We start from the raw sequence: 130,568 nt of genomic DNA on the forward strand, positions 1-130,568 counted from the left end.
AGCTGCATGCAATTAACCCAATTAATTCTCAAAACATGGCTGCCCCTTTGCCATTGATTTGCCCAAGTAGTTTTCTTTCCTTCTCCAAATTGTATATATATCTTTTGACTTGCATTCATCACTTCTCTATCTCCTACAAAATTTTCAATACCTAAACCTGTGATTAGACTGTTATCTAACTTGATATTATGAATCACTCAAACACCAAATCAGTTGGTGAAAACATTAAAATAAAATGTATATTAATAAACGTTAATAATGATGGTAAAACGATCACAAAATAATAATAAAATAAAAATAAATATATTTTATGTGAAAATCGTTTCGGGAAAAAAATCACGGGTAGAGGAAGAGAAATTCACTAATGTTGAAAAACAAATGATACAAGAGAAATTTCGACTACATCTATTTAAGGGTTGAGAAACCTTGTTCTAATCAAAGTCAAATAAAAGAAGTATAGTTCTATATGGACTCAACTTGTGCAATACGGCTCTCAGTCTTTCGCCCCACAGATCCCTTTATTTTATCATTGTATTTATTTCTTCAACAAATGTCGGGATTCGAGTCACACAATTTCTAACAAAAACATTTATGGTTTTTTGTAATTACCTATATGTTTATTTAACTTTATTTCCTTTCACCTATAATTAATTTTATTTGGTTAAATTGTGCTACTAGTCTCTCTATTTTTTGAAAATTATGAATTTAATTCTTGTACTTTAATTTGATCGTTTTTAGTCTCTATACTTTTCAAATTTTAAAATTTCAGTCCTCAACAAACCATAATTGTTAAATTCATTAAGTTAAGTTCTATTAGTTCTAAAATCAATGCGATAAACATATTATCATATATGTAATACCATGTCAACTTGTTATTTTCATATATTACTCACTAAAACCCAATTAATGGATTAACGACTATCATTTGTGTCAAGATTGAAATTTCAAACTTGAATAGTATAAGGACTTAAAATAATTCAATTGGAAAATATAGACTAAATTTGCAACTGTATGCGTAATATATGACTACTAATTGAATTTAACCTAATAGATTTAACTTCTACTATTTGAGTTAGGATTAAATTTTCAAATTTTAAAAATACAGAGACTAAAATTGATTAATTGAAAAGTACATGTACTAAATAGTTTTACATTGGTGTTAATGATTCCTCTCCTATATGCTATATTTGATTCTCTTAAAGAAATTGGGACGTTTAACTAATATGTTAATGGTTAAAATATGTTAAAGGCCTCTATACTCTTCACAAATTTAGAATTTAGTCCCTATACTTTCATTTCTAATAATTTAGTCACTCTACTTTTGATATTTCAAAATTAAAATTCAATTGTTAACATTGTTAAATTTTTATTAAATTTGTTGGAATGACATTTTGAAATAAAAATACTCACATTGTAGTAATAAAAAATAGCATTATAATGAACTGAATTTAATAAAATAATTTTAATAATATTAATAGTTGGACCTAAATTTTAACACTTAAAAAATAGTGAAATTAAATTCCTAAAATAAAAATATAGAAATTAAATTTCAAATTTACAAATAATACAAATAATTTTCACATATTTTAATCTATATTTATCAATCAAATAATAAGCATTATGTGAGGCTGCAAGTTAGAAAAATATGGATCTTTAAATTATTTATTTTGAAAAAAAAGTAAATTTAACAAATCAACCCATTGCCAACAACAATATTTTGAATCAAGCTACCCATAACTTTTTCAAAGTCAAAAGTATGGCAAATCTCAAATCTATTCATCAAGTTGACTTTAATAACTATAAAAGTAAGTTTAAAGAAAAGAAAAAGAACCTATAAAAAATATGGTTGAAAGAGGATTGAGAAATTTAATTTTTTTCAAAAAAATTAGAGTAAATTAATTTTTGTTAATTTTAAAAGTAAGTAATTAAAGACAATTAATTACAGCGTTAATTTCTTCTCATCAAGTGTATATAATTTTGATTGAAAGAATAACAAATTCAACTTTCGATATTGACATTTTTTATTTTGACCTTAATTCTAAAAGTTAAATAAATTCAGCCTCAACTTTTACATATTTACACAAACATTGCAAGGTAAATTTGTTAAATTAAGACTAAATTGATGAAATGTGTAAAGTTTAAGCTAAATTTATTATTATACCAATCAAAATCATGTCCAATTGATAAAAACTTTAACATCATAATCACTTTCTTAATTAATAAAAACCCTAATTTTCTTAAAAACCAATTTATTTATTTTCAAAATTGCTATAAAATATATACGAGAAGAACCACATCTTTATTAGAGAACATGACATGGAAGGGTAATAAAAGTAAAAGGATAAATGTGTTATATAACAAAATATAATGAATGCTTTGTCTGTAAATTAACCATCACTGTGTCAACATCAGCGTGGGATGTCTTTTGGTAATTCAACATCTTAATTATTTCAGTATTTCTTTTCATGATGAAGTCAATGGATAACATTTTTAGTTAATGAAAACATGCATACCAAATTAGAATTTGTTTAAAATATTAAGGTTCGTTTGACAACTTTTTAATTTTCTTAATTTCTCTTTTAGATTTCTACTTTGAAGGTGGAATTTGTGAAATTTCTTGATTGTTTTTTTAGATATTAGCATGTATTATATTGGTTAAAATATGGTGTACTTTTCACAAATTTGGAAGTTAATCCATTTACTTTTATTTTTTAAATTTAGTCCCATTATTTTCATATTACAAAATTCAAGCTCAATTGTTAACACTGTTAACTTTTTTGTTATATTTTATGGTGTGATATTTTGAAATTAAAAATAATCACTTGGTAGCCATGTAACTAAAAAATGATATTGTAATGAACCTAAATATAACAATATTTTAACAATATTAATAGTTGGACCTAAGTTTTGAAATCTAAAAATAGAGGGACTAAATTCCTAGAAATAAAGTACATGAACCAAATTCTAAATTTGTGAAGAGTATAAAGACTTATGGCATATTTTAACCTATTATATTTTATTCTTTATGCAGAGTTTTTCCCTTAATTTTAATTATATTAGAGGCATTCATCAGTCAACCCGAGTTAGGTTTCGAACGGGTTTATATATGGTTTTAGTATACTTCATGCTTGCTCAAGCTTGAACCAAGTTAGCTCAAACTCATCATAAGACCAACAATATTATTTTTAAATTTGTATTTTACAAAAGTTTATGGTATTTCAAATTTTTATTAAAATTTTAAATATACATATTATTAATATTTTTAATGTTAAAATTTTAGTATATTATTATAAATTAATTTTTATGTAATACAAATTACATGATATATATAAATAAAATAATATATTATATGACTAAAATATGCGCTGATATGATTCAAGCTCTGTCTTGAAATATTGAAGCCCATACACGTTTCATATTTTAAATGAGCATTCTTTTTTTTGCCTAAATTTATTTTTTAGACCTAATATTTTTGTTAGGCTCATCCAAAATTTAGCATGGGATTTTGAGTTTGAACAAGCAATTACCTTTTAACAAATAAGCTTATATGTCAAAAAAGTTCTTAAGGAAATACAAAATAATCAATTAAGCTCATGTATTAAATTCGTATTCCGTTGTTAACTAAAAATCAATTAAGCCCCTTGGTTAATAGTACCTATCATTGAGTATGTTGACCATTAAAATAAATTGATAGACCAATTAGATGGTAACACGTGACAACTTTTAGTTTAATATTCTAATATTTTTCTCATAACAGTGATTAAAAATTATAGAACAACAAAAACATTAAATATTGAAATCGATATAAACTTATTAAAATTATAAAATATTATAAAATTATAAAATTAATAAACTTATTTAAAATAGTTAAAATTTTAAAATGCATTAAAATTCTTTAAAAAAATAAAAGTTGTAAAATTTATAAAAATATTAAAATTGATATAAACTTAAAATTTATAAAAAAATCATAAAAATTTGAAATTGGCAAAGTTATCAATATGAGAAAAATCATTAGACCGCTTGACCTAGGAATCGGGTGGTTGAATCGATTTTTTTTTAATATTTTTATCAAACCAAAAATTCATTATCCAACTATTAGTATGTATCGTAATGAAATATTTTAACCAATATTTTCAGAACCAGACTGGTGGTCAAACTGATTAGGCCATTTGTTTGTCAATTTTTGATCCGTCCAATTCAATTAACTAAAACCTTAAAAATATAAAAATATATATAAAAAAAAACTCATTTCAACTATCTAGTTTCCAAGTCAAGTGGTTTAATGGCTTTCTCTGAACCAATACATTTGCCGATTTCAATCAAATCAGTCCAACCGACTAATCCCGTCCAATACTGAATACTGATGTGAAATTTAAATAGTTTTACACCATCTCATATATTTTTATATGACTAGTATTTTAATAATCTAACTATTAAATTTATCAATATAATTATATTTATTATACATTTAATTTTTTTGAACTAATCTAAAAATATTATATCCATCCGTATTCATAAACTGACAATTGACTGTCATTAATGATGTTACAATTAGTGATGAAACAATGAAAGTGACATTGTCATTGTCATTGTCATTGTTCTAATACAAATTTTATTTGTAAATGCAGTGGGGAATCTAGAGGATTGGTGTGGGTCCCGCCCCTAAAATGTAAAATTATTATTTAAGTTTTTAATTTTTTTTAATTTTAAATTAATAAATGTAAAATTATAATTTATTCTCTTTAAAATTATAAAATTTAATTTAATCTTTTAAAATTATAAAATATAAACTATAAAAATTAAAATTTTATTCAACCCCTTAAAAGATTGTTCGACTTACACTGCTTTGTAATACTATTATTTCTTTACTATAACTAGTCTATCAAATTTCTAAATTTTGGATTAAAAGAGTCATATAATTGGCATATATCTCCAAGTTTGATATCTACACAATAAATAATATGCTCTTCTAACTTTACAATAAAATTATTTTGGAAAAAAACAATAATATTATATAAATTATTAGAATTAGAATCTTGTTTTGAAGTAATACAAAATTATCGATCCTAGTTTCTATCGCCAATTATCAATTCACTAAAAAGTATGTGTTTAGATAGGCAAAAGTAGTATATCGACTATGGAGGTATTTGGTGTTAGTTCAAAACCCCGGTAAGGTAAATCTCGGACACACGATCGAAACTTGAACAGAAAAAGAATAAATAGGACAGGCTCCAAGGCGTGTATCAAGCCACTATCTTTAAGGTTATATTCGCCCCCACCTACCTTCGGTGTGCAAATGAGTTTCAAGCAAATTAACCTCGAGGATACAATGAAGCCAATGACTATTTGCGTTTTGCACTAACGAGAATAGTCCACTATGCACTAAGCAAAGTATAACTCAATTTCTACAAAGGATTTCTGCAGTAATACTTTATAGAATAATCTAATAATATTAGAGAATGAAGGAAGGAAAGAAAGAGTATTAGAATTTGTTGATATATTTCCAAATGAAATCTCATTCCTATTTATAGGAATTTTCATGTCTCTTCATAGAGACATCTTTCAATAGGTGTCTTTATGAATAAATAAATAATAATAATTATTCATTTAATTTTGTAACTATTCAAATAATATTTTTGAATAGTTATAATTCTTTTTAAAATCAAATGATATAACTTTTGACCAATGACCAAAAGTTTTATCTTTTGATTAATTATACCCATTCATTTATAGTTATTGGGATACTATAAATATTTGAAAATATTCAACATTTGGTATCTATATTAAAAGTTAAATTGTATATTTGTTGTTTTATTTTTAAAAAATAGGTAAATTAGTTCTTATACATTAGATCAAAGAGCAAACAAATCATTTCTGTTAAAAATTTCCTTCATTTTTATTGTTAAAAACTGGCGTAGGTGACAAATAATCAGACAATTACACATGACATGTCATGTATACCTCATGTTGGCATTTTGGGATCAGCTTTTAACAATAGAGACAGAAGAACTAGTTTGCTCTTTGATTTAATGTAAATGGACCAATTTGTCTATTTTTTTAGTAGAAGGGGCAAAATGCAACCCTACTCCTTGTACAGGGGCCTTCATGGTACTTTTACCGTTTAGACGAGAAAATTCAAAAATTTAGAAAATTTTAAAATATAACTATTTTAAAAATACATCATTTCAAAAAAATTTAATCTCATTTTGTGTATGAATTTTTTTTATATTTATCAAAATATAAATATCCTCAAAATAATAATTGTTGCTTTGTAAAAGATATGAGCTTCTGGTAAATTTACAATTAAATTGGGACGATAAATGATACTAACTCAATCAAACGATTAATAATAAAGGTATACTACACCCAATGTCACTAAACCATTAGTAAGTTTATGTTTTGGTTACTCAATTTTAAAAAGTTACAAAATGGTCATCAAACCATTCGAAAGTTTTCATTTAAGTCACTAAGTTGTTAAGTTTTTCTTTTTTTTTAAAAAAAGTCCAACTAACTAGCTCCAAGTGACAATTCAATGATCGGTACGATGAGTTAGTAACCATTAACGAGTAGAATAACATACCTTAGATCCAAGTTGATCTAACAACGTTGGAAATTGGAGAAGAAAGTTGTTTAGATTTTGATTCGTAGTTTCGTGACGTTAAAGTTGTTTCATGAAAAAAACTGAACAGTAGAAGAGAAGGGGAATGAGAGCTTTCGATTGGTGCAAGAGTGTGAACAAAGAAGGCCATACAACTGCAGTTTTAACAACCAATGACTTACGTGGGAACTTTCGAATAGTTCAATGACTATTTTGTAACTTTTCGAAATTGAGTGGCCAAAACATAAACTTATTAACAGTTTAGTAACCTTAGTTATAAATTATCACGTGATTAGTGGTTGGGATGAAAATCTCTTTTATCTTAACCAATCAAACTAATTGCCGAACTTTGGTGCAATAATTATAAACATGAGGGGACAAAATTGATAAGTGGTCATAAATGCTTGTACTAATCAATAAAGTGAACAAACATTAAATGTCAAAATAATATGTTTTTACTATTATTGTCGGTTTCTTTTCATAGAAAAGTTTAAATTTGGAATAAAACTTTTATTTTCCTATGCCACTTTCATTCCTTCTTTATTACATTTCATAAAAGTTGAACAAATAAATAAAAGCAAAAGTTGGGTTTATCCTCAATAAGTTAACTAACCATTTTTATTGGGTTATTAGCTTTAACAATTTTATAGGGTTAATTCACAAACACTCTCAAACCATTGTCTAAATTTTAAATTGGTCCTTAAACTTCAAAATATTATAGTTCAATTAAAATATTAGTATTGTATCAATTAGAAGTACTAAATGTCGATTTGAATTTGGCATTAACATATTTAAAACATATTAATTAAATGGAGATTTTGTATCTAACGTATTGAAAAAAAAGAAGAGTAAACTACAAAAATAGTTACTTTTGTTTACCTTAAATTACATTTTAGCCACTTATGTTTGAAATATTATTTTGTTACGAAGTAGTCACTATGCCGTTAAGTTCAGTTACCCCCTAACGACAATCCTATGTGGCAGTCCAAATGGGTTTTAAATGCCAACTTGGATGTCCAACTGGGATAAGAACAATTCTTTCAGTCAAAATGGAAAAGAAAACTAAAAGAAAAAGGAGACGAACGACTTTTTTTCTCCAGTTCAAGGTGTAATTAATTTAAAATTTTTAATTAATTAAATTTTTTGTCCCAGTTAGACATCCAAGTCAAAATTTAAAACCCATTTTGATTGCCACGTAGGATTGCCGTTAGGGAGGTAACAAAGCTTAAAGGCAGAGTGACCACTTCGTAACAAAACGATAACGTAAATGGCTAAAACATAATATGAGGCAATCAAAATTGATTATTTTTTAGCATGTTAAATTAAAATTATCCATGTAATAGGTACACAATTATTCATGATTTGATCCGCATCATATTGGGGTTGACATTTAATACCTAAGCTAATTGCTAGGCTGACAGAAATATCTGATTAATATGACTATAATACTTTAAGGACTTGATTAATTTTTTTTAAAAATTCCGAGACCAACATAAGATCCAAGTCATAGTTTGAGTATGTTTGGTATAATTAACTTTATTTTAATTAGCGTTAATACAATGTTTTTATCCGAATTAAATACTTATGTTTGGTTTCAATGTTTAATTTGGTACTTGAGTTTTTTGTTCCAACTAAGTACCTATTTTGTGTACTTGAGCACGTGTTAAATATTCATTAGACCACAAGATGACATTTGATTTAAGTATCAATTTAAATATTGAAGCCAAACTGAAGTACTAAATTAAATATTAAGGCTAAATTTAAGTACCAACTAGTAAATTAACCTTTTTAATTATAATTATTAATTTTTTGAAGAAATTGACACATACTTGGAAAAAAATTAAAACTGAATTAACAGAAATGTGTAATAAACTGAAAATTAAGTAATTGATTACTTTCTTAGATTTAGTCGAAGGGGATAAGGAATATTCCAAAGAATGAATTCAACCACGCGAGTTCAAATGCACGTGCAGTTAAACGCGTCTCAATCCGATTTGTTGGCTTCACCAACTACACAAAGTCCCAAACACACCTAAAGCTATTCTACGATCCTTTCGTTAGTTTCCCACTTCACTGGTTTGCATTTTTACTTTGGGTTAATTTCACCTAACGTCCCTAAATTATCATTCAGATTTTGAATTAGACTATAAAGTTTAAAATATTTTAATTTAGTTCTCAAATTATCAATATTGTAAGGTTGTTTCATTAGCTCATGCTAATTTTATTTAGGCTTAATTCATGGTTTAGTCCCTAAATTATATCCATTTTCTCACTTTGGTACTTGAACTTTTTTTGTCTCAATTTATTTTCATGATTTAGGCATACTTTAGGTACCAAATTAGGAAGCGATTGATACTTTAAGTACCAAATTGGGACAAAAAAATTTTAGATACCAAAATGAATAAATTTAGGGGCCAAATCGTGAACTAATCCTTTTATTTAAAACACGTGAATCAAATTATAAACATGTATACGCCTATTTGCAGATGGGAGGTCAACTCCTTTTGGAGAAGACTTCCATCCGAAGCCGACAGACCCTTAAATAGGTCAATTTTGAGCTGGAGGCAGGGCTTACAGAACATGATTGCCTTGCTAGATTGGACTATGCGGACACACGATCACTTACTGAGGGATGTGTGTGTTGTGCCCTTGGGAGATCCCTAGGCAAAGGTTCAAAGCTAGTCAAGTTCACGATGTGCAAATCCCCATGGTAAGTGGTCATGCATCACGCATGGCTTGATCCAACAACGTGCTCCCACTCTATAAACCCCAACTTCAACTCACGCTCTCAACACGGTTAGGAGACAAACTTTCATCTCAAATTCGAGGACAATGTTAACCATTTAAGGGTTTTTCGATTTCAAGCAAATGATACTTCGAAGATTTATCCAAAAGGAGTCAACCTCTTCTCAACGTTATCAAATAAACAACATAAATCTAACATATTAAAAAAAGGCCATTACAATGTAGCAAGTATACATTTATTTATAATTTGATATTTGATTTGGCATTTATCCACCGTCTAGGTTAACAAAAGAACCTGATTGATTTTTTTTGGACTAAATTAAAACAATTTTAAGTATTTAAACTAATATAAAATTTGAGTAATAAATTAAGGATGTCTAGCAAATTAATCCTTTTATTTTCGACCAACCAAAAAGAAAAACTGAAATTCATTGATTATATAAAAGAACAAAGAACAAAAAAGAAACAAAGAAGCATAAAAATAGGCTTTTTTGCACTTGTGATCAAATCTCAACCGTCGGATTAAGCCGTCAATAATTTGTTTCTTTTCCTATATAATCCCCCCTCCCACATTCCTTTTCACATTAGTTCATTTCTCTTGTTAAGTGTTAGAGATTGTAAAGCTCCGCCTCTTTTTTTTCCCCCTTTTTTTTCTGTCGTTCATTTTAAGCGACGGATTTTAATTTTCCGGCCAAATTTCCGGTCGGTAAGTTTCTCAATTCTTGCTTTAAAAAAAATAATTTTTTTTATTTGTTTTCGTTAATTTTTTAAAGAAGATTTACAAAGATTGAAATGATGTATGTGTGTGGTGGACACTTTGCAGAGATTTAATAATAATAAAAGGTGAATTGTTTTAAATGATGTATGTGTGTGGTGGACACTTTGCAGAAATTTATTTAAATTTTTTAAAAAAGTGGGTAAGGTTTTCTTTTGATCGATTGGATTGGTTCTTAGGTTAAAAGAAAATTAATTTATTAGTTATCGAATTGGATTTCAATGTAAGAATAAGATTTATGATTCAATTGTATATTTCTTTTTTTTTCTTTTTTAATTCTTTGCGATGAATTTTTTGACTGAGATCTGTATTTTTTTTTTTTTGAAAGCTAATTATTTTGATTTCTAATAAATGTTGTGAATGAAATTTGCAGGTTTAAAATGGTTTTTTCAGGCGGAAGAACATAGTGAAGCCTAGGCGCTTTAAGTCTAGGAACTTCTTCCTTTTTTTTTTTGTTTAAGTTTTCTTTCTTTCCTTAAAAAAGAAAAAAAAAGAAAAAGGTTTCCCAGTAAATGGGTTGCTTTCATTCTAAAGTAACAAGGCAACATCCTGGGTATGAAGATCCTGTTACTCTTGCTTCACAAACTGCTTGTAAGTTTGTTGACTTTTTGAACTTTTTTTTTATTCATTGTATGCACCCAATTGTTTGATTGTTCTTATGGGGGTTGAAACAATGATGTTTCATTGCTTTTGCTTCCAATTATGAAGGGAAATTTGCTTACCTTGTGTTGTTTTTATGCTGCAAAATTGATTACTTGGTTGGTTTGTTCTTGTGTATATGCAGTTAGTGTTAGTGAGGTTGAAGCACTTTTTGAGCTATTCAAGAGCATCAGCAGTTCTGTGGTTGATGATGGTTTGATTAGCAAGGTACAGTTCTATGATTCCTTTGTAATACCATGGATCTTTTACTTTTTCTTTAATGTGGTTATAAGGATCATTACATCTTATGCCATGTGCCTATCAACTTTCATATGAGCTGTGTACTTGAATTGGTCTTGGATAAAACCATTAGGTCCAATGAGCCGAAGCAAACAAACTTTGTAGCCTATTGTCGAACGTGGCATTTGGTATTAAAGTTGGCTCTTAGAAATGTGCCATTGAGGATGTTGGGTCCTTGTTAGAGTGGGGGAGGATTCATAGTCCTAGAGAGGGACCGTGAATCTCATATTTATCGTGTACTAGAGTTGGTTTTGAGATATAAGTGCTCACAACACCTATAACTTTAACTTATGAAATGCCTTTTGTGGATTAAACTATGAGGCCTAATCGGTAATGCCTTGCAAGGTGGTGTGGATCATGGCAGCCTGTGTGATTTTGAGTTGTTTTGCATTTTCTCATTGACTTTGCTATTTAAAGATCTCTTCATTTTGAAAGGAATTGGAGTTGCATCTCGTTTATATTTTCGTTATTTGTCCTCGTCCCTCCCTCTTTCTAACTACGGGGGGATATGTTTGTTTTTTTCTCATTGTTCCTTCTCTGTCAAAACTGTACATTTGTGTGTCCAATTTAACGCTCATCTATTGTTGTATATACAGGAAGAATTTCAATTAGCGCTGTTTAAGAATAGGAAGAAGGAAAACATTTTTGCAAATCGGGTAAAGTAGTTTCTTCTTTTTATTGTTATGTAAGAAATTCAATATCACTTAAAGGTTGAAGTTTCACTTGTTTTGTCTAAAATTTCTTTGATGGGAATGTTCCTTTTATATTCATCCAACCTTCTAATATAATGTAGATTTTCGATTTATTTGACGCCAAGAAGAAGGGAATCATTGATTTTGGTGACTTTGTTCGAGCACTCAATGTCTTCCACCCAAATGCCTCACAAGAGGATAAAATAGATTGTATGTAAACATTTGATATAATTATCTCGAATTACACAAGTTGTTTAATCTTCCTTCTCTTTTTAAACTTAATGGTTTTAAATTGCAGTTACATTTAAACTTTATGACATGGATGGAACCGGTTTTATCGAGCGTCATGAGGTATGTTGGGATCTATATGTTTATTATTTAAATATCATGCTATTACATGGATTTACTTTTTCATTCAGTTATATTTTTCGTACAAACATCGTTTATGTGATTTTGGCACAGGTCAAGCAAATGCTGATTGCTCTTTTATGTGAATCTGAAATGAAGTTAGCAGATGAAACCATCGAGGCAATACTTGATAAGGTGAGAGCTTGTTGTGTAAAATAAGTGTTTATGAAACTATTGAGCAGAAAATTGATCGTGCCGGCAAATCTTATTGAATTAGTAGTTGGCTAACCTATTGATTGCCCGGAATTATTACACTATCGACAATATCTGTATATGAACACCATCAGTTAGATGGTTTCATGGGATTATTTACATTTTGTGTTACTGAACTTAACACCACTTTCATGTAAACCATAAATATTCCATTTCATCAAATTATATTGTTGAACTTTTACTATTAGCTAATTAGGTTACTTGTGCTCACTACGTAAGGCATGCATGCGTGACTTATTTTCTAAATAGAATCGATTTTGGGATATCATAGTGTCATGTGTAATGGGGAGTAAACTTTTCCATTATTACTTAACGAAGTGCTCGTAAGTGACTTCAGTTCAGTAATGTAGTTTGATGAAATTAAGAGTTTATGACAGTTAATGCCACCAGGATTGTAAATTACCTGGTTTCATGTGACTGTTGATTTGAGGCATTGTTTCTTAACTCTTTTGTGGAATTGTGAACAGACATTCTTGGAAGCCGACATTAATCAGGATGGGAAGATAGACATATCAGAATGGCAAAACTTCGTCTCTCGTAATCCATCCTTGTTGAAAATCATGACCCTCCCATACCTCAGGTATGCGTTACCAATCTCGTAATCACCTTTACTTGAAAAAAAAAAAAACCTTACTCACCCATGGTGTAACATCAACTATGCAGGGACATAACAACAACATTCCCAAGCTTTGTTTTCAATTCTGAAGTAGATGAAGTTGCCACTTGATTTGTATGTGGTGGTACATGCATTTGGTTGAATTTGAAACACACTTTTTTTTTTTTTGGTGGCATGATTTGTTGAAATTGAGCTGTCATCATATGAAGATATTGCCTAGTTTTTGGTACAAGGCTTAAAGCTTATAATGTTTGTAAAGGGTAGTAGCTTAAAAAATAGTTGATTGTATAGGCCATTCTCATTTAACCTTTTTTTTTTATTTAAGGTTTTCTCCATTTTTAGTCATATTGATCTGTGGTAATGCAGTATCAGTTTCAGAATTAGATGTTGTGTTTATTTGGGGTGGATTGCTAGAATACTAGCTAATACTGCTTGTAATTCTAAGAAAGGACTAAATAGCAAATATATTAAAGAAAAAAACCCTTAAACTAGTATATGCTTGTTCAATTACATACTTATATTTGTCTTTATTGTATGGTTTTAATAATGTTTGAACTCCATCGGAGAAGAATAGTAACAACGAACATGTACGGATGGATTGAATTAGGTTTTTTTATTCAATCACAAATCCGATTTTGGAAACACTAGATTGATGAATTGTTTTCATTTAGTGTAGTATCATGAATATATCATTTGTGTATTAAATATAAATCTAAAAAAAAAAAAAATTTAAGTTATAAAATAATTGTGTAATTAAAACTCTTCTAAATTTAAGAAAGAAAATGAAACTGAACTTCTGTTGACAATTTAATCTCTAAAAACATTTTATTTTTAGTTATAACATAAAACTTTAACAAATAAAAATATTAAAATTAATACAAAGTTAGACATGTCCCACGATTCTCGCTCATTGGCTCCCAAACTCAGCTACACGTATTGAAATTGTTATGGTCGTGTTTGACTTTGTATGTTCTGTTGTTAAATTAACCTTTTAGCCAATCACTCAAAACCATTCATTTCCAAGTCCAAAGGTTTCTGCCAATGCCTAGCAATGAACTTTTTGAAGTGTGCATTAACCTTGGTGGGCAAAGAAGCGTTATATGCAAATGGACAATCGAATAGAGTAGATATGTTAAACGGAAGGTACATCTCAAGTACTATTCTAGTGTTACAGTGTGACTTATCACATTTGTTTGTTGTAGGTTACACACAACTAAGTAATAGGTAAGGTGGTCTGCAAACTAGAGTTGTAAACAATACTTAAAGTCCAAGTTTGCTCAAATCTTTTTGTGAGAATCAAGGGATTTCAATCGGGACAAGTGGTATTGAGATGTATAGCGTGGCGAGACAAATCAAATTATTCAAAGAAAAATTATAAGCTGAGAGAACTACCCAATAGAAAGATTAGCTGGGAATTAGTCGAGGCATTGTGGCAATTCCGAGATGAGATGGATCGATATTATTTCAAGAAAGCAATGTTTCTAGAACAGTTGGGGAAAAATGTCGTAGGCCGAGCACTAAAACTTGGGACCAAGGCGTGCACTAATGGACTAAGTCACTCTTATGATTTGGGGTCAATTTGACCCATCTTGCTTAGTATTTAGAATTTTCAAAGCTCCTCCATCTGAAGTTTGGTGAAAATATAAATACTCTAGTAAGTTATTTTTTTTCAGGATAACTTTATAAGGATAAGATTATCGAAAGTTTAAACTTCTTAATACTCTATCGTGTAAATAACTTCGAATGCAAGTCACTAATATAATGAATTATTATAGAAAACTATTTAAGAATGATAAGAAATTATATTATAAAGGTTACTATTATATATAGGGTAAACTATTAAAATAGTTACTTTTGTTTCTCTCAGGTTACATTTTAGTCATTTATGTTTGAAATGCTACGTTTTAGTCACTTACATTACATATTTTAACATTTTAGTCATTGAGTCGTTAATTTTCGTTAACGATGTAATGGTAAGATGACGTGGCACGTTAAATCACCATTTCAAATAAAAAATTTAGGTTAAATTATATAATTAGTCCCCAATTTTTTTTCATTTAGGTATGGAGAATAATTTATACCTCTTGAATTTATATTTTGTTACATAAATTCCTAATTTAATTAATACAAACTTTTCAATATATAAAACAAGAATCGGATACATGCACGATTGGAACAATGCAGCGTTGTTCGGTTTATGAATATTATTTTCTATTTCTTTAACTTTAGCTAGACTCAGCGTAATCGCAGTTTCTGCTGCCCAAGGTCCTAACCAGTTCTTCCTCCTTTTGACTTTCACTGTTTGTATATATAAGTGCCCCTAGCCCCCTGCTCAATTCCCAGAATAACTTAAAAGCCACAAAGAAAAAGAAAAAAACAAATGCAGATCCTGATTGATTTGAGGTATGCAGTCCCTCCATTGGTGAATGTAATCCGGTTTCCATCGGTAGCATCCCAAAACGACTCTGCATTTGATTTACTTTCTGATTCCCCGCCAGTTTCCACCTCTATACTTGTCTTCTTTGCCTTGTTTGTTGCCACTTGCCATTATGTTAATGAGAATCTTCCCGATCTACTTCTCTGTTGAAATCCCTCTCACTCCCCATCCTATCAGCTTGAGAGCTCGAGGGTTTTCCATTGCCTTTTTCATTTCTCTCCTTGCCTCCATCTTTCTTTCCTCTTCACTCTTCTTGGTTACCTATTTATTCATCGTAGTCACAGTTCCTTGGCACGGTAAACTGTTCCATCAATTTATATGCTTTCTTCGATTGTTTGCTATAACAATTCAAGCCATTGCGCAGCATAACCATGAAATCCCAGCACAAGCTCCTCCTCCTCCTCCTCAGGTCCTTGAGCTTCAAGTTTGAACAGTGGCAAATATTGAAGGAGAATGATAGCCCTTGCGGAGTTTTGAACTTGACTGCATGTAGTTAATAAAAGAATGCATCCATACTAAAAAAAAGAATCAGTTCGATTATCCTCTTTAATAATATTATTTCTAAAATTTGAGATTAAATTCTTCGTCTAAATATACAATCTACCTCGGCGGTCACCCGGAATTATTTTATATATATTCATGTATATCGTTAAAACAACTCTATCCTTAGACCAATGTTAGACCATTAAAGAAAGCATCAAATATAAATATATGTAAAGGAATCAATGTCATGCATAGGTTACTATCTAATAGTAATTGTTGCCCCTTGAAAGAAATTATAACTCTAGTATGACAATACAAGCACAGAGACCCAGGCCTATGGTTTACAAAACTTGATACAAAAGTCCACGTAAAGTAAACAGACCTCATGAATCAAGCTAAATAAAGTATTTAGATTAACTTTTTAAGTCTAAGTTCCACTCATTATTTTTTTATCCAAGCCCAAACTAATTTAAGAAAGGTAAACCCGGCTGTCTATATTTAAATTTTTTAGATTAATTTTTATTTAAAATAAAAATTTTAAAAATATAATACACTAAAAAGCACTAGAATAAAAGTTGTCTAACGCATTAAAATAGATTAAAAAGTATTTATATAAAAAACCACTGTAATACCCAAATTTTACCCGGCCTAAACCAAAAAAAAAAAAAACCAAATTAAAAACAATATAAAAATATATGACAACAGTCCATTCTTTTTAAATGTTCATTACAAACAACGGGCCCAATGGCCCAAACACAAAATAACCAAAAATATCCCCAACCTAATCAGCCCAATCACCTAACCCTAAGCCCACTAGCCTTAACCACAAGCAGAAACCCTAGGCATTCAGCCCTAGCACCAGCGCCGCAGCCAGCACGCTCCCCTCTCGTGCGTGCGCCACCACACCTTCGAGCCACTCCTCACACGCGCGCAATGCCTTCACATGCCTCCACGTCCACTGCTCCGTACCTGCAAGAAGGACAAACAACCTGCAACGAACACACAGCAGCAAAAAGAAATGACAGAAAAGGGGCAAGAGAGGGGATTTGGGAGGATTTCTTTTATTTTTTCTTTTCATTTTATTTTCTGTAATTCTGGCTATAAAGAAGCCAATACAAACACTGTAAAGGACTTACGCATTCAGAATACAAAAAAATCGAAATACTAAGAGGTGATTTCTGAGTTTCTTTTGTTTTTTCATTTGCTGGTTACTTTTTTTTCTTTCATTTTGTGTTCGTCAATCGATTGTTAAGGAAGGAAACAATAAAAAGAAAAGGGGAGGAACGTACCCCGTGGCCGGATCTTTGCTCTCTCCGTCGCAATCGGAGTTGGAACGAAGGTTTGAAGATCCTTTTTGAACGATCGTTAGCACAGAGCGACGCAGAAAAAAATACTTACCTTCGTGGGTGCGCCGATGAAGCCTTATTCTCCTCTGCGCGACTTGGAGTCGAATGGGCAAAGGCCCGGGGTTTGAAATGGCAGAGAAAGGGGGGAAGACAGAGGCGACGTTCACCTCTCTTCTGCAGTCTTAAATGAAACATTTAGGTTTAGGTTTTTTTTAGGCTTAATCTAGCCTTTATTTGCTGAAAGAAACGACGTCGTTTGATGCCGAGACAATGGTTTCAAAACGGCGCCGTTTAGAGGCCTACGACCCGCGCGGTGACCCGACTCGAGAGAAGGATCCGCGCGTTTTAGGTCTGATGGGATTTTTGCGCACTTGGTCCCCCATTTTTTATGGTGCATTCAAATCAATCTTTATACTTTTTTTAAATTTGGCCACGCCTTTTATATTTTATTCCTATTGGGTCCATACGGAGATGTTGCGTTTTGAAGGAAAGGGAAATTTCCCATTTAATCCTCATATTATCTGCATGTCATGTGTCGGCCTTTTTAGTTTATTTTATATTTCTTTTTTCCTATCAATTTTGTTCTAAATTCATTCTAACCCCTTTTTTGAATTCAGCAATACTTGATTACTTAATTTATTTAACCATTTATTATTTTGGATCTATTTGTTTTTAAAATCTAATATTAGTTAATGATTAAGCTTAATATTTTATTATCATTTTATGTTTTTGTATGTATTATTGTTTCAAGTTTTTCTCAAACGTTATATATTATTACTTTTTAAAAATTATAATGTATTTTTTATTATAAGTTTATTATGTATTATTATTTTAAATTTATTATGTATCACTACTTAAATTTATCATATTTTTATATTCTTTAGTAAATTCGACATGGTTTGTATATATTTCTTGATGTCTTTATTTTATAATATTGATTTTAAAATTCATTCACATATTGCTTTTATTGATATTTTTATATTGCAAATCTTTGTGTATTTTACTTAAATTCTTTTATTCATACAATTTTCAATTCTCTTTTTGGTAATGTTGTTGTATTAGTTTGCATGATGTTTCATTCGAGATAAATTTCTCAATTCAATTAGCCTTTAGTTGTTAATGTTGGCATGGATATATTACATGGGACTATCACTTGTGCATGTATGTATTGCGTTGCTTGTCTATGCTTACGGGTTATTTGAGTTCACTAGTGTATACTTTGGTCTATGAGTTACAACATTCATTATCAATCCATCACACTTTATTCGTTTAAAAGGTTACATCAAATATCGTTTAAATATCAAAATCATTTCATTCGAAAGCTTTCAAAATAACGCGACACTCGGAATTTGGGATCCTCGAAAAGATTGTGTCCTAACTTACTGGATTCCAATCTTTCTCGGGATCTAAAAAACTGAATATCCTTTTTAATCAAAACATAAATAAAAAGCTCATTCTCGAGAATTCGATTCGTTGTATCCTAACGCATTGGATATGACATGTTGTTTTCTCGAGACGAGGATTTTTCTAAAAGATAATAAAGGCAATATTCGGTATTTAGGAATTTTGGAGAATTGAACCCTAACTTACTGGGTTTGATTTTTTCATTTGACCCAAATAACTGAATACCCTTTTCAAATTTAAATGCATGAGTTTTAAAAATCTAAAGACAAACTTAATTTTGAAGATTAAAAATATTGCGCCCTAACTCACTAGGTATGACATTTTATTTCTTTGAAATAAGAATGTCCGATTATTCAATTCATTTTATTCGAGGAAAAAAAATCGTATTTTAAAATCTTTTCAAAATTTCGACATTAAGACATTAAACGATCAACTCGGTACCAATTTTGGGCGTCACGAGGGTGCTAACCCTTCCTCGTGCGTAACCGACTCCCGAACCTGTTTTCTCAAAATTCGCAGACCTAAAATTATTTTCAAGGTGATCTGATCACACCTCAATAAAAGATCGACGGCGACTCCAATTTTCATTTTTAAAGTCGACTACCAACTAATTTTTGTTTTTCAAAAAAGGTGGCTCCAACAACCACTACCATAAATCTAATACATGTTTTATTGTAATGACCCAAAATTCACAAGCACCGAAAAAGTACATTATCGGGCCTCCGTCTTAGTAAATTGAGTTCGAAAATAATTATTAGAAATATTTATTAGACTAGTTGTGTGTTTAATTAGGTATTAATTGGGTGAATTTAGTTTAATTAAGAGAAATTAAGAAAAAAGGACTAAATTGATCTAGGGGTAAAAGTTGAATTATAGATTAATAAAAGAATAAAAAGGATTAAAATGGCAATTAAGCCATTAATAAGAAATGGGACAGTAAAAGTGATAAAATCTTAGATTTTTATATTTTATATATATTATTATATTATATTATATTATATTATATTGTATTATATTATATAAGTAAAAAAAAAGATGACAAATGTATGGTAAATATTGAAGACATGTGTAATAGTAATAATTACATGGGTACACTTGTAATAAAAATAAATATGTGCTTAATTAATAAGTAAAAGATTTTTTTTGATATATTATTATTAATATTATTAGTTAAAATAAAAGATATAAAGTAAAAGAAAGAAAGAAACAAAGAAGAAAAGAAACAGAATAGCTAGAAAAGAAGCAGGGAAAGAGACGAAAACAGGGGAAGATAAGGGGAAAGAAAAATAAAAGGGAAAACTAAGGATTTAAAGCTTCAAGTTAATTGGTAAGCTAAATTTAGCCCTTTCCTCTTCATTTTGATATTTTAAAAGCTTTAAAACAAAATTTTGTTGAAGTTAAGTGGAGGTTATGGAAGTTCATAGGTTTTTGAACATGATTCATTTTGAATAAGTTGTTAAATTGAGAGTTTATTTGATAGAGTTTCTAGTTAGAGTTGATAAAAGGATTAAATTGTGAACTAGACTATAAGTTTTGAATTTTAGGGATTAAATTGAGGAAAATTCGAAATTAGTGAAAAATGCTGAAAAATTAGTAGATAAATTTGAGTTTAGAAGAAATTTGAATAGAAATAGAGTGTGAATTAAGTTAGAAAATAAGTAAGCTTAGTTAGAATTAAATTGGGAATAAGTAGGAATTGAATAAGAATTTTATTATTATTATTATTGTTAATATAATTATTATTATTATTATTGTTAATATAATTATTATTATTTTAATGATTGTAATTAATAGTGAAAATAATTATTACTTTCGTAGCTAACAAGGAAAATGAGGCATCGGCATCTAAAGGAAAAGAAAAGATCGTTGAGGAGTAAACGCGTATTCCGGGTTTGTATTACTATAACTTAATCTATTTAATAAATGCTATATTGAAATTGTATTCGTGAGACATTTAAAGGAAGGTAAGTATTAACATTTGAAATTAAGTAAGAATATGTGTGAATATTGAATGATATGTGAATTGAATATTTGAAATTGTTGTGGAAATGAATTCGAAATTGGAAAAGTAAAATAATACCCTATTAACTTATCGGACTAGATTGGATACAAATGGCATGCCATAGGATTTGTGATGTGATGAGGAGATTTGTAGTTCGGCCGAGAAGATGATTATGTTATTATATGCTTCGGTTTATCCGAAGAGGCATTAAATGCCTTATTGGTGTGTTTGGGAGGATATGATATCTTGGTGTGTTATGGAGGATTTAAATTATTCCGGTGTGTTTAGGTTGGATATTTTGGTGTGTTTGGGTGGAATCCATGATCTGTCTGTGAGTCCGAGCCTTGTTAATAGGGTAAATAATTGAGATGGAAATTTGAAAATGAGATTAGTTGATTTGACATTATTGAAAAATATGAGAAAGAATGTATGATATAAATTATGAATTGATTTAGTATGTAAATATTTAAATATATAAATTTAAGATTTATGGAATGATATATGAATATTTATATTTAGTTTAAAGTGATTTTTAAAGACTATGGTCAATATTTGAAATTTTATTATTATTAAATAGTTTAATTTATAGTAATACCACTGAGTATAAAATACTCAGCGTACGGTTGTTTCCGTGCGCAGGTTGAAAAGGGGTTAGAGTCTCGGTTCAGCATCCAGGACAATCCCGACTCCGACATAAAGATTTTGGTGATGTTTTCTTCCTTTAAGAGAAAGTGGCATGTACATAGGATTTATAATAGTTATTTTGGCATGTTATATAGTTTTGTTGTAAAGTAAGATATTATGTGTTTTGATGAGTATATTAGAAAAATGGTATAAGTTATTTTTATAGCATTGGTATCAAGTTGAAATTAGTTAGTTTTATGTGTTAATTAGAAATGATAATTGGATTTTATTTACTTAAGTTGTTATGTCTATATGTCAAGTAGGATTAAGTATATAAATGCATTGGTTGAAATCTTGAAATTGGGTTGGTTATGTTTGAAATTTTGCGGGGTTTAATGTAAAAATAAGTCGAAATCTTTGAAATTTTTATAAATAAAAATAAAAAAATGAATGAAATCAATTAGTACAAATTTATAACAATTTATGAATTATTTTAATATGTTGGTTATTTATTTGATTTATTTATAAATTGTTTGATATGTCCGGTAATGCCTCGTAACCCTGTTCCGGCGACGGTTTGGGGTTAGGGGTGTTACATTTATTGTATTAAATATAATTTTTAAAATTTTATATTTTGGGTTGGGTTATTTAGTAGGATTTTTATTTTAAGTTTTGAGTAATAGATTTAATTGTTATTGGGTTAGTGATTTAATATAAATATAAATATATATAATTATTTTACCCAAACTCAGTTTCCAGGTATCGTATTTTTGTTCAAACCCTCCTATTTTTCGGGCGATGACCTGACCCATAAATAAGTATAAATCAAACCAAAAAAAAGTACCTCAACATGAAATGTTATGATTTTGAAGCATTAGAAGCATCAATTGAAGTAGCTAGCCAAAATAGAATGCTGAAATTGCAAGGTGAACAAAGGGCTTTTGCATCATGTGGTGTTTTTTCTATGAATACACAAGACAAAGTTTATCTTTAAGACTAAGAACTTGAAACTCTTTAGTGGACATTATTGCTTGTGGGTCAATGGATTCAAGCATTGGCTTCTAAAAAGGTGGGAACACAAAGTGATAAATCTTAGCTTTGGATTTGACACTTCAAATTGAATGAACATGTTCTCTATGAGACAATTTAACTAAGTAATGCCAACGCCAAGCCTTCTTGCATTTTTTGAAAGATACTAAACCAACACACAAAGTGAGACTTGGGAGAATCATTGATTTCAAGAAACAAGAATCAAAATATAAAAGTTAATCATTGTAGGTCGAGAGAAGTTTTTGGTCAAACTCTAATAATAGTTAATATTATCCTCAGATCATGTTGAGATTTTGTCTCCCGTATTCGTCGAGACTTCACCAAGAGCGAAAACACTCACTTCCCTTTGGTGGGTGGTTGTGTGCCCACGAACAACCCATTATTTCGAGACACTCCCCCTTTATGAACTATACACAGCTTGACTCAAGGACAATATCAATTATTATTGGATTTTAGGCTAAATGTTTGAAGAAAGGCACTTCAAATACTTCTCCCAAAAGAATCACCTCCATAAACAAAGATCAACCTTCGTAAATCTTACTTTTATTTAAAGGTAAAATTATGTCTTTAATCTCTATATTTTAATAAAATTTAAAATTTAATTCATATTCTTAAAAACAAAAAATAAATTTCTATTACTTTTATAAATTCTACTTAAATAGTTGAGATATTAATATTTTCTGGTTAAAATGTGCTTCCTATAAGGTATATTTACTAAATTCATAATTAGAGATGAATTTTAAAATAAAACAAAAAATTAAATCTCTTCCATATGTGAATTTTAAACCTAATTAAACCACCTAAAGTTGGCAAAAAGGATGCAATAAAACTGAAAAATCGAACAATGAACACACCCGACATTGATTATTATGTTCTGAGATTTTTTAATTTCTAATTTAATTAAATTCAAAATTATATCTACTTTTATTATTTTTTAGGTATAATATAACTTTTGGTCTTTGAATTTGGCAAGTACTTATACTTTTTTTTTATCTAATTTGGTCATTGAACTTAACAGCTAAATTCATTTTTGTCCCTGAACTAATATTTTATCAAGATTTGATGATGTGACCAGCGTTACTGAAGCAAGACCGAATCGGAAAGACCGAGAACTAATAAATATAATGATCAGAACAAAGGGGTTGAATTGATTGACTCATAAGCTGCTTAAAATTGGTAAAAAAATAGAAAATCGAGACAAAAATAAAATTTTGAATAGGTTGAATCAGTTTAATTTTAATTTTAATTTTTTGTGATTTTTTAATTATTTATTTAATTATTGCTAGTTCGACGATCGAACTGATCGAACTAGTTGAATTAAGAACTGATGGTCTGACATGTTCAACTATTGCTTAATTATTAAAATATTAAATGTCATACTCACCTAGAAATTTATCTAAATTTTTTAAATTTTAAGTGATGTTGTGGTGCAATCTCAGAATGACACACCATTATATTTTTATTTTTTCTAAGTTGAGTGATTAAAATAAATCTAATTCTTAAGTTAAAATAATTGGCCGAAAAAAAAATCAATAACATGCGAGTTGCTGATCAAGCGCCACGTGTAGATCAGTAATATAAAGAATGTAGGATGAATCATACACAATAAATGCCCCCCGCCCCTTAAATACAAAACCAAAGCTATAACCCGCCGATCTATCGGCCAAATCGCCGGAACCTAAGAATTCTCTACCGATTTTACCCTCTTTTCTCTCTCTAAGAATTCCCCTCCTTTCTCTCTCTATCTCCTCTGTTTCTTCCTCCATAAAAATCCAGCAAAAAAATCAACTGTTCCAATAAAATCCAACTATAAAATAAATAAATAAATAAATAATGGGTTAACTTAAAGCAAATAGCTCCATTAAAATTAAAGCAGAAACAAAAAGAAAGGAAAAAAAAAGGAGAGAAAACCCTAGATTTAGGGGAGATAGGGTCATTATCGTCATTTCACGCTATGAATCGGCGATAACGGGAGCGGTTCATATCAACGGCAAAATAAGAGAAGAAAAGAGATGTACAGAGGAGAGAGAGCCGCCGGTGGTTCCAAAGGGGAGGTAGGTTCGGTGGATCGGAAACGGATCAACGAAGCGCTTGATAAGCAACTGGAACGATCGTCGCCGTCAACATCGAGAGCAATCAACGGCAAGGATAAGTCATTGCAGTCCCTTCAAATGGGGAAGCATCCACCTGATCATTACCGTGACTCTTGTTCTGCTTCTCTACCTAAACCGAACGCCTCCGGTGGTATAAACTATAAACATAACCACATCTCCATATTTCGATGATTTTAGGATTTTTAGTTTATAAAAGATTTGGATTTTTTTGAAGAACTTACGAGAAATTTAGGGGTTTTTTTTTTTGTTATCATTGTTTGATTTTATGTCTAGGTTTAGTAAATTTTGAATTTACGTAATTGAAACTGGATATTGGTGAAATTATGAAATTTTATTGTTATTAATATGAATTTTGTTAACAAATTATAATGCTTATATTTTGATGCTTGCATTTGAGAAAAGAGTGAGAAAAATAGATAAGAAAGCTTAAAGATTTATGTTTACATTGCTCACAATAGCACTTAACTTTCAACTAGGTGTTCTTTCCCTATTTGTAATTGAGGGAAAAATAACAGATTGACGCATAAGTAGAGTGGCAAATGACTTGTATTCGAGTCTTCAGTTAACACCGGTCTGGCTTTTGGGGAAATGTGTTTGTGTGTGAAGGGGGTTGGGGGTAGGTTATAAGGGTATTGGCCAACTACGTTACTCGGACTCGGGTGTGAGTGTCGGATACATAACTGTATCTGACACGGGTATGGTTAATTTTTTTAAGTTTTTTTATGTATTTGAAGGATCTTGGAGGTCATATCCTTATATCTGTGTGTTGGACTCATGAAAAATGAAGAGTTTGAGCAACATGATTGGTCAAACCTTGTATTTGTATGAATAAGTTTTGCTCAATGTCTAGGTTTATGGCCTCGAACAATCTGTCAGCTTCGAAACTATGTTTGTCTTAGCCTTTTGTATTTTCCCACATTTTTCAGTATCAAATGAAGTCAAATGCATTTATGTTTTGTAAACCTCTATATATTCATCTTTGTAAGATCTAAATTCACTATTGTTCATCCAATGATTACTCGTCTATGAACCATGTTTTCAAAGTGACGGTTCTTACCTTTTGGTGTGTGGTGGTGATGCTTAAGTGACATATGCTGATACGAATTTGGATTTCATTTACTGCAGATGAATCTGAAACTGACAGTGAAGAGTCGGATGTTAGTGGTTCCGACGGGGATGACACATCTTGGATCTCATGGTTTTGCAATCTACGTGGAAATGAATTCTTTTGCGAAGTTGATGATGACTACATACAAGACGATTTTAACCTTTGTGGGCTAAGTAGCCAAGTTCCTTACTATGATTATGCTCTTGATTTGATTTTGGATGTTGAATCTTCTCACGGTAAGCTTACGGTTTGTTTCTTCTCATATCAAGTTCTCCGGATGTGTGAAAATCTGTCCCTTCTTTCTAATGCTTGCTTTTGAATCTTGATGATGGCGAACTCATTATTTATGTCATTTAGCAACATGGCTAGTTTCTATCTTTTAGTTTCTTGCAATGAGAAAATTCACGGTAAACTGAAATTGATAGGAGATATGTTTACGGAGGAGCAAAACGAATTAGTTGAATCTGCGGCAGAGATGCTTTATGGTCTGATTCATTCTCGATACATATTGACAGGCAAAGGGATTGCCGCTATGGTGAGATACTCGCCGTGAACTATGATTTCATACACATATATGTGTGTGTGTGTAATTTGAGCAACTGATTACAACAATGTATATATATATGTTTTTTAACTTTTTCAGCTAGACAAGTACAAGAACTACGATTTTGGAAGATGCCCTAGAGTTTACTGCTGCGGACAACCATGTCTTCCAGTCGGTCAATCGGATATTCCTCGATCAAGCACCGTAAAAATATACTGCCCTCGATGCGAAGATATCTTCTACCCACGCTCCAAGTACCAAGGCAGTATCCTTTTAGCCATTGAACTTATCTGCTATTACTTGTTGCATGCATTTTGTGGGGGAAAACAAATAATATGCATGCCATGTTATCCATCTATTGTTTTTGAATAATCACATATGTTCTCATCCGTTTTTACTATCTGAGAATATTTCTATTTGGGCTGGTTGTTATTCAGTCAGGCAAAGCCATTTTAATAGTAATGACTCTAGGATTTGAACTCAGTCCAAATGCTTGAGGAAGAAGTCAAGGGGGGACAAATAACAGGCATGCCATGTTATCCAACTATTGTTTACGGCAACTTTTCTTATCTGTTTTACAGCTCGAGAACAATTTTGTTCGGGTTGAGTGGTATTTAGGTAAAGCCCTTCTAATTGTAATGACTTTAGGATTTGAACTTAGTCCAAATGCTTAGGGAAAATTCAACTACCACTTACTTCCAACCACGTATCGTTTATCCATCTATAGTTTTCGACATTCCTTATAGTTCCTGCATTTTGGTTACCTTAATTCTAACTAGACACCGACGGTGCCTATTTCGGGACAACATTTCCAAACCTGTTCTTGATGACATACCAACACCTGAAGCCACAAAAGGCATCTCAAAGCTACGTACCAAGAGTATTCGGGTTCAAGATCCACAAACCGTGATATAATGTCAGGAATTAAAGCTCTATTTTGGGGCAAAAATTGTTCTTCATCAGTTGTATTGCCAATTGCCCTAATCATCTATTTTGGAAGCAGTGCTTTTGAATGAGATGAGGTATAGTTCTGCGGTCTTTCAGGTAATCATATCATGTTTTTAGGTCCTTTTTTTTCATGTTTTTTTTTAAACGAATTACTATATATTTCAATTGTTAAATTTTCAATTTCTTCATCAGAATTCTTTCTTGGTAGAGTAACTATCAATTTTCCTTTTGGTTCAGCTCACCATTGCATTTTTTTATCATGTTCAAATATATTTTAGTCCCTGTACATTAGTTTTCGGAATTTTAAATATATTTAGTTCTGCTTTTATTTCCATTAGTTTTCGGATTTTTAAAATATATTTCCTCTACTTTTATTTTACAGTAATTTAGTTCATCTACTTGTTTCATTTGAAAATTGAAGTTAAATGGATAACTATGAGGGATTTCCTGACATTTCCTCTACTTGTTTCACATTTTAGATTAAAATATGTTATGAGAATTTAGAATTTAGTCCCGATTTGAGTCTCTTTATTTTTAGATTTCAAAATTTAATTTCAACGGTTAACACTGTTAAATTTAGGTATATTATAACATTAATTTTAAGTTGGTGGGTATATTTTTTATTTCAAAATGTTACATAAAAAATTAACAAAAAGAATTAACAAGGTTAACAATTGTGATCTGAGTTTTGAAAATTTAGAAGTGAAGAGATTAAATTTTAGAAATAAAATATAAGGATTAAATTTTAAACTTGTAAAAGTTTAAAGATTCAATTAGAACATGTACCATTAATCTTTTAAAAAAACAAAATCATAATTCATATTTCTATCCAACGGACAATATTATCCGATCGTATTATTCAAAATACACCTAATGGATTCAAATGTATCATTTGTTTTAATGCGTTGTTATTTTGATTATAATTTTTTATTTTAAGAGTAATTTTTTTATATATTAGGAGTTAAGTTTATTGAAATAATTTAGAATCATGATTAAATTGACAAGGTGTGTAGAATGTTAAATGTTAAATTTACCAATAAAAAGACAACCACGTTAGTATTTCGTTTAATGATCAAATGTAAATGTATTTTTATGGTAGAGTGATTACAAGTTGTAATTTGCAAGTGATCTAACAGGAGTGATTAAATTAAAAGAATTAGTAATAAAAAAGGAACACGTTAAAATTTGGGTGACTATATTTGCAATTTATTATTCTTTTAAAGAAAGCTAAATTCTCTCTCTCTATTTAACAGTCAAGGACGAAGTCGAAAAATTTTAGAGTCGAAATTAAGTTGCATATTTTTACAATAGTAAAGATGTAATTTTATCGTTTTAATAGCTTATATATTTTTAATTTTAATTTTACTGTTATTAGTTTTAATTTTAAAAATTATAAAAGAACTAAAAGAACAAAAATTTATTTTAAGAGGATTGGGACTGTACCAACTGGTCAGATCAAAGCTAACTATAGTATTAATATAATAAGAGCCATAAAACCAATTGATCCGTAAATCGATAAAACCAATAAAATGGACAAATCTACCGAATTGAAAATCAATAATCCGATCCATCCACCGGTTCCAAAAACATGACTATCCAACGGACAATATTATCGGATCGTACGCTATGACTGTTTAAATAAACAACACTACAATAGCGCGCATTCACGGTGGGCCCCCATTTCAGTGTTCCTTATTTCCGTTTTAAACGTCCCAAATTACCGGGAGGTTTTATACCTTCCCACCCTAAAACCCCTCTCCCCTCCAAAACGACCAACTAAATCCTAAATGTGAAAGAAAAAAAAAACATTACGTAATTTCAAAAAAAAAAATCCAAAATGATCTTTAAATCATGAGAAGACTCTGTATGATCGACTCTTTTAGATCTAGATCCATGACTTGGATTTAAAATGTTGTAAATTTTCTTTTGAAATCTTTAGACGTTCAAGATCAATGTTGTTTGCTTTTCGATCGGTGAATTGAAGCTTCGCCACTAAATGAAGTTTTGTTAGTAGAATTTACGATTCCATTGGCTCTGAATTGAACAGATCTGCTTTAGAAATTTGAATTTATTTCCTGTTTCTGGTTTGGCGCGATCGTGTGTTTTTGAAATCGTCAGCTAAAAAATTATTTAAATTTGTACTCATTTATTTAGACTGAATTGAAGTTGAGAGAGAAAAGGTTGAGAGATGGATTCGTTATCCGCGGTTAGCGAAGAGCTAGCGGAGATCGACGGACAAATCGCCGATATTTTTCGAGCATTATCGTAAGAATTTAATTTCTGATCTTCTTTTAGTTATGCAATGACAATGTAGATTCTAATCAGATTGTTCAATGTAAATTTTATCATCATTTACGATTGAATGTTTATTAACTTGCATTTCTGGTTTCTACATTGTTTAACAGGAATGGGTTCCAGAAACTGGATAAGATTAAGGATGTTAATCGACAGAGCAGGCAATTGGAAGAGCTTACCGGCAAGATGAGAGAGTGTAAGAGGTAATTTCAGATCAATACTTCTTTGAGTAGTATCTATTACTTTTGATTCTTTGAAAGTATAATGTACTTTAGTTTAAATAAGCTGGAATTATAATGCTTTGGTTATTCACTTTATAAAGAACAAAAATCTAACTTAAAACCAGCGTTGTATGTCATTAAATTGTTTTCGCAAAAGTATTCGCATTACCTTTAAATATATTCTGCTGTGGTGATCTACTTATCCTTTCAGGCTAATCAAAGAGTTTGATAGAGAAGTAAAGGCAATGGAGAGAAGAACTAATGCAAACACCCATAGAATGCTGAGCGAAAAGAAGCAATCAATGGTGCTTTTTAACTTTTTAAATTCTATTTATTTTTGTTGTTCTTATATTTAAATCCTACGGTTTATTGGCCGAGTATCTTGTGTTCTAAGTTTTCTCAAACTTACGGGATTTTTATGCAGGTCAAGGAGTTGAATTCATATGTTGCCCTTAAGAAACGGTAAGTCTGTAATCTGTATCGACATGAGATTAATTCATGCATGTTCATGTTCTAACTAGGTATATAATTTATAATATTATGGACAGAGCTATCTATTTTTCAGAGTTAAGGACCCCTCATCCCATCTCCTCCCATTCTCTGTTCTTTTTCATTTAACCATTTCCTTTTATCAGTCTTGGTAAAAATACCATGGAGGTCCCTGTACTAGGAATCAGATTGCATATTACCCCTTTACATAAAAATGGACAAATTAGTCGTTGTATGTTAGATTTAAGCCCAAATTGGTGCTTTTTGTTAAAAAATTCATCAATTTCTACAGGTTAAAAAGTGGCATGGCTGATAGAATAACTAAATAGTTACACATGGCATGCCACATGTACCTCATTTTAGCATATAAAGACCATTTTTTAACAATAAAAATTGATAGAATTTTTAACAAAAAGATCAGTTTACATGTATATAGACTAATTAGCCTTTTTTTTTCTAAGAGAGAGAACAAAATGCAATCTAACTACCAGTAAAAGTGCATCCATGATACTTTTACTGATCAACCTTATGATCTGGTGCCAGTGAACTAAATTTATTGATTGAAAATCTGTAATTTGTAAAGAAAACTACGACAGATATTATGAAATAATAATTTTGTTGGTATTTGATATGTTACTTGACTTTATTTGATGTTATTGTTCTTGTGTTACAGATATCAAAGCAACCTTGAGAGTAATAAACGAGTTGATCTCTTTGATGGGCCTAATGAAGGCTTCAGTGAAGATAATGACATGCTAGCTTCCAGTAAGTCTATCAGCTTCTTTTAATATTATTATTTCAGCTGATTTTTTTATTTTTTATTTCGAAGGTCAAGTTGAAATTTTGTGTTTAAATAGTAATATAGGTAGATGTAGTTCTTTCCTAATCAGTGTTTGCTTGTGGTGTCGACAATATATGAAGATGCAGAACTCACTTGCACAAAATAGTCTCTTTTGCTTTTTCTTTTGAAGCGTAGACATAACAATTCCCATTAATTGTTAATTTGTAGTAATTTTGAGGGTAAAAAACATCTCCAGTCCCTCTCAATTTTAAAATTGAGCAAATTGATTTCTCTAAAAAAATCAGAGCAATTTAATCCCTATCAATTTTGAAAGTAAACAACTAAGGACAATTAATCACGGTGTTAATGTCTTCTGTCAATTATATATAATTTTAATTGGTATAACAATAAATTTAGTGCTTACATGTTTTTTCAATATGGTATTGCTTCTAAAAAATTCAAAAAATTTAGCCTCAACATTTACACATTTACACAAATATTGCAAGCTAAATTTGTTATCATACCAATCAAAATTACTTGCAATTGACGGGGAACATTAACCTTGAGACTAATTATCCTTAATTCCTAACTTTTGAAATTAACAGGGATTAAATTGCTTTGATTTTTTTGAGAGGGACCAATTTGCTCAATATCAAAATTGAGAGGGACTGGAGAAGTTTTTTTTACCTAACTTTGTGCTATAGCTAGAATATGAGTTGTCTAACACACTCAATATCACAAGGGATGAAAAGGTTGATACAAAAACTCTGATCATTTGGTTCAACATTTTTTTGCACCTTAAAGAAAACAGTCAACCTGTTTATAATTGTACTTTTTATGTTACCTAATGGAAGTGTACACTTTGCTATATATATAACTATTAGAGTGTTGATCAGAGCTTATCTAACTGCTAAAACATGTTTTATAATCTTTGTTTTACTGTTGATGCACTCTCCATATTCGTTCTCACCCCTTTGACATTGATTTTTGGGATGATGATGAAATGTTGACTGGAAATACTAAGTACTTCAATTTTAAACTGTTAATGAGACAGGGCCTGTATGTTTTGCAGATATGACAAACCAGCAACTAATGGATAAAGGATACCAGATGATGGGTGAGACTGATCAAGCCATTAACAGGGCTAAGAAGGTTAGTATCCGTACTTTCAGTGCATAAGATTTTGTTAACATATACTTTCCGTGCATAAGATTTTGTTAACATATACTTCTACTTCAAAATAATTGGTTGTATTTTGATAGAGTTGTAAATGAATAGAAAATTTGATTAATTCTTCATTAACATTTAGATGTTTGCTCATTTATCAAGCTGAATAAACGGATTTGAATAATATTTTAAGACTTATTTATTAAACGAATCGAACATGAAATGAATAGAAAATTTGATTTATAGTTCATCAACATTTAAGTGTTTGTTTATCAAGTTGCATAAATAAATTTGAACAAAATTTTACAGTTTATTTATTAAACGAATCTAACATGAACAAAGCTTGTTCAGTACATTTATGTTAAAAAAATTGTTTAAAACTCATTTAATAAATCATTTGAAGTTTATTTAAAGTTCATTCATTGTTAAGTTATTATATAATTAATAATATTATTATTGTTTGTGTATTTTTTTATTTATAATATAATTATCAATATCTATATTTTATTATTTCATATCTAAAAAGTAAGTTATATGTTCATTTATTAATGATTATAAACATATTCATTTAATTTAAATGAAAGAATATGAACACATTATTCTAAATAAACGAACACATATAATATTAAAAATAAACAAACAAATCAATTTGTTCAAGTTTGATTCATTTTCATCCTTATATTTTTGTTTGACCCGGTTTATAAGATAGGTTGTTCAAGAAACTGTTGATGTTGGAACAGAGACTGCTGCAACTCTCAAGGCTCAGGTAAATTAACTTCAATTCAAAGCATTAAGAATCATCAAAAAAAGTTCATGGGCATTTTTGGTCTCAGGTTGAATTTACTGTTTTACTCTTTGGTATTACCGCAGTGATTATTAAGATATATTACCTCTTTCATATTTTTTAGACTGAACAAATGAGCAGGATAGTTAATGATCTCGATTCTATCCATTTTTCGATCCAAAAAGCATCTAAATTAGTCAAAGAAATTGGTAGACAGGTCAATCTCTGAAACATTCACTTCCTTTTTTCATTCATTTAAGCTTTCTCTACCATTAAAATGCATGTTCTAATGTATTTACTTTTTGTATGCAGGTTGCTACCGATAAGTGCATTATGGCACTATTATTTCTCATTGTGACCGGTATCATAGCCATCATAATTGTCAAGGTACTCTATTTCTCCACCTCAAATTAAAATAATCGATTTAGTTAATCGAAAATTTAAAATATCTAATCAAAATTTTTTAAAAACTTATTAACCAATCGAAATAATTTTAATTTGTTGGAATGGTTAATCAAGTTAACCAAAATATTTACTAATTTTGTTCTTTTTTTTTTTACTTTTGTTTATTTTTAGCTTTATTTTTTCAAATAATTTTAGTTTTTATAATCTATATTGTTATTTAAGTCCATGAGTATTTTCGTAATTTTGAAGTTGTTAGATTTAAACCTGTTGATTACATCAATAAAATATTAACTTTACTACTAAATCAAAAATTTATTTCAATATAATATTTACATTTTAATTATATTATGCATAATTTATAAACCTCATCAATCGTGTATATCTAATAGTGACTAAGTTGGTGTCACAATTTATATCTATGTTCTATATGCATAGTTTTCAAACGCATATATATAAGAATATTAATTGTATTATGCATAATCTATGTTCTAGTACTTTTAAGCTCATTATAAATATATATATATATATATATATAAATTTATTAATTTTTATATTTTGGGCTTATATATGTATCGGGCTATGTAATATATTATTAATAATTTCGGTTAATTATCCTGTTTTCGATCGAATTAATCAATAACCATAATTAAAAAAAAAACCTTTAATCGACAGACTGAATTAGATGAAGTTATCGTCCGATTAGCCAAACTAATTCGACTCAATTATCAAAACTAAAAGTACACGCCCCTTCCCCATTGAACCACTGAACTTCGACATGGTTTATATACTTTATGATCGATTATTGGTGTTTTGTTTCTCAGATTGTGAATCCAAACAACAAGGAAATCCGGGATATTCCAGGATTAGCACCGCCGGCAATGAACCGTCGATTACTTTGGATTCCTTATTGAAAGAGTTATGAACAAAACTACCTGATGATATGCTATCAGGATTATTCGCAGCCGAACTGAAACAACGAATTGACCTGCCATTATCCATGGCTGATGCCCCTGTTGAAGAATTGATACATATGGTTGCGTTTTGGTGTGAACCGGCAGTATTTATTATACGTTGAATAGCATTAGCAAATAGCATGGTGAGTTTCGTTGAACCATATTGCTTCTTAGAGCTAAGAAATTTGACCTGATGGACGAGAGGAATGGCTGCTGCTTGTTAGTTCATTTGCCTTGTGTAATTTAAAACCTCCTATATTTTCTTTTGCTCTATGCATTGTTATGTTTTTTAGAAGTTCTATTTTGATGCTATTCTCAAGTATAGAAGCATTAGTATCAAGTCACCTAGTAGAGGTCTAATTATGATTTCAGTCCCTATGCTGAAATTTGTTATTATTTTAATTTGAATGATTTGGTGTTATTATTAGTACATTTAAATTGATAGCACAATTAGTTGATGTTGTTAAAGTGATAATGTGAATTTTATTTTATTGGTATCTGATTATACGATTAAAGTCGCATGAAAATCATCAACCATATTCTGCATGGTAGAGATACTAAAACCATAATTAAATATTTTTAACATGAAATGACTTAGATAAAAAGATCATCAAAATGCTAAATGAAATTTGTTCATACAAAGAAGTGGTTTAGAGGTTGGAGATGATTCACATTACGGATGTGCAAAGTCATAAGATTAATCGTGAAAAAAGGGATTGAGAAGATAATTGAGCAAGTCTCTACGCTTATGAAGGGAATTTATAAGTTTTTCATGTGGATCCCATGAAGTCACCTATCTTATCGAGTGACTTGTTGAGTTGTTGGTGAGCATTTAACATATGCATTTAAAAATTAAGGTGAGTTTTGTCTTTATAAATTATCTTAGGTGGATATTGATATGATAGGATAAGATTCACATATAGAGCATGCATGCAAAGCATTGGTATCGATAACTATGCAATGCAATATACACTTTTTTGGTAAAATATTTTTAATGGATAAATTTCTCTGATTAAAGTGGTTGACTTAGCGAGATTCTTTAAATAAAATGAAGATATGTAATAATTGTTTCCCAAGGATGGTAATAGACTGACTTTCCTTGAAACTAAAGTCGGCATGGTTGGGTCTTATAATCATGTATAATAGTTTGGAAGAATTCCACTTAAAAAATTACAATTTATCAATAGTGTATATTCGAAATTACATAACTTTTAATAAATAAAGACCCACGTGTCACTACTTTATTGGAAGTTGAAATAACGTATTAGTAATGTGCTGGCCTCCTAAAAATTGATCGAAAAAATATTTTCATATATTTGAGTTCTCTATAAAAAGTCTAAAGTTTGATGAGAAAATGCAAAAGGAAAGGAAAGTTTCTACCAAGAAAGTTCTTCAGAGAAAAGTAGTCTTTAAAGTTTCAACATGGGAAAACGATCCGTTTTATGATAGTCACTTTCAATGCCCCAAATCCTCGGCAAAAAATCAAGGAAGATGGGTGATAATCATCTATTATGAAATGGGATTCACCTTAGAAAATGGAAGACAAAATCGAAACCCCTTAAAATTTTAAATGTTAATATATCATTTCATACTTGAATTTAGTTTTAATGTTTAATTTAGTAGTAGTATTTTTTATCTCAATTTGGAACCTGAATTTAGCTTTAATGTTCAATTTGGTACCCAGATAAAATGGTATCAGTGTCTTAATGAATATTTGACATACTATAGTAAAAAAACATAAGTACTTAATTGAGACAAAACAAAAGCTTAAGTATCAAATTGGATATTAAGCCAAAGTTAAATACTTGATTGCGACAAAAAAAAACTCAAGTATCAAATTGAAAAGCTCAAGTAACAAATTGAACATTTTAATTAAATTTAGGTACCAAATTGAAAAAAAACTCAGGTTCGAAATTAAATATTAAAACCAAACTTATGTACCTAATAATATACTAACTAAAATGTAATTAGTACAAAAATATTACAATAGTAATTTTAATATAATAAATTTATTATATACTAGATTATAACAAGGTAAAAAGTTATGGAAACAAATATACTTATGAAAAAGTACATAAAAATCAAAAGAGGTTTTAATTGAAATAGTTAAATTGAAACTTTGAACAATACCTTTATATTAATATTTGTTACTTAGTAAAAATAATAATTTTTAGTTATTTCAATTGAGTTAATGTTAATTTGACTCATGGCGCCAGTTTAATTAAAAGTTTAAATAATAATATAGTTATTATAATGTACTTATTTATATTATACTTAAACCCTTAATTGAATTAGTGTCACTAGTCAACTTAACATCAATTCAATTAGAAAATAATTAAAATTATTATTTCTACCAAATAAGTTATCTTAGTATGAGAGGTCTTTAGTCATTTTATATTTATATAAAGTCATTAAAATCTACGTAATGAGATATTTGAATCTAAGACACTATGATTTTTGAACTTTCAACTTTATCATTTTTTTACATAATTATAATTTTAAATAAATATTTTATAATTTCAAAAATAAATAATGAATTTTCAGATATTTTTAAAGATTTTTTATAATTTTTAATAATTTTTTCGGGATTATTGTTAAAATGTTGTAAAAGTACCAAATTGAATGTTTTAGCTATAGTTCAAGGATCAAATTGGATATTAATCCTTAAAGTAAAATGCCACCTCACTTTTTCGTTAAGATTGTAACGGCCATCAACGGATGAATGACCAAAACGTTATAAGCTGATAACTTTAATGACTAAAATGTAATTTTTTATAGTTTAGTGACAAAAGAAAGAAATTTCACCAAAATTTAGTGACCATTTTTATAGTTTGCCAATTTACGAAAAAAACAAAGCCTTTCGAGATTATGTAACGTACATGTAATTATTCCAAAAATATTTTTTTTCCATAACAATAAATTAATTTATTGCTTAATTATTAAGATAATACAAAAATAAAATTTCAAAGAAGAGAAATTTCCTATTAGATAAAGGGTAAAAATGGAAAAAAGCATCATATTCTTGGGGACCAAGGTAAGGCGCACGTTATAAATAAACCATATTCAAGCCCGTCGTTCCACATTCGAAACAAAATCCCTTCTTCTTCTTTATCCCTCATCAACAATGTCGCCACCGTCTCTTCTCGGCCCACCGGAGCTCCGCCACCCCACTCCTCCAAAGCCTGAAACCACTGTCGTCACCACCACCACTAAAGTTCCAAGCGATCCATTCATGGATCTAATGTTGGCTAATTTCAATGAAGCCAATAACACACCTTCGATGGGATTCACCGAAAATAATTCAGCCACTTATTTAGCCACCGGCAACCCTTGCCTTGACTTTTTTTTCCATGTGGTACCTAATTCCCCACCCGATTCCATTAAAGAAATGTTGGGTCGAGCTTGGAATTTTGATCCATTGATGACTCTGAAGCTAATTTGTAACTTACGTGGTGTTCGTGGTACAGGGAAATCCGACAAGGAAGGGTTTTATACGGCGGCGTTTTGGTTACACGATCATCATCCTAAAACCCTTGCTTGTAATTTGGATTCCTTTGTTAATTTTGGGTATTTCAAGGATTTACCCGAAATTCTGTATCGTATGCTTGAAGGATCTACTGTTAGACAGGTTCAGAAACATGATTGGTTGATAAGAAAACAGGGGAAATTCAGAGGGGGAAGCCGTTGTTATTCAAAGAAGCAAAAAGTGGAAAAATCAAAACCCACAGGAGCTACAAACCCGAATTTGGAGAAAGCAAAAGCAAGGGACTTAAGAAAGGAAAAGAAGATTTCAATGGCGAAAAAGGTGATCGAGCGATATTCAAGAGACCCAGATTTCAGGTTCCTTTATGAATGTGTCTCTGATCTTTTTGCTGCTTGTCTTAAATCAGATATGGAGTTTTTGAAATCTAATGAAACTAGAAAGATTGGTCTTGCTGCAAAATGGTGTCCTTCAATTGATTCTTCATTTGATAAATCAACATTGTTATGTGAAAGCATTTCCAGGAAAATATTTTCTCGAGAAAATTATCCTGAATATGAAGGAATCGATGAAGAACATTATGCTTACCGTGTTCGTGATCGGCTTAGGAAAGATGTGTTAGTGCCACTGCGTAAAGTTTTAGAATTACCAGAAGTATACATTGGTGCAAATAAATGGGATTCAATCCCTTACAACAGAGTAGCTTCTATAGCAATGAAGTTTTACAAGGAGAAGTTTTTAAAACACGATAAAGATCGGTTTTCGAAGTATTTAGAAGATGTAAAAGCCGGAAAGTCGACAATCGCAGCCGGTGCATTACTCCCACACGAAATAATCGCTGAATTAAACAAAGCCGACGACGAACAAGTTGAGCAAGTAGCAGAGCTTCAATGGCAGAGGATGGTGAATGACTTATTACAAAAAGGTAAACTTCGTAATTGTATGGCGGTTTCTGATGTTTCCGGTAGTATGCACGGGATTCCGATGGAAGTTTCAGTCGCATTAGGCGTATTGGTATCGGATTTAAGTGAAAAACCATGGAAAGGAAAGCTTATAACTTTTAGTGCAAGCCCTAAACTTATATTAGTAGAAGGTGAAAACTTGAAGGAAAAAACAGAGTTTGTGAGAGATATGGAATGGGGTTACAACACTGATTTTCAAAAAGTATTTGATCTTATATTGAAAGTTGCTGTTGAAGGGAATTTAAAACGAGAACAAATGATTAAAAGGTTGTTTGTGTTTAGTGATATGGAATTTGATCAAGCTTCAATGTCACCATGGGAGACTGATTATGATGTTATTGTAAAGAAATTTACACAGAGAGGGTATGGAGATGTGATCCCACAAATTGTGTTTTGGAATTTGAGACATTCAAGGGCTACACCAGTGCCTGCAACTCAAAAAGGGGTTGCTTTGGTTAGTGGATTTTCGAAGAATTTATTAAAGATGTTTTTGGATGAAGATGGTGATATAAACCCTGTTGCTGTTATGGAAGCTGCTATTTCTGGTGAGGAGTATCAGAAATTGGTTGTACTTGATTGATAGAAGGATGAAGTTTCTTTGTCTATATCAAATTTTTATAAAAAGGAATAAAGTTTTGCTATTTCATTTCCCATTTTTTTTTCAGATCTGTATATATTTTTCATTTTGTTGTTAGATGTATACAATATCTACACTAGACTACTCGCTCAGATTTATTTGGCTCCCAATTTAATAAAAAATCATTTTAACACCTTATTTAATTTTTATCTTTACTGATGTCATATAGATGTAATTAGTATTTAATTAATTTTTAAATTTAAAAATATGATGTGTAATTTATGTAGCAATTCACATGTATTACTTTTTGGTAAAACTAAAAATCAAAAATGTTATTATGCCCTGAATTTTGCAAGTTTAAGATTAAAATATTAAACTTGAAAATGGGTTGTCAAAAGATTAAATTCATTTAAAATATAGATAACAGTTCAAATTGTTTTAAATTTGTGATATATTATATTATATTATATTATTATACTATATTATGTAATTCATGATATATAAAAATAATATATAGTGATATATAACACTATAACCTGAACTTAGTCATATATAAATGGACAAAATTTTATATGTTAATATTATTCTTAAACTCGACTTAAATCTGACCTGCCAGTGTATCAACTATTCAAATTTATCCTAACTGCTAATTGGTAAATTAAAAAAAAGTCAAAAACTTCTGTTGAAATGTACTTTGCTTTATCAAAAAAATGCTTCTTGGGAATTCATTTACATCTTTGATTTTTGGTATTAACAATACTTAAAGGTCAAATCAATTTGTACACACATACATACATCTCACATTCAATCTAAAAAAATAGCAAAAAAAAAAAAAAGATTCAGTGAGCTTCTAATGATTGCTGAGGCTGGAAATGATCAGGAATTTTCCTGGGTTTCCAATCCTTGTTTTCTTTACTTTCCCTTAAAGCAACAAAATGAAGAGCTTCACTTTTGACTTGGTAAACATGACAACCCCATGGATATGATTCTGGTGCAGACCATATTTTTTGCTCTTCAAATGTAGTTTCCTCCAATATTACTTCGGCCACACATTGTACTAAATTGGGTTCTGGCTCCTCAAAACCCGGTACAGCAACACAACCGAGACTGGTGAATCCTTCAGGAGCTCTTGGATACCAAATAGACAATGGAGTTGTGTAGTCATCCATACAATTCCTCCACACCTGCAAAAAACTCTCAAATATGAAGATTCGAATTCATGCAACTAAAACAGGATGTCATTAAGTAGCTCCTAAAAGTCCTCAAGATGGCTATTTGAAAGATTGAATCCGATATTCTTACCAAGTCATAACCCACAGGAAGTGCAAATAGCTTGTCGATGCTTCGATAAACAGCTGCAACATTAGGAGGATGGTTCCCAACACGAGCTATGTCACCAACAGAGACATACCTGAAGGAAAGAAAATTATTCTGCTTGATATTTAAAAACAAATAAGAGGGGGAAAAGAAGCAACAAGGACTAACATGGTTCACTAGCTAGCAATGTTTATCAAGAAATGACTAAAGTCAGTAAAAGTATTGTGGAGGCCTGTACTAGGAGTCTGATTGCATTTTTCCCCCTTTACTCAAAAAATGGAAAAATTAGTTTTTGTACTTTAGATCAAAGAGCAAACTGATCCTATTAAAAATTATATCCATTTCTGCTGTTAAAAACTAGTCCATGTCAGTCAACTTGAGTTACACATGGCACACCACGTGTCAATGTTTGGTTATTCCATCAACCACAGCAGTTTTTAACAGTACAAATGGATGAAATTTTTAACAGAAAAGGCCAATTTGCTCTTTGATCTAATGTATAAAGAATAATTTTCCCTTTTTCAGTAGAGGGGCAAAACGTAATCTGACTCCTATACAGGGACCTCCATGGTACTTTTACCACTAAATGTAATAGGTGCTACCATTTATCATAAAATAAGTATTTTTCAAGGTTTGCAACACTTCCGTAATTTCGGGTCACAAGTGATTAGCACCAGCAGAACATTCTGAACGTAAAGGCTACATATTTCATGTAAACACATAGGAAGCTACAGCAATCAGATTCAGAAATAAGACTTTTGAGTAAATACAAACTCTAATCTATGTAAGACAAAAAAGTGCTACGAAGAATTTAATAGTTACCCGTCTGGACAAATGGGCCTCCAAATGCTACACAATCCACCATCATCTGATGCCTGATAGACAAAATAAACTTTTTATGTTGAGAATGTGCCATTAAATTATCTTGACTGCATCAAGTATAGTATGGTAAATCATAAAGCACCTTTTTTCTGCATAACGAACATCGACCTTTCAATTCTCTCTCGCTGCTCCAGATCTTCATGAAGTTTACACTGTGTCTAACAAATTTAGTTTCTTCAAGTGCAGAACTTGATGAAGAGAGCTCTCTTGACTTGATGATGGATTTCTTGAGGGCATGTACTGATTTCCTATCATTCTCACTCCCGGAAAAATATACGTATCTCTGGCTTGAAGGAACCTGCACGTGGAGAATCTTATAAGTATTGTTTATGTAAAAGGATAAAGATGTATGCAAAGTACGAACCTTTAACATAATGCTGTTTACGTCAGCTTGATACATTCTCCACATCTTACGCGCTACTGAACATATCTTAACAGCTTGTGGTTCTATTCCCTCAACCTCTTCAACATTGCACTTTATGACTCTAACAAAAGATTCTGATCTCTTAAAATTCTTAAGATGTAGGAGCAAGTGAGAAGGCAACTGATTGCCTTGGTTTGCCAACTCCAGTGCCATGAGCTCTTTCCATGGGACATCCCACATGATCTTGCAAGGTTTTTTGTCCATTTTGTCGAGCGATGAACACTGTGGACAATGGAGAAAGAAGGCATCAGAAAATCAGCCGAAATTTATTTATATATGCAGTGTCATAGCTCAATTCCCCTCAAGTCCTTGAGCAAAAAAAAGATTCCCTTGAGTCACCTGCAAGAGCATAACTCGCTTATTGGTCACCAAAACTATTTTGTGGTTTGTTAGTAGAAAATGCTCCTCGTAATGATCAGACCAAGCAAATTTTGAGGGCACTTTGAATATTTCTGTACAGCCAAAATGTTGACTTGCTTGTGCCAGATAGAGTACCATCTGGAAACAAAGGACAAACAATCAAATTCACAAATATTTTCCAAACAGATGGATAAAGAATACATATTTCTATTTCTTTCATTTGAAGCTCTGCAAGCGTTCAATGTGTGAACAGATTGATGGGGCTTAATAAGCACACTTTTCCATTGTCAATCACATGCATATCAGAACGACTATCAACCTATATTCCATGCCAATCTCAGTGACAGTCTCATGTCTAAGGTGTCCGCATTTGCTAATCCTATTCTAGACCCACAAATAATGCTAATTCTAGGCAACAATGATCCCAATTAACAATTCCTCTACTATAAGGTGCTTCAAACTACTTCAAATACTTAGCAACGTTCTATGAGATTATATTAGGACAACATGAAACCTGACTAGAAAATTTGTCTAATATCATGAAATAATGTCGTCTTTGCAAATTTTGCAAATAATCTTTTATCTTTTATAGAATATGCTAATTTTTCATTACTTGTTGGCAAGAAAACAAAATAAATAGTTTTTTTCTGAAAACATGAAATTTCACTAGAGAAGCATATGAGAGAAAATTTTCTGTTATATAGAGTTATTCTACATCATTTAAGTTAGAAATTTTGATGCATTACATTCAGGAATTGGCTCTCTACCTATTGCCAATTGTTTAGGTTGGACTTTTAAAATGGTATAAAATCTAGGTTGTTTGCACAAGGCCTATTTGCTTTTGTTGCTACTATTTGGCCTACACATAAGAGGGAGTCTGCGGTGACTCGCTTAGGTCTATCTACCTATTACCAATTAATTTTAGGTTGGATACTTATTAGATTCTATGATCGTTGGTTTGGGTGGTCAATGCTCAACCATTTCATTCTTTCCAATAAAAGCAACAAAAAGTAAAATGATAGCTTTCTCTAAGCACAAATTCAGACACATCTCATGACAAACAATTTCCATATATCAAAAAGGCCAATTTGGTACCTGACCAGTAGCTTCTTTCTCAGAGTACTCTCTAAGTATACCATCAGCACGAATAGCTCGGGGATTTCTAATTCTCTGAAAGGTGCTTTTGTTATTCAAAACCTCCAAACACTTGGAACAACTAGCACCAATTCCATCAACTGTCAATGAGAAGAAATCTAATACCCCACTGACAGGTTGAACAAAGATTCCTAGGAAAGCACGTCCTATTCCCTGTGCAAGTCCCAGGAGACCATACTGTCTTGCATTTTCCACCGGTTTTCTCACAACCCCAACCACACCAAAAGCAACACCCTGGGCAAGAGCTTCTGCTCCTTGAATAATTCCGTCACCTACCCCAGTGATTCTCCTTGACGATATCTGATCTTAGGTTAATCTACTTCTCAAATTTTTAAACCGAAGTTATTAACAGAAACAAAAAGAAAAGCTTACCTGCTTTGAGCGCATTTGCAGAAACTGCCCATCAGTTGAAAGCTCTGCAAATCCCTTACTCAGAGAAGCCAAGGTCGAACTAGTCATACCAAGTACATCTACTGAAAATAACAAGTGAAGAGGGTTATGAATCAAATCTTGCCAAATACGGTTTACAACTGCACGAGCTATGGAACTTCTCCGCATGAATCTGTCTTTGCGCATCACCCTCCTTAGATGCACCTATAATTAAAGGCTCAAAAGTCAGTAGCCTTATTCATGTAAAAGAAATCTTCCTATAGAATGTCTGCTGACTCAATATCCTAAATGCTACTTTAATAGGCAGGAGTGCTGTCATGTTAAGTAAAAAATGTTCCCAGACCTGAATTCTAAATGCGTTTCCAACAGCAGAAAGTATAGGACTCCACACACCCAGAACTCCATGAGGTCTTTGGGCTGGTGCTGTCTCCAATGACACTTTCAACCTTACCTCTGAAATATCTATCAGGCTGAAAAGATCAGAAGAGGGAAACATAATTATTTCCTTTCAGCTTCAAAACTAATTATTTCCTTTCGGCTTCAAAACCCTAAATGATACTTTCTATTAAGTACAGTACTGATAATGAAGATGAAACCTCCAGACTTACAACAAAGAAGAAATCAAAGTCCTCTTAAAACTTCTCGTTCAAGGAAACAATCCAGTAATAATAAAACTAGCATTGAATAATATAGTCCTTCTAGCACAACCATATTTGTGAATACAATTCTAGTGGATCAAGTTAAACTAAGATGCTCTGACTCTTCAATTTTCTCGAAGCACTGTGTCAAGAATTCATAATCTAATATGAGTATGGGGATATGACCCTCCATGGATCCTCCAAATATATGAGAAAGCTAAGAAAAACTAAACATACCTCCATTGGACATATATCTATATCAGACACTCACATCGTAGTAATATAAAAGTTTAGTGGCATTCTGAAACAAAATGCTGCTTGGCTTGGATGTCTTATTAGTCAAAATGAATTTGTTTTACACCTTAGTAATGATGAGCGCATTATTATATCTCCAGCTATTTTATTGATAAAGATGTCAAGGGAATCTTCTCAAAATTCATTTAGAAAATTAAAATGGAAAGGAGGAACAAAACAACATTCACATAGTGTAGTCAAAGCCACATACTGATCCATAATAGTTTCTTTGATTCAATGCTAGAGGCTTACACGTGAGAAAAGATCACCAATATATTAAAAAAAATTCATTGGATTCTCTTCCAAAACAAAGCATGGACCAAACTAAAAACAAGAAAATATAAACTCTTAAAAATAAACTTAATAGCAAACAAAGTCAACTCATGTTGGATATACATAACTACTTTTATGCCTTAAAGTGGATAGATGCGTAGTAGCATTTATGTGATGTGCAGATGCTTTTGCACTTGGATGCACAATCCAGGAACACAAAAACAGATTGAAACTGAATCATGAAAATATTAAAAAACTAGCAATAAAATTTTACTATTTTCCTGGTAATGAACAGGGAATAGCTATATAAGTAAATTCTACCAAGACATCACCTAGCCAACATCAATATTACAAGTTTCTAGCTGTAAAGAGGTGGAAAACTAGTCTTACTCAACACGTATCTCTGGGTCAACTTGAGTGACATTGGAACTTTGAGGAATTTGCTCTAGATGAAGATTGTTATAGAGATCAACCAATGCCCAAATGATAGGTTCATGAATATTAAGCCTCCAACACTTGTCGGTCACCTATCATGTGAACAGAGATCTTAGAGATCAATTATACTATTGTCTAAAAAAGCATAGTAAAGCCAACTGCTATGCATAAAGTAGACAGAACATTACCCGTATATACACATACGGATACACCTGGATGCCATCAGTGGTAGCATTTTGCATTGTAATAGTCATCTTAAATACAGGATGACGAATATCGCTCATCTTCTCAGGTGCCAATAGCACTGGCATTAATGTTAGAGGAAGCTGGTTGTCCATCTGCAAATAGCCCAGTATGAGCTTGAACCTGGCAGAATCGGTAGAATCAGCTTATTCATCAGAAGAACCAACAAAGATAACTGATAGAAAATGGATGTTCAATACCCAAGACCTAGCAGCCATTTGAAAAATATTATTTTGAATGAAGTCGGAAATGGAAAAAGCCAAGTCTAAGGAAGGGGTTTTAGTTCAAGTCATGTCATCTTGTTTGCAGGCCACTACTATTCATAAAACGAAGTACATGTACATAAAAAGACACTTGAAGGAAGAAAACAATGGGTCCAACTAAAATGTCAGACAAAAATTAACTCATGTCATTAGTGTAGAAAAGCACAATAAATGTGTTTTACTCAAACTTTTATCTTCCAATAGGTAGCAGGACATACTGTAAAACATGTGTGTCATCAAGCATTATACAATGGCCAAGAGCAAGAAACTGCTAATCAGCTGAAAACGAGGACATCATGCCAATTCTTTAAAAAGTTATATCTATGAAATAGAAGCTCTTACCTGCTGGTGGTTCCACCATCATAGCCAGTAGAATATGATACAAAGACTCTGTCCAGGTATAGATAAAAGAGTTCTTTTGGCATGTGGTCCACAACAGACACCCCAACAACTCCCAATTCAATGATGATTTCTACAGGCGTGATGTCCATCTGTGGCTTTCCAGCAGCCAACAGAGACATATCTTCATGCGAGCTTTTCCAAGTCCAATCATCGGTGAACCTAACAATTTTGATATTTCCTATTTTGGAAACATGCAAGTGCATTCCAAGTTCTCCTTCGTCTGCAGAAAATTGCCCAGCCCTTTCCAAATTGACTTTCCAAACTCGGTTGTTGCCATCTCCATCAATTTTAGCATCAATGGACTTTTGTCCATAGGGATTTTCCCAAGAAAATATTGTAGTTGAAAGAGCTTCTAAAGTAGTCCATGCATACTCACCAAATCCAGATTGGCGAATGCATATTGTTTTGTCGAAGGTTCTATTCTCAATTCTGTTCATTTATGCTTTGATAGGTCAATCAAAACCATCATGTCATGCATCACACACTATTATTTAATATCTAGAAAGCAATGACTAACTTACCTAACTGGACCTTTGGTTGATCCAACGCGGAATACTACTATAAATCGCGATCCTTCTTCATAGCCCCGAATTTCTACTTGCAAAAAGGTCCTTAAAGAATCATGCCGCCTCAAAACCAATGAGATGGTATCCTCTTTCACTATTTGAACAGGAAATGACCATTCTGTATCTTCTAGTCGTACCTAGAAATTTCAAATAGATCAACTTAATAAGAGAAGAAATGAATTGGATGCTCATGGCATTTTTTGTATTAAAAATACATAGTTTGCTGCAAGAATTGAAGTGCAAAACAGTAGACCTTTTTTGAAAATCAGAAGGCAAAACAAAAGTACAATTCAATCTAGAAATCCAGTACAAGCAAAGATGAAATGAGAAGGGTATAAGTTATGCCATAATCTCACTGCAAGATTTATGGATTAGTGTAAAAACAAGGATAAAAGGTTCTATTAAATTGACTGACCTGAAGTTTATCTATCCCATCATTCTCACAATGTAAGAAGGACATTCTTGAATCAGAAGTACGAAGAACTTTAGGCTCATCTTCACTGCTTAACTTAATGTATATGTCCCGACCGAGTCTGTTTGTAAAGGTCATGTATGGCCGGACAGTAACCACCTACAAAGTATTGAAATGATTATGTTGTTTGTAATGCAAAGACTTGATTTATTAAAATCTACCTTTGTAGGAACAGATTGATAGGGGCAGGGCTTTGCAGAAACAAAAAGGCGGATACATTTGCCATCAGCATTATAAGCATAAATATCCAAAGATCCATCCTGTTGGCCGGGAAAAAAGAAAGTACTTCACAAACAAAATTATTGTGCGAGATGGCTTCTAATTACAATTGACATTTGATTTACCATGTCACCAAGGGGATAAAGATCTTTAATAGGTCCGAAGTGCTCCTTGCTAGACTCAGTAATTGCTACAGAAAGGCCAAGCAAATTAAAGTTCACAGCTGAGGCAATTGTATGACCAGCGTACATTTCCTCATCAGTTATTTCCTCAATGATTTCTTCAGTTTTCTTTTTAGAATAACGAGGAAATCTGATCTTGCTTGTGCGTTTTTTCTCTCCCACATTAACAAGCCTGTACGTAAGTGGTGGACATCTGGAAACTGAAAACCAATAAGGAGCATAGACTTTGATTTTTTTTGACATCATTTTTTGTTCTTTGTCATAATCTTGTTCAATAATGAGTTGAACAATCCTGCAATACCAAAAATATCAAAGGTATCAGAACAGAGAGGACTTTTTTAACATATTCAAGAGACTTGAATATTTTAAGGCAATGCAATCTGCAATAAACCTTCCAGAGATTGAACTTCTTAGGCTTATTGTTTTGGATGGAATGCCATGAGGATGTGAGATCAGAACAGCTTCCTGTAAATCAGTGAAAGTAAAAACAAATAGACTATTAAATATGACAGAAAAGACAGATTTGACATTAAAAAGAAATATAATTTGCCTTAAAAATCTCACATGTAATGGCAACCATCCCCTCTGAGGAAGTAGTGAGAAGAATAAAGGATTACATATATTGGCATTGTATATATTCACAGTTCTTCCAGGGCGAGATATTCCTCGGGAGCAGGGAATGAAATGACCACTTGCTGGCATCTCAAGGATAGAATATTCAGCTGTAAGAGGAAGATAGTTGGTGATAGATAATGGGGATTTGACCAGAATACTCCAATCAAGGATAGGATCAGAGTGAATGTCTTTTGAAATCTCAGTTGCTTGTATGTCTAAACAAAACCAAATTTTACGTGAAGAATTATTTGAAGATGTCTCACTTAGCAGGGTGCAACAAAGCAATTCCTCAGACTCAGTGAGAGCTGATACATATATCTCAGAAGTTTCAGTAGATTTTCCAGAAACTTCTAGTTGACCAGGCTTTCTAACTACAGAACTCCAGGAATACTTATCAGGACCATCAAAATGTGAAGGTCGCAACTGAAACACAAATGGTGCAGACTGAGTTAAGGCTGATAAGGGAAGGGGCACTGTATCATCAGGTTTCAACTGGCCGACAAATATATCATTCTTTGCATTAGGTGATGTTTGTTTCATATTCCTAATCCATTTTCTTCGTCTCACAGAATTCGAAGATATTAGGGAATCATCTGACTCAGGCCATTTTAGGCTTTCTACATTTGGAGCATAAACCCATCCACCATTGGTATTAGCAGAAGAAGTATCCAAATGCCAATCATCTACCCACTCCCAACCTGAAGGTAACTCAAGTCCAGAAGTAGCCTGCATTTTTTGGGAGGAATTAAAAACCAATTTAGAGTTTAGACATCCCAACTGAGATTTTAAATCTCTAACAAATATTAGTCTTTTTTATCTTCTCCAACAATACCAAAACCAATTGGTTCCTGATCTTAGAGGATTTCAACCAGTTTTTGAAGTTCCAAAACACATTTTCAAGGTCATAAACGGGATCAGGCTTAAAAACATGTAAATTTGGCATGTTCAAGGAATTAAAAAGACAAAACAAAAATAACTAAAACATAGATGGAGAATGCCTGGAGTGACACAAAGAGACAATGTGTTCCAAGGTATTAGCAGTGTAACTGTAGAAGAAGTTGAGGCAACAGATGAAGAAGACATAATGCCTATTATTCAAAATACTACCATATGATTGGATGTTTCATAAACAAAATCTTCATGTTGGAACAATAAGCACTTTAATGTGCGAAATAGAGAAGGCAGAAAAGAGAACTAGTTATGCTGCAAAATGTCTTACAGCTACTTAGAGCTAATAACTGGTTTAATATTAATGCTTACCTGCTGGGAGCCTCCAGCATAAGTTTGATCTTGATTCAATTGAGCATTGGAACCAATCCATCCAGTATTTGGATCATATATTTCAGTTTCAAAGAACTCATCTGTCTGAATTCTGTTACCATCATGTTGCATACCTTCAGGCATGCTTAAATCAGTAGGCCGTTCCATCATTTCACTCGAAGCCTTGGATACAAGATATAAATCAAGTACAAAATCTGTGTTGTTATGTACAGAGACCAGAGACCTAATATTTACATATCTGTTGCCATCCTTTACAGTAACTTGACTAGCCACAACATAATTGCCTAAACGCCAACAAGCACTCGGTGCCGCATAGTTCAGCCGCACTGTAGTCCAAGGGCCCTCCATGCTAGGACTTATCTGAATGAATCTCGATTTTCTGCCACCAACAAAGTATTCATTTGTTTCATCAGTATTAGATTTTGGAGACAAAATTACAGCACATTTTAGTTTCCCACTTGACTTCTTCCCCCTCCTATCTGCTTGAGCGGTATTCTGCAAGAAACAATCCGCTTAAGTTCCAGAGCTCTGAAGAATGCTTTAAAATAATTCCACTTGAAGCCTTGTATTAGTGTTTTCATGTCCAAACCCTATGAAAAATATCATTTCCATGAGTTATAAGTAAAATTATCACATTTACCATAGATGCTGACAAGGATAAGTCCATCCACATTGAGCTATTGGTCTGATTGTACTGAGGGGAATCATCTGGGATGTACATGGCTATATGATTCAAGGGTGCAGAAAAGAATCCGATAGCCTCACCTGTTAAAGATACAGTGGATTCAGTAAAGCAGGCATAAACTAGGAGATCATCTTCTCTCTAGAGTTAATGCCATTGTGAATAGATGTGGTAATTAAGGTATAACAACATCACAGAAATCCTAAATGGCAATGTCAAGGTTCTTGATTAATGAATTGGAATATTATATTTAATATGCGTAAGGTACGTTTTTTATTAGCACAATACCTATACTGGCACGTATATCTATTACCTTTTCCTACATCAGAAACAATTAGCTCCACAATGTATGTGTCCTGGGAGAATTAAGCATTATAAGAATATTAGGAATATGCCAGAAAAAAAAAGAAGAGAAAAAAATTATAGAGTAACACAGGGTTCATTGAAGAAATACTAATATCATTCTTACGTACTGGAGAGTCAACTTTGAAGAAAAATATTTCACTCCAGTCAACAAATTCAGTATCAGAAGACAAGTAACTTGAGATGCGCCCGCATGTACGTGCACTTTGTTGACGAATCAGTGATTCACTTGGAAGGCTTTGATCAGGAGAAAGGCGAACAGCCACAGTATAATGATGAGAAGTCAACCCTTCAACTCTGGGTAACTAAATTACAAAAGCATGCCAGACCATGCAAATGAACAAATTATTTGTCACAATATAACTAATAAGAGTAGAAAATTGTAAGATAAATGAGTGAACTTAAAACCATTTCACACACTATCTCCATTTCCTTTCCCGCTGTCCTTCCAAAAAAACTAGGACAGCCATCAAGTTCAATAACTGATTTCAAAGAGAATTTACACAGCATACATTTTAGCTGTCTGTGTATGTGTGTGCATGTGTGTTTCCAGCATTTCTAAATCAGACAAAATCCTAAAAGTAACAAAATAATATTGGACCACAAAAAGATGTCAAGAGTTAGAATTAAATGCAAAAAATACACTGATGACCATAACAAAACATTTTCTCACCAAATTTACAGACAGCAATGACACCCCAAAACCTAGAACTTAAGTAAAACAAATTTAAAAGGGAAAAGTCTTTATCCCGTATAGCTTTAAAATCAGTTCCAAAACAACTATGTCTGTCTATTTTCTTGAGGTATTATTTTAATATTGTTTATCTATGTCAAAAGAAGCCGTGAGATTGTAAAAGCTCTCAACAAGGGTAACTACAACAATAGGAAAAGGAAAATTTTGCTTAAAAGACACAAATTTATCTATGTCTAAACATTTTTCCTTTTTGACAACTAAACTCAAAAAGCAATCACAGAGCTTGTAATAAAGGATGAAGAAAGTGATTTTCTCCATCAATAGAGTGAGAGAGAAGATCAAGACTGTACCGTTGCATCAGCTATAATGATTGTCACCATTGTTCTAATTTTCCTGCACAGCTTTCCATTCAAATGAGAGTCCAACATATTTTTTGAAACAGGAACTTTTATAGGCTTCATATCCCCAGATGGCATTCTAATAACATCCGCAAGCCGTCTCATCTCAGTGGCTCGAATAAAAATGTCCTGCCCAAGTTTATTTTGCGGGATGATGTAGTAACTTCTCTTGTGGTGGACATCAATGACAGATCTTGTAGCAGAGGTTGGAAAAAATGCTTCCTAAGTAATGTAAAGAAGAAGTTCAGATATTTTCAACACTAAAATCAATATGTTAAGCATTGAATCTAAAACCATTTAGCAACAAGTGGAGAGATTCAATTTTGATAATACACCACAAAAACCCTATAATTAACATATGTGTGGTAAGACCATTTAACATTCCCCACCCCCCAACCCCTCACGTGTAGTTCACAACATTTGGACAACCTTTCATGGGGTTAGACAGGACAAACAACATAACAAAACCTGGGTTCTGATGCCATGTTAAGCATCTAGCAGAAAATTGTTTGGCACTAAGTGGAGAGCCCCAACTTTAATATAAGATCAAAAACCCAATACTCAACAAATGTGGCATAAGACCACGAATATAATTTAAAAGGAACTTTTTCAAAAAAGAAAAGTGAGGTGAAGTGAAGTGAAGTGAAGAAGATAAAAACATAAGAAAAAAGACCGTTCATATCAAGACCATAAACATATCATTCACTGATAAATAGAGTATTACCAAAATTTATCAAGCAATTGCAAACAATTACCGGTCTTTTATGATATTGATGAATATCACTAAGATTATTCCAGCTTGCATAAGCTTGAATAATCATATTAGCATTAGACACTGAGATATTCAAGTTGAGATCCTTTGTGGAGGTGAAACGTAACTGAGATGCTGCACCAGGGGCATTGGGATCATACTGATACCTGAAAGTTACCGTAGATTAGGCCAGAGGAGTTAATGCAAAACACTAAGAAGAGGTTCACAAGAAATAGTAAACAACAGATGCAAGTTAAGATAGAGCCAAAAGAAACTAAGAATCATTTATCAGATAACTACACAGCTTGATAAAGATATAATTTCCCCAAAAACAAAAAACTTCAACAAGTTCATTTCTATTTTCTAGCAGCTATTAGTTGAATTTCACACTTTCGACCTTCAAACTTAGTTTACTCCAAAATGAGATATCAATTTCCAAGTATTAGTTCTTTTCGATCTACAACATAGAAGTTCTATGCAGTGGAATATATTATCACTAATCAATTAGCATCAAGAAACCAGCATTCAAAACCAAGCTTAAGCAAACATTAAAATGAAAAAAAATTAATCAAAATAAATTATTTAAGCATCAGTTTTTCTTAACTTGAATCAAAGTAATATTAGTTGTGTGTTATTCACGACTACTCTTTTTTTGTCAAATGAATAAACATACAGAACAGACGGAGTCCATCCAAATATTTACATCTAATAGATGGATCACAAGATAATTACCTTAAAACCGCATCCACCGGCTCAACAATCGGCTCCCAGGATTCATATTTATCATTATATGATCTGGCAGCCAAAGAGAAGCTAACAATAGAATTTGAATAGTCCCGTCTTCCATGTAAACTGAATGCTATTCCACTCAATGATATATTAAACAATGGAACCATCTGCAACATGGTAAGCATAAAACCATTGAATCAACCAAAAGCATATTTAGCACAGTATTAGTGTGGTTAGTTGTAAAAGTAAGTCCAATTAATCCTGAGATCATTTTTCAAATTGAAAACTGGAGCATTAGGCTAGAGTATTTCAGAACTAAAAATAGAAAGAATAACCATAAATCATTGCAATCAATGATAGCTTCTAAATCTTAAAAGCAAAGCATGCAGTTTTATCTTTCGATAATGACTGAACCATAACTGGTAATGGCTAGACAAAAAAGACTCTCTGAACTAAACGTATTTCTAATCATCCATAATAAGAACACACTGTAATTCTTCATATACTTTCAATAGAAAAATATAACTATGATATGCCCAAGGACCATAAAGGAACTGCGGAATAAAATACACACCAGACCACAATAGTCATCAAAAACGGCTACAGAAAAGGTCCCTATTTCTGCATCAATGACAGTATCATCTGAAGCACTGTGTAAATCTGGATCTACCAGCTTTAAAGCAAACCTTCTTGGAGGTTTTCTGAACCCACCACGGACAACAAAAGTCCCCAAATCATTAGCAACAACCCAAATGCTAAATGGTTCTGTACAAAACTTCGCATCTGATGTGTCCCAAACACTTTCTTCCAAAAACTGATCTCCACTTACCATATCACTCCGCATGCATCTTAATGTGCAAAAATCTTGTCGCTTTGGTGGGCCCTTACATGCAATACAACCCACAGAAACATAACCTGGAGGAGCTTGAGGCAACCAAAAAGAAATATTCTCCATTCCTCTCTGTTTCTTAATCTGTCCAACACGCTGGAATCCTACAGGAGCTTTGAAAAGCTCATCATCTCCAGTGTCATGAAGAACAGTGCATGTATTTGGAGGCTCATACCTGACACTCAGAAAATTAACAATATCAACTTTTATTGAATTAAATCAAGATATATCAAAAAGAAATCCAGTCTTAAGTGTCACGTACCCTTGAACAGCAATATCACCAAAATACACCATTCCTAGGGGGACCACTGGACGCCATATGGATAGTTGCTTCCTAGAGCTCGAACCTCTGTTCCACCAAACCAACCTAAAACTAGCAACAGCTTCAAAACGCCGACCAGAATTTACAACCTTCGAACTTTCTGACCGTTGATTGTTGACACGACCATTTGGAAAAGTTTGGGTGTCTGAAACTCTAGATGTTTTTGGATAGACTTCAGGAGACCTAATAATTACATGACGTAATTCGTATGCCGTCGCTAACAACCTCAAAGTTGTTGGTTCTGCTGGCAAGAAGGTCCCAAGAGAATTATCCACACGCCAAAATGCTAGACTGGATGGATATCCGCAATTTGCACAGAGTATTTGGGAAATAAAGAATGTCATTAGAAAACTTAGTTACCACAATAGCATTAAAAATCCATGAAGCAAACAGAATATGTGCCAACAAATATACACAGACAACTGAAATCACAATAAAGATGGAGCATTATAATTAAACATACTGATTGGTGTCACTGATGGTAATGCAGTCCCTGAGTGAACAAGGAGAAACAAAAGAAGCCAAGATGCAGAAAGTAGAAGATAATGATGGTTGCAATTTCCCAGGGGATACCACACAACCTAATGCGACGTAGCCTTCAGGAGCTTCAGGGAACCAAACAGAACAGCTGCTTTCTTCCTCGTCTTTTGACAATGTATTGGATGTAATTTCACCTTCATCGGAGATGCCTCCAGAACCTAAAGGTGGCCAAATTCGTTTAAAAGATACAGGTCTCTTGACTCGCAAATAGTTGATGTTTACAGCAAGAACACCTTTTGTAGGTGGTTTGTCCCTGCCAAGTGAAGACCACCAACATCAAAGTACTGAAAGAAGTAGAATAACTTTCAAACAAAGACAAAGGAAAGAGTCCACTAACAATGGTGTCAGATAGTCACCAAGAACTGCAAAACCAACCGGAGCACGAGCTCTCCAAAAGGCATATATCTGGTCAGTCTTGGGATCTGTAAAGCATGCTAAGGCTATAAGTAAACCATGTAAAACTTCTAACAAATCAATTTCCTCCAACACTGGATTAAAAGAGAAAAAGACTTAAAGCATACATTTAATTGTTCCAACTTTGTCAAACTGAGAACAATGAACTGTCATTTCCTTTGATGTTGTACTTAGAAAGGCCAAAATATCTTCTTCAACTGCTAAAAACAGTCTCAGGATGCTAAATGAAAAATTCATGAATATGTTTGAAACCGATAAATGCATATTTTTCTTTCCAGAAGCATTCGAATACTTAATGGAGGTGTCAAAAGGCTCCAAAATTCTGATCCCATTACTCTCCATTGTCAGGCCAAGGGCATTTGCAGTCATCTCCATGGTATCACCTTTCGTAACTAGCCTGCAGAAACATGCCAGTATCAGAACATCAATTGTCATATTGTCAAGTGTTCATTTAACACATTGCCTCCTTCCTGTACAGAGGTTGCAGGGCTGTTTATGGCTCCAGCTTTACTTTCTGATATTCAAGGAAACAACAAATTCTAAGTATAAATCTGACCACTTAAAAGTGCTTAGAGGCTAACAATAATGATTTTGCTCATGAAAGCATCCTGCTGCAATATTTATACAACCAAACACAGAATATATGATGCTATTAGTTTGGATTATCTTCTGAGAATGAAGGTGTTCAATGTAACTTAGTTGAAAATGGTATTTAACATAAACCGCTTGAAAACAGTATCAAATAAGAACACTGATTATACACTGAATTTCATAAGTATAAACAAATCTATGAATAGTATGGAAAAATAGCCCCTACTGAGAAGAAAGAAATGCAACCAAGATCATAAGAATTCCATATTCATATCCGGAATTGTAATTGATGATGAAAAAAAAAACTAAAAAAGGAACCAACCTTCCAAATGCATCCAATTGACCATGCAAAAGTTTGTTCGATAAGACTGGAGATTCCCCTACATCTTTTGATGCATTATAAAAGGTCAGTTCGGGACCAATTGCCTGCAAAAAGACAATGGAAATGCCAACACAAGTAACGGATATAGGACATTGTTTAAATCAATGATTGCAGATAATATTTACACCATATTTAAAAGAAATGTCAATTCAAGTACAATGACATAGTATCACTTCAATGGAAGTCTTGACATCACTACCTAGAGAATACAAACATCAAATTTACATCTGGTGTACTACAAAGATTCATACCAATAACATAATCAGTCAGAATAAAATAAGCATGAAGAAAGTACATTATCAAAGGTACATACACATGTATAGGTTTTCTCCATTCCATTTTTCAATTTCAGAAACTCAAAAGAAAAGAGCTAATGAGGAAAAAAATAGTAAGTTGATGTGCATCAACAACTTTAAATTTCTAAAATAAAAAGATTACCTTAGACATTGACTTTGGATATAATAGGCTGAAATTTAGGTTCTATGAAATCCATTTTTCTTCAATTTCTAGTTATCCAGCCATTACTACTGTCAAACTTCAAGGCAGTGATAATTATATTTCTTGGTCTGCATTGGTTGAACTATGGTTTATGAGCCAAAGGTATAAAGACCATCTAGAGACTAAACTTCTTCAAGTCTACTCTCGACGCTCTGCTAATAATCATTCTTCTACATTACCGCCTTCTAATACAGGTCAGGTAGATGCTCCAAGTGACTCACCTTCTACACTACCATCTTCTCCGTCTCCAATCATGTCACCAGAACTCACTCCACCTATAGCTCTTCGAAAAGGTACTCATTCTTCTGGTAATCCTCATCCTATTTACAATTTTTTGAGTTATCACCTTCCTATTATGCCTTCACCTCGTCATTATCCAATGTATCTATTCCTAATACTGTTAGTGCAGGAAAGGCTGATAGAAGATCTAGCTCAAGATACTGTGTTTTCTTTGGAGGGAATCCAATATCATGGAAAAGTAAAAACCAGGAAGTTGTAGCAAGGTCAAGTGCAGAAACAGAGTATCGAGCCATGGCCTTAGTCACTTGCAAACTTATCTGGTTAAAACAACTTCAGGAATTAAGGTGTGAGATTGACAGTCCAATGCAGCTGATATGTGATAATCAAGCCTTACATATTGCAACAAATTTGGTGTTCCATGAGAGGATGAAACACATAGAGATTGATTGTCACTTTGTTAGACAGAAGATTGAGGCGAAGTGTATTGCAACTAGATTCGTTAATTCTAACGATCAGCTAGCAGATATCCTCACTAAAGCTCTTAGGAAATCTCGGATTGGATATATATGTAACAAGCTAGGAGCATATGATTTATACGCTCCAGCTTGAGGGAGAGTGTTAAGATTTGTATAAACCTTAGACGTTGATTTAGGATTATAATAGGCTGAAATTTAGGTAATTAGAAGATTACCTTTCCTTTTTATGTATAGTCTCACTTGTATATATTTCCTTGAGGTTTGAGGGTAATGTATGCAATTCATTCTGATATTCATTCTTTTCTCTCCTCCTTTTCTTCCTCTCTTTCTCTCCATGGCAGCAGCCACTCTTTCTCTTCTCTTTCTTTCTTCTCAAAATTAACAAGTACTGTAGCAAATTATACTGTACCAAATACATATTACTTACCAATTTTATAATAATAAAAAAGTTATACTGAACCCATTACTAATCTATACATATTTAAAGCACAAGGGCTCAAGCAAGAAAACTTGCAGTTTTGGCACATTTTGAAACTTTGGTAGACAAACATCCAGATTTATGTCAAGACTTGTATCTCATATTATATCTACCACCCACATCTTTTTGGTAAAAAGGGAGACCGTTTTCGCTCAAACCTAGGATCTCTATCCAAACCCCAATCTATCCTTGTTCCTTGAGAAAAACACAAGTGGCTTTTTTACCACCCGACTTTTCTATCTGGAATGTCCTTTATATTGCTGTCCTACTTGTAATAATCCTTTCTAGTACATATCTACTCAGTTTCCCAGCAAACTACTGACTAGTGCATGCCTCAAAAACTTAATAACTTAAGAGGACAAACAATAATAAACCCTGAGGAGAGTAGAAAAAAGTATATAAATATATAGATAGATCAGAAAATAAAAACAAAGAAACCAACAAACCTGAAACTCGACGATAAACTCTGCAGATCTATCAACCATAGCATTTTGCGGTGCCATATCATTAGCAATTTCCCTTGAAGCATCTGCTTGCTGACTTTCTTGTCCTCCCTCCAAGTAGACCAGATCATCCTTTGAAGCAGAGTAACAACTGTTGGTTCCCAGTGAAATACATGAATCTATATATTGCCCATTCTGCACCAAAATAATAGCAGCTATGAATGGTGCCCATTCTTGGTAAAGATGTTGGTTTATTAGATCAAGAAAAAATTTGGATAAAAATCATACCTTGATAATAACATTCTTGAACTGCAACTTTTTCCCATTCCCAACATATATCATAGCCTCGTTACTAGGTGCAGAAAGATCAAATCCTTCTCTATCTTTCAAATGCAATATTCCACCATTACCATCATAAATAAAATTATCATACTTTTCATCGTCAGCAATTAAAGGTTTCAGAGGTGACAGTGAGAACTGAGCAGATGGTTGAGTGAATGTTGACTTATCCAGAATAATTGCATCTAACATACGTAAGGACTTCTTATCTTCTTCATTTGACAGCATACTGCCAACTGTGGGAACAAAGAACTCAACAACTGCCAGCAAAAAATCAAGTGCTACAAGCAATTGTGGCCTCTGGACACAAACAGATAAGGATGTTGAGAATTGACCAAATTTTGCATCAAGAAGAAGCATCGTTGGAAATGGTTTGATATTATTCTCTTTCGTAACATTTGCATTAGATATGAGCTGGCCCATGGTATCATCAACAGAAACCAGAGGATTCTTTGGCATCCCTATTGCCAACCTGAACTCTTCTTCAGTTCCCATGCGGTCATCAATCACAGAAAAACTCTTAAGACTTGCTGAGAGAAAACCTTCACCTAATGTATTAGACTTGTAAAGAAGCCATGCACCACTTGCCTGCATAGCAAAGATCAAAAACTAAATATAGACATGGACAAGGACATGGACATGCAAACAATTTATTATACCATGAACAATTAACTTAAAAAGCATGCAGTATGGGTTCCTTTTTGAAGGATGCAATATGCTACCTCAAACCAATCAGAAACAACAAATTGATAGAATAGAACTACACACTCTTAACTAAATTAAAGTGCAAAACGGAAATATACCTGCACAGTGGCCAGAGGTGAACCCCATTCTTCTCCAACATATAAGCCCAATTCAACGAGATTGATGATGACAGAAACTTTCAAAACAGTCCAAGTTTCACCATTTGGAGTTCTAGGCTCAATGCTAACTGTACTTTGAGGACTAACATGTTCTACAACATCTACAGATGAGGACAAAAAATCACTGTTTAATGGCGGAACATTGTGTGGGGTCTCAGATATATTAGAAAGTGCACATTCAGTCACAATCTGGTAATCCCTGTTTGACAAGTCTGCTTTCAATTCCTCTATCTGCAGAAACATTCAAAGACAAGTATACCTCAACATTCCTCTTCTTAAAAAGAGCAAGAAGACTTCTTGTTTGATGTACCCCTATCAATAAATACACAGCAATACCTTGATTACAGCTTCAATACTTGGTACTTGATGCATTAAGTCTCGAAGGGACCTCTGGATGACAATAGAAACCCCCTTGACATCCTTAATAATGCTTTCGCTTAATTTTGATTTAGTACCAACATTTAAATTGATGTCCTGAACCTGCATCCCATTAGAGAAAAGAGGGAAGAAAATGTATGCAAGAGATTACGTTAGCCAGGTTAACAATTGAAATATGCCATTCATCACACGATTTTTTCCTACTATTTGTCCCACCTATGTGGTAGTAATTTATTGGTCCAACTAAAAATATTTCTATGAATTTATTAACCCATCCATACCCACCTTGAATTTCTTTGATAAAATTATTTCCATGTTACGATGAAATACTTGGACAAAAAATAGTGGTTTGTGATAAAAACTACTCTAGGTTCCAAGAAAATGTTGAACATTGTTGGTATAAGAAAGTCAAAATAAAATTCCAACAAAAACCTCAAAACAGATGAAACTTAATGGTGAGTTCATTATATCTACATTATAGCAGGGAAAGACCATCAATGAGTTCCTGCCATTTCTATTCAATTTCTTAGAATTTACTGAACAGGCCTAGCAAGAGACAATCTAGTTAGATCCTCACCAGAATTGTCATTATTTCAAGGTGGACAGCATTCAAGTCACTTTTACTGCCAGAGAACCATTGGAAGGTATTTTTCACCGTAATATGAACAACATCAAGCTTCAGATAACTGTCACAGAAAATTTAAAAACAGTTACTGTAACAAGTCAAGATCACTGATGACATAAAATAGCTACATAGGCAGAAAATAATGAAAAATTGAAACTCATTAAATCTATATTCCAATATTAACGTACTCGAGGCTGTCTGTTCTGCGAGGCATCAGGATTATAGGTTTCCTAAGTGAAAGGTCCAACCTTATGGCAGGTGATCCTTCAATTTCACTAGTTGTGAACCACTTCTCTGAGTCTGTAACTTGATCTTTCAATTTCACATCTTTTGAATCATTGGGAACAAGACCCATAAAATAACTTGTAACCTACGTTATCAAATTTCAGACATGAGAAATAAACAAAAACTGCATTAAGTAATTATAATAATTGAAATTTTTATTACCTCCTGCACAAAGCGATTTAAGTAAACAATGCGCACTTCTGAAAGTTGGCCAAAGAGGCTATACTCGTAACCTTCATAATCCTCATCATCAATGCTGAATGAAGTAAAAACCAGCTATAAACCAGCGAAAAAAATGATGATAAGTTTTTGTAACATTATAAACTAAATTCAGACAAATAGACAAAAAAGAAAGAAAGAAAGAGGAAAAATGAATAGTATTCTGTACACATAAAGCAGAGAGGCTGTCATCTAGGAGAACTACAGAAAAACTAGTTACATTTGAAAAGACAAAGCGAACTTGAGCAACACATCCACAGATCTAAACAAAATGAAGAACTTTTGTTGCAGGGTCAAAAATAAAATCATAGATAAAATAAATACCTCAACAAATGAAGTGCCTCCAGGATCTCTCATGTCACAGATCCAGAAATACATATGGCTGCTTGGGAGACTATCATCACTTATTCTCAAATTTCCCAATGATGCTTTTATACTAAAAGAGGATGGGAACACCTTCAAATAGAAGAAAACTTTTGAGATCAAATTCAAGATACAGTAATTTTGTTTCAAAAAAATGCAGAGAATGAGATGAGATGAAAAAAGAGAAGGAATTAATCGAAACTTCTTGAAGAGACATGAAAAATTTGTAAAACAGGTAATCCAGACCTTTATATCAGTGAGCAGATTTTCTTGTGACAATGTAGCAAGCTTCGTTTCATTTTCATTCATCAACAAGATCTGAGCATGAGCCATATTTAATGTTAAATTGAATATAATTCGAGATTTTCCTTTTCCTAGCAGACCTTTGACCACAGGCTCATCAAAATTGGTTGCTTGTTGATTGTCAACAGGATCTTCACTAGAAATATCATGTTTCACCCCAACTGCAGAAGAACCATCACTAAAAGATTCACAGGTTTCATCCTCAATAGTAACAGCATTAGCAAAGTCCATAATGGCAAGGATTGTTGGTCTACGACAGAAAAATGACAATGTAGACAGAGTCACTGTGACCTGAGAACAACATTTTATTACTTTAAAATACAAAAAGATAATGACATAAGTCTATTTCAAACCCAGAGAAGAACCCACCTTCATGTCAATATTGTTGTATAGAGGAGAGTTCTGGTCATAAATAACTATTTGTGCTTTAACAAAACTGTCTAATGTATCACTTGGTTCAATAGCCTCACTCCTCGGAAGAAGGTTGTCATCAGGGAGTAAACCAGTGACACGACTAAAACTGTGAGTCATGAACAATGTTTTTTCTGATGAAAGAAAACTTTCCAAACTAGCTAATTCAGATGCTTTCTGAGACGTGGGTGTTGCGAATTCAAAAGAATCAACTAAATCTTCAGGTGCTTCATAAAATTTATCATCTCCTTCAATTGGGGACATATCATTTCTTTCAAAACACCGATTCCCAGCATCATCTAATGATTGTGCATCTGCACTTCGTACAACAGATCTTGCTAAGTAGCAAGGCTGAGACACAGGATTGCAGCAAATCAAATCTTCAATTTCCAAGGATTTCAGAACGGTACCAATAAACATATCATTCCCTTTTATTGAAAGTTCAACCTGTTTGACAAAAATAAAATTTATAAGATCATAACAAATAGAAATATAAACTAAAATAAACGTGACAATGTTAACCTTACCAGACCACCTAATGCTCGGAATTCAAATAGTGGATGCTCTTCAGCAAGAAGCACCTTAATGAAACTTCGCTCATGCTAGAAAAGGTGCACAAATCAGTTAAATTCTTGGTGGATCAACTTCAGCTGAAGTTCATGAGAAAACAATCAGGCATACCTGATGATTATAACTAAAGTCGACCTTTAGCTCATCAAGAACACCAGTTATGAAAACACTCTCTTTCTTTGATAGATCAGTTGTATCATTCTTGTCATTGCGTTCTGTTTCCGAGTCTGATGAAGTTTCAGATAGACCAGTAATAGCAGCAGAATCCTGCAGATAGATTATAACTTTTGCGTTACAAAGATTGTGACCCACACAAAGTGCTTCCCTTATTAATGACTACATAATGCGAATTGATTTTACAGAGCCAACTGCATTAGAATTAGCATGAAAGAATGTGATATATGTGTGCTAGAGGAACCCTTATACAAGTCAGGCTATTTTCATGTATAATGGTAATTTTAGTTAGTTGGGTATTAGACTTCTCCTAATTCTAATGATTTTCGGTTCATTAGTTTTCCTATGTATATCACATTGTACGGTTAGACACGGTATAGTCAATATCAATTAAAGACTAAAATTACTGAGGTGTAACAGCTCTTTGAGAATTATCCACTTCAGTCTCCAATCCGTCCCTCTTCTTCTACCTTTTTTTGCTACGCATTTTTAACAGATTACACCAGGTACAAAGGGCCTACCGATGTATGATATATAACTCCCTGCAGGCGGCTATGCCATGCCTTCCTTGAATCATCATTATCGCACCGTAATATAAGAGCATTTGCATCTTCCACCACCTAATAAGAAATATAATGTAAATAAAGCAAATATGCAAAGGGAAAATCACATTTGAACACTCGGAATTTAAGTTGCAAGCAATCTCACTTGACTCATAATAGTCAGTATTTAAATAATTAAAATGCTCTTACGGCTTTGCTATTTGTCCGTGCAGCATCACCAACAGCTAATACAGATTCCACGCCACCAACCAACTCTGCTGGAACGAAATACACATGTTTTCCTCTCAAGCTACAAAGCAAATAAATTAGGACATAAACTTGATAGCCTCAAGTACAAATAAGAAGATTGTACATGAACCAGTAATGCTATAGCACATGGTTAACTAGATGGGTGACTCTGAAAACACAAGTCTTCTAAGACCTTAGCCACAACAACGAGAACTTAGTGTATCTAACCACATCAGAATGTATTCATCCTTATCAAATCCATATCTGCCCAACATGGATATAAAGGGTGGAGTTCTGTATTCTTGTAGTAGATTTTTAATTTAATCTATTAAGAAGAGATTTCACGGAGAATGTAACACTCTTAGTGAAGCATTGTGTGTTCAAACCTCCTAAATCTTCAAAATACCATATCCAGTATTCCACTTATATAAGATGATCAATGCCATTGGAAAACAAATCTGGACAAGTTGGTAAGTGAACCTGATATACTGCTTGTATGACTTGGAGACAGGACTTTCAAGTACATATAGAAAAGGCCCTACTAAGCACAAGTATCGCTGCTGCCATACAGCTTCCCTATTTCCCACACCCTATCACATGAATATTGTGGGAGGGGGTTAAAGAATTGTCAAGAAAATAAAACCAGATAAAAAAAAAACATGCATGTGCACACGCACACAATGTATATGGAAGAGAGAGAGAGAGAGAGACCTTCCTACTAAGAACAGACAACCAACCCTCAAAGTCAGCTTGATTCCAAGCATAAAGCAGATCTGGGCTGTCGTTTTCCTCCTCTTGGAATATTTTAATTACTTGCATTAATCTATGGTACCGAGCAGGAGAAAAGTGAAACCCTAAAGATGGTAATTGTATAGCAAGCCTTGTTGTCGGGTATGACGGGTTCTCTAAGCGAATCTGTATGTGATATAAAAATAGTGACCTAAAACACTCAACATTATAAAAACATTTAAGGAAATTGTCTACAACTTTACCTGCTGAAGCTTTAAGATTACCCGCATTTGTCAATAACGGGCAAGAAACTAAGACCATCAGTGTTGGCAGAAGCCGCAGACTTCTTTAGAGATGTTTGGCTCCAATGGTAATCACCATCAACCAAAAAGCAGATACATCACTTAAAACCAAATCAAACTGCGAATACAAATCCAGCTCCTCAGGAGATGTGAGTGCATTGTCATCCTGAAGATATCAGCAAAAATCCTTATAAATTATACATTTCAGATTATGCAATTAAGATTCTCTTCATCTTCAAACCTGTGAACGAATGACCAAATTTCCCAAATCAAGAAGAAGCTTTGTGAAATGCTTGTTATCAGGTTGAAATTCAGTTGGAATTGTAATCTTAGGAGCTGCAATATCCAAATCTAGCAGAAACCTACAAACAGGTAAAATAAATACTTTGCATGTAAATTGCATACTAATAACTAAAATATGTCTTCTCAAAGTCAATGGGATAAATATATTGATCAAACGAACATAGAAGAGTATACAAAACATGATATGTAAGACCCCAAAATGGACAACCCATATCACCCAACAAGCCACATCCAAATATTACAGCTTACATACCTAAAAAACTGCCTTTCAATGAAAATTGAAAGATAAATAATCAATACCAGTAAGGTGAATCTAAGCTTTCAATTTTCAGTTACAAATACAATACAAGGATTAATTAATCCTGGAAAAATATGCTGATTAAATCAAAATGGAACAATATCATATGAAGCTTCATAGTTTGTGTTTTAGCCCCTCATGAAAGGCTCATGAAGCAATAACAGTTATCACATCGATAAACATAATTTCAGTAGCTATATAGGACTCTAAGACATTATATCCCCCCCCCCCAATGGAGGGAGAAGAGAGACAAGACAGCAGCAGCGGTAAGAAACATTAAAGGACTTCAAAAGAAGAAGAAAGCAGACACAGAGTAGCCTAGAAATCCTTGGAGATACCAATATGGTCACTGTTGCAATTTTCAATGTAAAGTAACATACCTGGTATGGTCCTTCAAAGCCCTGTTCACTTGTTGCTGAGCAGACCGTTTTACTTCATCAATTGTCATCTGATGATCATTTAAACATGCCATTAGGGAACCAGACCAATCATCACTTGAATATGCTAGTGCTAAAAAAAAAACATTTCTGAAAGAATAAATTATATGAAACCATGATAAATTTGATTCTTACTGGTGATACAGGAAAATTTTATGTTAACAAATTTTATTTTTAACTCTGATTTTAGTAGAGTTGTTTAAAGAATGTGCCCTTACAACTTACAACAACTTAAAACAGGAGCATCTAGTTGCTCTCATTAATTTCAATATTATTTACCTTCCCATCAGAAACCAGAATTAAATATTCTACAGTATTTAGTAGTCATAAACTCGAAATGATATACTATTATACAATATTTTAAAGTCATAAACTCATAATGATAAAAGCCTTTTCTAGTGACCTGGCTACGGAAAGCTCTCTTCAATAGAAGAGAAAAAGATATATAAGCATAATAAAACCTGTACAGCAGTTGCAGTTTCCAGTGCAATTGTGTGGCTCACAGCTGTATTGCTTTCAAAAAATTTGGCAATTTCATCGAGGGAATCCTTGAGATACTGACCAAAGACATGGGATTAACAAATCAGTATACAGTCCAAAGAAATTACAATTCAAGAGTTAGGAGTGATTCCATACAGTCACATAACAAGGAGAAGCTTTAGCAACCATGCTCCAGTCTACTTTAGCATCAAAAGGCTTATAGCAGAAGACACCAACTAAAGAGTCAGCTGTAGTCGCACTCTGCATGAACAAAGGAGAATTAAGGTGCCGCTACTGTTGGGGAATTATGTAACCAATCAAAAAGCAATTGTGAAGAATGAAAGAGGGAAATTGGACTTTAGCAAGAAAACCTATGTAACAAATAAAATAAAATAAAAACAAGTCTGAAAATGCAAGAGGAAAATTAGACCTGAGCAAGAAGACCATTAGGAGATGATAATTGATATGACCCCAGTTTCACACCAAACACTTTCGTCTCTGGATAAAGCTTAATGGAGCAATCAAGTCCTTCACACGATAAATCAGCAAGACATGTATGGGCTCCATCCAGAAGCTTTGAAGCATTATGTTTCATGTGAATCTCCAAAACAGTCTGAAGAATGTCAGGGTTTTCATCGATCATAGCGACTGCCCATCTTCATCTTCCTTATATCCTATAATTTTATTTAATTGCTGCCACTCCTCTTCACTGAAATGTAATGATTCGGTTTCATCTTTAAAAGATTGACTGCCCCTGTAATTGTAAGAACAGGTTATTTGTAAATTCTACAGCATCATAGGAGTCTATTAATTAAATTGTAAGAACATTTGTACCATCCAAATGACCACCATGATTGTTTAGCTTTCTGCTTCTTCAAATAGTCTTCTGATTCTATAGACTGCTCAAGAAACTTGTGCGCCAACATTCTGCATAATACCAGGATATAGTCCTCATCTAGATCGAAAAGTCACTTCATTGAACCAAAAATATAGTGAAGGGTTCAGAGTTTAGAGTTGTTATGCACATCCATATGACAAGCCCAGAATACTTATGCGTGTGGCTACAGACATCAACAAACTTCTCACTTTCTGTTCACTCTCCTGATGTCTCTCTAACGTTAATAACATTATAATTAAGTGGCAATTAGCCTTAGCTATATTGAGCAACTTCATCTATCGCCATCCAGTATAGATTGAAGTTAGATACCTATAAGAATTTGAAAATTAAAATGCTAGAGCAAGTTTTGACATGAAGCTAAGGAGATTAAGATTGGAGTGGTAGGATTAAGTTCATTATGCAATTAGAATGCACATGCTGTTGTTCAATGTGATGTACGAGACCCTTGGTTCTTGTCAATGAGTAGCAGTCTACTTGTGTAAATAGTTAAATCCAAGAGAAGCAGTCTCAAGGGAATAAAAGGTACACTTGTTAAGGAAGAAACCAGCCAAAGGAAATAACAAAATACATTACCTCCACTGCAGTATAAGTTCAATATCAAGTTCACGATCAAGTTCCTCAATTTCTTTATTGTCATCAACTACTGGCCGATTCACGTCAGATTTAAGCAGTGATGCATAGAGGATATATATTTCTTCCATAACCTTGTATATTTCAAAACCTGCTCCCATGACAGTTTTCCACTGCCACAACAACTAGTTTCTTAGAAAATGCATAACCAAAAGAAAATCCTGTGAAAATCCAATCATGGTTTAAAAAAAAAAAAAAACAAAGAAAGAAAGGCAAAAGCTCCCCACTTGCATAAACCTTTATGCCCGAGCTTCAAAAAAAAAGAGAAATAAAAAACCAAAGCAGAAATTCTAAGATATGAACCATCCTCTGTCGAATAGTACTGACTTTCAAGACTTAACACACATAGCAATTTCCAGGATGATGCAGATTAAAGGTTTTATCTTTGTGCAGGTTAATCATATGAGGAGATGTTGTGCAATAAACAATAAAATCCAGGACAGAAAGAAACAGAGTTATCTTGTTTAGGCACCTAGCCTTCTTCATCTGATCAGAAACAGCTTTGTAAGCATACTTCCACCAAGACCTTGGATCTGACTTCAAAGTGAAAGACGGACGGTAATGGGCATGGACCTCTGGATGACAATAGAAACCCCTTGACATCCTTAATAATGCTTTCGCTTAATTTTGATTTAGTACCAACATTTAAATTGATGTCCTGAACCTGCATCCCATTAGAGAAAAGAGGGAAGAAAATGTATGCAAGAGATTACGTTAGCCAGGTTAACAATTGAAATATGCCATTCATCACACGATTTTTTCCTACTATTTGTCCCACCTATGTGGTAGTAATTTATTGGTCCAACTAAAAATATTTCTATGAATTTATTAACCCATCCATACCCACCTTGAATTTCTTTGATAAAATTATTTCCATGTTACGATGAAATACTTGGACAAAAAATAGTGGTTTGTGATAAAAACTACTCTAGGTTCCAAGAAAATGTTGAACATTGTTGGTATAAGAAAGTCAAAATAAAATTCCAACAAAAACCTCAAAACAGATGAAACTTAATGGTGAGTTCATTATATCTACATTATAGCAGGGAAAGACCATCAATGAGTTCCTGCCATTTCTATTCCAATTTCTTAGAATTTACTGAACAGGCCTAGCAAGAGACAATCTAGTTAGATCCTCACCAGAATTGTCATTATTTCAAGGTGGACAGCATTCAAGTCACTTTTACTGCCAGAGAACCATTGGAAGGTATTTTTCACCGTAATATGAACAACATCAAGCTTCAGATAACTGTCACAGAAAATTTAAAAACAGTTACTGTAACAAGTCAAGATCACTGATGACATAAAATAGCTACATAGGCAGAAAATAATGAAAATTGAAACTCATTAAATCTATATTCCAATATTAACGTATCGAGGCTGTCTGTTCTGCGAGGCATCAGGATTATAGGTTTCCTAAGTGAAAGGTCCAACCTTATGGCAGGTGATCCTTCAATTTCACTAGTTGTGAACCACTTCTCTGAGTCTGTAACTTGATCTTTCAATTTCACATCTTTTGAATCATTGGGAACAAGACCCATAAAATAACTTGTAACCTACGTTATCAAATTTCAGACATGAGAAATAAACAAAAACTGCATTAAGTAATTATAATAATTGAAATTTTTATTACCTCCTGCACAAAGCGATTTAAGTAAACAATGCGCACTTCTGAAAGTTGGCCAAAGAGGCTATACTCGTAACCTTCATAATCCTCATCATCAATGCTGAATGAAGTAAAAACCAGCTATAAACCAGCGAAAAAAATGATGATAAGTTTTTGTAACATTATAAACTAAATTCAGACAAATAGACAAAAAAGAAAGAAAGAAAGAGGAAAAATGAATAGTATTCTGTACACATAAAGCAGAGAGGCTGTCATCTAGGAGAACTACAGAAAAACTAGTTACATTTGAAAAGACAAAGCGAACTTGAGCAACACATCCACAGATCTAAACAAAATGAAGAACTTTTGTTGCAGGGTCAAAAATAAAATCATAGATAAAATAAATACCTCAACAAATGAAGTGCCTCCAGGATCTCTCATGTCACAGATCCAGAAATACATATGGCTGCTTGGGAGACTATCATCACTTATTCTCAAATTTCCCAATGATGCTTTTATACTAAAAGAGGATGGGAACACCTTCAAATAGAAGAAAACTTTTGAGATCAAATTCAAGATACAGTAATTTTGTTTCAAAAAATGCAGAGAATGAGATGAGATGAAAAAGAGAAGGAATTAATCGAAACTTCTTGAAGAGACATGAAAATTTGTAAAACAGGTAATCCAGACCTTTATATCAGTGAGCAGATTTTCTTGTGACAATGTAGCAAGCTTCGTTTCATTTTCATTCATCAACAAGATCTGAGCATGAGCCATATTTAATGTTAAATTGAATATAATTCGAGATTTTCCTTTTCCTAGCAGACCTTTGACCACAGGCTCATCAAAATTGGTTGCTTGTTGATTGTCAACAGGATCTTCACTAGAAATATCATGTTTCACCCCAACTGCAGAAGAACCATCACTAAAAGATTCACAGGTTTCATCCTCAATAGTAACAGCATTAGCAAAGTCCATAATGGCAAGGATTGTTGGTCTACGACAGAAAAATGACAATGTAGACAGAGTCACTGTGACCTGAGAACAACATTTTATTACTTTAAAATACAAAAAGATAATGACATAAGTCTATTTCAAACCCAGAGAAGAACCCACCTTCATGTCAATATTGTTGTATAGAGGAGAGTTCTGGTCATAAATAACTATTTGTGCTTTAACAAAACTGTCTAATGTATCACTTGGTTCAATAGCCTCACTCCTCGGAAGAAGGTTGTCATCAGGAGTAAACCAGTGACACGACTAAAACTGTGAGTCATGAACAATGTTTTTCTGATGAAAGAAAACTTTCCAAACTAGCTAATTCAGATGCTTTCTGAGACGTGTGTTGCGAATTCAAAAGAATCAACTAAATCTTCAGGTGCTTCATAAAATTTATCATCTCCTTCAATTGGGGACATATCATTTCTTTCAAAACACCGATTCCCAGCATCATCTAATGATTGTGCATCTGCACTTCAGACAACAGATCTTGCTAAGTAGCAAGGCTGAGACACAGGATTGCAGCAAATCAAATCTTCAATTTCAAGGATTTCAGAACGGTACCAATAAACATATCATTCCCTTTTATTGAAAGTTCAACCTGTTTGACAAAAATAAAATTTATAAGATCATAACAAATAGAAATATAAACTAAAATAAACGTGACAATGTTAACCTTACCAGACCACCTAATGCTCGGAATTCAAATAGTGGATGCTCTTCAGCAAGAAGCACCTTAATGAAACTTCGCTCATGCTAGAAAAGGTGCACAAATCAGTTAAATTCTTGGTGGATCAACTTCAGCTGAAGTTCATGAGAAAACAATCAGGCATACCTGATGATTATAACTAAAGTCGACCTTTAGCTCATCAAGAACACCAGTTATGAAAACACTCTCTTTCTTTGATAGATCAGTTGTATCATTCTTGTCATTGCGTTCTGTTTCCGAGTCTGATGAAGTTTCAGATAGACCAGTAATAGCAGCAGAATCCTGCAGATAGATTATAACTTTTGCGTTACAAAGATTGTGACCCACACAAAGTGCTTCCCTTATTAATGACTACATAATGCGAATTGATTTTACAGAGCCAACTGCATTAGAATTAGCATGAAAGAATGTGATATATGTGTGCTAGAGGAACCCTTATACAAGTCAGGCTATTTTCATGTATAATGGTAATTTTAGTTAGTTGGGTATTAGACTTCTCCTAATTCTAATGATTTTCGGTTCATTAGTTTTCCTATGTATATCACATTGTACGGTTAGACACGGTATAGTCAATATCAATTAAAGACTAAAATTACTGAGGTGTAACAGCTCTTTGAGAATTATCCACTTCAGTCTCCAATCCGTCCCTCTTCTTCTACCTTTTTTTGCTACGCATTTTTAACAGATTACACCAGGTACAAAGGGCCTACCGATGTATGATATATAACTCCCTGCAGGCGGCTATGCCATGCCTTCCTTGAATCATCATTATCGCACCGTAATATAAGAGCATTTGCATCTTCCACCACCTAATAAGAAATATAATGTAAATAAAGCAAATATGCAAAGGGAAAATCACATTTGAACACTCGGAATTTAAGTTGCAAGCAATCTCACTTGACTCCGCAATAGTCAGTATTTAAATAATTAAAATGCTCTTACGGCTTTGCTATTTGTCCGTGCAGCATCACCAACAGCTAATACAGATTCCACGCCACCAACCAACTCTGCTGGAACGAAATACACATGTTTTCCTCTCAAGCTACAAAGCAAATAAATTAGGACATAAACTTGATAGCCTCAAGTACAAATAAGAAGATTGTACATGAACCAGTAATGCTATAGCACATGGTTAACTAGATGGGTGACTCTGAAAACACAAGTCTTCTAAGACCTTAGCCACAACAACGAGAACTTAGTGTATCTAACCACATCAGAATGTATTCATCCTTATCAAATCCATATCTGCCCAACATGGATATAAAGGGTGGAGTTCTGTATTCTTGTAGTAGATTTTTAATTTAATCTATTAAGAAGAGATTTCACGGAGAATGTAACACTCTTAGTGAAGCATTGTGTGTTCAAACCTCCTAAATCTTCAAAATACCATATCCAGTATTCCACTTATATAAGATGATCAATGCCATTGGAAAACAAATCTGGACAAGTTGGTAAGTGAACCTGATATACTGCTTGTATGACTTGGAGACAGGACTTTCAAGTACATATAGAAAAGGCCCTACTAAGCACAAGTATCGCTGCTGCCATACAGCTTCCTATTTCCCACACCCTATCACATGAATATTGTGGGAGGGGTTAAAGAATTGTCAAGAAAATAAAACCAGATAAAAAACATGCATGTGCACACGCACACAATGTATATGGAAGAGAGAGAGAGAGAGACCTTCCTACTAAGAACAGACAACCAACCCTCAAAGTCAGCTTGATTCCAAGCATAAAGCAGATCTGGGCTGTCGTTTTCCTCCTCTTGGAATATTTTAATTACTTGCATTAATCTATGGTACCGAGCAGGAGAAAAGTGAAACCCTAAAGATGGTAATTGTATAGCAAGCCTTGTTGTCGGGTATGACGGGTTCTCTAAGCGAATCTGTATGTGATATAAAAATAGTGACCTAAAAACACTCAACATTATAAAAACATTTAAGGGAAATTGTCTACAACTTTACCTGCTGAAGCTTTAAGATTACCCCGCATTTGTCAATAACGGGCAAGAAACTAAGACCATCAGTGTTGGCAGAAGCCGCAGACTTCTTTAGAGATGTTTGGCTCCAATGGTAATCACCATCAACCAAAAAAGCAGATACATCACTTAAAACCAAATCAAACTGCGAATACAAATCCAGCTCCTCAGGAGATGTGAGTGCATTGTCATCCTGAAGATATCAGCAAAAATCCTTATAAATTATACATTTCAGATTATGCAATTAAGATTCTCTTCATCTTCAAACCTGTGAACGAATGACCAAATTTCCCAAATCAAGAAGAAGCTTTGTGAAATGCTTGTTATCAGGTTGAAATTCAGTTGGAATTGTAATCTTAGGAGCTGCAATATCCAAATCTAGCAGAAACCTACAAACAGGTAAAAATAAATACTTTGCATGTAAATTGCATACTAATAACTAAAATATGTCTTCTCAAAGTCAATGGGATAAATATATTGATCAAACGAACATAGAAGAGTATACAAAACATGATATGTAAGACCCCAAAATGGACAACCCATATCACCCAACAAGCCACATCCAAATATTACAGCTTACATACCTAAAAAACTGCCTTTCAATGAAAATTGAAAGATAAATAATCAATACCAGTAAGGTGAATCTAAGCTTTCAATTTTCAGTTACAAATACAATACAAGGATTAATTAATCCTGGAAAAATATGCTGATTAAATCAAAATGGAACAATATCATATGAAGCTTCATAGTTTGTGTTTTAGCCCCTCATGAAAGGCTCATGAAGCAATAACAGTTATCACATCGATAAACATAATTTCAGTAGCTATATAGGACTCTAAGACATTATATCCCCCCCCCCCAATGGAGGGAGAAGAGAGACAAGACAGCAGCAGCGGTAAGAAACATTAAAGGACTTCAAAAGAAGAAGAAAGCAGACACAGAGTAGCCTAGAAATCCTTGGAGATACCAATATGGTCACTGTTGCAATTTTCAATGTAAAGTAACATACCTGGTATGGTCCTTCAAAGCCCTGTTCACTTGTTGCTGAGCAGACCGTTTTACTTCATCAATTGTCATCTGATGATCATTTAAACATGCCATTAGGGAACCAGACCAATCATCACTTGAATATGCTAGTGCTAAAAAAAAAACATTTCTGAAAGAATAAATTATATGAAACCATGATAAATTTGATTCTTACTGGTGATACAGGAAAATTTTATGTTAACAAATTTTATTTTTAACTCTGATTTTAGTAGAGTTGTTTAAAGAATGTGCCCTTACAACTTACAACAACTTAAAACAGGAGCATCTAGTTGCTCTCATTAATTTCAATATTATTTACCTTCCCATCAGAAACCAGAATTAAATATTCTACAGTATTTAGTAGTCATAAACTCGAAATGATATACTATTATACAATATTTTAAAGTCATAAACTCATAATGATAAAAGCCTTTTCTAGTGACCTGGCTACGGAAAGCTCTCTTCAATAGAAGAGAAAAAGATATATAAGCATAATAAAACCTGTACAGCAGTTGCAGTTTCCAGTGCAATTGTGTGGCTCACAGCTGTATTGCTTTCAAAAAATTTGGCAATTTCATCGAGGGAATCCTTGAGATACTGACCAAAGACATGGGATTAACAAATCAGTATACAGTCCAAAGAAATTACAATTCAAGAGTTAGGAGTGATTCCATACAGTCACATAACAAGGAGAAGCTTTAGCAACCATGCTCCAGTCTACTTTAGCATCAAAAGGCTTATAGCAGAAGACACCAACTAAAGAGTCAGCTGTAGTCGCACTCTGCATGAACAAAGGAGAATTAAGGTGCCGCTACTGTTGGGGAATTATGTAACCAATCAAAAAGCAATTGTGAAGAATGAAAGAGGGAAATTGGACTTTAGCAAGAAAACCTATGTAACAAATAAAATAAAATAAAAAACAAGTCTGAAAATGCAAGAGGAAAATTAGACCTGAGCAAGAAGACCATTAGGAGATGATAATTGATATGACCCCAGTTTCACACCAAACACTTTCGTCTCTGGATAAAGCTTAATGGAGCAATCAAGTCCTTCACACGATAAATCAGCAAGACATGTATGGGCTCCATCCAGAAGCTTTGAAGCATTATGTTTCATGTGAATCTCCAAAACAGTCTGAAGAATGTCAGGGTTTTCATCGATCATAAGCGACTGCCCATCTTCATCTTCCTTATATCCTATAATTTTATTTAATTGCTGCCACTCCTCTTCACTGAAATGTAATGATTCGGTTTCATCTTTAAAAGATTGACTGCCCTGTAATTGTAAGAACAGGTTATTTGTAAATTCTACAGCATCATAGGAGTCTATTAATTAAATTGTAAGAACATTTGTACCATCCAAATGACCACCATGATTGTTTAGCTTTCTGCTTCTTCAAATAGTCTTCTGATTCTATAGACTGCTCAAGAAACTTGTGCGCCAACATTCTGCATAATACCAGGATATAGTCCTCATCTAGATCGAAAAGTCACTTCATTGAACCAAAAATATAGTGAAGGGTTCAGAGTTTAGAGTTGTTATGCACATCCATATGACAAGCCCAGAATACTTATGCGTGTGGCTACAGACATCAACAAACTTCTCACTTTCTGTTCACTCTCCTGATGTCTCTCTAACGTTAATAACATTATAATTAAGTGGCAATTAGCCTTAGCTATATTGAGCAACTTCATCTATCGCCATCCAGTATAGATTGAAGTTAGATACCTATAAGAATTTGAAAATTAAAATGCTAGAGCAAGTTTTGACATGAAGCTAAGGAGATTAAGATTGGAGTGGTAGGATTAAGTTCATTATGCAATTAGAATGCACATGCTGTTGTTCAATGTGATGTACGAGACCCTTGGTTCTTGTCAATGAGTAGCAGTCTACTTCGGTGTAAATAGTTAAATCCAAGAGAAGCAGTCTCAAGGGAATAAAAGGTACACTTGTTAAGGAAGAAACCAGCCAAAGGAAATAACAAAATACATTACCTCCACTGCAGTATAAGTTCAATATCAAGTTCACGATCAAGTTCCTCAATTTCTTTATTGTCATCAACTACTGGCCGATTCACGTCAGATTTAAGCAGTGATGCATAGAGGGATATATATTTCTTCCGCAACCTTGTATATTTCAAAACCTGCTCCCATGACAGTTTTCCACTGCCACAACAACTAGTTTCTTAGAAAATGCATAACCAAAAGAAAATCCTGTGAAAATCCAATCATGGTTTAAAAAAAAAAAAAAACAAAGAAAGAAAGGCAAAAGCTCCCCACTTGCATAAACCTTTATGCCCGAGCTTCAAAAAAAAAGAGAAATAAAAAACCAAAGCAGAAATTCTAAGATATGAACCATCCTCTGTCGAATAGTACTGACTTTCAAGACTTAACACACATAGCAATTTCCAGGATGATGCAGATTAAAGGTTTTATCTTTGTGCAGGTTAATCATATGAGGAGATGTTGTGCAATAAACAATAAAATCCAGGACAGAAAGAAACAGAGTTATCTTGTTTAGGCACCTAGCCTTCTTCATCTGATCAGAAACAGCTTTGTAAGCATACTTCCACCAAGACCTTGGATCTGACTTCAAAGTGAAAGACGGACGGTAATGGGCATATTTCAACCTCTGATTGAAGGCCGTGAAGTTGTCAGCCAATTTTAAAATATCCCTGTATCCATCCTGCATATACAAGGATAATAAAACCATTAAAAACCTACCTTCAATGTAAACAAAGCACTTCCGGGATAGAAACACTAGAAATAACCTTCGACAAACAAAGTGTGACATTCTCCAGGCTCACTGCTGCTTTTTGGAGAGGCTCATCACTATTAGATGATTCATTTTGCCGCAGCTTCATGTACTTTGCATCTCCAGTCACTGGCTGCAGGATATAGCTGTGCTCTTCTGTAGGATGATCAGCTGGTCTGCCATCTTTTGTACCAAATCTGAAAACCTGCAGTTCATGGGAAAGAAGGACACTCTTGGTCTAGAACTGAGAAAAGCAACAGAAATCAGTATACATGTTAAATTCAAAAAGTGACAGGGGAATACCTGAACCCACTCAGCAGGAAGTAAATCCTCCCACGGCTCTTTGATATGCCATGGTGATATATCAGAATCCAAGTAAAGAGCAAGTCGATCCAGTTCAACAGACTATAAGCAGAGGGAATAAAAACAAAAATCAGTCATCATAAATAATAGTTAATAAATAGAATTCTCAGAAGGAAGTATGAACTTGAGGGGGCAGGGAATCAAAAGGATCAGAGTCTCAGAAAAGCAGTAGTCAGCAGAAAAAGAGCTCCGGTGGTCACAGTGGTGTGATGAATACCATCTGTGATGACTAACGATGACCTGCTAGAGGCAGTTAACAGCCCTGAAAGTTAGGATGGTTGCATCAAACAGCTTCACAGGGGACCCGACCAACAGCCATTTTAAGTGGCAATGACTCATTAAAGTAAGCAAAGTTGATAAACCACAGTTTTAGAATGAAATAGCTTATAGGTCTGGGCTTAGTATAGAAATTTAAACCCAATGAAGAAGAAAAGGAACGATAGTTTTTGCTAAAACTGTGCAGCATCAAGAAGCAACCCAACAACGAATGAATCTATTTTTCTATAATCATAGAGAATAATTTTATGATAAAACAATATGACAAAGTCTTTTTATGATAAGTTATGCCTCAGTGAACTTCTGTCCGTCAAAAGTGATTGAAACATTGAAAAATCAAATTTTGTTATTTACTAAAAGAGGTTTACCTTCTGTATACGATCCAATGCACCGCCAGTAACAAAAGTCTCCTTCCCACTATCATCAACAGTTACAGCTGAGAGTTTCTCCAATGTAAGGCCAGCCGCAAAAGGGTGGCCAGGATTGCTAAAATGAAAAGGGAGAAAAAAAGCATTTAGTTCCACACAAATTGCTAAGAAAAGAGGGCATCAACCTTTAGGTTTTTTTGTACCTCTCAAGATCCTCATATCTGATGTGAATATTAGAGATTGAGAGCTTCAAGTTACCAATTATTGTGCTGATAAGGGATCCCAACCATGATTTATTCTTCAAAGACAAAAATGTAATTTTAAATCATAATCAGAAACCAAATATAAAGTTCAGTAAAGGAATGAATCAAAAGTCAAAAGACCAAAATTTTTTGGCTCATGCAGAACAAACATTGGCAAATATCAGAAATAAAATGCAGAATCAAGGAAAAAGAAGTGGAATGCAGGTATGCTCCGAACACAGAAGATAAAACATACCTATTGGTCTAACATATGCTACCTCATATCACTAGCAGTTATAATGACTCAAGGTATTTTGAGAACAAAGAAACTTCTTGAAACCTAGATGCTCAAGGATCATAAAGGGAAAATTCATAGAAAACACAGACAAGGATCATAAAGGGTAAAGCTTATGTATGGTAAAAGAAAGTCTAAAATGTAGAAACCTAATTGTTCAAACATATAACCATGAAAAGGGTTTTGACCAACTAATGACAATCATATGTTCAATAACAACGTATTGACAGTCTCATTAAAATACCATTTCAGGCTTTAACTGGTGCATTCTCTCTAACAGCTTCGTTTCCATTTCCTATTAACAAAAATATTTAAATTAGTATAACAAATTAAATATAAAAACAATTTTATATGGTTAATAGCATCAACATACACACTGCTCATCAAGGTCTTACCCGTACTCGGCTTTTCTTAGCTTCTTGGATAGCATCCTCACTACAGCCTTCAACTGAGGTTGCAGGTTCAGCTAACAAGAAAATGCGATCTAAGTAAACCAAAACTGGATCCTGACCAAGCCTACTCCATGGAACCTGAAGTTGGCATATGGAACGTCCATGCTTATAAGAATGAAATGACGTTTACAAGTATTAAATAATTCATTTTAGACAAAAGTTGCATACACAACTCAAGATTTGCCTGATGTTTGTTGCCTCTCTTTAGGAGGACCAACATCCAAGGTTCAGATCTTGTTTTCCTCACTCAGACTTCTCATATTTACCGAAATTAATAGTGGCATGCAAAACAGCAGTTTTATTAAATTTGCAGTTCAGCATTATCATGCACGTCTCAGGCATAATATACTACCAGCCAGTCACCACTGCCATACGGCCACCATAATACTAACTTCACCTCAACCATCTTCAAGACCAGCTTCATCGCTTTATAGATTTCACACTCATGAAATTTATGATTATAATTTGTTTTTAAATTCAATCAACCAGCCACAAGCAAATGACAAAACATCCAGAACATAGAGCAGACCCCATATGTTAATAAAATTTTATGACAACAACAGTTTACACCACAAACCTTGAGTTTAACTGATCCAAGAAACCCTGCTTTAACCTTCACCGGCAACTTCAATGCATTAAGTGCCTCTGGCTTCAGTTGCATATTTGTTAGTTCAACATCACCTGTTTTTTTTTTTTTTTCACAATTCAAAAAATAAAAAGAAATTAATGCATATTAGTCTAAGACACCCTCTATACTCAATGGTCACTTAAAACCAATACTATATCATTAAAATTTGACTAACACTTCCATCCACATTCAAAAATTAAGCAAGTAACACTATACCAATCAAAAAAATGACATTTGATTCAAACAAGAAATTAATGCATACTAGTCTAAGACACCTTCTATACTTAATGGTCACTTACAACCAATACTATATGATTAAAATTTAACCAACACTTTCATCCAGATTCAAAAATTAAGCAAGCAACACTATACCAATCAAAAAAGAAATTACATTTAATTCAAACCAAACCAACACTCACCTTGACTATATATCTGCTGTTTAACCTCATCGGATCAAAACACTTACACACCCTCAATTATAGTCGAAAACCCAAACTACCCAAGTATCCAAATGATTCAATGAAGCAAATAAACGTTCAAATCCAATACATGAAGCACAAATATGAAAATTAACCATAACGAATGAACTCCATCAACAGTTTCATACACTAAAAAACCAAAAAAAAAAAAAACAGAGAACCCCAGAAACAAATATCAACAAACCTTGCCAAACACTGATATTAAGAGCTTCTTTATTGAGACCTATCACGTAATTCCCCAAATACCTCTGCAAGAGGTAAGCCACTTGATCCTCCAACATTTTTGGGTTTTTTTTTTTTTTTGGTCGGATTCTTGAATTTGATTGTCCAAAAGATACTAATTATCAGAACAATATAATCTAAGGATGTTAGAAAGACTGTAAATATTTAGGCAAATAGCAAGGAAGAAATGAACAAATCATCGGTTGTTGTCGGCTTTTTTTTTCGTTGAAGATTACGGTGAATAATAATAATAAAATTAATACAATGATAAAAATTATGACTTTTTCCTCCAAAAATACACTGCGCGCGCTTCCGCAGGCTGCTACGATTGGTCTTACGATATAAAGTATTGTTTTTTTGGTAGTTACTTGTTAGGATAGAAAGTTTTTTTAATTCGGTTAAAATATGTTATAAGTATTTTTGTTTTTTTATATTTAGAATTTAATGGTAAAAATATTCGAGATCTTTGTATTAAGAGTAAATTTTATTTGGTCTATTTACTTAAAATTTGGTAAATTAGTTTCTATACGTTAGAATAAATAGCAAATTGGTCTTTCTATAAAAAATTTATCTATTTCTATTGTTAAAAACTAATCCATGTATAAAAACATGAAGTGCACATTTTGTCGGTCACGCCAATTTTTAAAAGTAGAAATGGATGAATTTTTTAACAGAAATTTTCATTTTACTATTTGAACATTCAATGACTAATTGGTATATTTTGTTCAAACATGTGACAAAATGCAACCTAACTCCAACTACATGGCCTCTATGATACTTTTATCAAATTTAGTCTCCTATTTTTATTTTAAGAAATTTAGCCTCTACTTTTCGAGTTTGAAAATGTAAATTCAATTATTAACATGTTAAAATTATTCTGTTAAATTAAGGTTTATTTACGGTCTTTTTGTTATATGACTACCAATTAAGGGTTTTTTAATGATGCATTAGTAAATTTAATAGAAAAATTTATCATAATTAACAATTAAACTTGAATTTTAAATTTTAAAAATAGAAAAGTTAAATTTAAAATATACTAATACAATTATTTAAATCATATTTTAACCTTTTAATTTATATAAGTGAACTTTTCATTTTTTGAGTAATTATATATATTATAACCCTGAAGGTAGAGGGAGATACATTGAACAATGAGAATTAATACGCGGCTGACGATGATTGGCCTGATGAATATGATAAAATGATGGTGGTTACAGGTGATTGTTACATTGTAAATTCAATGATTTAAAAGAGAATAAATTAACTATCATACCATTCAAACTAAAGCAAGTGGCAAATTCATCAAGTACCTGTACCAAGAACAAGATGACACGTAGGCAAGGCTTTGTTGACTGATGACGTGTCCAAGTTCATTGTGGGGGAAAATTTTTCAAGTAACCACCACGGCTTTGTCTTTAAAGTGCCACGTGGAGTCACCGCCTGACCGCCAAACGGACGTTGCTTTCGTCTTGCTCACGTGTTCATTTCAATAGTTGCTTGTTTGACAAAACTATTATTTTAATGAAAAAATATAAATTTAATCTTCAATAATTATATTTTTGTTTTTTAATTAAATTTCATTATTTACCTTTAAAAATTTATTGAATTATTTTTTTAACAAAAATACTGATTAAAACATTAATTTTTAATGAAGTTGGCATGACAATCTAATAATAGTCCTTTCACACTTTTATTCCGACATGATACTATTTATTACAAATCAGTAAACGGCAACCCGAATCCAGGTAGAGTCCAAGTCGCCTGCTCGTGACATGGATAGGTCCTATCAGACAATTGAGTACGAGACGAGCCGTGAGAGGAGAGCAAGAGGTGTTCGCGAACCCAGCTCGCTAAACAAGTTCGCAGGTTGAGCTGACACGAACTAGGGAAAGGTAACAATCTCAACTTGCATGCGTCCAAGGAACTCACAGAAGGGGGATCGCATGTTCCACGAGCAACCCTGAGTGAAACACATATCCAACAAACCTGGAGCCCATACAGAATGTCAATACTAGGAGCAGAAAGGACCGCATGCTCTGCAGGCAACCCATAACGAAACACGTGTCCAACAGACCTAAAGTCTGTACGGAATGTCAATACTAGGAACGAGGGAGTCAAGACAAAATTATGGGGTCATATGGTGAGCTGTAATAGCTTGTATAAATACCCGAACCTCTCATCAATAAGACACAAGACAAAATTACTCCAACCCTATTTATTTTATACGTCACGTCAATAAATAATATAAAAATTATAAAAAAATAATTTAAAAATAATTATAAAAAATCATTAAAAAAACAACAATATTTGCATGCAATACACGTGGATTGTCATACAAACTACTGTATTTAAATTTTTGGCATTTTAGTCAGTATTGTATTAGAAAAAACACCAATTCGACTATTTTTCAAAAGGTTGAATGTTAAATTTGACTTTTATTGAAAGTTTGATGTCAAATTTAGTTCAAAAAAGAATAATGGTCAATTTGATAAATGATGTAAACATCAATAGCTAAATTTGATGTTATGCCTAAAAAGTTAAAAATATATCATAAGATCTTGTACTCTTTGAAATTTGGTCCTGTACTTTTATTTACGTGAATTTAGTCCTATTTTTCAAATTAGGAAATTTAGGTCAAACTGATAACATTGTTAAATTTATTGGTGTTGCATTTTAAAATAAAAATACACATTTGATAGCCATGTAACTAAAAATAGATTTTGTAATGAACTTGAACTTAAACAAAAGAAAAAGTTCAAGTCTTTCATGTCAATTATATGCCAATTGTCACGTAATGTAAAACATCGTAATAAAAATTTGAAGTTAAGAAAATTTCACATAAAAATACTTACAATTTTAACTACTATATTGAATTTTAAATAAAAATAAAAGAATTAATTTTATGTTTTTAAATATAGAGATTAAATCTTAAATTTTATCAAAATATAAGGACTAAAACCTATTTTACCCTTTAGAGATTGTATAAAGAAAGAAAAGTGTACTTGGTATTATTGAATTCTAAAGACTTTGGACCTAACCATTGAAGCCCAAGCCTAGTGCTTTGTTCTAAGACTTTAAAAAGAGTTCACTTTGAAGTAAATGCTATTATGGTCTCAACAAAATTGGACCACCCAAACCCAATTTATTTATTCTTCAACAATAATAGTCAAAAGTTAAGACTTACATATCTAATGCCATTTAGTCAAAAAGTTCACAAAAGCAAACAACAATTCTCAAATTTTGAAATTCCTTAACTAAGAAGCAAACCCCACTTTTTCTTCCTTTCTTTCACTATTTTTCAACATGTTAAGCAATAGGGAAAAATAGAACTACAAGTGCAACAAATTAAAGTTTTATAAATATTATTGTATTAAATTTTTTATCTTTTATTTAAAAATTGAGTAAATTCATCAAAAATAAAACGGTCATTCTATTAAAAATTATATTCATTTTACTTTTAAAACTGACACCGAAAATTAACATAAACTCTACGGGCACACCCATATCAATCTTTAATATTATAGCAGGATGAAATTTTTAAAAAATGATAAACAAAAATTAATTTATCTATTTTTAATAAAAATAAAATTTAATCAAACTCTTAAAAATAATAAAGCAAAAAGGAACATCTTTTATTAACTTCCACTTATATCAATTTACATTTACTACACAAATATACCAAGAAGGGCAATAAAAAACCATACCCTTCTCACCATTCTCTTCATTTATGCATTAACATTTGTCAAAAAAGTATCCCAAAAAGAAAACACAGCATGATAGGGTTTAATACAAGCTTATTTCACATTCTCATATAGTGTGTTATATAACATTCACAATTATAAAAACAAAGAAACCCCTAAAAATAGGCTTCTTCATGGATCTTCATATATATTTTTTCAACTATTTATATGGTAGATATGTTGATTTCAAGCAGCTGCAACAGTGCTTGTTCTAAAAGGGTAATCTTCAGCTTTGGTTGGAGATTTGGATGATTTCCTTTGGTCTTTCTCCTTCCTCAATGCTTTCATTGATGAAGAAAAGCTCAAATTGTTTTCTTTAGCTTCATCCATGTCTATTTGTTCTTGCCTACACTCTTCACTACAAAAAGGTGTGTCCCCTCTGCAACATTTTTCAACATATAACTAAGTACCCATATATCACCGACGAAATGGTAAAACTATTGTGAAAATTTTGATTATATTTTATTATTTTTATTCAAAAACTAATAGATTAATCTGATCATTTTTATTCATCTATTTTTACCATTGAAAATTTACATGCCTAATAACATAATCAAATAATTACACGTTGTCACCAAATTTTAATAGAAGAAATGAATAAATTACTCTTTAATATGTGCATGAAGATGGGGAAATAAGGACTAAACCTGTACATGAAGATGTCCTTATTACCCCCAAGAGGTTTCTTGCAAAGGAAGCAAGCATCCAAGAAATGGGGTTGATGATGATCTTCAAATCTGCCATCATAAAACCTAGTAGACCTTGGAGAAGAAGAAATCAAACATGAAAAAGAAGAAGAAGAAGAAGAAGAAGAAGAAGACATGTTCCTTAAACTATTATTCCTCCTTGAGAAACAAAAGGGTGTTGAGAAAAACCCATTTTGGCTATGGTTTTTGTAATAGCTTCCACCTGAATACCCAACACCCTCCATGCCTGCAAGTGAAGCTAAACCATCATCTTCTTCAATGAAACAAGGCTTCCTTGAAGGTACAAAACAGTCCATCTTGGTTCAAAAAAGGTGGAATCTTTGAAGGGAAAATGAGAGAAACAAGGAAAATGGGGCGGAAAAACAAATGATGGGTGTGATTTTTTATAAGGGAAAAGAACAATGTTGAGAAAAAGATTTACAAACAATGGCAGGTTTTCAGGGATATCCGTCCAAATGAATCCATTGGCTTAAATATATATTTATTAACTTGAATAAGCTTTGAAATGACTCTAGTGTTAGTAGTTGTATTCACTTTTGACGTATTTGCCATTGGTTTGTATTCGAAACTACCAAAGAGCCATTTGGTTGAGAATGATAAATCTAGGGTGAATTTAATAGTAACTTGGGGTAGAATTACCATTGAAGACCCTGTATCAGGAGTAAGATTGATTTTGTTCCTTTACTTAAAAAATAGACAAATTAGTTCCTGTATGTTAGATCAAAGAGTAAACTGGTCATTTTTGTTGAAATTTTTATTTATTTCTACTATTAAAAACTGGCATGGGTGACGAAAAATGTACCTTAGGTTGATGTATAGGTACCAGTGTTTAACAATAAAAATGAATGAATTTTTTAATAAAATGACCAAGTATTAATTTTCCCATTTTTTTAGTAGAATGCGCAAAATACAATCCGACTCCTAATACAATAACTTCCATGATACTTTTACCAAAAACATGGTGATTTTGAAACTTAAAAAGTTGAGGGATTAAATTTTCAACGTATGAATAATATAGGGGTTAAAGCATATTTTAACTTAAATCAAAATATTGTTGGTGAAAATACTTTATTTTAAAATAATACTTAGGTGCACACCCATTAAATGACGAGGTAGTGTGAGATATAAAATGTAGATGAAACATTTTATTTTTTGAACATTAATCTTATTATAGGTTGTTTTTATCGTATCTATTATTTTTGATACAATGCTTGAAACTACTCATAATCCCTCCTCAATCTTTAAATAGAAGGATAATACGCTTCAACACACTCGAACCCACATCCTTGAACTAAGACTCAATGGGCTAGATGAAAGACTTCTCTATAATACTAATTTAATGATAAACTTTTTTCAACTAATAAAATTGATTTTGTCATTAAAACTTGTTAGTATCAACTAATTATTCAATGTCTTTTATAAACACGCGTTTAGAAGATGTAATTAATTTCTTTTGGATGATTTACGCTATAAGCCATTGAATTTAACATCAATTCATATAAGTCCCAAATCTTCAATTTCATCATCTCAGATCAAGGAATTGCCACCATTAATATATGCTAACTTCGTTATATAATTTTAGAGATAATTATCAAATTTATACATGAATTTTGGTCCAATGTGTAATTTGATATATAAACTTTGATTTGGTACAATTATATACATGAAACTTGAATCGTGGTTCATATGATTTTGATTTTGATTTAACGCACTCATCTAAATAAATAAATACGTACATTTATTTTCATATTGGATTAATATAATTGTTTGTGTTTTGCTAGAATGGTAATATGTATTAATCCGAGTAAACCAATGGATACGAGAATCACGATTGAGAATGTTACCGTTTGGTCAAGACTATTCAAAATTCAAAAAATACAAATATTAGAATTGATCAAATTAAAGTAAAGATGCTAAATTTACAATCTATGCAAAGTATAGAGTCTAATAACAGAATTTGACCAAAAAAGTAAGATGGCGATTTCGTGGTTTGAGGAAGATTAGAAAGGGTAAAAAAGGAAAATGAAAATTGGTAATCCTCTCAAGTAAGTATTCAAAAAGGAAAAAGAAAACAAAAAACAAAGGTCCAATGGCCCACACAGACCATATTTCTAACGTCAGGGCCCACGCACGGTGCTGTGCGCGTTATGGTAACGACCACACCGCCGTATAGTCTAGTCTTAGGCTCCTCAAAAAGAATTTCAATAATATTATTAATAATATTTTTTTTTTAATCCAATTTTTGGTGAGTCTCTTTCTAAAGAATTTAGGACACTCTACCAACTCATATATATATATATATATATATATATTATTTTAAGACTTTTCTTTGTTTTCATATTAACTACTAAGACTTTTTGAAATTTTGATTGATGTTGAAATTCAACATTTACTTCACATTTTCCTTTTTTAAAGAAAATAATAATTGGTAAAATATCATACAAATCATTATATTAAGAGTTAGATTGCATTTTGCTCATGTACTAAAAAAATAGTAAATTAGTCCACGTATGTTAGATCAAAGAGCAATTTAGTTTTTCTATCAAAACTTTCATATATTTCTACTGCTAATATACGGTCCTTGTACATCAGCACGCCATGTGTAATTTGTTTGGTTATTTCGTTAACTGCGCCGAATTTTTAATAGAATGAATCAACTTACTCTTTGATCTAACGCACAATGACTAATTTACCCATTTTTCAATAAATGGGACAAAATGCAATCTGACTCCTAATATAGAAGCTTCCATGATATTTTTACCTTTAATAATTTGATATTCGTGTCTTTTTCCCCTTTTGTAAGTAATTAAATATCCTTAAAATTAAATGAAATCATATTTTATAATGAATGATTATTTGATATAATTGTAATCGTATGTTTTAACTCTACAAACAGATTAACAAAGTTGACACGCACCCATATGTTATCCTTAAAAAATTAAAGCAACGAGATATATGATTATTTTTAATTCGTTTGAAGAGTTAAAAATTGTTGTTAATATCTATAAAAATATTAAAACTTTAATTATTTTGATGCACAAATTAATTTAATACTAACTTGAAAATTAAAATAATAGCATATATAACTCAAAAAGATGATACAAAATTATTTGATAAATTTAAATTATATCTTAAGAATGCAAAATAAAATAAATTAAAAAGTTAGCTAGGAATTTTTTAAAAAGAACACTGTATACTCTTTATACTACCTACTATTTTTTTTCTCTAACATGTTTGTTTTACTAGTTTATTTTATTTTATTTTTAAATGTAATATAGATTAACTATAAAGCGGAAAATATTACAAATAAGTGTTGGGTGCAAATGTAAGGTACATTACATTCTCAATAAGAGATACATGTTCGAACTTTAGAGACAATATTATTGAAAAGAAAGTCACATACCTCAAACAATACCAGAATATTATATAAATATTTTTAAAAATAAAAAATATTTTTAAATATTTTTTATTTTCACTAAGAGTAAATGTCACATAAAAGCTAGTAATAAATAATAGTCCTTATATATAATTAAATTTATTTAAAATTAAAGCTACTTTTGATTTTTTTAATCACCTCAAATTTTATGATAATTTATATGGAACCAAATTTATGAGATATTTAAAAAAAAAGGTACAAATTTCCTAATAATTAGCATTAAATCACTCTTATTGTTATGAACGTGATTGACCCAAACAAAAGGTGAAGAAACAAAATATCTTGGGGATGTAGGCCATTTCTTGGATTACAAGCAATTGCTATTTAATTGTATTGTGTTAATTTAAAAAATTATTATAAGTTCGATTATATTTATTTTTAATATAATGGTTAATGTTGAGTATGACTCAGTCAAATTTGAGAAATAATCTTTCGCTTAAACTCTGTTTATTTATTTCAAACTCTGATTTGTCTAGATTATTTTATTATTATTTGACCTATGAATTTAGCCTATAAATAAGCTCTTTTACAATCTTAGAAAATACACCAATTAGATATTAGAACTCATAACATATTTAGAGAATTTTGTGTTTACGTTTTGAGGGTTCTTTGTTTTCGGGGTTTAGTTTTTATCTCCATCTTTTGTACTCTTCGTTCTGTTGCCATTATAGTATAATTATATTTACCCGTGGTTTTTTATCCCCTTTGGATGAGTTTTTCCACGTTAAATTTGTGTGTTCAATTTCTTAATTTATTTCGTTATTTTTTTTACTTGTTGCTTAATCGGATCGATCCCAACAGTTAAAATTATTCGTAATCTCTCCCTAGCCCATATATAGAAGGATAATGCATTTCATCGCACTCAAATTTACGTCCTCCTTCATTGATAACAATACATATGTCAATCGACATATTATGTTAAAGGTTAATTGCAAACTATCTATTTTACAACATGATTTTAAGTAAATTTAATTGTATGCCAAGTTAGATGATTTCAATTGTATGCCACATTCTATAATAAAATTATTTAATTTTGTTTTAATTGGTAAAACTATAAAGTTGTTAAATTAATAACAAGTAAATGGATAAGTAATATTTAGTTATTCTTAAGAGTAAAAAAAAAAAGGATTTATAACATACTTGAATTTACTTTTTTATTTAATAAAATAATATATTTTATATATGGTAGGTGGAGTTTTACCCTTTTTTTCTATGAAGGGTCTTTTTGGATGGGCGTTTATTTCTAGTGCAGTGTGTTTAGTTTTTTTTTTACGTTACAATATCACTATAGTATTTAATCTCACTATCACCGCTGTTTTTACGCTAACCGCAGGGAAATGCACCACTCACAATAGTATCTAAAAGCAAGCATGTCTTATTATTATTTTTTACAATAATGTCAAAATATGTGAACCGTTATTGAATGTCACAAATTTGTGAACCAAAATTTTTAAAAAAAATTCTTCAATTTTCAACACTATTTGTCAAATCAAGTTGGATCTAAGGTATATTCTTCTACTTACCGATGGATATTGATCCACCATACCAATTGTTGAATCATTACTTGGAGCACGCTAGTCAAACTTAAAAAAAAATTAGCAGCCAAGTGACATATAAAAATTTTCAAATAATTCAGTGACTTAAATGAGACTTTTAAAATGTTTAATGATCGTTTTGTAACTTTTTAAACTGAAGTAACTAAAATATAAAATTATTAATAATTTAGTGACATTACGCGAAATTTACCCTTGATTATAAAATAATTTTAAAATCTAGAAAAAATTTTAACTGCCCCACTTTCAACAAAGTTGAGAGAAGTCTATGCTTGAGACATTGGGAGTGTACAAACCTAAAATCATTAAAGAAAAACAGAAGAAAAATAAATGCATAATAGTGGAGGTACACCCACGCGACACCACGCGCCACTAATGCAAGTAAGACTTAAATTCCCAAATCATATTTAAAAACTAACATTTTTTTAATTTTTTAATTTATTAAAAAAAAGGGATCGACAGTTACGATTTCATCTTAACGTCTCTATTCACTCAACAACCTGTTACGTCACTCACTTTTGCTATTTTGTTTCAAATGTTTTGTCGTTTTCAATTTCATCCCTGTCTCGGGGCCCACTTCCCAAAATAACCCGAAATTAGGGACCATTTGCACATTGCCCTTTTTCGAAACAAAATTCAATTATTTTTTTCTAATTTTAAATAGATATTGAAAAAATAAAATATAGTAATTAATGACCAATAAAAGTACAATAAATTCACTTTAGCCACTGTAATAGGATTTTTTTCTTTAATTTTTTAATGATTTAAGGTGAAAGTAGGTTTTTTTTTTAGAAAAAACGAGAATTAAGTTAGATACATAACTCCGTAAGTAATTTTTAATAATAAAATAAGCATCCTTAATCAAGTTTAATTTGGTACTTATTATTTTGTTATTAAAATTTTAGCTTTAAAATAAAAATTAAAAATGTTTAATTCTACCACCGGTTTTTGTATTTTAAACTTTTAAAATTTAATCTCTCTATTTATTTAATTTAAAACCTTTGAGTATTAAAACATCGTGTATTTAAATTTAACAGAAGTACATTAACAGTGTTATTAAGTTAGTTATAATTTTTTTATAGAAAAATCATATAAGTAAAGTGATTAAATTCTTGAAACTAAAGGGGGAGGACTAAATTTCAAATGCTCAAAGAGTACAGGGGTTAAAATAAGAATTAAACCTTGATAAGAACTCAGCAAGGCCCATTTTACGAGGTTCTTTTTCTTTGTCACCTGCCGGTGACAGTGCACTGTACACGTTTGCCTTAGTGCCTGTCACGGCCGCGCATTTCCTTAATCATTACACGTGGCAACTCAGAAACATTACAAAGTATTCAATTTTGACGGTGTTAAGAGCAGGGATCTGCTGCGGAGAGATTTTGTATCGTCGGTTTTGCTCATTCTAAGAATTAACGGTTGAGATTGCAACAAGGATATTTGACTTTTGTGATCTGAAAATTAACATGACCAATGGTCAAATATAAACGATTGAGATTGCAACAAGGATATTTTCCTTCTATGATCTGAAAATTAACATGATCGGTAGTCAAATATAACGGTTGAGATTACATCATGGGCAAAACTATGTTAGTAACATTCAATTATATTTTTTTTGTTATTTAATTATAAAAAGTTATAAAATGGTCATTCAATTATTGATAAATTTTTTTTAGTCAATCAATTATAAAAAGTTATAAAATGGTCACTCAACTATTCAGTTTTATCTCTTTAGATCACTCAAATACTTTAGATTTTTTAGTGTTTGCCTTTTTATGTCAGGCAGTTGATGACAAAAAAGACAAAATTGAATAATTGAGTTACATTTTTGTAACTTTTCAAAGTTGAGTGATCAAAAAAGAAATTTACTAATAGTTAAGTGATCATTTTGTAACATTGCTTAGCTAGGTGAGAAAAAAATCATAGTTGAATGATTCTATTGTAGATTACCTATATAAATTGTGTAGGCGAGTTAATTTGTTAAATTATTTATTTAGTTTAATAATTATAACGATGAATTTGGGTAATAATTGTTAAATGTTATTAAATTATAGCTTTAAATAAATTAAAAGGCAAATAAGACCTTGGTATTGTTGGTTAAAGGCTTAAAGTTGAAGATCCGAGTCTTTGGACACTCGAGTTCAAGCATTTGCAATGGTGAGTCTTGAGCTCCAATATGTTTGTTTGTCATGGATGTGATTTTCTTCTAAACTTTTCGTTCATTGTAATTTGTATTGTTGGAATACATTTTGTAGTTACTTAGTATTTAAATTTCTAATCGAGTTAGTGTCACGAGTTAATTGAATACCAATCTAATTAGAAAATGATTAAAAACTTTTTTCTTATAAAGTAACGAATGTTATTATGAGAGTATTTTATTTTTATTCTTTTATATAAAATCTATAAAACTGAAATAAATTAAAAAAATCTAGATACAGTGAGATTTGAGCTTTAAAAAACATGATTTTCATAATTTCAACTTTAACATAATAACTAAAGCCTCATTTAATTTTTATGTACACATTTGTTTCCACCCATGATTGAATATACTGTAATCTAATATTTATAATATTACTTCTATTGTGTTTGTACTGTATTTATCTTTATTAATATTAAATTATTTAATAAGTTTGGTGTTAAGAGTCACTAGACATTAACTCAAAGAATGTAATGATGAAATACCCTTACTTTATTAAGTAAATTATATTATTTGAGAGTTTTTTTTATCATTTCGTATATAAAAATACAAATACACACAATAAGATCTAAACCCAAACATTTATAATCTTCAACAATTTTATTTTACTATTCAACTAAAATCTCATTTGTTAATCATATCAGTTTTCAATAATTATATTTATTACATAATTTTGTTCTTTACTTGCATCGTGGGTGTCCTAGGGGTGTAATCGAGCTGAGTCGAGCAAAGTCCAAATATTGCCAAGCTCAGGCTTGAACTTGACTCAAAATTTGGAGCTTGATACTTAGCTTGAGCTCGATTGAACATTTGCTTTTAAGCTCGAGCTTGGCTCTAGATCTAATCGAGCTACACGAGTTTGAGCTCGATTAAGCTTCTTTATCAAATTTTGTACTCAAGCTCGATCTCGAGCTCAAGTTCGGCTTAATAATTAAGCTTAAGGTTAATAATATTGTGGGTAGTCACTAAGAGCTCAAGCATGAGTTCAACTCGATAATTACCGAATCAAGTTCAATATTTTCTTTTTTCAGTTGAACTTAAGTAGCTTGTGAGCATTAGTGTCTCATTTACACATTTGTCATGGGACTAGAACATAAGTCTGGCAAACCGCACGACCTTAGGCGATTTATTTGCTTTAAATCTGTCTAAGTCAACCTAACTCTCGAAAGATGAGAATTCTCACGAAAATTCTCCAAGGCATCATAATATAATGGAAGTAACTCAAAGCGGATGAGCAATGAAATAACTGAAAAGCCATAAGTAAGCAACGCAGACAAGTTGTTTGAGTAAATGCTCTCAAATATTTTTTTTAACTCAAGAAAAATGTACAATGTGATGATTACAAATGAGGGAGAAGACCCCTATTTATAGTTGAGCTCTCATGTATCCAATAGTACAGATTAAATAGAGTTCGAAGAGATTTAAATTCTATACAATCTTATCCCTTAAGAATTACATTAACCATGATAACTCTAGTTTTACTAGAGTGTTTAATCGGGCCACCAATGCTTCAAGTAGATGAGCTTCTTCACGAGTTTCACGAATTGGGTCAATTCAAGTGGGTTAAATAACTTGATCTCCATGAGACGTTATGTATGCATTCGTCATGGACTTTGATCCATAACCCGTGACACTAGGGTGTGCCATAAACTAGGGTGTTGGTTGGTAACCTGAAAATTAAGTACTAAAAAAAACAAGTATTGAAATTTTAAATGCTAAATTTAAGTTATAAAATTGTTTGGTATATTACTTAAAATTAATTTTTAGATATAATTAATTTTTTGATAAATATATTTTTAAAATTATAAAATATATATTCTAAATTTTATCCTTAATTTTAAATATTTCACATTATTCTAAACAAAATTTAAATTTTAATATAAATTTTTATAGGATAATATAATATTAAAATAAATAAAATAAAATTGAATTAATTAAAATATTTCGATTAAGTGATAAGTAGCTCTTATCTTTATTTTTTATAGAAAAAATCTATCAAATTATTTTATTTTAAATTACGTATAAAAAGTTAATCAGTAAAAATATTAATTTTCAATTATTTATTTTTCTATTAAATAAATTCTTAATAATAATAATAATTATAAAAAAAGAGAGGTGCGGTTGACACGTGAGTTATAAAATGTTAACACGTAGCAGAAAGTGTGAGCATTAAATAATTACACGTGGACAATTGCATTAACTTGGGTGACACTTAAAGATTTGATTCCACCCCAAACAACAAGACATTCAAACTATAAAAAAGATTCTGCCACGTGTAATAATCATTTTGTACCACGTCTGTCTCCCAAGACCGGGCATGTTCTGGTAGAATTTGAAAGTTAAACCACTCTCTTTTTATAAGAATAATTTATACAAACCCCTTAAACTATTAATAAATTTACGTTTTTATCATTTAATTTTAAAAATTAAAAAATAATTATTAAATTATTTGAAAAAACTTTTACTTAAATTATTCAACTGTTAATTTTTTTCTTTTCAAAAATTCGGTTGACAAATTTTAAAACGATGATTAATTTAGTAGATCAATACCTATAAATGAATAGAAGAACATGCTTTAATCCAAATCAATCTGATTGTCAATGTCAGATATCGAAGAAGAAAGTTGGTTGAATTTTGATTCACAGATTTTGACGTTCAAAGCTGCTTCATGAAAAAAATTGAATTGTAGAAGAGAAAGGGAATGGGATCTTTTGATTGGTGTAGATGATGGGAACATAGAAGGCCATACAACAAAGATTTTAATAGTTCAATAACTTAAATGAATTTTTTTTGAATAGTTCAATAATTATTTTATAGTTTTTTAAAGTTAAATGATCAAAACATAAATTTACTACAACTTATTTTTTATCATTATATTTTAATATTAATGATACTGTGAATAATATTTTTTAGTGTTAATGTTATATTATAGTATTAGTAACAATGTTGAATATATTTTAGCTAATTATATATATATTACTGAATTTTTTTTTTACAATAGTGCCGGTCATTAAATCTATTCATGAGTTGGGTTATTCGTTTAAGCTCGAAGATTCATACAAAATTTGGAAAGATTTGAGAAAAAGTGTTAGGCTCGAAAAATGAGTTTGAGCAAAAAAAATTAGACTCGTTTAAAATGTGGTTGGGCCCATGCTTGAACATTCAAGGCACGATTGACCCGTTTTCTATATTTATAATATATTATATTATGTTCTTCTATATATATATTATATAATTTATAACACATAAAAAAACTAAATTTATAGTAATATATAATATTATAATGTAAATATTGAAAATAAAAAGTTAAGATGCCTCTATATTTAAAATTTTAGTAGATGAATAATATAAACTTTAAGTATTTAATTAAAAGTAAATAAATATTAAAAAAAAAAAGACAGACAAGCTTAAAATAAACTAGGGTTAATTTTTACAAATATGGACGGATTCAAACAAAATTTTATTAAATAAATTTATAAAGTATTTGAAATATGAGACTCAACCCATGAACTTCTCTATTGATAACGATTTTAACTAAAAATGCATCAAATTTAAAAGAGATTTTAACCCAAAAACAAAATATTTAAGATCACTTAAACTATCCAAAATATATTTTTTTTGAATAGTTAAAAGCAATACTAAACAAACTCCTATGATTGGTTTAACGGTTAAAGAATGTTCAACCATAAAGTTCACTCAGAGTCAAATCTTCAGAGATTTAATGGTCAAGAGATGTTTAACTATTGAAGGCTTAGTGATAGAGGGATATTCAACCATATAATCTACTCAAGTTTGAGTCTTTAGAGGTTTAATGGTCAAGGGATGTTCACTCAAATTTGAGTATTTAGAAGTTTAGTGGTCAAGTGATGTTCAACTATCAAAAATTTAGTGGTCAAGGAATGTTCAACTATAGAATCCACTCAAGTTTGAGTCTTCAGAGATTTAATGGCTAAGGGATGTTCACTCAGGGTTGAATCATTAGAGATTTATGGTGGGTTTGGATGGTCGGTGGGGTGTGATGAGTTTAGTTTACTTTTTGTCTCACATTACAGTATCACTACAGTATCTAATCACATCGCTACCGCTATTTTTACACTAACCGCAGGTAAACACACTGTCCATCCAAATCCACCTTCACTGGTCAAGAGATGTTTTAAATTCATGTCCTTGGGGGATAAGTGGAAGGCCTTTGTTCATTGGAGAAAAAGAGAAGCCCATGGTCCAAAACCCACAACTTGGGGTTGATGGGGAAAGCCCAAAGTGGGCTATTCAAGGGTGTATCGGCAAAGGTGAAAAGCAACACCACAACGACCACCTTCCGTGTGGAGTGTTGAAGCAAATGAAAATGGCACCATTGGATGAAATTTACAAATCAATTTTGTTAGGTTTGTAAATCTAAGATAGCTTGTTATTTCACACGCACAAACATCATTAGCCATATGTGAAAAAACCCCTGAGTTTATAAAAAGATATATTGTGGAACCTACATTTGCAAAATGAAAAAGAAATAAAGAAAAATTAGCAAATGATGTTTGGCTAATTGGCTTGTTTTGATTGCACCAAATGTTCACTAATTACACTTTCATTTTAGGTTTCTATCAATATAATATAATATTTTATGATTATTATTGAGTTTAGTGATAGTGAATAGGAAAATTTTCATAAATAGGATAATTATTTCAAAGAGAGAGATTTGGTAAATTTTTTCATTTTGGTCCCTGATTTTTTCTACATTAGTTTCGAAAGTTGATAAATTTTTTCCAACTTGATTCCTAAATTTGAATTCTGTTTAAGTATGATGGTGTGAGACATTGAGATTTTACTACATCATTTATTGGATTTAAAAAGAAATTCTTTATATTTTTTCTGTCTTTTTAGGTGATGATGTGGCACAATCTCATAGTGTTACATTATCACACTTTAATGAAGTCTAAGTTTGGGGATCAAATTGAAAAAGCTATCAAGTTCTAAGACTAATATGAATAGAAAAAAGTTCAAGGACCAATTATTTTAGGGCAATTATCAAATTTATACATTAACTTTGGTTTAACGTGTAATTTAATACATGAACTTTGATTTGTTGCAATTATACACGTGAAACTTGAATTGTTTGTGTATGTAATGTATCAATGTAAAATGGTGCTAATTTGATAATTTTGTTAGTAATTTATAAAATTTAATTAAATTAAAATTTCATGTATAAAAATCATACACAATCAAAGTTCATGTACGACATTACAATTCTTGTATAGTTTAGATATTTATAACTTTTTATAAAAAAAAATAACAATCTCTCAGAGTGTCACGCCATTACACCTTAATGAAATTTAAGTTCATAGATTAAGTTGAAAAAAGTTGTTAAGCTCTGAAACTAATATGATTGCTGAAAAAGTTTAAAGACAAAATTGAGAAGAGTTATTAAATTCAGGAACTAAATGTTATGTTATCTAATTAGTCCCCACCTTTTGGTCCATAGGATGGATGCCCCCTTTGGGGGTTGAGACAACATGGGACGAGTGTGCCATGGTCCATAGTTGGTTGTTGAACTTCATTTCCAACTTTTAATGGTAGAAAGCAAACTCGCTTCTTCCTAACAAAATCAACAGTGAACAGGTTTAATTCTGCTTGTAGTCCCTATACTGTTCACGCATTTTAAATCTAGTTTTCCTATTTTTAGTTTTAGGAATTTAATCCTTATGGAATTCAATGGATAAAACCGTAAAAGGACTTCATACCATTTGGCGTATGTGGTGATTTTAAACTAAAATAATTGCTTGTGTGGCCAAATTTAAAGGTGCTTGTAACCAATGTATAAAAAATAAGTATCGACTCTTAATCTATTTTCACGAAAGAATGTTAAAAGAACCTTATGACCCTAAATTTAAAATCGAAAATCTTACAATCCCAGATTTAATAGTTTTATTTGTTCTTAGCCTCCCACAAATGTAATTTTAGCCATATAAGTAATTTGTTATTTAATCCAATTTAATGAAAATTCTATGATAGTATTGTCAATTAGACTGTAATTACTAAACAAAAGAAATAGAAAAGCTAAATTAGTTCCAACAAAAAAAAGGTTAAAATGTGCAGTTAGTCTCTGTACTTTGAAAAAATTTGATATTTAGTCTATGTACTTGAAAATTAAAATGAAGTCTTCCTATTATTTCTTAATTCTAAAATATCAGTCCAATCATTAAAGTCATAAGTATTTTTCATTGAAATTTATCAATTTGACACGTTGATTAGGCCATCCTTATGTGATAAGGCTGGCATATGATTTACGAGAAATACACATGTGAAGTTGACAAATTTTAACGAAAACCACCAACGATGAAAAGTTAGAAGATTGGATTATTAAGTTTTAAAACACATGAATTAAATTTAAAATTTTGTCTAATGACAACAAAAACATCTAAACTTTAATCAAAATACAGGGACTAATTGCATATTTTAACAAACAACAAGCATTTGTACTATCACTTTGCTTTACATGCAATCTTACATAAAAAGACAACCATTGATTCACTCTAAACTATTTTCTTTTACCAAAATTTTTGAAGTTTTATTTTCAATGAATTTTTGTGTTTGGAAGTACTTTCATCACCAAATGCATTAATGAATATTTTATATCATTTCATAACCTATCAACATCTTTTGCAATTGATTGAAAATTGAAAGGCAAATAAACTTTATAGAACAAGTCTTGGAAAAAAAAAGTCATTTTGAATAATTGCCTTAATTTTGTCCTCTCTATTTTCCTTTTCACAAATTTCTAGCCCTAGCTATCAAAGGAATGGTTCTCCTTTATTGACTTCTTTTCTTTTTTCCTACAAAATTTCATTAATGTTTTTTTTTTTTAATTTTGTTGTTGAAGTGGGTAAATGAATAGGAAACAGAAACTTCCCGATGTATTACATTTTGTGTTTTGGTACAATTTAATCAGAATTAAGTATCATTGATTAAGTCTTAACTCGATTGGTATGGATATTATTGTCAATGCAAAAGGATGTGGGTTCGAGTGCATTGAAGCACATTATCCTTCTATTTATAGGTTGGGGAGGGGTTATGGATAGTTCTACACATTATCTTAAAAAAGAGTAGATATGATCAGCTCCGACCCTTCAGAAATGGAAAACTACTTTTTGAGTGTGCCTATGTGTGTTTTATCTTTAGGATTAAAAATTTTGAGCAATGTTTTTATAACTAGATCGATGGTTGAACCAGTCAAACCTTCGATTCTCATTTCAATTAGTTCGATTTTTAATCTTAATTTTTATTTTATTTTATTTCATTCATATGCCAGCCTTATTCTAGATTGATATATTGATTGATTTTCGATCTAACCGATTGATTCAATAAGGCTGAATTTTATAGAGTTATGGATAATAATAAAAATGGAATAAAAAATGAAAAACTTTCATTGTTCTAGTGTTTACTAAACTTGACCCAAACTACAATTTCAAGTTTTGGGCTTCAATCAAATAGCTAAAGTGATTGATGATGCAAAAACCCAAGGGCTAAAGGCAAGGGGAATCATGAAAACACAATAAAGACCCTACTAGAAAACCTAAGAATAGGAAGAAAAAAGAGAAAGCAACCATGAAAATCAATTCAACCATACCTTATTGTCACCCATATATGGGATGAAATGTGTCAAGCACTCAAATAGGTTTTTGAACTTTGATATTTACATTTAAAATTTTCTTTAAGATTCACCCCAAAAAAGAGAGATTTTTTTCCTTTTTGATTTGAGTGAAGCATATGTATATGACCCACTTAAAGCCCTAAAGTTGGAGTTGGTAATTAATGTAATGAATCATCTCGTGAATTTCTTTATTACCAAACATCAAAAACTCCATGGTTTAGTTTCTTAGACATGATTATAGTCATACGCTTTTTCATGGCTATCTTGTGATTTAAGATAGGTTTTTCTTTATTTTTTTCAATATTTGTAAGTAATGTTAATATGGCTTTTAACCCGAATCTTCTTTTGAAATGTTGTTCTTGTAAGAAAAAAAACTAGAATGACGGGTTGATTGAGTGCGCTAAAGTGCATTATCCTCCTATTTATGAGATATCTCATTTATGACTCTTTAAAATTTATGAAAATTTAAGTTAATATATAGCAAAATTGTACTTTGACCCCTAAAAATAATGAAATTTTTATTTAGTCCTTTAAAAATTATAAACTACTAAAATGATAAATTTATATTCTAACTCTCATAAAAATATACAAATTAATTTTGAATCTCTAAATTTTTTTCCTTTTATCACACACAAAATGAAAAACCTTGGAGAGTACCAAAAAAATAAGCACCAGGATAGATCTTTCAAGTCCTTGTTTTGTCAAACTGCCCATCATATTCAAAGGGACCCCTCACAAAGCCATTATCTCTACCTCTACCTGCCTTCACACCTTGTACTGGTTTTTCAAACCTTAGCACCCCTTTAGTACTAAATGATATGATCAAACATAGAGACATTTGCGAACATGGTCAACTCACTTGATTGAATCTTAACGTGAAGATTTGAGAGAATTTAGCTAAAATTTTCAAAAGAAGATGGAGGATTTAGTTAGAATATTTAAAAATTTTGGTAGTTCTAATTAAAACTTTAAAAAAATTCTAAAGACTTAATGGGAATTGATAAAATTTGAGGGATCTAATTAAAATTTTTGAAAGGTTTAATGAGAAATTCTAATTTTTTGGGGGCCTAACTAAATTTTTTTTAAAAAAAATTAATGGTCTAAAAAATTTCAAAATTTTGGTGGGGCAAGCAGGGAGAAGCCATGAAACTTTTAAGGGGGCTAAGATTAAATTATATATCTTTATGAGATCTAAAATGTAATTTCACCTTTGTACTAGCTTATATCTTTATGGTTTTTAAAAGGGCTAAATTGAAATTCTAACCTTTTTAGAGAGAGCTAAACTATAATTTTACCATAAATTAATTTAAAATTTTATAAATTTTAAAAACTAAAATAGCAATTTCTATGACCAAAACCCCATGATTTTAGTCTCATCATCGGTCTCACTTAATCGATGACACATTTTAACCCTAAACAATAACTTGCCATAAATCCGAGACCCGAAACCTAACATTTCATTGTTATCCAAAATCAGATGAATGTGGTTTTATGACAAGAAGTTTTCATAAAGGATGATTTGGTGATAACAATAATAACAATGGAGAAGTAAAGGACAACATTGCCTGTCTTCCACTTCAAAGAAACAAAATTGATTGAAAATAATGCTATATATATTGCTCTCATGGACCTGCAATTTTCCTCCTAATGGAAACAGTACAGTCAAATGGGTTCTATATCAAGTCTTTATCAATTAGCAGACCTCTGTTTCATTTTCCTTTTTGGTCCCCAAAAATGTATTTGGTCAAATTATGATTTTAGTCCTTTTACTATGTCAAAATTTGGATTTAATGTTTATACTTTAGATATAATTTGGTTTTTTTTGGTATGTTCAAAATTTGGATTTAATCTCTGTACTTTAGATATAAATTGACTCTCTCAACTTTTATAACCCCATTAGGTAGTCCAAAAAGTTAGCATTAGGGGCAGTCAAGTGCCTTGGCAATGGTGAAATACTAGTTTAGTCCCTTCAGGAACTATAAATTTGTAAGTTAATACAAAAGCAAAATTGCATCTTAGACCCAAAAAATTATATTCAATTTTGGCCCCTCCAAAAAAGAGTGAAATATTAGTTCCATAAATCATAAAGTTGTAAGTTAATATAGTGGTAAAATTACAATTTGACTCCTTTTAAAATTTCTAATATAAGTATACCCTCAAGAAAAAGTTTCTAGCTTTGCCTTTGGTTAATACCGTTAACTATTTTGGTTAAAATGCTAACTATATTTTAAATAAAAACACTCATTCTAACATATAAAGTTTTTTTTATATCAACATGATGACATAATAGTTAACCGTGTTAACTATTTGGATTAAATAATGATATTATAGAAATAAAGATACGAAATTCTATCAAATTAAAGTATACAAACTAAACCCTTAAATTTGACCATTATCGAGGGACCAAAATCATAATTTTACCGACATATTTATATGACCATCTGTCGGTACACCTACATTGTCCATTTGTCCTCATACTTTGTTTTCAATTGATGAGAACATGGTGGCGCACACACACACACACTCACATAAATCTTGTTTATGTATACATGTTGTCCCATTTTGACAGCCATGAGATTCATATGTTGTCTGCTTCATTTCGTTACCATGAAAACAACCATTGATTTTCATGGTCTAAACTTGGATGCCATTCACAAAAATGTTCATATAAGTTACTAGATATTTTCAAGCCTAATAATCTCTAAAGAAATTAAAAGAAAAACAAACATGTTTTGCTCTAATTAAAAACATAAGAAACAGTAAAAGAATCATAGATGTTTTTATATTAGGAGTCGAATTGCATTTTGATCGTTTTATAAAAAATTGGATAAATGAATCCGTGTACGTTAGAATATTAGAGAGTAAAATGATCTTTCTGTTAAAAATTGATCTCTGTAAGTTAATATGAAGTAAACGCAACACGTCATGTGTAACTATTTAGTTATTCCATCAGTTACGCTAGTTTTTAATAATAGAAATTAATGAAATTTTTAACAGAAATGATTTGTTTACTATATAAACTAACAGATTAATTTACTCATTATTTTAAATAAAAAACAATTTAATTGCTAATATTTAAAAACCCATCAATAATTTATATTATAATGTTGGGAATCATGTTGGTATAGTGTGTTTTAATGAGTGAGTTTGACAATGTGAGAGAGCTAAGAAATAAAAGGCAATTTTCATTGGAACAATGCAATGTGATGGGCATGTGACCACTATCAGATTCCAGCTTATCTGCAAGTTCGAAGCACAGTTAAAGTTGAATAAAAAGATAATATATACATACATATATATATATGTACTTATAGGTTTGTGATCTAATCTACACTACAAAAAGAAGGTTATTATATTCAAAGAATAAAGTTTATTTTTCTTCGATAATTAGATTATATGTCAATTAAATTAAATCTTTAAACCAAAAAAAAGGGAAAGCTGAATTTTTTACCATTCAACCCAACAGATATCGAATTAACTTTGATTCCTTCATGTTTTCTTCTATTTGTGTGTCAGGATTTGGAGCGAGTATAGAGGCATGTTGAAAGCTAAAGCCATGAAGGACTAAGGATCACTTTCTTTGCTGCCTCGTTTTCAGAGTTTCTTGGTTATCAAGGAAGCTTTTTGAAGCTGAATTCAAAGATTCAATTGGAGGGTAAAGTGATCCATTAATTTAAATTCAAATTCAATCTAATTTGATTATAAAAGTGTTGATAATTTAAATTTAAATTTAAAATAATCTAAACTCAAAATAATTAAAATTCGAAAAGATATATATGAACCCAAAATGATTTCAGCTCGAGTTCCAACCCTTAATAACAAATCTGAAATGAAATGAATCCCAAAAAACTTGATTTGCAAACTCGAATAAATGACTTTGGCCGGAAATGAGTCAGCCCTAAAATGACTGAAACATTTAAAACTCAAATTAACACGAGGCAAATTGACTTGATGAGATCCGATTAATTCGAATCCGGATTCAACCAATTTTAATTCGATGATAAAAAAGTCAACAACTTAAACATGTTCAGTCCAAACTTGAAACAACTTAAACCCCAAAACAATCGAAATCCAAATGACGAGAACTCGAGTGACTCAAATATAAAATTACCCATCAAAACAATTTAAATCTGATCTGAACTCGAAATGATCTGAAAATTTATAAAATTAAAATTGAATCAATTCTATCTAATTCACAAAGTAAAACTTGCTTTTGTTATAAGTTTAGGCAGATTACAAGAAAGCAGCCGGCAAGAATTTCAAAGGAAAAAAAGAGAAAAAGATAGAGAATTCCTCAATTCATGAACTTGGAAAACTATACCCGGATTTAAAGGGCTTAAAAAGGATGATAATAATATAGCCATAATTACAAGTTAAAAAAGATCAAACAAAAATTATGGATCAAATCAAATATTGATTCCCTCCCCAAATCCTAACCTACTTTTTTTCAAAGCTAACAACTTTGAAACTCAACTAATGTGGCCTTTACCACATTCAAACCTCTCTACTTTGTTTTAAATTATTGGTTTTCTTCTTCAATAATTGAATAGATCTTGTAGAAAAAAGAGGGAAAGTCTCCAATTTCTTTACTATGTTCAATCCATCATAAAGTAAATATCATCATCAATAAGGCTTTGGATTATTAGCTAGACTTAGATTTGAAAAGGTTCGAGTGGGTTTTGTTTCAGATTTATTTCAATTATAGTTAAATTTTCTTAAAAAAAAGCTTACATACAAAATTAGTCCTAAACCATATCACCTTTTCTACTTAGGTCCTTCAAATTTTTTTCATCAAAAGTGATACTTAAGCTATCAATTTGGTCTTAGTTTTACCCCACATCATGATAATCACCAATAAGAATGTGACTTTTTATTGGATGGCATACACATTGGGGGGTAAAATGAGGCAAAATTGATAGTTGAAGTACCACTTTTGACCAAAATTTCTTTTAGGTACTTAAGTGAAAAAAACATGTGGCATCTATTTAAAGATCCCATTATAGTGGGATCTCGTGGGATCCTTTTAAATCAATTATTGAAGTAAAAAAAAAGTATATAAAGAAATACCAATCCACTGTTGATCATGCCACTTAAGATTTGCATTGAGAATGTAATACCTCTCACCCATTTCAAATGACTAGTATGGATGGAAGATGCCACTGAAGTATGTGTGAGTAAGAAATCTTGAATTTATTTAAGGATTAAAAGTTTAAAATATGTTTATAAAATAATTAAAATATTTTTAGACAAGATTCAAAGTTTTGAAAATAATTTAAAATTATTTAGGATATGTTCAGGATTAGTCGGAGGTGATCGAAACCTAAAACGAGCTTCAGAAGGTCAAAACAACTTAAAATAGTATAGTGCTGAAAATAGGTGCGACGTCGTGATGTGGGGACTTTTAACATTGTGACGTCGGGACTTTTGACGTTGCGATGTCGGATGGAGAGGTTGCGATGTTACAATTATGTGGCCACGATGTCGAGTGGTGAGGTCGTGACATCAAAATTTTGTGGTCGCGACATGATTTACTGAGTATGCCCAAAACACTTCAAAGTGTTTTCCCAGGTCCCTTTGTTCATGATATATCTAACACATGTTTAAAAGTCTCTCAAATATGTATGAAAGCCATTACAAAACATTTTAAATTCATAATTTATAATCTTTAAATTAAGTAACCATGCATATAACCAATTTACCAAAAGAAGGATATGATGATGAAATAACAAGTGTAACTTGCAAGCTCAAATTTAAACAACATTCAACACAAAGAACAAATAATATGAAATTAACATATTTACTTACGTAGACACCTAGTACATGCCACAACTAAAACTACATCACTTTCATACTCTTGTAGGTCTCGTTGATAGTGTGGTGTCTCAGATTGAGCTAGGCTTCAAGTCTCCTCAAATCAACAATCTATGTGCATAAACAACAATGCGTAAGCAAATAATGTTTAGTAAGTTCAAATAGAATTCACTATATTACCTTGTTGGAGGTGAGCATACCAAATGCCATAAGAACATAAATACTTACTACAACATTCTCAACTACATCACATAAGGCAAATTAAGCTTAAGAATTTATAATCATGTCAACCAACAATTAGGATAGCACATATAACATGATTAACATATATATATATATTCTTATCATCTCATGGAACACAATTATATATATTGGCAACACATGTAAAGACTATTAGTTGTTCATAGTATAATCATTTCATATTCATTTGCCATAATCAAGTATCTATCCGTATAAAGATTTCAGCCCAATGTAACCTTCTTAAAATGGACTTGGACACACGGGAATCCACCACACTACACTAAGGCACATAAGTGCAAACCCTAAGGCATTATGCACATTCTTCCACCATACCAAGATAGTCTCCGAAGATATAGTGTACATTCGATGATCCGCAACAAATGCTAAACCATCGAATGACACAATATAGTTCCAAATCTACAAAACTCGTACATAAATGCACATATGACCCTAATTGGTATGCCAACCGTATCCTAGCTTTTCTACCAGGTTTACATGGGCATCCCATTGTGCATAATTATACATTCATAAGTACTCATGGTTTCCACTTTACAAAACTCATTTGAATGCCTTATACTTACAACACATAGCATCATAAATCTAACATGCATTCATGTTTTCATGCTAACTTACCTATCATATCAAAATTACTGATTTTATACTATATTTCTTCATTCAAATAACACATTTAGCAAGTTAAATAACTAGCACACACAACAACATGAAAATATAGTAAGTTTCATGAGAACTTACCTTTCCCAAAAGCAACAATACTATATTTCTTCGTTCAAATAACACATTTAGCAAGTTAAATAACTAGCACACACAACAACATGAAAATATAGTAAGTTTCATGAGAACTTACCTTTCCCAAAAGCAACAAAAATGGATGAAGGCTTCTCTAAGGCCATCAATCCGTCAATCTTTTCTTTCTCTTTGCTAGAACCACATCTAGCAACTTCTTCTTCGCAATTTCATACAAAACAATAATTTTCCTCAATTGTCAAAATATTATAATAACATTAAATAGCCATATTAATGGCTCAACAACTCATTTTAAAGCTTCTAAACATGTAATGAGATGATAAAGTGCTAAGAAACTATGAGTCCTTACCAAAGCTCTTCCTTCTCTCTTAAGCTCAACCTTCACATGCTAAAACCCAAACCCTAGATGTGAGGGTGATGAGTTTGGTGGAGAATCTTGCCTCTATTATGGTTTCTAAAGGATGATTTTGCAAGAAAAAATGGCGGAAGATTGAAGTAAAAATGAGCGGAGAGTGAGAAATTTTAAAGAAGAAAGTCTCTTCTTCTTCTTCTTCTTTGTTATGGCCGGTTGTAGTGTGCTGGTTTGGGGGGTTTATATTCCCCTTTTTTCGTATTTTTACTTGATTGAGCTCAAAACTCAGAAAGGTCTCAATATGCATTCTAATCACTTCCCAAAACCTAAAAATAATTAAATCTATTAAAATAAATAAATTTCTCTCATTGGATATATGGATAAAATTATTGGAATATTTCCATACAAAACAGTAAAAAATTTTGGGGCGTTTCAAAGAAACGTGAGTTTACCTTTTAACCAATTCAACTGGTTTAAACACTAAAAGAGAAACTGGTTTCCAGAGAAAAGAGACATATTCGGTAACCGATTTAACTGTTCGAATTCACCAACACAATTTCCTAGTTTCTGATGTGGCTTGATCAAACAACTACAGTCTCTTCATTTCTGTTTTTTAATCACACTCGTTGATTTAAAAAAAATCTCACGAAATCCCACTATAATAAGATCTCACCTAAGATGTTATCGGGAAAAAAAAACTACTGTTTGGTGGGGACAATTTTGTAATTAAAACAAAAAAAAAAACACTAGAAGATTTTGCTTAGTCAAGTTAGCCCCAACAGTGCATACGCAATGGCTTCAATTTGAAGTAGCAAAATGCTTTGATTTAAGTTAGAAAATTGGGGGTGTTGATATGTATATTTGCCAAAAGTTAGATTGTAGATATATTTCCTCTGAGTAAATTTGCCAATGTTTGTATTGCATAAGAGTCACCTTCTTATAGTGACAAATAATTTCATCTCATTATCTTTTTTGAAATTTGCCTCCAAAAGGCAATAATGAAACCATTATAGTGGTGGTTGATGGCATTCTACATCTCAGCCTCACATGGACTGTTTATAGCTTTGGATGATATGACTTGGTTTCAATTTTCAACCGTATAACCTCATTTTGATTTCACTAATTAATCCTTTGAATTATTATTGGATATTTGATATGATTAATTTTTTGTTTTAAGGACGACGAGCTTATAAGAAGAGGAAAAAAGAAAGTAACAACAACAAAAAAAAATCAAATGGTAAGTGTTAAATTCGCTACATTGGAATTTCCATAATCTTGGGATCAAACCATGTTCTCTATTTAATATTTCAACCATCAATGCGTTGGTAGTGATATGACAAGGTTACTCGGTGTAACCCCAAATTTTGGGTATTCATTGATTCTTTTTTTTGGCATAAAACAATTTAGGAAGTTTCATTCTAGAAACAAAAGAGAAAAAAATAAAAGTGCTAAATTGACATAAGAAATGGACGGGTAAAAGTACCATCGAGGCCTTTATACTAAGAGTCAGATTGCATTTTACCCCTCTACTAAAAAAGAGCAAATTAATCCCTGTATGTTAGATCAAAGAGAAAACTAATCATTTTGTTAAAAATTTCAACTAGTCCATGTACGTCGACATGAGGCACACGTTGCACACCACATATAATTTGTGGTTATTCCATTAACTATGCCAATTTTTAGGAATAGAATTGAGTGAAAATTTTAACCGAAAAGATTTTCTCTTTAATTTAATGTATATGGATTAATTTACTCAATTTTTAAGATATAACTTTTAATATAAGAATTTCTATGATACTTTTATTGAAATGAATCGTGCGATTAAAACATGCATTCAAATAAACCAAAGTCACTAAAAATTTTGAAAGTTTAGGGTTCCCAACACGAAAACTATTGCTGATCTTTTAGGAATCTTGAAGACATTGTGAAATCATGTTTTTGGTATTTAAGCAAATGGCATGTTCTTGATTTTGTCCTATATTTCATGAAGTAAGTACAACAACAATAATGTTCAATTCATGGAATTCAAAGAATGCTATATTGTCAATCACTAAATTTAAAGAGTGATAAGCTAAGGAATCACTTAAAAAGAAAGTTATATATATATATATGAAACAATAATTTTATTTATGCTTTTGAGTGTAAGAAACAAGTCAACAACATTACTTTCACTTAAAGTGCCACTCAACAAACCCAACATTAGGTTTATTGGCCAAAAGTTTTTCGAGACTTGGAAATTGATCCACAAGTTTAACCATGATAATGTACTTATGTATGAGTGTAGGTGTGTTAAAGAATAGGTGAAACTAAAAAAATATTATTGGGTGGAAATTGAATTAAAAGTTTCTAAGTGAATAAAAGTAATTTTATTATATTAATTTAAATTTTATAATTTTTTAAAAAGTTAAATTATAAATTTACCATTTTTGAGCTACCAGAATACAGACTCCACTGAATGCCACTCCTAATTAGAAGTTTGATTTCTCAAACTCCAGACTCTAATGAAAGAAACATGAAATTCCAAAAGACTTCGACTGCACCACTTTCTCTAAACCGATAAACTATATTTGATATACTGAAAGTGTATGATTCACCGACTAATAAGAAATGAATTATATGGGCAAAGCTTACCAGTAGAGTAAATTGTATTAATAGCAATCTTGTTGATTAAGTATTAACTTGATTCATATATAATCTAAGACATAAATTTAAGCGCACTTAAACATATAAATTTTTAACTCAAGATTCAAGATATTTATAAATAGAAATAAATATTATCTATAAAACATTAGATAATTAGCTAAGAGCAAAATATATTTATCAAATAAAAGAATTTATATATGAATTAATTTTCCAAAAATTAAAAAAAGGTAAAATATTATTATAGTCATAGGTTATTTTAATTTTAAATTTTTTTACCTTTGAAAAAGAAAAGCCTTTCAAGAAAGCAAAACCTCAACGCTAGAATTTCTGGCGGTGAGGCAAAGCGGGCAGGCTTGCGCCACTCTATCACACTCTGTACATAAGCAAAGATGCCGGCAAGGCAACAACACCACCGCGGCGGCGCGTTTCCTACACGCTCTGCAAACCGGTCCCGAAGCGACTACTCGGTCCGGGTCCACGTAAGCCGATTCGGCGTCCTCCGGTTGCCGTTCCACTCCACCACCAGCGCAGTTTAGTCCCTCATCCCCTCTCCTATTATCGTGCGCCGTCGCTCCGCTCATTATAGCTTGTTGGAGCTGCGCTTGCAATGACACCGCCGTCGCTTCTTGCGCCCTCGCTTTCGCTTGCCAAACCTGCACCTCCACGCTAACTTGCGCCGCCCGTGCTTCCAACTCGGCGTTCCGACGCTTCGCTTTTTCCACCTCCGCTTCTTTCTCCCTTAACCTCCTCGCCACGGTCTCTTCCGCTGCCCCCAACAGCGCATGGTAGTGCCTTTGCCTTTTCTCGGCTAACGTACGCCGTAATTCCTCCCCCTATAAAAAGATCCGTCACATTTCCCCCACCGGAAAGAAAAAACAAAAACAAAAACCCAATATGTAAAAGAATCAGACTTGGTACCTGAGCTTGAAGAAATTGATCTAATTCTTCTCTTTGACGTTTAATTTGAATACCCAAATTTTCAGATATTATAGACAAAAAGGCCGATGATGGTTGTTGTTGTTGTTGAAGATAACCATGATTTTGACTTTGCTGTTGGTCGCCGGACGATAACCGGAGACCGGTGGAGACAACTACATTTGGCTGGTGGTGGTGATGAAGTTGAGAAAGGTCTATCATCTGTGGCGGTGGTGTTTGCAAAGTGAATGAATTCATCGGCGTCGTTATCGCCGCCGTTCCTGTAACTAATTCCCTCCCTCTCTTCCTCTGATTAATATTGTTATTGATATTGATATTAGTATTATTGTTGGTTCCGTTGCTTCCATTGTTGAAGAACATATGAGATTGATCAACAAAAACCCCTCCTCCTTGTTGTCCATCTTGTCCATTTCTATATATAAAAAAACAAACAAACTCAAAATCAAAAACAAAAAGAAATCCAAGAATAAGAAAAAAAATTGGCAAAAAGAACTGAACAAACCTGCTTAAGAGGAAGACATTGGAAGGGTATTGAGCTGCTTGAACAGCCATTAACAAACAGAAAGAAAAAGAAAAAAAGCTTTAACAAAATTTCACAACTTCGAAGAAGATAAATGAAAAATCAAAGTGAAGAACAAGGTGGTATAGCATAAACATAAACCCAAATCATTTTTATTATCTGGTTCTTGATATATATATATATATAAGAGTAGAACAAAATGTGGGAAAGGATAAAGAGAAAGGATATATATAGAGAGAGATGTAGAAAGAAAGAGATGCTATTGGAAAGAATCAGTCCAAGAGAGAGAGGCCTTATAATGCTCATTCAATTCATATTTACTTAATATTTGGATTTTTATTTTTTGGTGCCATTATTTTTCTCTTCTTCTACTTAGCGTGGGGGTTGGCTTTTCTTAAGGAAGGAGTTAACTCTTAATCCTATAATTTACATTAATCCTTAATTAATGAGAAATTAGTTTTCTTTTTTAATTGAAGAATCTAATTTCCTTCAATAAAATATATAAATTTGTTGTTGGTAAAAGCGAAATCTAATATAATAGTAAGTTGAAAGTTGGTGATGTAGGGCGTGCAGTGCAGGTCTCTCTCTGCCCGCTACCGCTGCCGCTGGGATTGTTTTACATGGCCCATGCATCTTTGCTCACCTTCTTCATTTTTTTTTTATTTTTTATTTTATAAATGAAAATAAAATATTTCTTGTTTTCTATTATGGAAAATTCCCACCAAATTTTCAGGTGAAAATATTTGTCAAGTCCCTCTATTAAAGGGTTGTATCAAATTAGTCCTTTTACTATCAATTTTATCATTATACCATTTAAGAGAATGGGTAAACTACATTAATAGTCATTCAACTATTAATAAATTTCTTTTCTGTCACTCAGTTATTCAATTATATCTTTTTTGGTCACCGACTGGCTAACAGTAACAACTTTTAAAATTGACATAATAGCAACTTTAACTCTCAACATTTATACATTGTGTAATTTGATCTCTTTTGCAGTTTGCTTTTCTTTGTGACCCTTTCACCTAAAAAGCTAAAAAAAAATTGATAGCTAAATTTTGATTGAAAATATAAAAAAAATGCAAACACCAAAAAGCATCCAAGAAAATGATTTTAATCTTTTCTCGTTCTTTTAAAATTGACCCTCAATGTCGCAAAGAAAAGCAAAACAACAAAAAAGACCAAATTACACTATTAAAAAGCTGACATTAGAATTATCATTTTCTATTTATTGTCAATTTCAAATAAAAATATTTCATTTGCGTAACTATAAAAATATTTACAAATACTAACTTTTTAACCGTAAATGACATTTTTTTAAAAATTAGTAAACATTAAATCTATTGGAATTTGGGTTTGTTTTGTTATTTTAATAGTACATAGGCTAAAATGATCCATTTAATAATCGATGGACTAATTTGATCCAATCTTTATAACAATGAGAGTTATTAGATGAGTTCACCCATTTTAATTTCATAACTAGAAAATATAATTTAAAATTAAATTATGGTTTTGATCTTTTATTATGTTTAAATTTAAAATTTAATCTTATTTTTATAATATCATTAATTAGGTGGATTTGAAGCTTAACCTTAGTGTTTTTTAAGTAATCAAAGAGGCTTTCTACTTTCTTCTAAAGTATCTAAATTCAAATAATACTTTTTAATTCAATTTTGCTCCTTTCTTTGAATAAACTTCTCTTAATACGATTATGTCAAATTACTAAATCCTTAGTTTAGGATATTAATTATTTTAATAAATAATTTCGTTATTAGTCCTCGTGCTTTATAAAAGCTGCGGATTCAATCCATATACTTTAATTTAGTCATTTTTAACCTTTGTACATTTCAAATTTCAAAATTTCAATCATCAATAAATAACGATAACTATTAAATTAATTAAGCTAAGCTCTGGTATTTTCAAAACCTGATGCGCCAGACCTATTATCATATATGTAATGCCAAGTTACCTTGCTATTTTCACATACTACTCACTAAAAATTCAGTTAATGGATTAATAACTGCCATTTGAATCAAGACTGAAACTTCAAAATTCAAAAATTATATGAACTTAAAATAATTTAATTGAAGAATATAACTATACACATAGTACAAGAGCGATAATTAAAATCATATAACTCCTTTATTGATTTTCTTTCATTGATTAATCCCATATAATTTTACTAAATTAATTATTATAGCCTATAAAAGTTAAGCCTAACTAGACCATCGATTGTATGTTTTTATATATATGACCAATGGCCTCGACATAGGTTTTGGTAAAGTTTTTATATATAAATAGATGCCAATAAGCATTTATTATAAATCATACTAGAGAAACACAATTATTTTTAATTAAATTTCTTGATAACAAAAGTTATAAAGTTATTGTTGATCTTCCCCCATAACCAAAACTTTAATTAGGGTTTTGGTCCCACTGTCTAGGAAGAAGGGCTGGTTATCTTTTACTTCGTTGTCATTGATTAGTTTGGTCTAATTATGCTTTCAGGCCCTACACTCTTTTAACTTTTGAAATTTGATCTCATTTAACTCCAGAAATTTAGTCATTCTACTTGTCAAATTTAAAAATTAAAGTTCAATTTTTAATACTATTAACCGACTTTTATTTAAATTTTGATGCGTGTTATCGGTTAGACTTTTTAATTTTTAAATCAGGCTTTGAATATTAAAATGCCACATGTTCAAATTTAACAAAATCCATTAACAATGTTATCATTTGGACTTTAACTTTGAATCAGACATGCAACGGTGAAGCCAAAATATTCTTTAGGGGGAAAAAATTGAATTATAAATTTTTTAAAGATCAAAATGTAATTTTAATATGTATTAATTTCTAATGTCAATATTTTTGAAGGGACTGGATATAATTTTTTCATATTTGAAGGATCAAAAATGCAATTTTACCATAGATGAATTTATAATTTTATTATCTCTTTAGGGACTGAACTGTAATTTTCTATTTTTAAAAAAACCAAGGCCCCTTCCAATCTCTCATGGCGTCGCCACTGTAGACATCAGTGGCGGAGCTAAGTGGGGCCTGGCCCCCTAAAATAGAAAAAAATTTATTCATACCCTCTAAAATTTATAAAATTTTAAATTAGTAATGGTAAAATTGTATTTTGCCCCCTAAAATAATAAAAATTTGATTTAATCCTTTAAAAATTATAAAAATATAGACTATTAAAATAGTAAAATTGTATTTTTACTATCGTAAAAATATACAATTTAATTCTGCCCCCAACAAATTTTTGGACTCCATCACTAGTAGACATGTATAGAAATTAAAATTCTAAAAATAAACCAATAATCCCTTGATGCAATGGCCGAGGGTCCTCTGCTGGCACCCAAAGGGCGTGGTTCAAATCTTGATACTGTCATCCCTTCTCCCATTTTGTACTTGTACCTAAAACATAAACAACGAGAAATAAAAGCATGACTAAATTTTAAAAGTTTGAAGAGTACTTAGACTAATAGTATAATTAAACCATTAAAATCATACTAATAACCCTAACCCTCCCTCTCAAATCTGTTATTGGGATTAAGCCATTAGCCATGGTCATAGTCATAGTAATACAAAGCTGCACGGCAGCATATTTGCATATAATAATAAAAATAATTTTTTCTCTTTATTTTCTTCTTTATTTGTTTATAAATATATTAGATGAAATGGGTATTTGGAGATTATTGAAATTTGAATGAAGTTGACCAGTTTGATTTTGATTGGATTGTAATGTTTCCATATTAACTAGAACAGCAGGCCAAATCTGTTGACATTAAACCTAGTTGTATTGTTTTTGTAGTAGGTTGAATTTTAATAAAAAAATAATAATACTCAAGCTACGGGAATTAAGTAAGATGATAAGAATTTCTATTATCTTAACAAGTGGTCGAGGGTTTAATCTTCGCCTTAGGTATGGGGCACCTTTAAAACTCGTGGCCAACATCTCCCTCTTAACGAACCTACAAAATCGAAGGATTAATTACCCAACTCACTCCAATAGATATCTTGAGGAAAAAAAAACCCCGAATTTTCTCTTGTTTTCTTTGAAAAAGAGAGCAAATAATCAACAACTTTGATAACTACTTTGTAATAATCTAGATATTTTGAAACAAATCGAGAAAAAAACAATTATGTAGAATCATCCAGCAAAATGATGTTATCATTGTGTGGACAACCATATTCTAATTGATGATTCTCTTCCTATTTATATATGTACTCGGTGTTTGTATTTTTCGGACTTTTGAAATTTAGTTAATTTATTTTTATTTTTTAAAAAAGTAATCTTTTTATATTTCTGATTTAAAATTTATATTCAGTTAATGTATTTTAGTTAAATTTGAATAAGTGGCATTTTAATATTCAATGTATAAATTTAAAATAACCAAATGATTGGAAGTTGCGACAGTGGATTTCTTTTCCAAGATTTGGACTTTGGATGAAGTTTTGGAGTCGCTATTATTGGAAGGACTTTATCTAAATATGACTCTCAATTCGAACATGATTAGTCTTAGATCATAAAAAGGACGAAAATACCTGTGATTATACAAAAAAAAGTTCCAATTGATAACACATTTAAATTTAACAAAAGTTGGTTTTTTTTTTGAAGAAACAAAAGTGAGCTAACATCGTTATCAATTAAACTTTAATTTTTTAGTCAGGGACTAAATTCTTGAAATTCAAAGTAGAGGGACTACACTTTAAAAGTTTGAAGAGTATAGAGATTGGGGCAAATTAGACTTTAATTTTTAAAATTTAATCTTTCTACTTGTCGATTTAAAAATTAAAATCCAATCGATAACAAATATTCAAATTTTATAAAATCCAATTAACAATATTATCGTTAGGCTTTAAATTTTAAATTAAACAAGTAGAGGGATAAAATTTTAAAAATTTTGAAGAGTACGAGGATTGGAGACAAATTAGACTTTTACTTTTAAGAATTCAACCCTTCTACTTATCTAATTTGAAAACTAAAACCAATTTATAATATTGTTAATGGATTTTAGTTAAATTTTAATATTCAATATTTAGATTTAAAAATTAAAGTCTAGATGATAACAAATATGAAAATTTAATAGAAGATAGTTAACAATGTTATTAATTGAACTTTAATTTTAAAGCAAATAAGTTGAAGGACTAAAATCCTGAAATTAAAAGTAAAAGAACTAAAATTTTAAAGTCTGAAGAATACAGGGACTGGGGGCAAATTAGACTTGTTTTTCTAATTTCTAGTCTTTTCTTAACATAGAATAATCAAAAAGTAACGTTTGAAATTAAAATGATATTTCTAGATTAACATAAACATTGAATATTAAAATTCCATACCAAATGCTTTCTCATTAATAATTAGTTTTATAGTTAAAATTAAGGTCTAATTGTGAATTTTATCCTTCTACTTTATGAAACTAAGAAGTTAGTCCCTCTACTTTAATTGTCAAAATTTGATCCTCGTATTTTATAAAAATTGAGAAATTAATCCATTTATCGGCAAACAAAAGAACCTGAACCACTTATTTTTGATAATTTGTTACATATAAATTGCTAACTTGTTGATTTTTATTAATTCCGCACATAAATGATTGAATTGCTAATTTCCAAGCCAACAGTTTAATGATAATATTTAACAATGTTACCCAATTAAATTAACTTCTCTTTTTTTTCTTTTAAGTACGAAGATCAAATTCTAACAGATTAAATTAAAAGACTATCTTTTCAAATTTTGTAAATTACAAGAGGAGATTCTTAATTAAATCTAAAATCCACCATAAAATACGTTTAGTGTTCATTAATACAAAACAATCAAGGAGGAACCCAAAAATAGCATGCAATGCCTTGGTCCTCCTTAAATACAATGTTGCAAACTTATTTTTAACTCTAAAAAATTATTAATTCAATTTAGACCCTTTTAATATAAAAATTTTAACTTTTAACCCAAATATTTTATATATTTTCCTTTAAACCCCTTAACAAAAAAATTTATGTCTTGGCCTTAGGAACAAGTAGGCTAGTCAACACGGTTGGGGGATATATATCTATATGCATCAAATTGGTCTAAGAAAAAAAAAAACACTAATCTATTTTTCTAACATGATTTTTTTCTTTAATTATCTTTTGGTATTTGTCTCCCAGTCTTAGGTGGCTAATCATAAACTTTATTTCTTTATTTATTGCATGGGGTCAGGGCTTGAGGGCCATCAAGACCTGGAAACAAGGTCACGAAATTCGGCATATTTTTTTTAAAAAAAATAAGAAAGAAAAAAAACAGTGATCATAGAGGAAGCTTCATTAATCACCATCTCTTTATTGTTCTTACCCCAAAATCTTTTTTTGATTCCTTTTGTTTGATTTTCAATGATGATTCAAAAGTTATGCAATACTTTTTTAAAAAAAAATTCGTATAAGAAGGGTCCTAGTTTGAAAATTGACAAATGAATTGAATGTTTAAGACTTGAAATTCTAAGAATTTTGAATGTGATTTTTTAAAATGGTTATACGAATTACTTGTTGATTTTATTTTTATCGGGTTTTATTATTTTATTTTATAAAATGATTTATTATATCATTTGATATATGAGTTTACGTTTTTTTCCTAATGTGATACTTACGGTTTTTGTCGGATTTTGCTAATAGAAGATAATGTTAATTGTGAATTTGTTAGATACATATTTATAGTTATGATTTTTTTCAAATATTAAATTAATTTGATGAAAGTTAATTACTAATATTATTAGTTAATTATGAATTTTATCAAAGCAACCTAAAACCTGAATGAAACACAAAAATGTACCAAAATGTATAGTTTTTGCTAAATGCAAGTATCATATTAGAAAGAAAAAAAGTGTCAAACTTATGTACCGCATGGAAACTGAGAAGTTAGTCCATCAATTTTAATTTATTAGAATTTAATCATTTTAAATTACAAAAACTAAAAGTTAGTCATAACAAAACTGAGAAAATTAAAAATCGGGAAAAATTTCTGAAAGACATCAAGAAAAAAAAATCTAAAATGTAGTATAAAAGCAAACAAAAACGGGCCATAGAAGCAGACCTAAGTTCATCACCCTCAAAATAAAAGATTTAAATTAGATTCAAGTAACCATACAGCTGGGGACCAAATCTAATCTAGGCAAACAAAGAACATAGATGATCTGTCAATCTCCTTTGTTTGCAAGGAAATCTGCTTAGCCATTAGCTTCTCTAATGGTGAAAACGAAGGAAATGTCATGTACAACGCTCACAAAATGATCAATTGACTTGAATGTTTCTGCTAGTCTCCATGGTCATGTCACCGAGTTCGTACACCATGCATAAACAACCTTTGAATCGGTTTCAATAATCAGTTTTCGACAGCTCTCTCACCTTGAATTTATAAAAATGCTTAAAGCATGCTTAATTGCAAGAAGCTTTGCTGCAGCTGAGTCCCATCAATTATGTTCAACTTGATACAACTAGGTTGGGGTGGCGACTAAGTCACATTGCCTCTATCATGTCTCATCCACATTATATATTTGTTGAGTATTTGTTTTCCTGTATCTCCTTCAAGTAGCTCACATTCATAAGTATATATATATGATACGGTTTATTGATATGATGTATTAAGATAATTAAGTATCATGCGTGGTAATACATTACCTTTCTTAAGAATTATACTTGTCTTAACAAAGAGCTTGTAAGTCGTTATGTACTTGGTGACCTGTATTGAATATCAGATATGACGAGCTCTATTAAGTATCAAACAGATTAACATGGAATATGCTTGATGAGTTAAGTCAACACGCAACCATTCTATATTATATATATAACAATAGTCAACTGCCAAACTTTATATATTCAACATAAAATTATTACTAATGATTTATCACAAATTATCAAAGTTGAAAGTGTATAATGCAATTATGCAAATAATCATTTTTTACAATCATAAATTGATTTGAAACCTTTATTAAAAAGGTGGCAATTAATTAAATTTTTACCTTATTTTTAAAGTAATATTTAAAAAACTTTAATACCTTTAAAATTATAATTCATTTCAACCTAAAAAGATTTTAGAACAATTGTTAATAAAAATTATAATATTAATATTAATCTTTAGTTTGAGGGAATTAATTTTGTGTGTTGTAGGCTTGTAACTCCCATTTTCATGAGAGAAAAACTTATGTGTGATGTGAATCATCATTAATTTCAAGAAATATATATCATATCATATAAACTCATGAAATAAGGAGCACTGCCTTTGGGTTGAAGACATAAACTTTGCTTCATATATATTTTTAATGCTAATCCAACCAATTTTCATTTTCTTGTACAATTGATAAAAAAATCATTTTTTTTGGTAGAAAGGAACTTTCAATTTTAATATTAAGTAAATTAATTTCTCTAAAAAATTGAAATAATTTAATCCCTATCAATTTCAAAAATTAGCAACTAAGTACAATTAATCACGGTATTAATGTTTTTCATCAATTATAAATAATTTTTATTGATATAATAATAAATTTAGTCTTCGATGTTTATATATCTTGTATAAACATTGTCGAATGTAAATATTACAGGCTGAATTTGTTAAATCATGATCGAATTGATAAAATACATAAATGTTGCAGGCTAAATTTATTAAATCAAGACCAAATTGACATATTGTGTAAACTTTGAGAGTTAAATTTGTTATTATACCAATAAAATTTATGCAACGATGTGATAATTAATTGTCCTTAATTGCTCATTTTCAAAATTAACAGAAATCAAATTACTTTTATTTAAAAAAAATCAATTTACTCAATATCATACCTTGATTTTTCAATTATCTCGATCAGTTGTTTATTTTCCCACCTTCCAAACACCAATATCTCAACCTTTCTCTTTCCAATATTAATTTTTTTTTCCTTGGACTTTGCTTTCTTTACATTGCATTTGGCATTTGGCACCATCCTTATTCCCAACACTTCCCAACAGTCTTCCCACTGCTTTTGCCTTTTCTTCAAACTAATTAATATAAAATCACTACCAACCTTACCCATTTTCCAACCCACAATATACTATATATCATTTTCCATGTCCCAATATATATATATATATATATAAATACATTTGCATTGCAGCTACAACTATTTTTAATTTTCAATTTTTTTATCTATCATTTTCCATGTCCTAACCCCTTCCTCTTAATTGGTATAACTTGAGTGCTAAACCTATTAAATTCATCATGATAATTAAGAAATTATATTGCTTGATTGTAAAATTATTTACTTTCTCCAAAAATAAAATTCTTAATTTTAGAGGATAAAATTAGGTGCTTATATGTTTGTTTAAATAGATTAGATATCTTTCATTAAAAGAATTTTTGTAACACTTGAGTAAATAAAATAGAGATAATACATTTGAATGGTTTGATTATTTCATACAATGCATGCTTATATGTATAATATTAATATGAATAAGTGGGTTGATAGTTGATAAAGTCATGATTAAGAGAGATAAAATTGTTGTTTGTTGATATTACTGGCCAGAATTTGAGTCTTGTGTCACTTATTCAATCTGATAAAAATCATATGCTTAATTATAAATTAGTGGTCTCCAACTCTACATTTGTTGTCAATTTAGTAAAGAATTGATACCTAATTCAACCCAATAGGAACCTCTCAACTATTTCCTAATAGGTTTGCCACTCCTTAATTGGTTAATGAGCTTATTGCTAAAAGTAATGGGAGAGTGAGATAGTGATTGATTATTAACATTATTATAATATAATTAAGTTATTCAATAATTTTGATTTCTAAGCAAGACCCAATTGTAATTCAAAAAAAGTGGGATTTACCTAATTCTATTCTTTTTACAAGAGCTCGATGTATGCTTTGTTGATCTTAGAGTTCTTGCAATATATACATGTGGAATTGGTAAATTTGAAAACTTATAGATGGTGAAAACCATTGATGTTTTGATGGTAAAATATGAAGTAATAATATTTTTATTGAAAATAACTTGGTTAAAATGCCAAGAAAAAGAGAGGTAGAAATAAATATTGATGATAATTTCAATAGGGAGGGAGGTGGTTGATGTAGTTGATATAATTAATTATATGAGAGAGCCTTGAAAGTACTTTGGCATCTCTTCTTTTTCCTAGCTAGTGGTAATGCTAGTCACAAGAAAATGGGCAACAACAAAAGGGAAAAAATTAAAGGAAAATGAAATAAAACAAAGAAATTGAAATTGAAAGTGTATATGTATATGTATATGGGTGGAACATTATCTGTCATTTGTTGGCTCCCTTCGTATCTAATTACTTTTATTTTAAGATTTTCATTAGCCAAATCTTGATGAATTAGGATTCTAGCCGAAATTAGGACATCCATCATTGCCAATAGTGACTAATCTTTTGGTTTTGGTATTCTTTGAAGACGTAAACGGTTAGTCATAAAATGTGTTCTATTTCAATGAACAGGGATCGAAACCCCTGACGATCCCTTTGTCGTGGTGCTTTCTGAAGAGATAAATGGCTAACCATAAAATGTGTTCCATTCCTATGAGCGGGTATCAAACCCCCGACTATATGATTAATATGGATGAGATGAGTAACCACCACAATGCACCTTGTGATTTGATTTTAATACATTAAATAATAAAGAATGTTAATTTCAAAAGCAGAGAAGAATTTTTTACTTATTCTTTCAAATATATATACTAGTTTTTAAGATTATGTGATTTGCACATGTATTTATGCGTTTAATTATTTTAATATAATTAAGTGATAATTAATTTAAAGTAATAAATATAATTTAATATAAATTTTAATTTTAATTAAGTGATAATAATTGTAATATTGATAATAAAAAAATTAAGATACTTGATAAAAAATATAATCTAAAAAAGCTTTAAACATAATTTAAATATAGTCTAATGTAATAAAAAAATTGCCTATATTTCAATTAGAGATGTTATAGGATTATAATAAACTGATTGAGTCTTGACTCGATTGGCATTGACATTGTTGCCGATATAGGAGGATGTAGATTCGAGCGAGTTGAAACACATTATCCTCCTATTTAAGGGTTGGGAAGGGGCTATGAGTAATTATAGACATTATATAAAAAAGAACAGATATGATAAAAAAATTATAATGAGATTAATATTACCATAATAATATAATTTCTTGAACCCAATTTAAAAATTTAAAATTTCCTCCCCAAAGAAATTCAAATTCATATCATTAATAAATATCACATTTTTTATGCAATGGAAAAAGAATTTTTATATATAAAGAAAATCCCTGAAAATATTACACCATTCATAATGAAGGTTGAGCAAGTTTGGTTAAAGAGCAGAAGTCATAAATACAAGGGAAAGAAAACAGTGGTCCTTTAATCCAAATTATAAGTAATAAAATTTTAAACCATACAAGGCTTAACTATGAACTTAATTGCTAATTTACATTTTTAATATTGTTTATTCATTGGATCAACGGATCTAGTGGTGGAGGAGATTCTGATTTAACAGTAGAGAAGAAGAAGCCGGTCCTCCCTTTTAAAATGTCTGTAGAATCTTATAATATTATAAGGGCCAAACCTCGAGTCGGATTCCGAATTGGATTACTTTTATTATAATCAAATAACAAATATAAAGAATTTATTGATATTAATTAAGTTAATATTAGTATAAATTCTTTTTTAAAAGTGATAATTAAATAATAATTTGGTTAATGGGTGACTATATATCACGAGTTAATCTATCATCAATTCAATTAAGAAAAGATTTAAAATCATTTTTAGAAACTATTTATACTTTTATTATAATAATAGGGTAAAAGATTTCTCCAGTCTCTTTTGATTTTCAAATTGAGTAAATTGGCACCTCTCAAAAGAATTTGAGTAATTTAATTCTTGTCAATTTCGAAAGTGAGAATTAATGACAATTAATTACAACATTAATGTCTTTAGTCAATTATACATAATTTTGATTGGTATAATTACAAATTTAGCCTTTTTGTTTACATGTTTTGTCATTTTGGCCTTAATTCTAAAAAATTCAACAAATTTAACCTCAACATTTACACATTTGCACAAATGTTGTGGAATAAATTGGTTAAATTAGGACTAGATTGACAAAATGTGTAAACTTTAAGGGCTAAACTTATTATCATACCAATCAAAATCATGTACCATTGATGGAAAACATTAACGTCATGATTAATTGTCCATAGTTTTATCATGTACTATTGATGGAAAACATTAACGTCGTGATTAATTGCCCCTTTCATATATTTTAATGAAATTTTTAAACAAAACAATTAAAAGTAACAGATAAAATAACAAATTTATATGTATGATTGTGGCAAAATCTAAGTACTAATTAATTCTACCAAACATTTTTCTTTTAAAATTTGAGATTTTTTTTACTGAAACCCTCCATACTCAATGCTGACACTAAATCTCAATTAAATTTAGAATGAAACTTGGTTTAATTTCAATTTTTGAAAATTTATTTATATCAAACTTTTTACGTACTCAATAAAAATTTTGACTTTCACTCTGACACTTTCTCTCTTCTGGCTAACTGACACTGTAGCACCAATTAGGGTTTGTATGTTGGGACCAACTTTCAAGGACACAATTAAGAATGTGCTTCAATTTGAGAGCTTTTTTTATCCCCTTTTTTGGGAATGTATAACATCAACATTTCCATCTTTTCTTAACAAAATATTTAATTTATAGTTTTAAAGTAAGTTTATAATTGTGGTTTATGATTTGTTAATTAATTAATGAAATATTAAAATTTAAGTAAAAATATATTTAATAATTAAATTTTATATAATTAATAAGGAAATTATTATAATAAACGTCAATAATAAAAGTAAAATAATAGTAAGAAAAAGAGTTAATTAATTAACATTTTCTTTGGAGTTGCTTAATTCTCTTTTCTTTCAAAAGTTAATTATGCCTCATTTACTATTCTTTTCAAATTTTAAAATTTAATTTATTTTGTTGTGTGCTTTGAATTTAGTTTTTATTTATTCGATTTAAAATTAAATTTTAATTATTAACACTATTAATATTTTTTTCTTTAAAGTTAAATGTGGTATTTAAAAATTCTAAGGTTTAATTTATAAATTAAAATTCAATTGATAATAATAAACAACAATTAACAACACCATTAATTGGATTTTAATTTTAAATTCAAACAGAAAAATTAAATTTCGAAAATTAAGGCTTTGTTTAATATAAAGGATGGAGGAAGTAGAATTAAGTTATTTAACTATTAGCTAACTTCTATCTACTTGTTCCTAAAATTTCATGTGTTTCCTAATTGTTCCTAAATGTGTTTCTTTACAATGTGATTCAAAACAACAAATGGATTAAACTATATTTTTTACAATCTCAATTGGTTTTTTTTAAATCGGTCCTTGAATGTTTTTGGTTCACTTTAGTTTTTGAATACGGAAATTTTTCTTAATTTGGTCATTTCCATTTAAAAGTAATGACATAATCACATTAAAATTAAAAAAGGTATATAAAATATAAAAATACAAAAATTATAATTTTTTATTAAGTTTAATCATTGATAAAGTTGGTGCTTTGATTTTGATTGTTAGTTTATTAGATCATATCAAAATTCAACGAGTAAAAAAAATTCATTACGATTAGATCGAGTGATGAAAAGTTAGATGTCTTTAGGTAAAGTTTTGAGTACGAGTCCTATGAATAAAGAAAATAATATTAGAGAGCTTTGCTCGGGGTCCAACCTATCTTGACTTAGAATTGAATCATAATCAATTGTAACTATCGATTATGGGATTCATCTTACATTTTAAACCAATAAAAACTAAAAGAAAAACGAGTAATCTAATCCATGAATAAATACAACTTCAACCGTTACCTGTCTTTAATTTTACAATATTTAATAATAATCAAACAGCTAATTGATAATATCAGCAATTGATCATCATTTTGGTCAATTTTGGGGGCAAATAATTAAAATTGTCATTAAACCATGAAATTGAATCCCAAAAAGATTTCAAGCCACAAAAAAGAATTCCAAAAAGAAAAGAAAATCATTTTTTAAAAGGAAAATATGAAAACGCCATGCAAATTGTCAAAATTGACATTATCGAAGGTGTTGGTTAAATTGATGTCAAGATTTGATTTGGAAAAATAATTTAATTTAAAGATTGAATTAAAATATTTTGAAGTTTAAGAATTAATTTAAATTTTTTATGGAATTAAGCCTAATAAACCTAAAATTTTGGAAATAACAAAAAGAAACTGTATATTATAATTTTAGATATCATATCAAATACAATAAAAAGTAGATTAATATATAATTGAAGTATTTATTAATAAATAAAATTAAAAATTAAAAATATATATAAATCTTTTTAATTTTATTTGTGGTTGTGGTGTTAAAAAAATCATTAATAATATACCAAAGATGAACCTATATAAATAAGATTAATTATTCTTTATATTGGTAGTGAAATAAAATATATATTAAAAATTAAATAGAAAAAGATAATTATTTGATACACAACCAATGAAGTTTTTTTAGATTCCACAAGCAGGTTAAGGGTGTGACAAATATCACGTTTATTTATATAAATATATTTTTTATTTTTTTACTATACCTTATAATACATTTGTCAAACCCTCAACCCACTATGAAGTCTATAAAATTCCATTAGTGGTGTATCAAATAAAACGGGTTGAATGTGTGACAAGTGTCACATTTATTTATATAAATATTTTTTATTTTTTATTACACTCTATAATACACTTGTCAAACTCTCAAATCGCTTGTGGAGTCGAAAAAACTCCACTGACGATCACATGACATGTACCTAAACTATTTGTCAAAATTTTTAACTTCACTACAAATGTACCTAATAATAATCCTATAAATAACAATTATATTATAGCACACCCATGGTGTGGGTGAAAAATAGAATTATGTAAAAAATAATATAAAAATAAATGAGGTTTTGGTTGTGTATTTTTTTATTTTTTATATAAAAGATACGAAAAGCTAAAAATACCCTCAAAATAATATAATTTGCTTTGTAAAACAATAATATTTTAATCATTATCCAATTGAATTGGTACTCGATTGTCTTGTGACACCAACTCAATCAAGGGCGAATTTAAGGGTGGGAGGCAGCAGCCTCGGCTCTCCTAAAAATGATAAATTATAATTTAGCCCTTTTATAAATAATAAAATTATAAATCAATATACGGTAAAATTGTACTTTGTCCTCCCAAAAATTAAAAAGATTATGTTCAGTCCTTTAAAAAATGATGAAATAAAAATTAATATTTGATAAAATTATATTTTCACCTTTCAAAAATTTATAATTCAATTTCGATCCTCTAAAAAATTTATGGAATAACTTAATATATAGTATAGATTATGTAATTTTGTTTTTCTATTTATATCTTATTTATTTTGATGAGTAGATGAAGTGGTGAGAAAGGAAAGCTACGTATGGGGTCACCCATGGCATTTGTTGGGCTAAAACTAATAATATGAAGAAGGGGCAGGTACACCAATATAAATAGCCCTTTTTGTAATTAGGGCTAAATTGTCTTCTTCAACCAGAAAAGGGTCCCAATACTTTCCAAAATCTGAATCAATGTGTGTATCAGAATATAATTTTTTTTCAGCAACTATTATAAAATCCATGATAGTTAAAATCAAGCACATCATATGCTCCACATGTGACTAATTGGGACACAAAAATAAAAGAAAAATTCCAAGTATTTTACTATAAAATTTTATCACATTTGGATCCATCCACCCATCCACCCATTTTAAATCTTCAATTTATGTATTTCAATCACTTTTGATATTTTTATATTGTATCTATACTATTATTTAACGATTTGATTAAATTCGTGTTATTTATCAATCAAGTCTGGATCTAATTATGAAATCACCAAAAATTTATTATTTTTTACAAAGCAAGAAATATTATCTTAAAGATATTTATCTTTTTATGTAAAACCTAAAAAAATACGTACACATGATGAGATTCGAACCCAGAACAACATAATTTTTTATATTTGTTCTTTATTATACAATGATTAAAACTACTCATAGTCCCTCCCCAGCCTTTAAATAGAAGAATAATGCGCTTCACAGCGCACTCGATCTCACATCCTCCTGTACTTGCAACAATACCTATACTAATTGAATTAGAGACTCAATCAACTGCTATAATCTAATTTTAATTATTTTTTATGTTGTATAATCATTCAAAATTATCTTCTTTCCCTTGCTCCACTTCATGTTTGATATTATATTCACATTATATTAAAATTAATATTTTAATCCCATGTCTTAATCTCTTCCTTAATTCTCTATTTTTATAGTGGATTAGGCCATTGCTTACAACTTGATTTTAGCAACAACCCCAAATTAGAAGGTGGGTTTTCCTTAGTTGTAGAGATTGATTACGAGACAATTTGAAAATAGAAAAAAATAATAATAAAGATGAGAAGATGAACATTTGACATTTCATCCATTTGTCCTCTTCTCTCGGTGGTGGTTTAGGGTTACAAGAAAATTTGAAAGCTTGTTTAAGCATTTTTCTTGTTATTAATTGGATTAGGTTAGGTCTTCACCCTAATAGGTGTTTTCGTTTATTTTATGATATAAAACTAATCATATCTGAGACGAGGTGTTATTTAAATAAAACCCTCTCATTAGTTATAACTCTTAAAGCTAATACATTTTAATGGTGATGCTGAGGTCTTGAGATTTTAAGTTCGACTCCCACCATATTTTACCCCTGACATATTTATTTTAGTTTAAATCTAAATATATTTCCTTATGGTCAATTTGATTGGTGCATTATATCATTAGTTCGGGTTATAATTATTTAAACGTGTTATTTGTAATTATAATTAGACATATAATCTTTTGTAATTTCTTAAAAACAATACATTATACAATTCTTTTAAATGCTAATTAAAATAATAGTTAACCAAAAACTTCAAACACAACTTAATTAAACCTTTAAAAAATTAAGAAAAATTAAATAATAATAATAATAATAATTTATCTATATGCTTGGGCTTACTCTAAACAACTATGATTCAACAACAAACAATGAATATCGTTTTCTTTAATGTGTATAAAATGATAATTAAAATTTTTATCAAACATTCATTTTACACAATTCAAACCTTTTAACCCGTACTTCTTTTATAATAAAAAAACATCAGTACACCATCACATTTACATGATAGTTTTAATTACCAAATTAAAAAAACATCAAATATATGGGACAACATAGGCACCGGCAATTAAACATGAATCCTCCAATGTCTTCATCAAATATAATAAATTATTATATTAAAAAGAGGGGTATAATTTGGGCAACTAATTTGTGGAATAAAATCCTTCCCTCTTGCTTCTCGTGATACCTACTTTGGCCATATATATATATATATATATACCAAATTTATGTAGATTTATATACCATGTAAGCCTTGTATATCAGAGGCGACACTGAGAGTTAAAGGAACCATGGCTCCCAAAAAATGAAAGCTTATAATTTAATCTATGGTAAAATTGTACTTTGACCTCTCTAAATATGAAAATAATTCCATGTAGCCCCTTAAAAAAATAATAAAATTATAAATTAACACATAATAAAATTATATTTTAGTCTCTAAAAAAAGTTTAGAATTTAATTTCAACCCTAACGTATTTTACCTTGGAAATAATAATTGTGAATGCCGACAACATATATTTATTGCATGTTGGTTCAAAGAAGATCCTTTTCACTTTAATGTACAATCCAACCTCATTTGAATAGTTTCTTTGCCCAAAAAAATGTTGTTTTCTTTGACTTGTCAAGTTCATTCCTTCACACAAAACTTAATGATCTGATACCTTTGCTCAGCTACTCACCCCTTCCAAATTTATTTTTATTTTATTTTACATAGCTAATTAGTAGGTTTTCAAATAGCTTGAAAGTTTTACCAAAAAGTTGAAAATTCCAATTTATTTCCTATTCCTATAATAAAATAATGTAAGAGATTGATGATCAATTTTGTGCTAATGGATAATGAGATTAGGCCATGGATCAAATTGACTAAATTCAATAATTTTGAATATAATATGGACAAAGTTGAGAATTTTAGATTAGGAGATTTGGAATAAAAGAATCAAATTATAAGTTTTAAGTATCAAAGAAATAATTTGATTGTGTTTTAGTTCGATTGGCATAGGTATTGTTGCCAATGTAGGAGGATGTGTGTTCGAGTGCGTCGAAGCGCATTATCCTCCTATTTATGGGTTGGGGATGGATTTTAGGTAGTTCTTGGCATTGTATTAAAAAGAGCAGATATATATGATAGAACTTATAATGAAATTGTTAAAAAAAAAGAATCAAAGAAATAACAATATAAATATAATAAACTATCAAAGTCTAAAAAAATAAAGTTTTAATTTATTCAAATTCATTTAAATGCATAATTTTATAAACTATTATTATATTTAGGAGGTATAATTATGGTTTAATCATTCTATTATGCTGAAATTTAAGATTTAATCCTCAACTTTAATTTGGCATGATTCGATCCCTTTACTTTTATAATGTTATTAGGAGGTCCAAATTGATAACACCATTAGTAGTTGTTGTTAAGTGATGATGTGGATTAATTTTTACGGTTATTCAATCACACAATCAGGGCCATGTAGAAATGCAATCAAACATATTCAAGCAGATAATAAATTTACATGTAAATTGAATGTTTAAGATTATTTAAAATAAATTTCATTTAATCACTTTAACAATTACAGTGTTATCACTTACTAATAACATTATAAAAGCATAGGGACAAAATTATGCTAAATTAAATCATAATTTTCAACATAGTAGAGGGACTAATGTTAGAAATAGACATTTTTGGAGTGTCTAGTGCCTCAATATTATCCCTTAAAAAATGTGTGATTCAAAACCACAAACGGATTAAACTATATATTCTCCATAATCCCAATTTTAGAGATAAAACAACATTTAGTCCTTTGAATTGGTATTCTTTTCAATTTGGTCCTTGAATGTTTTTTGTCCACATTAGTATTGGAATATGGAAAATTTTCTTAATCTAGTCCCCTAAATTAGGATTTTGTTTAGGAGTAATGACGTGACACTCTGAGATTATGATATCATCACCTGGAAATTTTTAAAAAACTTATATAAAATCTAAAAGAATACAAAAAAGTATACAAATTATAATTTTTATTGTTATAAATAAATTCAAGTGATGACGTGACACAATCTCAAAATATCATGTTATTATTTCTTAACAAAATAAAAGTTCAAAAACTAAATTAAGAAAAGCTACCAATTTTCAAAATTAATGTTCAGGGACCAAAATGAAAAAAAATCAAATTCAGAAACTAAATCTTACTTTATCCCTAAATTTAATGTGTTCAACAAAGAGATTAGCCACAAATTAATTAGAATATATGCTTTGGGCTAATGGTAAATGGGGACAAACAATTTAATTTGTAGATGTTTTTAGGGTTTTTAAGGCATAGTAGGGACCATGAAGGGGAGAGGCAGGCACCGATGTTGAATATTTATTAATGCTTTTGCTTAACTACCCTTCTATTTTCTTCATTTTTGGTCCTTTTCAGTAATAATAATAACCTGACAAATGTTTAGAGATTTGGTTAGAATTAAAATTTTACCAAATTCTTTTAGTGAAGTTATTATGTTAGACTAAGAAATTGGATCAAATTAGTTGGCT

The 130,568-nt window shown here is 31.0% G+C and overlaps 8 protein-coding genes and 3 long non-coding RNA genes across 13 annotated transcripts; 5 read left to right on the plus strand and 6 right to left on the minus strand.

The window, feature by feature from the left end:
• Positions 1-9,896: 9,896 nt before the first annotated feature.
• LOC105789319 (calcineurin B-like protein 1) lies at positions 9,897-13,369 on the plus strand. Its single transcript, XM_012616653.2, has 9 exons — positions 9,897-10,049; positions 10,492-10,709; positions 10,903-10,985; positions 11,654-11,713; positions 11,851-11,959; positions 12,048-12,100; positions 12,212-12,292; positions 12,838-12,950; positions 13,034-13,369. The coding sequence occupies exons 2-9, from the start codon at positions 10,631-10,633 to the stop codon at positions 13,095-13,097; spliced, it is 642 nt and encodes a 213-aa protein (XP_012472107.1). The 5' UTR covers positions 9,897-10,049; positions 10,492-10,630; the 3' UTR covers positions 13,098-13,369.
• Positions 13,370-16,580: 3,211 nt separating this feature from the next.
• LOC128039275 (uncharacterized) lies at positions 16,581-17,439 on the minus strand. Its single transcript, XR_008193793.1, has 2 exons — positions 17,196-17,439; positions 16,581-16,895 (listed from the first exon to the last, which is right to left on the minus strand). It is a non-coding gene; the product is annotated as an uncharacterized LOC128039275 (long non-coding RNA).
• Positions 17,440-19,842: 2,403 nt separating this feature from the next.
• LOC105789914 (uncharacterized) lies at positions 19,843-21,534 on the plus strand. Its single transcript, XR_001132371.2, has 3 exons — positions 19,843-19,983; positions 20,475-20,546; positions 21,298-21,534. It is a non-coding gene; the product is annotated as an uncharacterized LOC105789914 (long non-coding RNA).
• A 2,441-nt stretch (positions 21,535-23,975) lies between these two features.
• LOC105789320 (casein kinase II subunit beta-1) lies at positions 23,976-27,234 on the plus strand. The gene is made up of 5 exons (XM_012616655.2): positions 23,976-24,576; positions 25,572-25,790; positions 25,980-26,089; positions 26,198-26,363; positions 26,878-27,234. Exons 1-5 carry the CDS (start codon positions 24,345-24,347, stop codon positions 27,006-27,008), a joined length of 858 nt encoding a protein of 285 aa, XP_012472109.1. The 5' UTR covers positions 23,976-24,344; the 3' UTR covers positions 27,009-27,234.
• A 1,852-nt stretch (positions 27,235-29,086) lies between these two features.
• On the plus strand, positions 29,087-34,609 carry LOC105789915 (novel plant SNARE 11). Its single transcript, XM_012617219.2, has 10 exons — positions 29,087-29,311; positions 29,452-29,544; positions 29,774-29,867; positions 29,987-30,024; positions 30,725-30,816; positions 31,905-31,984; positions 32,709-32,765; positions 32,908-33,000; positions 33,096-33,170; positions 34,010-34,609. The coding sequence occupies exons 1-10, from the start codon at positions 29,235-29,237 to the stop codon at positions 34,097-34,099; spliced, it is 789 nt and encodes a 262-aa protein (XP_012472673.1). The 5' UTR covers positions 29,087-29,234; the 3' UTR covers positions 34,100-34,609.
• Positions 34,610-37,211: 2,602 nt separating this feature from the next.
• Positions 37,212-39,237, plus strand: LOC105789321 (uncharacterized). Its single transcript, XM_012616656.2, has one exon. It carries the CDS (start codon positions 37,266-37,268, stop codon positions 39,162-39,164), a length of 1,899 nt encoding a protein of 632 aa, XP_012472110.1. The 5' UTR covers positions 37,212-37,265; the 3' UTR covers positions 39,165-39,237.
• Positions 39,238-39,838: 601 nt separating this feature from the next.
• On the minus strand, positions 39,839-80,506 carry LOC105789322 (uncharacterized). Of its 2 annotated transcripts, XM_052627724.1 has the most exons (64): positions 80,223-80,506; positions 79,509-79,612; positions 78,875-79,009; positions 78,724-78,774; positions 78,146-78,240; positions 77,943-78,060; positions 77,239-77,340; positions 76,952-77,140; positions 76,706-76,866; positions 76,176-76,346; positions 75,537-75,629; positions 75,133-75,451; positions 74,858-74,962; positions 74,683-74,778; positions 74,165-74,232; positions 73,424-73,544; positions 73,142-73,348; positions 72,859-73,062; positions 64,264-64,373; positions 63,745-63,844; positions 63,514-63,612; positions 62,930-63,085; positions 62,776-62,850; positions 62,207-62,695; positions 61,781-62,128; positions 61,496-61,627; positions 61,115-61,228; positions 60,856-61,037; positions 60,620-60,728; positions 60,001-60,144; positions 59,605-59,895; positions 58,751-59,389; positions 58,466-58,657; positions 56,268-56,371; positions 55,462-55,751; positions 55,278-55,362; positions 54,864-55,193; positions 54,341-54,691; positions 53,764-54,253; positions 53,193-53,356; positions 52,465-52,627; positions 51,662-51,931; positions 50,728-50,922; positions 50,568-50,610; positions 50,213-50,337; positions 49,552-50,067; positions 48,241-49,017; positions 48,068-48,141; positions 47,620-47,968; positions 47,437-47,535; positions 47,219-47,374; positions 46,759-46,940; positions 46,178-46,666; positions 45,518-45,695; positions 45,285-45,421; positions 44,033-44,159; positions 43,672-43,893; positions 43,240-43,599; positions 42,124-42,282; positions 41,725-42,006; positions 41,443-41,658; positions 41,301-41,353; positions 40,464-40,572; positions 39,839-40,345 (listed from the first exon to the last, which is right to left on the minus strand). In XM_052627724.1, the coding sequence occupies exons 1-64, from the start codon at positions 80,317-80,319 to the stop codon at positions 40,001-40,003; spliced, it is 13,056 nt and encodes a 4,351-aa protein (XP_052483684.1). In that variant the 5' UTR covers positions 80,320-80,506; the 3' UTR covers positions 39,839-40,000. The 2 variants fall into 2 exon arrangements, with proteins under 2 accessions (XP_052483684.1, XP_052483683.1); XM_052627723.1 differs by lacking the exons at positions 72,859-73,062; positions 75,537-75,629; positions 76,176-76,346; ... (7 more) ...; positions 79,509-79,612; positions 80,223-80,506 and adding an exon at positions 64,495-64,698 and having other exon boundaries at positions 75,133-75,499.
• On the minus strand, positions 64,846-67,914 carry LOC128039276 (uncharacterized). Its single transcript, XM_052627725.1, has 8 exons — positions 67,804-67,914; positions 67,167-67,259; positions 66,763-67,086; positions 66,489-66,593; positions 66,314-66,409; positions 65,796-65,863; positions 65,056-65,176; positions 64,846-64,980 (listed from the first exon to the last, which is right to left on the minus strand). The coding sequence occupies exons 3-8, from the start codon at positions 66,973-66,975 to the stop codon at positions 64,861-64,863; spliced, it is 723 nt and encodes a 240-aa protein (XP_052483685.1). The 5' UTR covers positions 66,976-67,086; positions 67,167-67,259; positions 67,804-67,914; the 3' UTR covers positions 64,846-64,860.
• A 3,531-nt stretch (positions 80,507-84,037) lies between the features above and the next one.
• LOC105789323 (FCS-Like Zinc finger 2) lies at positions 84,038-85,170 on the minus strand. Of its 2 annotated transcripts, none has more exons than XM_012616660.2 (2): positions 84,648-85,167; positions 84,038-84,379 (listed from the first exon to the last, which is right to left on the minus strand). In XM_012616660.2, the coding sequence occupies exons 1-2, from the start codon at positions 85,001-85,003 to the stop codon at positions 84,187-84,189; spliced, it is 549 nt and encodes a 182-aa protein (XP_012472114.1). In that variant the 5' UTR covers positions 85,004-85,167; the 3' UTR covers positions 84,038-84,186. The 2 variants fall into 2 exon arrangements, with proteins under 2 accessions (XP_012472114.1, XP_052483686.1); XM_052627726.1 differs by having other exon boundaries at positions 84,239-84,379; positions 84,607-85,170.
• A 20,077-nt stretch (positions 85,171-105,247) lies between these two features.
• Positions 105,248-106,977, minus strand: LOC105789916 (uncharacterized). Its single transcript, XR_001132372.2, has 3 exons — positions 106,701-106,977; positions 106,452-106,550; positions 105,248-105,457 (listed from the first exon to the last, which is right to left on the minus strand). It is a non-coding gene; the product is annotated as an uncharacterized LOC105789916 (long non-coding RNA).
• Positions 106,978-109,519: 2,542 nt separating this feature from the next.
• Positions 109,520-111,062, minus strand: LOC105789324 (E3 ubiquitin-protein ligase BOI). Its single transcript, XM_012616661.2, has 3 exons — positions 110,785-111,062; positions 110,265-110,694; positions 109,520-110,179 (listed from the first exon to the last, which is right to left on the minus strand). The coding sequence occupies exons 1-3, from the start codon at positions 110,832-110,834 to the stop codon at positions 109,643-109,645; spliced, it is 1,017 nt and encodes a 338-aa protein (XP_012472115.1). The 5' UTR covers positions 110,835-111,062; the 3' UTR covers positions 109,520-109,642.
• Positions 111,063-130,568: the final 19,506 nt, after the last annotated feature.

The sequence above is a fragment of the Gossypium raimondii genome, chromosome 2 (genome assembly GCF_025698545.1).
Source record: "Gossypium raimondii isolate GPD5lz chromosome 2, ASM2569854v1, whole genome shotgun sequence".
Classification (NCBI taxonomy): Eukaryota; Viridiplantae; Streptophyta; class Magnoliopsida; order Malvales; family Malvaceae; genus Gossypium; species Gossypium raimondii.

Excerpts from the sequence above, each read along its gene's own strand:
- LOC105789319 (XM_012616653.2), top strand. The coding sequence starts at position 10,631 with ATGGGTTGCTTTCATTCTAAAGTAACAAGGCAACATCCTGGGTATGAA. Across the intron at positions 11,714-11,850 it reads AAAACATTTTTGCAAATCGG|ATTTTCGATTTATTTGACGC; the intron begins GTAAAGTAGTTT and ends AATATAATGTAG. Across the intron at positions 12,101-12,211 it reads GTTTTATCGAGCGTCATGAG|GTCAAGCAAATGCTGATTGC; the intron begins GTATGTTGGGAT and ends ATTTTGGCACAG.
- LOC105789320 (XM_012616655.2), top strand. The coding sequence starts at position 24,345 with ATGTACAGAGGAGAGAGAGCCGCCGGTGGTTCCAAAGGGGAGGTAGGT. Across the intron at positions 24,577-25,571 it reads TAAACCGAACGCCTCCGGTG|ATGAATCTGAAACTGACAGT; the intron begins GTATAAACTATA and ends CATTTACTGCAG. Across the intron at positions 26,090-26,197 it reads GCAAAGGGATTGCCGCTATG|CTAGACAAGTACAAGAACTA; the intron begins GTGAGATACTCG and ends TAACTTTTTCAG.
- LOC105789915 (XM_012617219.2), top strand. The coding sequence starts at position 29,235 with ATGGATTCGTTATCCGCGGTTAGCGAAGAGCTAGCGGAGATCGACGGA. Across the intron at positions 30,025-30,724 it reads TATGTTGCCCTTAAGAAACG|ATATCAAAGCAACCTTGAGA; the intron begins GTAAGTCTGTAA and ends CTTGTGTTACAG. Across the intron at positions 33,171-34,009 it reads TAGCCATCATAATTGTCAAG|ATTGTGAATCCAAACAACAA; the intron begins GTACTCTATTTC and ends TTTGTTTCTCAG.
- LOC105789321 (XM_012616656.2), top strand. The coding sequence starts at position 37,266 with ATGTCGCCACCGTCTCTTCTCGGCCCACCGGAGCTCCGCCACCCCACT.
- LOC128039276 (XM_052627725.1), bottom strand. The coding sequence starts at position 66,975 with ATGATCGATGAAAACCCTGACATTCTTCAGACTGTTTTGGAGATTCAC. Across the intron at positions 65,177-65,795 it reads GCTTTGAAGGACCATACCAG|GTTTCTGCTAGATTTGGATA; the intron begins GTATGTTACTTT and ends ACCTGTTTGTAG. Across the intron at positions 64,981-65,055 it reads ATTTGGTCATTCGTTCACAG|GATGACAATGCACTCACATC; the intron begins GTTTGAAGATGA and ends TGATATCTTCAG.
- LOC105789322 (XM_052627724.1), bottom strand. The coding sequence starts at position 80,319 with ATGTTGGAGGATCAAGTGGCTTACCTCTTGCAGAGGTATTTGGGGAAT. Across the intron at positions 79,613-80,222 it reads TAATATCAGTGTTTGGCAAG|GTGATGTTGAACTAACAAAT; the intron begins GTTTGTTGATAT and ends AAAAAAAAACAG. Across the intron at positions 54,692-54,863 it reads ACCATCAGTGACACCAATCA|TCTAGCATTTTGGCGTGTGG; the intron begins GTATGTTTAATT and ends ATATCCATCCAG.
- LOC105789323 (XM_012616660.2), bottom strand. The coding sequence starts at position 85,003 with ATGGACTGTTTTGTACCTTCAAGGAAGCCTTGTTTCATTGAAGAAGAT. Across the intron at positions 84,380-84,647 it reads AAGGACATCTTCATGTACAG|AGGGGACACACCTTTTTGTA; the intron begins GTTTAGTCCTTA and ends AAAATGTTGCAG.
- LOC105789324 (XM_012616661.2), bottom strand. The coding sequence starts at position 110,834 with ATGGCTGTTCAAGCAGCTCAATACCCTTCCAATGTCTTCCTCTTAAGC. Across the intron at positions 110,695-110,784 it reads AATGTCTTCCTCTTAAGCAG|AAATGGACAAGATGGACAAC; the intron begins GTTTGTTCAGTT and ends TTTTATATATAG. Across the intron at positions 110,180-110,264 it reads ATCAATTTCTTCAAGCTCAG|GGGGAGGAATTACGGCGTAC; the intron begins GTACCAAGTCTG and ends ATCTTTTTATAG.